This window comes from Schistocerca gregaria, chromosome 6 (assembly GCF_023897955.1).
Source record: "Schistocerca gregaria isolate iqSchGreg1 chromosome 6, iqSchGreg1.2, whole genome shotgun sequence".
In the NCBI taxonomy this organism is placed as follows: domain Eukaryota; kingdom Metazoa; phylum Arthropoda; class Insecta; order Orthoptera; family Acrididae; genus Schistocerca; species Schistocerca gregaria.
In genome coordinates this window covers 126,750,773-126,894,951 of record NC_064925.1, presented here as the reverse complement: position 1 = coordinate 126,894,951, position 144,179 = coordinate 126,750,773, and the positions used below count along the sequence as shown (strand labels likewise).

Here is a 144,179-nt window from a genome sequence, read left to right as displayed (position 1 = left end):
AGCCATAGCGGAGCGGCCGACGCTGCTGCAAGTACACGAACACAGACAGTAAAGGCGGTAGGACTCACTCGGCAGACAGAGCAACACTAACGAGGAAAACTCCACACAAGCGACGCTGCGGAAAGTGAAATAAACAAGAACATTCCCGTTCGGCGCTCGAAGCGGAAATTACTACGCTCTCGGCTACCCTGGCGTGTCGAAGAACAGTGCATCCCTTGACCACGGAATCAGCTACCTAGGGTTATTCGCAACCGGCTGGACCCCCGAGAGCCCTGGAAATAATTGAAGGCAGTTTGTTTATTGCCATACGCGCTTTGCTTCTTTTATTCGTGAAGATGCTTCATAAATAAAAGAAGCGAAGCGCCTATGAGAACAAACTGCCTTCATTTAGTTGCACTGACGGAACACATCTCCACGAACACGAAAAATTGTTTAAAAGAGTGTCAAACACTAAGAACATGTATAGAAAGTGGTTGTAACTCGCTCCTAGAGATGCAAATGATGAAGTAGCCTACTTTCCTACACGATACATCAACGATTTGTTTCATAAAAACAATTTTTTTTTTAAAAAACGGCTTTTCGAGAACGTCTGGCTAGTGCAGTTGTAGAAGTTCGTTGTAATTTATAACACGCATCTGATGAATCAAAATGTTTCATGTATGATGGTGTAGTCTAAGAACATTGTTGGGGGAATCTTTGATCTCTGTCTACTGTCGTTAAGGGTTCGATCGCAAATAAATACTTACTTGTGACAAGCTAGAGTATAACGACGATGGCTGCTGGTTGTGCTCTTAGATTCATGTCTGACCACGCACTCGGAAATCGCTTTGTATTCAGAAAAAAATGGTGAGTTATTTCTGACGAGAAAAAGTATAAATGTGACTGTCAGTTGGTCATCTTTCATTTCTTAAACATGTGGAAGTCACGAAGTCGAAGATGTTCATTACTGAGAAAGCGCGTTCTTACGTGTAAATAAAAACGAATACATCACAAAAATAATTAACTTTGACGATGAACGAAGTATTATAATGTGTTACAAACACGAAGAGAACAAAAAATATTATGGTACGCAGCAGTGTGCCAACCTACGACGTTTTACACAGCAGTTCGATGCCTTACCCACTATTGCTATTGCAACTCGGTTTTCTATTGTGCTTTGTTCTACATAATTCCATTCTAGAGAGAAGCCGAATGATGAGGGCGTAAGCCATAAATGCATGAAATATTGGAAGAATTCCTCTATCAGACTTCAGAAAATTCCTTTGCATTGTTACTTAAAAGTTTTAAACGCGTTTCGATTGTTAATAAGTAAACCATTCATTGAAAAAGTACGCGAAGGCAATAGCAATTTCAGCTAACACTCATGTGATATACGTAAACAGAGTAAATCTTTTGAAATTTAATGCTTTTTAAATTTTTAATTAAGTAAAATACAGATATTTTGTGAGAATATTGACCGAAACTGTTTCTTATGTCATAATCATTCACAGTAACAACAACACAAATCATATTCCTAGCAAAGGAAATAATCTATTATGAACTCACTTTCCACCCGGTCGCGTCCTGGTGATTCTTCAGTATCACAGTCATTGAGTTCGAAGTTGAAACCGCCCAAAATCTAAAAATACCAAATTCTAGATGTAAACAAATCAAAACGAACCGAACGAGACGGCTATACCAATCCAAAACCTTTCAGTACAGTTATCGAAAAATCGGCAGGAGGACCAATCGGTAACAGGTCTCAGAAGCTCACAGAAGAATAACTTCAAATAAGGAACCGAAAATGACGTCACTATCGAGGCTAACCTACTGCGCCGATCTGTATGAAGGGTACAGATTAGGGCCCCAGTGCAATCCCGTGGCCAATCGGAGAACGTGGCGCCAAGTTTCCGTAGATTAAAAATGGTGCGTTGTCGGCCTACACAACATTAGTAATTTTGGTTCCTACTGGGATCAGCTGTCCAGGGTTACAATTTCGTGACACAATTTTTCTCTTGGTTAAAGTAGGAATTTAGTTTCGAATAGTATATCATATCATGTTCTGATCTTAAAACAAGAATAAAGATGTTGTGTATCTATTTGGTTGTCCGCATAGAGGGAACTGATGAGTATCGACAACAAGATTCCTGTTTGTACACCTGATCATGTTCATACCGTATTACACCGTAATGGGCAGGAATTTTAAAAAAAATTGTTCTAATTTTAGCTCTGGATCAGGCAGGCTGTTCTCGTAGGACAATAGCAGCAAAAGTTGGCTTAGCCCGATCAACAGTTGTGTACAAATTGCGGAGGTTAAAGCAAACTGGTGCCATTAAAAGTGTTTCTTGATCTGGAAGACGCCGAGTAACATCATACAGGATAGATTAGTTCATATGTGTACAAGGTAAACGTCAGAGGACCTGTACTGCACCTGAAAATCGCGAGGAAGTAAACAGTATGGGAGCACATCCAATCTACGTCTCAACAGTAAAACGCCGTCTGCGTGAAAATAATTTAAAGGAATGCATAGCGGCCAAAGAGCCTTTAGGGAGCAAACAAAATAAGATATAAGATTGCAAAGGGCTCGGCAATATAAAGACTGGAGCGTACAGAAATGGGCCACGGACGAACCTGAGTTCGGATTATTTGGAAGCCATCGTAGAATGTTTGCTCGTCCGGTTCGTGGAGAACATATGAAGAGTGAATGCGTGACGCCAATGGTGAAGCGTTGTTAAGGCTGGGTTATAGGATGGAGATGTTTTGTGGGTGATAATGTTGGTGATATAGTGAGAATTAATGGAATGCTAAAGAAGGATGCATATCTTAGGATACTGATCAAGAATGCAATTTTATCAGGAAGGAGACTTATTGGTCGCTAGTTTGTTCTGCAGCAGGATAATGATCGAAAAATGTTTCTAAATTGTGCGGAGGGTGTGTCAATACAAAAGAAAAATGTGGAGAATGAAGGATGTAATTTGGCCCCATCAGTCCCCTGACCTCAATCCCAATGATCTCATATGGGATAAACTTAACAGTGAGGTCCGAAAACACAAGTCATCTACTGTTGAAGATCTGCAGAATAATTTACAGACGTGTTGGAATGCAATATCTGCAAAAGCGTTACAAAATATTCTTTCAGAATGACGAAAATTTTTTGCAGGTGTTCTGAGGGCTAAAGGTGGGTACTTTGAAGAGAGTAAAACATGAACTCTGTTGTATTTTACTTAATGATAAAAAATGGAAATATTTATTTTGTTGGTAAATTTAGTTTGTGCGATGTGCTTTCACATTGAAATAAAGTATGTAGTTTTTATTATAAGTGATGGAAAACTTTTTACAGGTAGTATATATATGCTGTACAACTTATATAGAATATGAATAAAATTACATTATTACATTATTGCGTGAACAGTTTTTCAGCTTGTTCGTCCTTCATCTTCCACTGGCGAAGTTCTCTGCATGAAAATGGACGGTCGCAGGTTCGAATCCTGCCTCGGGCATGGATGTGTGTGATGTCCTTAGGTTAGTTAGGTTTAAGTAGTTCTAAGTTCTAGGGGACTAATGATCACAGCAGTTAAGTCCAATAGTGCTCAGAGCCATTTGAAACATGTTTTTGAAAATGGAAACATGCTTTGTATCACAAAGGTCTATCCGAAAGTTTATTTCAAGTTTTTGGCAAATTTAGCTTTACTACACCGTCTTGAGATAAAATACTCTCAGAGAATTTCAGTCTACGTGAATACTTGTATAAAATATTCTTGGATCGTGAATCCAGTTATCCTAATTTAAAATAACGCAATAGGTATCATTACTATAAAATTACATATTATAACCTAGGTGAACATTAAATTACAACGTGATAGTAATATTTTATTATTAATAAGCCAGTTTCAGTAGTATGAGGTTTTCTTTGTGGAAATCGGAAAGCTGAAGACCGATAACAACGTTATTTACAAGGACTATATTTGTATTGAACGATGACAAAGAGCACTGCGGTGTGATAAGCATTCAGTTTGTTCTGTTGCTATTCCCACAATATCAGGAACACGTTCCCTTCTAACAGAACAACAGCCTTTCGCGCACTTCCTCGTAATATTCAACACCCTGTGGAACATGTTTAGCTGCCCCACTGAGCGCTATCGCAAGACCTGCCACCAACTGTTCATCTATGGAACATAGCACAATGGTATCTTGTCTGGTTCGCTCTACCAGCAAAAATATTTACCAAACTGGAAATACTGTGGAACAGTTAAACACCTCACAAGACACCATAAAACACAGCTGTGATTATTCCTATATGCGACTTCAAGTACGAATTGTCAACAGAGGACCTAAAGAAGATAAATAGATACCCGAAACTTGTACAAAGCAGTGTCTCCACATGTGTTTGATTACATACAGCGTGGGTCTTGTATGACATACAATTGGAAGTACATTCTTTTGCGAACATTGCTTCAGACTGTTAATCCAAGTCTGTTAAAAATGGTTCAAATGGCTCTGAGCACTATGGGACTTAACATCTGAAGTCATGAGTGCCATAGACGTTTTAGCTACTTAAACGTAACTAACCTAAGGACATCACATACATCCATGCTCGAGGCAGGATTCGAACCTGCGACTGTAGCAGTCGTGCGGTTCCTGAGTGAAGCGCCTAGAACCGCTCGGCCACAACGCCCGGCAAGTCTGTTATATTGTGAAGACCAATGATTCACCCAAAACGGTAAATTCTTTTTTCATAGCTGCAGGACTCTTGACAGTACTTCAGGATGGTTCATGATATTGATGCGTTTGGGAATCCTGTGGTCTTCCACCGATAAGAGTCTTCGTTTGCTTCTTCTGGATCATAGTATGAATGGAATTCATGACTACGGAACATCATTACCACACGTACATACCTCCTCGCCGTTTTAGAAAACTCTTAAAATACCATATATTTTTCGATATGTTCGTGGTGTCTAACACACGACATCTAAAATCCTTCCTTACACTGTTGCATGGATAGTGTGTGGTGAGGTGGTTCCCGAGATATAAACTGATAAGATGTTTTTTCGTGATTATCACAAAGTCTTAAAGAAAGAGTACTTACTTAAAAGGTGGTAAAATGGGAGAAGGCACAATTATCGTACATGTTGAATATTTCAGTTTTGAATAAAGACAAACTTACTGAATTCACCACCATGAAGAATGGAAATTAAATGCAAGCCCAAATGGCCATTGGCGGTATACGGCACTGTAGGTGGCAAATAGTTGTGAACGCAGTTAGTATTCACACAAAGGAAATTATTTTGTAGTAAGTCAATCGGCCTTTATATAAAGGGGTAGGTTTTTATTATCGAAAGATAAAATAACAAACACTAGAGCGCTTATAGCGGTCAATCATTGCGGCGCCAAGCAAGTCGCTCCCATCTGGAATGAAATGACCAAAAATCACTTGTTCCATATAATTAATAAAGCAGAAACGAAAGATTGTAAGTTTCACAAAATAAAACAAATTTCTGAAAGAAAGTTCTCTAGTTATTACTGGCAAAAAGTCTACATGAATGCCTTTGCATCTGTACCGCGCAGTGCCAAAAAGAAGAAGAAGGAAACAAATAACAGTCGCTTTTTACGTGTAGAGAGAAATTATAACATCGTACACTAAGAATAGTATTCCATAAGAGATTTGTAGAGATTAATTTTTATAAAGTCTTTGTCCTCTTTATTGTGTGTGTGTGTGTGTGTGTGTGTGTGTGTGTGTGTGTGTTTGAGGTTTACGGGCGTTAAAAACAGCGTGGTCATCAGCGCCCAAGCACATAAAAACAAGAACTCAAGAAAGCATAGAAACAGGAACACATGCAGTGGAGGGACTAAGACGAACAGCGAGCAAGGAGAATGGCTAAAAGACGCAGACCTGACGCAGTTCCAAATCCCCACATACAGAGGCAAAACAAGAGGAGAAGGAACACACTAAAAACGGAAAGGAAACACAAGGAAGAGGGAACAGAAACCGAAGGGAAACAAGGAGGTAATCGTGACTGGCGGACCTCTTACCTAAAACCTGGGTGAGCCAGTCACCCAGAAGCACATTAAAAACCTCTCCCTAAAATCCGAGGCAACAAATTGGACAGGACACAAAACCGTAAGACCTTAACCACAGTCATTGCGTTGTCTTGCAAAATAGGGGGCAAATCCGGTGGCAAAGAAACCACCGCCCTCTGGTCAGAGAATAAAAAACAGTGAAGTAAAATGTAGCGGACAGTAATCTGGACGCCACAAGCACTGCAGATTGGGGGGTCCTCCCGCCGGAGAAAAAATCTATGCGTTAAGGGACTGTGCCCGATACGGAGGCGAGTCAGGAGAACCTCATCCTGCCTGCATGACTGGTAGGACGTACGCCATGGTCGCGCGGTGGCCTTGACCAGACGCAGCTTATTTTCACCGACTGCCAGCCACTCCTCTTCCCATTGAAGCATAACACGAAAACGCAGGAGGGAGGTAACAGCATGGAGGGGGACGGCACATTCAACAACGTGAGGGAGGGAACATGCATCTTTGGCAGCCACATCCGCCAGTTCGTTGCCCCTAATACCCACGTGCCCCGGCACCCAGCAGAAAGAAACCTCCTTCCCCTGCCGTTGCAGGTGGAGTAGGGCATCATGGATGTTCTGGACGACCGTATCCGCTGGGTACAAGTGTTGCATGGTCTGAAGGGCACTCAGGGAGTCAGAACAGATGAGAAACTTAAGACTTGGAACACATCTCATCTCCTCCAATGCTCGCAAGATTGCAAAAAATTTGGTATCAAAGATGGTAAACGCCGCAGGAAGCCGTAACTTGACGACTCGATCAGGGAAAACAACAGCACAACCAACAGAGTCCCCCTGTTTAGAGCCATCCGTAAATACAGGCAATTGGTCCGGATGCTGGTTTAAAATATCGTTAAATAAGGAGGTAAAAACAAGCGCTGGAGTGCAGCTCCTCCGGTTCTCCGACAAGTCTAGAAGGATGCTGGGTCTCTGGAGCAACCAGGGAGGCAGGCGAGTAAAACCTTGTCGTTGGGGGGCCACACGCTCCACACCAAGGGACTCAATCAAATGCTTGGCACGAATCCCAAATGGTTTTGTTGCCCTGGGACGACTGGAAAAGGGACGTCGGGCAACGGTAGGGTACGCAGGGGAGGTAGGACAGGCAAGGAAATGACACACCCGTCGCACCATGAGGAGTTTGCGCCGGATAACGAGTGGCGTTTCCCCTGCCCCAGCACACAGGCTGGGGATGGTACTGGTACGGAAGGCATCAGTGGCCAGCCTGATACCCTCATGGTGTACTGCGTCAAGGATCTTCAAATACGAAGGCCTTGCTGACCCATACACGGTGCAAGCATAGTCAAGACGCGTTCGGACGAAAGCCCTATAAAACTGCAGCAGACGCGCCGGATTTGCTCCCCAGGACCGATGGCTCAGACACTTCAAAATATTCAGTGCCTTCAGGGCCTGCACCTTGAGGTCTTTAAGGTGAGGCAACCACGACAACTTGGAATCAAAAGTGAGGCCCGGGAACCTCACAGTGTCTCTAAAAGGAAGAACGGTGTCCCTCAGACGCAATTCAGGGGAGGTAAAAGGACGCCGAGAACGATTAAAATGAACACACACAGATTTGTCTGCAGAATAGGTAAAACCCGTCTTTGCAGTCAATGCCTCTAAGCGCTTTATCGTAAGCTGCAACTGCCGACTAGCAGTGACAAGACTGGAGGAAGGACAGAAAACAGCAAAATCGTCCACAAACAAGGAGCATTGGGCAGGACTCCGGATAGTGAACGTGATACTGTCAATAACGCCGTCAAAGAGGGTGACACTTAAAACGCTGCCTTGAGGAACACCATTATCCTGCACGTACAAATCAGATAGCACATTACCAACCCGATACCGAAAGAGGCGGTGAGAAACATCGTACACTAAGACTAGTATTCCATAAGAGATTTATAGAGATTAATTTTTATAAAGTCTTTGTCCTCTTTAGCTTGATACTGTTTATTTAAAGTAACTGTAATAAGTCTGCAAACACCTTACCTGAAATAATATCAGAAGTTATTATACTGAAGTCCATAAACAGAAGTACTACTTTGCTGTTTCATGAATATGTGCGTTGTAGTTGGCTGACAGAAAAAATATGATAAATATATCTAACGTCAAGTTAGGACGATATTGTGTTGCTATCGTCAGGATTCTATTTTCGGTATGACGATAATGTGTGTTTTAGCTACACACTATACTTTAATAATAATAATATATAATAATACTACAAAAATCATATTTATTTCAGTACATCAAATTATATGTCAACGTAAACAAATAAAATAGGTAATAAAAATTTTTCAGTCACTTTCAGAAAACATACAAAGAAATAAGGAAGACTGGCTACAGATAAAAGAAGAGAAACAGACGGTTTAACTAAGAAGATGTTGTTGTTGTCTATAGTCCTGAGACTGGTTTGAAGCAGCTCTCCATGCTACTCTATCCCGTGCAAGCTTCTTCATCTCCCAGCACTTACTGCAACGTACATTCTTCTGAATCTGCTTAGTGTATTCATCTCTTGGTCTCTCTCTACGATTTTTACCCACCATGCTGCCCTCCAGTGCTAAATTTGTAATCCCTTGATGCCTCAGAACATGTCCTACCAAACGGTCCCTTTTGCTAGTCATGTTGTGCTACAAACTCCTCCCCAATTCTATTCAATACCTCCTCATTAGTTACATGATCTACCCATCTACTCTTCAGCATTCTTCTGTAGCACCATATTTCAAAAAGCTTCTATTCTCTATATTCATTATGAATAGGAAGGTAGGGCAGAGGGTGTGTTACTGGGAACAGTTCAGTGACCGGGTTGTTCTAATCAGAATCGACAGCAGACCAACACCGACAACGATAGTTCAGGTATACATGCCGACGTCGCAAGCTGAAGATGAACAGATAGAGAAAGTGAATGAGGATGTTGAAAGGGTAATGCAGTATGCAAAGGGGGACGAAAATCTAATAGTCATGGGCGACTGGTATGCAGTTGTAGGGGAAGGAGTAGAAGAAAAGGTTACAGGAGAATATGGGCTTGGGACAAGGAATCAAAGAGGAGAAAGACTAATTGAGTTCTGTAACAAGTTGCAACTAGTAATAGCGAATAACCTGTTCAAGAATCACAAGAGGAGGAGGTATACTTGGAAAAGGCCGGGAGATACGCGAAGATTTCAATTAGATTACATCATGGTCAGACAGAGATTCCGAAATCAGATACTGGATTGTAAGGCGTATCCATAAACAGAAAAGGGGGACGAAAATCTAATAGTCATGGGCGACTGGTATGCAGTTGTAGGGGAAGGAGTAGAAGAAAAGGTTACAGGAGAATATGGGCTTGGGACAAGGAATCAAAGAGGAGAAAGACTAATTGAGTTCTGTAACAAGTTGCAACTAGTAATAGCGAATAACCTGTTCAAGAATCACAAGAGGAGGAGGTATACTTGGAAAAGGCCGGGAGATACGCGAAGATTTCAATTAGATTACATCATGGTCAGACAGAGATTCCGAAATCAGATACTGGATTGTAAGGCGTATCCATAAACAGATATAGACTCAGATCACAATATAGTAGTGATGAAGAGTAGGCTGAAGTTCAAGACATTAGTCAGGAAGAATCAATACGCTAAGAAGTGGGGTACGGAAGTTCTAAGGAATGACGAGATACATTTTAAGTTCTCTAACGCTATAGATACAGCAATAAGGAATAGCGTAGTAGGCAACACAGTTGAAGAGGAATGGACGTCTCTAAAAAGGGCCATAACAGAAGCTCGGAAGGAAAACATAGGTACAAAGAAGGCAGCTGCGAAGAAACCATGGGTAACAGAAGAAATACTTCAGTTGATTGATGAAAGGATGAAGTACAAACATGTTCCGGGAAAATCAGGAATACAGAAATACAAGTCGCCGAGGAATGAAATAAATAGGAAGTGCAGGGAAGCTAAGGCGAAATGGCTGCAGGAAAAATGTGAAGACATCGAAAAAGATATGATTGTCGGAAGCACAGACTCAGCATACAGGAAAGTCAAAACAACCTTTGGTGACATTAAAAGCAACGGTGGTAACATTAAGAGTACAACGGGAAGTCCGCTGTTAAATGCAGAGGAGAGAGCAGTTAGGTGGAAAGAACACATTGAAAGCCTCTATGAGGGTGAAGATTTGTCTGATGTGATAGAAGAAGAAACAGGAGTCGATTTAGAAGAGATAGAGGATCCAGTATTAGAATCGGAATTTAAAAGAGCTTTGGAGGACTTACGGTCAAATAAGGCAGAAGGGATAGATAACATTCCATCAGAATTTCTAAAAGCATCAGTGGAAGTGGCAACAAAAGGACTATTCACGTTGGTGTGTAGAATATATGAGTCTGGCGACATACCATCTGTTTTTCGGAAAAGCATCATCCACACAATTCCGAAGACGGCAAGAGCTGACAAGTGCGAGAATTATCGCCCAATCAGCTTAACAGCTCATGCATCGAAGCTGCTTACAAGAATAATATACAGAAGAATGGAAAAGAAAATTGAGAATGCGCTAGGTGACGACCAGTTTGGCTTTAGGAAATGTAAAGGCACGAGAGAGGCAATTCTGACGTTACGGCTAAAATGGAAGCAAGGCTAAAGAAAAACAAGACACGTTCATAGGATTTGTCGACCTGGAAAAAGCGTTCGACAATATAAAATGATGCAAGCTGTTCAAGATTGTGAAAAAAGTAGGGGGTAAGCTATAGGGAGAGACGGGTCATATACAATATGTACAACAACCAAGAGGGAATAATAAGAGTGGACAATCAAGAACGAAGTGCTCTTATTAAGAAGGGAGTAAGACAAGGCTGTAGCCTTTCGCCCCTACTCTTCAATCTGTACATCGAGGAATCAATGATGGAAATAAAAGAAAGGTTCAAGAGTGGAATTAAAATACAAGGCAAAAGGATATCAATGATACGATTCGCTGATGACATTGCTATCCTGAGTGAAAGTGAAGAAGAATTAAATGATCTGCTGAACGGAATGAACAGTCTAATGAGTACACAGTATGGTTTGAGAGTAAATCGGAGAAAGACGAAGGTAATGAGAAGTAGTAGAAATGAGAACAGCGAGAAACTGAACATCTGGATTGATGGTCACGAAGTCAATGAAGTTAAGGAATTCTGCTACCTAGGGAGTAAAATGACGAACGGAGCAAGGAGGACATCAAAAGCACACTCGCTATGGCAAAAAAGGCATTTCTGGCCAATAGAAGTCTACTTATATCAAATATCGGCCTTAATTTGAGGAAGAAATTTCTGAGGATGTACGTCTGGAGTACAGCATTGTATGGTAATGAAACATGGACTGTGGGAAAACCGAAACAGAAGAGAATCGAAGCATTTGAGATGTGGTGCTATAGACGAATGTTGATAATTAGGTGGACTGATAAGGTAAGGGACGAGGAGGTTCTACGCCGAATCGGAGAGGAAAGAAATATGTGGAAAAGACTAATAAGGAGAAGGGACAGGATGATAGGACATCTGCTAAGACATGAGGGAATGACTTCCATGGTACTAGAGGGAGCTGTAGAGGGTAAAAACTGTAGAGGAAGACAGAGATTGGAATACGTCAAGCAAATAATTGAGGACGTAGGATGCAAGTGCTACTCTGAGATGCGGAGGTTAGCACAGGAAAGGAATTCGTGGCGGGCCGCAGCAAACCAGTCAGTAGACTGATGACAAAAAGAAACAAAAAAAACAACCTCTTCTTGTCCAAACTATTTATCGTCCATGTTTCACTTCCATACATGGCTACACTCCATGCAAATACTTTCAGAAACGACGTCCTGACTCTTGAATCTATACTCGATGTTAACACGGTTCTCTTCTTCAGAAACGCTTACCTTGCCATTGCCAGTCTACATTTTATATCCTCTCTACTTCGACCATCATCAGTTATTTTGCTCCCCAAATAGCAGAACTCTTTTACTACTTTTTAAGTGTCTCATTTCCTAATCTAACTCCCTCAGCATCACCCGTCTTAGTTCTACTACATTCCATTATCGTCGTTTTGCTTTTGTTGATGTTCATGTTATACCCTCCTTGCAAGACACTGTCCATTCCGTTCAATTGCTCTTCCAAGTCCTTTGCAGTGATTGTCAGAATTATAATGTCACCGGCGAACCTCGACATTTTTTTCCTTCGCCATGAATTTTAATACCTATTCCGAATTTTTCTTTTGTTTCCTTTACTGCTTGCACAATATACAGATTGAATAACATCAGGGAGAGGCTACAACCCTGTCTCACTCCCTTCCCAACCGCTGCTTCCCTTTCATGTCCCTCGACTCATATAACTGCCATCTTGTTTCTGTACAAATAGTAAATAGCCTTTCGTTCCATGTATTTTACCCCTGCCATCTTTAGAATTTGAAAGAGAGTATTCCAGTCAACCTTGTCAAAAGCTTTCTCTAAGTCTACAAATCCTAGAAACGTAGGTTTGCCTTTCCTTAATCTATTTTCTAAGATAAGTCGTAGGGTCAGTATTGCCTCACGTGTTCCAACATTTGTGTGGAATCCAAACTGATCTTCGCCGAGGTTTTCTTCTACCAGTTTTTCCATTCGTCTGTAAGAAATTCGCGTTAGTATTTTGCAGATGTGACTTATTACACTGATAGTTCGGTAATTTTCACATCTTTCAACACGTGCTTGCTTTGGGATTCGAAATACTATATTTTTCTTGAAGTCTGAGGGTATTTCACCTGTCTCGTACATCTTGCACACCAGATGGTAGAGTTTTGTCAGGAGTGGCTCTCCCAAGGCCGTCAGTAGTTGCAATGGAATGTTGTCTACTCAAGGGGCCTTGTTTCGACTCTGGTCTTTCAGTGCTCTGTCAAACTCTTCACGCAGTATCGTATCTCCCATCTAATCTTCATCTACATCCTCTTCAGTTTCCATAATATGGTCCTCAAGTACATCGCCCTTGTATAGACCCTCTATATACTCCTTCCACCTTTCTGCTTTGCCTTCTTTGCTTAGAACTGGGTTTCCATCTGAGCTCTTGATATTCATGCTCTCCCTGAAACTATGTACAACCTCTGGTTTAGTAGTTTATCCAGGTCCCACCTCCTTAAATTCCCACCTTTTTGCCGTTTCTTCAGTTTTAGTGTTCAGTTCAAAACCAATAGATTGTGGTCAGAGTCCACATCTGACCCTGAAATGTCTTACAATTTAAAACCTGGTTCCAAATCTCTGTCTTACCATTATATAATCTCTCTGATACCTTCTAGTATCTCCAGGATTCTTCCATGTATGCAGTCTCCTTTTATGATTCTTGAACCAAGCGTTGGCTATGATTAAGTTATGCTCTGTGCAAAACTGTATCAGACGGCTTCCTCTTTCATTTCCTAGCCCCAATCCATATTCACCGACTTTGTGTCCTTCTCTTCCTTTTCCTACTCTCGAATTCCAGCCACTCATGACTATCAAATTTTCGTCTCCCTTCACGATTTGAATAATTTCTTTTATCTCATCATAAATTTCATCAATTTCTGCATCATCTGCAGGGCCAGTTGTGATATAAACTTGTACTACTGTAGTAGGCATGGGCTTCATATCTATCTTGGCCACAATGATGCGTTCACTATGCTGTTTGTAGTAGCTTACCCGCACTCCTATTTTTTTACTCATTATTAAACCCACTCCTGCATTACCCCTATTTCATTTTGTATTTATAACCCTGTATTCACCAGACTAAAAGTCTTGTTCCTCCTGCCACCTAACTTCACTAATTCCCACTATATCTAACTTTAACCTATCCATTTGCCTTTTTAAATTTTATGACCTACCTGCCCGATTAAGGGATCTGACATTCCACGCTCCGATCCTTAGAACGCCAGTTTTCTTTCTCCTGATAACGACGTCCTCTTGAGTCGTCCTCGCCCGGAGATGCGAATGGGGTACTATTTTACCTCCTGAATATTTTACCCAAGAGGACGCCATCATCATTTAACCATACAGTAAAGCTTAACTAAGAAGATAGACAACGAGAAATGTATTTGAATAACTATACGAACCAGAAATCGTGTTACGGCAAGAGTGGGATGTTTATAATCATGTTAATGGTTGACAGTGAATTACACTAGTCGTAGGACAGATCAGAAAGAATTTATAGATAAATATCGCATTCAATGGAAGCATGATCTTCATTGATCAATATATAAATGTATGAAAAAATGTGACGTCTGTGCGAATGTATGTTTGTGGCCGATAGTGGTATTCGTGATTTAGAAACTAACGAAGATGTTTCCGACCTGATCGTCTGAGTTCTACAATAAAATAATCATCAGTGGTTTATTATGCTCCCAACATGCAAAACGTGAGGATTATGAGTCTGGTGCATGTTGTTAACAAACGCTGTACGTTGTCATTCTTTTAAACCTTCCAGTCCGAATTCAGAGGTATACTGTACGTCCACCAGTGGAAGTGGATATCTTCGAACTGGGTTCTGGAAGTGAGACAGCTTGAGCTCTCCTGATGACACCATATTTAGACAGTCTTTCTTTTCCTCACAAACAGAAAAAGAAGGAGCGTAACATGTCATTACGCAGCTTAAGAAGATGTAACGAATTCAGCTTTGAAGCAGGCTATTTCAGTCACTGATGACTGGTGATCTAGCAAACATAGGTTGAAGAAAGAGTTGCTTAAGCTAAGGATAACTTGGTTTGTACAGCGCTCCTGCACGTCTTATTCACCTTCACTAGATATCAGAGTGTTTTCCATGATACCAGTACAAAATTTCCTTGCTAGTAAGCTATGCGCAATCTCTGCTGAAAGATGGTGTCACGTCACGAAACGAAATTAGCAGAAGCGAGGGCTAAACAGATGAAGACTGACCCGTTTTCACATTTGGGAGTCACGGACCCTGGTACACAATCTGGCTTGTTTAAGTCGACAAGAATGACATCCTGATTGTGATATAATGATGTGACCGCATTTTGGGTACTTACGTTTTGATGGTAACATGTTGGCACCGATGACTGGACAAAGTTACTCCTCAGATGCAAACCTGGGAACTAAGTCGACGTTTCCATCTCGTTCAAGTGAAGTGATGTGGAACAGGCCAGTCGATGGATGGATACGAGATATTTGCAAGAAGTGGGCTGTGTTTTCAGTGACAATACATGTACGTTTAACATGGAAAAAATTACAATCATAGTAGTAAATAACATTGTTAAGAACTAAAGTAAGGGTTGAGTGTTGTCCCTGTTGATTTTAACTGTGGACTCGTAACGTTTCTCTCTAGGGATCCATGGACATTCATCAGAAAAGTTAACTGAGGATGACAAACGATGTGTACCATCTCATTCGTGATCAGACGTAACAATGTTTCTGAATGCAAGCAGGTAGTGAAGATTCAGAGTCCCTTGCTGTGTAAATGCCAATATGACCGGTGAAACGTCGCTTTGTCCCATATTTGAACAACGTAGACAATCATAGCGATCGTATTTCCGTATCATGGAAGTAATGAATGTTTCATCGGGCAATTCTTCTTCGTGAAAACTAAGATAGGCTCTGAAACGTGAAAAGCAAAAATCAACTCTCATTATTATCGCAAGGTCCTGATTTCAGGCCATGTAAAAACTAAGAGGTTGGTACCTTCTATTTTGAATTAACAGTGACGTCAAACAACGCAGAGATGAATTCCCTCTCACTTCAAGTATTCACGAGTGAGTACAATACAGGAAAAACACCTGATAAAAACAAAGGAAATAAGTTTTGACTCAGTGGGATTTAAATTGTGTAGCACGCAAAGAAATTGCTATAGCAGAAATCGAAGCAAAAAACGATCGCCATAAAGAAAGTAGAACTGGAGAGGAAGACGCTTCTACATTTTACAGTCGGTAACAAAAGTCTGTCGTAGCCTGCTATCATTATGGGTGCAGTCGTACGTTTCGCAAGCATTGTAAAGTCAGCAGAGTATCAGAGAGGCAGGAAACAAGAAAGAATGAATCGGGGGGAAGTGAGTTACGAGCGGACGGAACAAACTCGCCGCTTAAAGAAGCCAGCGGCCCACAAAACCTGAGAACAATATTAATATTAATGGGACACGGAAGCATGGGCGATAATTCGAGGTATAGGCTTTCTCGATGCTTTGGAAAACTGCCTCGTGATGTAAGTTGGAATGAAACTAAAACTTTCACTTGTGAGTAAAACTGAAGATGGTCGAAACGGCTGCAAGTGTGAATACCACACTGTCCAGTTTAGTAGACAAGTAGCAAATGACTGTAAGAAATAAATGCACTTATGTTACCAATAACGTGAAATTTATACATTTGAAGAAATAGTAAATAAAAAAATGCTGAATTTTGCCTAGAAAGTGCCGAGTTTTGACGTTCGGTTCTACATAGAAACTATTCGTTCGAACAACTTACTCCCTGAGGCACAATCACACTGTAACGATTATTTTGTACCTAGAAAACATACTTACAGCAGGTCGAGCTTCAAGGCGCTATAGTCGGACGTTTGCGCTTCTATACATTAGCAAAGCTAACGTGTAATAGATGGATTCACTCACGAAGCTTATGAACACCACTATGAAAAGTTACTGTACAACACAGCTATCAATAATCAACATTAGGCTTAGCCAGATCAGACCAAACCAGCCGTAAGACTGACGGATCATTATTGTGAAACTTGAACTGACACCATAAAGAAATCTCCTGGATGTGTCTGTTAGTGCTCAAAAACTCATGATGATGGTGTTTGGTTTATGGGCCCTCAACTTCGTAGCTATCAGCATCCGTAGAAATTCCCAATCTTTTCGGCCTCTGGTGTAGAAAATCCCTGACTCGGTTGGGAATCGAACCTCGGACCCCGTCATTCAGAGGCAGCAATGCTAACCACTTTTTTTGCGATCTCATTTTGTTCGTTTATGCCCGTGGCATCTGTTCGGAGCGGACGTCCATGACACCCGTTCAAGTTCACCGATAATCCATTAACTCAGGTGCATTTTTTTTTTTTTTTTTTTTTTTTTTTTTTTTTTTTTTTTTTTTTTTTTTTTACAGAGGGCAGCTAACCCTCTGACCGAACACGCTGAGATACCGTGCCGGCGACCACAGACCTTGAGGTGTGGACTCAAAAACTTAGTTTTTCCGTGTGTTGCTGTCTTCACCGATTGTGGGAGAGCTTCCTCATTTCGTTGTCGTACCAATCCAACCAATTTTCAACGTCATTCCATAGCACCACATGTAAATACCTCGATTTTCTAGTTTTCCGGTTTTACCACAGCCGATGATTCACTACGACACAATTCTGTGTTCCAAACGTACTTTCTCAAAAATTTCGTCATGAGATTAAGTCCAACGACTGTACTAGAAGACTCCTCACGGCGGGGAATATGCTCGTGGCATCTGCTAATATGCTAATTTAGAGTGTTGGTAGTTTAATAGTGATAATTATTTATTTCCAGCTTATACAAAAGAGATGTATGTTTCAAAGTAAACTATCATTCAAAGTAGTCACCAGCGTTGTGTATAACTCGTTTCGAGCGACATAGGCCGATCAAGCGCCTTGTAAGCCACTTCTTTCGTGGGTAGGTTACATTTCCTAAAAATTCTTCCTATGGATCTGAGTCTGGCATGTGCTTTTCCCACTATTTGTTTTATGTGGTTATTCCACTTAATGTCGCTGTGGAGAGTTATTCCTTGATATTTTAGGGTAGATACTGTTTCCAGCAGTTTGTCATCAGTAGCGTAACTGTACAATAGTGGATTCCTTTTACTGTGTATACGAAATATGTTATATTTATTTACGTTCAGAATTAACTGCCAAAGCCTGCACCATGCGTTAGTTCTCTGCAAGTCGTCACTGTGTTCTAGCGTTCGTTAAATGCAACCACATCATTTGCGAACAGCCTGAAAGAGTATCCGACACTTTCTACCGGATCATCTATATCTGTATTGCAAATAGTAACGGTCCTATCACACTTCTCTGGGGTACTCCGGAAATTACATTTACATCTGCCGTTTATATTCCGTTAAGAGCGGCGTGTTGAGTTCTACTGTACCTGCAAGCAGTCTAATATCTGCTCCGATCCTCGGTAAGCTCGAATTTTTGTCACTAAACAGCAGTGCGGGACGGTGCCAAATGCCTTCCTGAAGTCAAAGAACACGGCATCAGCCTAAGCGCCATTGTCTACGGCGCTGTGGAGCTCATGGAGGAACATAGTGAGCTCACTTTCATGTTGATCTTTGTAGAAGAGATTTTCATTCTCCTAAAACATCATAATTTTTTAGCATAAAACATGTTCCATAGTTTTACAAGAGATTGACGTCAACATTTCAGGTCGATAATTGTGTGCATCTGTCCTACTGCACTTCTTGAAAACGAGAATGACCTACGTTTTTTTCCAGTTGTTAGGTATCTATCGTTGGTCAACCGATCTACGATAAATAACTGGTTGAAGAGGAGCAAGTTCTTTCACATAATCTTTTTACAATCTTATAGGTATCTCATCTGGTCAGGACTCCTTTCCACTACTAAGCGATTACAGTTGCATTTCTGTGCCGGCCGTGTGGCCGAGCGGTTCTAGGCGCTTCAGTCCGGAACCGCGCTGCTGCTACGGTCGCAGGTTCGAATCCTGCCTCGGGTGTGGATGTGTGTAATGTCCTTACGTTAGTTAGGTTTAAGTAGTTCTAAGTCTAGGGGACTGACGGCCTCAGATGTTAAGTCCGTAGCGATTAGAGTCATTTGAACCATTTTGCGTTTCTGTTCCACGGTCGGTTATTCGACATCTGCCATTTCAGCGTTCGTGCGACAAATGAAAGGAGGGACCGGATTATGATCTGCGGTGAAACAATTTCGGAAGACCGTATTCAGTATTTCGGCCTCCTCTCTGTTTCATTTCGGTGCCAATATAGTCACTGAGTGAATTAATATATGATTTTGATACTGATTTTCCATACGACCACAACCTCTTAAAACACAGCTATTAAAGCATGCTGTGAGATGAAAGCTATAGAGAGGATGGGGAAGAGCAGTTCCATGAAGTTAAGCGAGCCCCTCTTGGGTGCGCAGACTTGCGTGACTCCTTGCATTGTTACGGTGAAGGAGGTGTTCGTTTGCATTTTTGTGGCGACGAACACAATGCACGAGCGACAACTGCTTGTGGCCGGCGGTCAGGGAGGGGATCGACATGTTGGCGTGACCTTTTTGCGATGATGACAGACCGCCTCGCCCAACGACTCAACGTCCTTTACTTGAATGCCAGGTCTCCGCTAGCATTCTGCAAGAGCCTGTGACTATCTGCGATGCTATGGTTTTCCGCCAAAAGAAACTCAATGACAGATCTCTTCTTGGACCGCTCCTACGATACAGACGACATCTTGAAGCCTACGTATGGCGCAGTCACCTATGGGATCTTCATGAAACTATTGGGGCTGAAGTGGGAATATTCCACCATTTCCCACAACAAATTCAAAATTTTTTCAGCAGACACTAGCACAGATAAAAATGTGTTGCATTGCTTACTGAACGACTCTCTCTTTATAAAAGTGTATTTAAGTATGTTCAACATCACCTTCTAAATCACAGGTCGATTTCAACCACACGTGGTACACATGGAGGGGGGGGGGGGGGGCGAAAGAAGAGCAGCCTCGACGAGTGAATACAAAGAATTTATTAATCCAGTATTTGAGAAAAAGAGTTATTCGTGACTTACAACAACCTTTACACACGATTTTTGTTCTTTCTGACAACCTCCACAAAGTGATGAAAGGGAAGGAGTCATCGCTTGCTGCATTTTCGCTGTTCATAAAGTAAAACTGACTCATGAAGCATGATGTTTTAATTATTTACTATTAACTCTATTCGTGTCACTTATTGGAGACAGAATTCAAGCACACCACTTAATGTACCCGCAAAATTATATCATTGTAAGCCTTATAGTTTAGGAGGTATGGCGTTATAAACACTGAGATGCGTGAAAATCATGGTGCGTGACGTTTAGATGTTTTCTGTCTTTACTACTAGTTCTATTCGCAAAACATTTCGCATACATTACCCAAATATGCCAATTATATAATTGTACGACACATAGTTCAGAAGATATGTCTGAATAAACGTTTAGCCGCCTGTCTCTGGTGCCCGGGGGGGGGGGGGGGGGATGGGGGGGTGGAGGGGGAAAATTGTGAAGTATCACTGTTGCTCAAGGTACTTATTTCTTTACATCATTGGATTCCCTGCGGTATGTAGATGTAGAACTGAACGTGTAGTGTGACTTGTAAACTAAACTGCAAGCTGAAATTCGCTACATAGACACTTGAAACATGTGTCAAATATGTGTGAAATAAATTAAATACTTGTGAACAATACGTGACATGTGCATATGCGAGCAAAACTACGGCGTAAGAACCACCAATCTTCCACTGTGCCGCGCGGGGTTAGCCGAGCGGTCTCAGCCGCTGCAGTCATGAGCTGTGCGGCTGATCTCGACGGAGGTGCGAGTCCTCCCTCGGGCATGGCTGTGTGTGTTTGTCCTTAAGATAATTTACGTTAAGTAGTGTGTAAGCTTAGGGACTGATGGCCTTAGCAGTTAAGTCCCATAAGATTTCGCACACATTTTAACATTTGAACTTCTATTGTGGTGGCGGTAATAAAACAGAGAGAAAAAGGGACTGAAAGACACAACACGTAAAACTGAGGCACCCCGACGCCTTACAACACATGGAACAATAGCGGACGATGGCTGCAATTAACAAAACTAATGGGGTTTCACAAACTGTTTAATCATTCATGGGGGTTTTACTCTGTCTGCCGCAGTCACACTACACGTTCAGTTCTACACCTAAATACCGCAGGGAACCTAATGATGTAAATAAATAAGTACCTTGAGCAACAGTGATACTTCACAATTTTCCCCCTCCACCCCCCCCCATCCCCCCCCCCCCCCCCCCCGGGCACCAGAGAGAAACAACGACTGCAGCAAACCCCTATGCAGGCCCCACATCCCCGTGATTATCCCGAAGGGTAGTGATTATCTACCACAGGAATTGACCGAGCAACTCAGTGACGCCTTCGTGCTTACTAAATGAACCTAAAACGAAAGGTATGTTCTTTGCATCTTCTCTACTTCTTGCCACCAAGGCTTGTGGCCAAATTTTGGGTGAATACTAAAGACCAAGTAAAAGATCACTAATATCATTCGATATAATACCTTTTATGATGCATCAGTTGAAAAGTATCGAGTATAAAAATAAATGTGTAGAGATGTAGGCTTCCAATACGAAGATGTAGGGATAGTTTTTCATGTCCTTACGAGTGAGTATCACACACAACAGTGCAGAGACGGATCCATTTATTATGGAGTATGAAAAGTCTAGTTTGCAACACTAAAGGAGGAGGAATGTGCCACAATACGAGACTTCCATTTCCTTTGTAGAATGATACTCATCGTATATTAATGATTCTCATCGTACATTTGTCTGCAGAGTAGTGGTATCAGGTAGTGTCACAGAAATATCGATGACGCAGACCATATGGGGATGGTTGCCTCCTGGTGTGGAGAGTTATATGGAGTTTCACACTTTCGTTGGTGGTCAAAGATATATCTCCAACAGAGTTAGCGAAGTACAGCATGCGCAGCTTTTCAGAAATTAAATTATGCCAGACGTCCTCCGCATGAACGACAATATTAATCCAACGCACGTTGACCTCCACCGTATGAGCAGGAAGTGCGTGATGTAATTCGAAGACGGAAGTCGGCCAGCTTGCTGCCATTGATTGCTACGTCGCTGCTGTGTATGTGCAGTAGGGAAAATCGCCTCCTTTCACAACAACTTTTTTTGTTATGTTGGAGAGTTTCCAGGATTGATGCTTTCCTCTTTAAAAGGATTATTTATGATTTTAGATACATTCTGACTGAATGTTTTGGAACCTGTGTTATAGAATAAATGGCTTTTGATTTGGCTACATCTTGATGTCTATCTCTTCAAAGCCACCTGTTCAAGAAACACGCTTCTATATGTTTAAGTATTGGAACGCAGCTTGACAAATTATGAAGGATATGAAACAGAGAAGCTGTGTGAGCGTTTGAGATCTTAAAAGTAAACTCCACTCGTAGTTCTTCAAAGACTCGAATAGCTTGTATATAACGACATGTCTTGAGAATTATACGTCGTATAAAGTTATAATTGTTAAGGTGCATTTAGTTGTATATGTAGATGCTGACTGATAAATGTGTAGCGAATACAGACAGTAACGAGGAAGTAATATATTAAAACGTCCTGCCTGATGCTCGAGTTTTACTGCACGAACAGCGAAAACAGAGTAAGTGATATTCTTCATTAGTTTGGGTGCAATGTAAGCGAGAAAAATTTTCGAAACATTTAAAATTTCGTGTAAATTTTGTTGGATGACGATAAGTTCTGTAATTCTCAAAAGCTGGACGACTCATGAAAGACTAATTAATGAAGAGTAATGAAATGTTTCTTGAAAGGAGGATATAAGATGAACATCAACAAAAGCAAAACGATGATAATGGAACGTAGTCGAATTAAGTCGGGCGATGCTGAGGGAATTAGATTAGGAAACGAGACACTTAAAGTAGTAAAGGAGTTTTGCTGTTTGGAGTGCAAAATAACTGATGATGGTCGAAGTAGAGAGGATATAAAATGTAGACTGGGAATGGCAAGAAAAGCGTTTGTGAAGAAGAGAAATTTGTTAACATCGAGTATAGATTTAAGTGTCAAGAAGTCTTTTCTGAAGGTATTTGTATGGAGTGTCGAAATGTATGGAAGTGAAACGTGGACGATAAATAGTTTAGACAAATAGAGAATAGAAGCTTTCTAAATGTTGTGCTACAGAAGAATGCTGAAGGTTATATGGGTAGATTACATAACTAATGAGGAGGTATTGAATAGAATTGGAGAGAAGAGAAATTTGTGGCACAACTTGGCTAGAAGAAGGGATCGGTTGGTAGGACATATTCTGAGACACCAAAGGATCACCAGTTTAATACTGGGGGAAATTCTGGGTGGAAAAAATCGTAGAGGGGGAGATGAAGAGATGAATACAGAAAGCAGATTCAGAAGGATGTAGGCAGCAGTAGTTATTCGGAGATGAAGACACTTTCGCAGGATAGAGTAGCATGGAGAGCTAAATAAAACCAGTCTCTGGACTGAATACCATGTCTGTCAAACATATTTAAGTTCTTAAGAATGCAAATTCACAGGTTAATGTAAGCGCTAGATAAGCCATTGAAAATTTGAAATGATGGAGCATTTATAAACGAAGTAACTGCCAGAATGTCGAATGCAAGCATGAAAACGTTCATGTCAGTTTTTCGGATGGTTTTCCATGCCTGTTGTGCTTGGTCGTCCAATACGGGAACGGCTAATGCTGGTTGTGGATGACGCTGGAGGTGGATGCTCGATTGGAGACGGATTTGGTCTTCTAGGAGGCCAAGGCAATATGTCGACACTCTATAGAGCATGCTGGTTATTACAACAGCGGTATGTGAGGGAGCGTTATTCTGATGGGCAATACCTCCTGAAGCACTGTTCGTAATTGGCAGCACAACAGATTGAATCACAAGACTGATGTTCAGTTTTGGAGTCACAGTGTGCCGGATACCAACGAGAGTGCTCTTGCTGTCATACGAAATCGTACCCCAGACCATAACTCCAGACGCAGGTCCAATGTGGCTAGCACACAGACTGCTTCGTTGCAGGTCCCAAACTAGCCTCCTTCTAACCAAGAAACTGCCATCACGGGCATCGAGGTAGTATCAGATTTCATCTAAAAGCACAACAGACCTTCGCCCTGCCCTCCATTGAGCTCACGCCTGACATCAACGAAGTTGCAAAAGGTGTTAGTTTGGGGCCATTGGGATGAACCCTACAGGGTTTCTTGCAAGGTGCTGTCCTTGAAGTAGCCGATGTTTAACAGTTCATCGTGTCATTGTAGGGACAACTGCTGCTCAAATTCCTGTTGCAGACGCAATACGATGCAACAGGACCAGACGCCGACCACGACTGTCTTCCCTCCCGGTAGTGCCGCGTGGCCATCCGGATTCCGGTCTTCTTGCATCAGTACATTTCCGTGATCATCGCTGCCAACCGTCATTTATAGAGGCTGCATTCCCGCCAAGCCTTTCTGCAATATCGTGGAAGGAAAACTCAGCTTCTCGTATTGCTATTACATGACGTCGTTCAAATTCAGTGAGGAGTTGATAACGGCGTCTTTGTCGCCTTAAAGGCGCTCTTAGTAACATCAACTCACTATGTCTAATCTCAAGTATGATGATGATGTTCCGTTTGTGTGGCTCTCAATTGCACAGTCATCAGTGCCCGTACAAAGTCCCAGTTTTTACACAGTCGACTTTTTTACGCAATCCATTCGAGCCACTGTCAAGAATGAAATAATGATGATAATGATGATGATGATGATGATGATGGAACGGTGAGGGCAACACAAATACCCAGCCCCTGGGCAGAGAAAAGCCCCAACCCTTCCGGGAACTGAACCCGGGACCTCGTGATCCAGAGGCAGCAACGCTAGGCACAAGATCAAGAGCTGCAGCCATCTCAAGGATAACTGGTGCTAACGACTGTTACAATGATAAGGCAAACCTGATTTCTATCCTCATAGTTGTGGTAGCGGAGCTACTCTTAAACAACAGGCGAGAAATTGGAACAGACATCACATTTCAGACGTAGAAGCCGGCCGCGGTGGTCGTGCGGTTCTAGCGCTGCAGTCCGGAACCGCGGGACTGCTACGGTCGCAGGTTCGAATCCTGCCTCGGGCATGGATGTGTGTGATGTCCTTAGTGTGGTTAGGTTAAAGTAGTTCTAAGTTCTAGGGGACTGATGACCTAAGATGTTAAGTCCCATAGTGCTCAGAGCCATTTGAACCATTTGCCATCAGACGTTGAAACACCTACCAACTTTCATTTAAGTCGCACGGCTCCTCGGTGTTGCGCTTTTTTCCCATCAGTGTGTATACATATTTAGGCAACCGCCTTGCCGCAGTGGATACATCGGTTGCCGTCAGATCACCGATGTTCTATTGGTCGTGATCGGCACTTGTATGGGTGACCATCCGGGCCGCCATGCGCTGTTGCCATTTTCCAGGGTGCGCTCAGCCTTGTGATACCAGTTGAGGAGCTTTTTTTTTTTTCTTTTGGTCATCAGTCTACTGACTGGTTTGATGCGGCCCGCAACGAATTCCTTTCCTGTGCTAACCTCTTCATCTCAAAGTAGCACTTGCAACCTACGTCCTCAATTATTTGCTTGACGTATTCCAATCTCTGTCTTCCTCTACAGTTTTTGCCTTCTACAGCTCCCTCTAGTACCATGGAAGTCATTCCCCCATGTCTTAGCAGATGTCCTATCATCCTGTCCCTTCTCCTTATCAGTGTTTTCCACATATTCCTTTCCTCTCCGATTCGGCGTAGAACCTCCTCGTTCCTTACCTTATCAGTCCACCTAATTTTCAACATTCGTCTATAGCACCACATCTCAAATGCTTCGATTCTCTTCTGTTCCGGTTTTCCCACAGTCCTTGTTTCACTACCATAGAATGCTGTGTTCCAGACGTACATCCTCAGAAATTTCTTTCTCAAATTAAGGCCGGTGTTTGATATTAGTAGACTTCTCTTGGCCAGAAATGCCTTTTTTGCCATAGCGAGTCTGCTTTTGATGTCCTCCTTGCTCAGTCTGTCATTGGTTATTTTACTGCCTAAGTGACATAATTCCTCAACTTCATTGACTTCGTAACCATCAATCCTGATGTTAACTTTCTCGCTGTTCTCATTTCTACTACTTCTCATTACCTTCGTCTTTCTCCGATTTACTCTCAAACCATACTGTGTACTCATTAGACTGTTCATTCCGTTCAGCAGATCATTTAATTCTTCTTCACTTTCACTCAGGAATCATCAGCGAATCGTATCATTGATATCCTTTCGCCTTGTATTTTAATTCCACTCCTGAACCTTTCTTTTATTTCCATCATTGTTTCCTTGATGTACAGCCTTGTCTTACTCCCTTCTTAATACGAGCACTTCGTACTTCATCGTCCACTCTTATTATTCCCTCTTGGTTGTTGTACATATTGTATATGACCCGTCTCTCCCTATAGCGTACGCCTACTTTTTTCAATCTTGAACAACTTGCACCATTTTATATTGTCAAACGCTTTCTCCACGTCGACATGAAAGTGTCTTGATTTTTCTTTAGCCTTGCTTCCATTATTAGCGGTAACGTCAGAATTGCCTCTCTCGTGCCTTTACTTTTCCTAAAGCCAAACTGGTCGTCACCTAGCGCATTCTCAATTTTCTTTTCCATTCTTCTGTATATTATTCTTGTAAGCAGCTTCGATGCATGAGCTGTTAAGCTGATTGTGCGATAATTCTCGCACTTGTCAGCTCTTGCCGTCTTCGGAATTGTGTGGATGATGCTTTTCCGAAAGTCAGATGGTATGTCGCCAGACTCATATATTCTACACACCAACGTGATCAGTCGTCTTGTTGCCATTTCCCCTAATGATTTTAGAAATTCTGATGGAATGTTATCTATCCCTTCTGCCTTATTTGACCGTAAGTCCTCCAAAGCTCTTTTAAATTCCGATTCTAATACTGGATCCCCAATCTCTTCTAAATCGTCTCCTGTTTCTTCTTCTATCACATCAGACAAATCTTCACCCTTATAGAGGCTTCCAATGTATTCTTTCCACCTATCTGCTCTCTCCTCTGCATTTAACAGTGGACTTCCCGTTGTACTCTTAATGTTACCACCGTTGCTTTTAATGTCACCAAAGGTTGTTTTGACTTTCCTGTATGCTGAGTCTGTCCTTCCGACAATCATATCTTTTTCGATGTCTTCACATTTTTCCTGCAGCCATTTCGCCTTAGCTTCCCTGCACTTCCTATTTATTTCATTCCTCAGCGACTTGTATTTCTGTATTCCTGATTTTCCCGGAACATGTTCGTACTTCCTCCTTTCATCAATCAACTGAAGTATTTCTTCTGTTACCCATGGTTTCTTCGCAGCTACCTTCTTTGTACCTATGTTTTCCTTCCCAACTTCTGTGATGGCCCTTTTTAGAGACGTCCATTCCTCTTCAACTGTGTTGCCTACTGCGCTATTCCTTATTGCTGTATCTATAGCGTTAGAGAACTTCACACGTATCTCGTCATTCCTTAGAACTTCCTTATCCCACTTCTTAGCGTATTAATACTTCCTGACTAATGTCTTGAACTTCAGCCTACTCTTCATCACTACTATATTGTGATCTGAGTCTATATCTGCACCTAGGTACGCCTTACAATCCAGTATCTGATTTCGGAATCTCTGTCTGACCATGATGTAATCTAATTGAAATCTTCCCGTATCTCCCGGCCTTTTCCAAGTATACCTCCTCCTCTTGTGATTCTTGAACAGGGTATTCGCTGTTACTAGCTGAAACTTGTTACAGAACTCAATTAGACTTTCTCCTCTTTCATTCCTTGTCCCAAGCCCATAATCACCTGTAACCTTTTCTTTTACTCCTTCCCCTACAACTGCATTCAAGTCGCCCATGACTATTTGATTTTCGTCCCCCTTTACATACTGCATTACCCTTTCAATATCCTCAATACACTTTCTCTATCTGTTCATCTTCAGCTTTCGACGTCGGCATGTATACCTGAACTATCGTTGTCGGTGATGGTCTGCTGTCGATTCTGATTAGAACAACCCGGTCACTGAACTGTTCACATTAACAGACCCCCTGCCCTACCTTCCTATTCATAACGAATCCTACACCTGTTATACCATTTTCTGCTGCTGTTGATATTACCCGATACTCATCTGACCAGAAATCCTTGTCTTCCTTCCACTTCACTTCACTGACCTCTACTATATCTAGATTGAGCCTTTGCATTTCTCTTTCCAGATTTTCTAGTTTCCTTACCGCGTTCAAGCTTCTGACATTCCACTCCCCGACTCGTAGAACATTATCCTTTCGTTTATTATTCAATCTTTTTCTCATGGTAACCTCCCCCTTGGCAGTCCCCTACCGGAGATCCGAATGGGGGACTATTCCGGAAAATTTTTGCCAATGGAGAGATCATCATGACACTTCTTCAACTAAAGGCCACATGTCCTGTGGATACACCTTACATGTCTTTAATGCAGTGGTTTCCATTGCCTTCTGCATCCTCATGTCGTTGATCGTTGCTGATTCTTCCGCCTTTAGGTGTAGTTTCCCACCCCTAGGAAAAAAAGAGTGCCCTGAACCTCTATCCGCTCCTCCGCCCTCTTTGACAAGGCCGCTGGCAAAATGAGGCTGACTTCTTATGCCGGAAGTCTTCGGCTGCCAATGCTGATTATTTATCAAAATTTAGGCAGTGGCGAGAATCGAACCCGGGAGCGAAGACGTTTTGATTATGAATCAAAGACGCTATCCCTAGACCACGGGTACTCGACCCAGTAGTAGCGGTTCCGGTCAAAGAAAACCTTCATAACTACTGTGAGAGCGGTGTGCTGACCACACGCCCCTCCTATCCGCATCCTTAGCTGAGGATGACACGGGGAACGGATGGTCCCGATGGGCCACTTGTGGCCTGGAGACGGAGTGCTATACACATATTTAGTAAATATAATACTTGTGTCCCTATGCTGAACTTTACGTAAGATTATACCTCTGTATGAATACACCATGACAGCATTTTAAACTTTTATATTCAGTCAATAACTATACGAACCTTTGAACATTAAATTTTTGCTTATCTGGTATCCGCTAGATATGCATCCTGCAACCGGCACTGTGTTCCGAGTTAACCATTTGGTCAAAAAACCCTAATTCAGAATGACCCACACCATCAGAGTCAAAACTGTATAGACGGTACATGTGGGATAACTCTAAACAAAGTAGGAGTGCTCGGCAATGAGCGTTTCGGGCTGGCCGGGGTCTTTAATGAGTAATGCGTGCGTGCGTGAAACTGTAGCTGCAGAAAGAGAGGAAGAGAGATTCTTTAGACACAAAAGAGGTGAGAAACAGGGAAATGTAAACGCGAAAAAACCAGTAGCTCCTCACAGTTGTGAATATTAATAGCACCAGTTACGGGAGATCATAATGAAGACTGCTTGTTACAAAACGGAACCCACAATAAACGTAATTGCTGTCTAAACTTTAACGTGGAACTACTTAGTAAGTATAGCCGAAACTCCACTGCTTACTCCGTAAATTAATGCTGTCCGTCACTGGAAACAGAAACGAGCAGACTAGTGGCTCAGAAATGCTCAATAATAAGAGTCATTCGATATTTGAATGACGTTTCCCTGAACTCTCCGCTAGTCAGCCATCAGTACAGCACAGTACTTTGCAAGTTCTTAGCTGGGACGTGTTCATTTGTCATAAATCTGTGGAATGACAACACGGAATTATTTAGACCAGCACTTAATGGGAGAAGGCACACCAACGCAGACATTTGTAGGTGTGTTACCCCTCGCCACAGATATCTCACTCGGTCGTACGTCGACTGACATCAGCGAGTAGCAGCGCCCTTCCATCGTACGTTGACATCTTCGAGCTGCTGCACTTGAAAGGTACGACGATTTTTTTGCGATACCTATTGCTAGTGTTTTCTGACATACGTCTAATTCTATATTAAAATATGAAATTCACTAATATCAATTTTGAATTGAAATTACAAATTATTAGAATCATTTGTAACATAGTGACATTCTTCTTCACTTTCGCAGAATTTAAACTTCCGCCAGTACACTGATTTATCTAGCTTATTGAGGCATGTATACGTTGAATGTACGACTTTTCAATAATCTGTGGCAATGTCTGGTAGCAGGAAACAAAAAGCAAAGCACTATTTTAGTAGAAGGTTTAACGTAAAGATGCTGATTTCATATACAAAAAGTTATCGTTTTCTTCTCTTATGCTAGTAACAGTGCCACAGAGTTCCGTATGTCGTACAAGCAGTATTTGCATGCCTCGTTGATTCACACAGATCCATTTGGTGGTGGACGTTGAGCACTCCAAAATGATTAGAAAATATATTGTGACTGGTTACAGTAATTTGTAGTTTCCATTACTGCCCATAAAAGACACAGTAATGCTTAACCTAAGATGTTGTTATTCAAAATAACCATTTCCTCTTGCTACCTGATAATATTTCTTTCCGCTTCGATATTTATTGTAGACAAAAATTAGAGAACGCGTTTTTAAGCTCGAAAGGTTGCAGCATTACAACGTTCGCACGTTAGTCTAAATATTAGGTTACTGATGCTACCACCATATAACAATCCAAATAATTTTACTAATTTCGACTTATTATAATGGTATTATTATTATTATTATTTAAAACTACAAATATTAAATTTATGATTTTCAGATAATTTTATCCGTACATTTAGTCCATGAGCATAACTGAGCGTAGACAGCATCAGAAATCCACTGATTTTTATTTTTGTTATCTTAGGTGCTTGACAAATTTTGCTCATGATTTCATTTTAAAATTAATAATCCTACAAATGTTTGCACTTGACAGGGCATTTATTACTTCTATTTCCATTCAATTATAACAACACCGTTTGAAATAATATTTTTATATATTCACTAATCAAAACTGAATGTTGCATGCTGAAGAACATTATCTAGAGCTTTCAGAAAGTAATAAATTATGTTGCCGTCTAACTTAAATTACTAAGTGGCTCAACTGCTGCAGATTACCGCCGACGTGAACTTTAGTTGGCAGGAGTAACCACAGTGTTATATATAAGGAAATGCTATTACAGTATTATACAGTATCATCAAAATGTTAATAAAATGAAAGTTATAATTCAATTTCATGATTCTACAAAAGTCCAGGTACAGAGTGAAGCTTTACAAAAAACAGAGATATGTTTTAAATAGGAATTAGGCTAAATGTGTCTTTTACATAAAGTTTTGGAAAATAAAATGATCAACAATTAATTCCAAAAGACATTTATGTTTCACTATTTGCAACACTAATGTAGATGATAACATAGTGATGCCTAACTCAGATAAATTGCTGGTGAAAAAAGAATGAAAACTCGTCTCTACATACTACTGTCGGCTCTGTAGCAATCTGATTACATCCCATTCCATCCGTAAAGGAAAGTTCTCTGGATCAATGTTCAAAACAAGAAAACCCAGCAGTCACAAGCAATGAAACAGATCAGTTCTAGTGGAAACAATACAGTTCATTTTCTTTCTAAGCGATCTAAAACCCTTAGTCCCTTATGTGATAAAGCTGCCTTCTGTTAAAAGCACCTGCTTTTTATGTATTGCGCACTCTACTTCTGCACTAAATAACTACACAGGCCTTCAAAAGTCGGAAACTGTTGCTGAAGGACCACGCACATGCACAGGAACTTAATTTAGAGTTCATTATATTATTATTGTAACCAAAACATCACTTCTTCATTCTCCATGGACGACAAAAGTGTACTGAAACCGAGATTTTGCAGAAATTAACCACTACGCTGTGCGTCTTTCTGAACGTTAAGACCTCTCTTATAGCCTCTATTCGCGAGTGTGTCTATGCGTGTGTGTGTGTGTGTGTGTGTGTGTGTGTGTGTGTGTGTGTGTGCGTGTGAGGGAGATGGTGAGAATAAGGGAGAAAGAGGGGGTGGGGGTGGCAGGGACAGGGAGAGAGAGAGAGAGAGAGAGAGAGAGAGAGAGAGAGAGAGAGAGAGAGAGAGAGGGAAAAGGGAGATGGCAAGGAAGAAGTGAGGGAGATGACAAAGAATACGAAGAAGGCTGTAACCACAAAACACAATAATGAAAAAACATTACCACAAGGAAGAAGTACTGCGACGTAACACGCTCTTTCGCAAATCGACGGCGGTTCTGCAACATGTGTTGTCCACTTACTGCTGCAGATCTGCACACGTAGCTCCTGACTGCATTTACTTAAGAGATCTCAGAAAAGCAGTGTTGAAGAAACTGAGATTTCATAACTACACTTCGGAGGCCGCTATAAGTACAAAAAACTGAAAATAGTCTTGTGAACTCTAAAGAATAAATCGGAAATAGGTTGCTGTTCAAATTTTTAAGTTCAACGGTCCTTTTAAACTTGGATTAGGATTTTTTTTATTGTTGTGAAGCAAGATCATCAGGCAACAGGTGTTTAAATCAATAAAGTTCCTGTTCACAAACCTCGTCACACTCAAACAGCCAGAAGTTTTCCTATTCAATTCCGAAATCATTTACCTGAGTCACATAGTCAATAAACTGCTATTTACTTTGTCACTCGGTATTCAGTGGTTGTCTTTAAATAAAGTTTTAGCTCGCCATAAATACTCAGTAAACAAAAATTTACTTAGTACCGCCACGCTTTTAGTTCGAAGCATACTCACGCGATTTTCTCCAGAGCAAAATATCTCTCTTAAAATTTCACAAATAGTTAATGGTAAACACCAGCTACCTTTACCACTGTACCGAAACGCGGAAGACACAATGTCACTTCATTTTACACATAATGAGTTCGGACACTTTCAGCAGGACCGGCTCCTTCGAAAGCTAGTCTTCCACCTCCTCCTCCTTCTCTGTGCCTCAATAAGCCCCTCTATCTCATGCGATAGGTGGCAAACCGTCTCACTTCTTATTGGTTGTACAGAATTACGGGCAATCAGAACTGACTTTCAGGGCACGGCTCGCGCCAAAATCTAGCAAGAACCAACCACTGTTCTCAGCTCATTCATGCCATTAAAATAAGCAACTCAAAACTCTCTTGTTACACAAATAAAATGAAATAAACCTTAAGCTGTACTTTACGTCTGGAATTTAACTATATATTCGCGAACGTTCTGGTTGTCTCTTACATATTCAAACATACTTGGACATCCGTCATCCACTAGTAGGAGAACCACTGGTGGATTCGTTCCCACGAGCCGGCCGTGGCGGTCTAGCGGTTCTAAGCGCTCAGTCCTTAACCGCGCGACTGCTACGGTCGCAGGTTCGAATCCTGCCTCGGGCATGAATGTGTGTGATGTCCTTAGGTTAGTTAGGTTTAAATAGTTCTAAGTTCTAGGGCACTGATGACCTCAGCAGTGAAGTCCCATAGTGCTCTGAGCCATTTGAACCATTTTTTTCGTTCCCACGATACAAAGCTGGAACACTTGCAAGTTCCTATAGAGAATTACAAACTGAAAATCTCTGATATTGGCGAATATCCCACATACACTCACACAAGTACTCCCTTTCACACTCACTCTAACACCCAATTACTAAAGGTTTTCTAAAATTAGAACTTTCGAAATTTGAATCTAAACACTGAAGGTGTTAACATACCTTTTCAAATAGTCACAGTTGGTGAACTATATATATATATATATATATATATATATATATATATATATATATATATATATATATATGTCGCGGATAGTCACGTTTTTACTGACTTTTCCTTTTTTATGTAACTTCGAAATTTTGACAGTTATTGTCTTCAGATTTTGACAGATTGTTCCTTTACACAACAGAAGGTTATGTACCTAATATGAAGTTCCTCAGGCTATTTCTAGATCAGTTATTAATTTTTATAGTTCCAGAAAATGTAACTCTGCAGCCGCTTCTCCGCTACATTCACACGCTGCAGTCACGCCATATGGTCATGACGCATGTCTGCAGGACACAGCTCGCCCGTTGCAGATCGAATAAGATTCCGACTGCTTACACTGGAGCTCACATACATTCATTCAAGAAAGCTTTAATTGACAAATTCGCAATCGCGCCCTAGCTGCAACGCCTCAGTATGTCATAGCTCCATTTATGATTGGGAGAAAAGGATAAAAGGCGTGAAAGTTTTGAGAACGAAGAGTGAGTTATTGAAACAGACCATTTAAAATTGGACTATTTCGTAGATTTCGGGATTAATGACAGAGAACGAAAGTAAAGGAGTGGAAAGAGAGGGAGATTGCAAATTAAGAGGACAAGGGTAATCTAAGCGAAATCCACTTGATATTTTTATTAGTTTTGGGAGGGCAGAGTTAAAGGGAGAAACAGAGAGAGAGAGAGAAAGTGGAGTGGTAAAGGAGGGGGGGGGGGGGGGAGGAGGGTAAAGAGGAGGAACTAAAGTTCGGTTCCTTCTTTTGAGAATCACTATCCCAACATTTATTTTCTTGGTAATTTGAGAATCATTCCACGATAGATTTATTTTAGCGGTTCTAAATTTCTCCTGACATAAGACACTGTATCTTTCGCTATTTTTTGAAATACAGAACTATTCGAATAACAGGGTAGGCTACATGCAGTAAGGCCAGCTATTTCGTTACTCTCAAGCATGTGTGGGTAAACATTCTTCTAAATACCGTGGTCGTTTTCTTCCTGGTGAATTGGTTCGTTGGTAAGATAAAAAAGGTTGCTTATTCGGATCACCACACCACACAAATAACTAATAGACGTCGAGAAAATTGACGAGAGAGTGCTTCCGATGATGGTATGAATCCATATACCTGCGGCTGGCAAGTTTCTAACATTAATCTGCATTAAAAAACTTGTAAACCTATGATTTCATTTTGCATAAGACGAACATTTTAACAAAAAACTTCTACATATAATATGACTTTCATTTGCAGCTATTTTGTATTAAACAGTTAAACACAAGCTGTTTTACTGCCTTCGTGCCTCATATACAGACTGTAATGGGTATATGTGCAGAAGTTTCTATTGGTGACTCACGACGGAGTACTGAACAGCAGAACCTCAGAATAATAATTTTGGCTATTATAAGTCTTTGTTTTTTAGATTGGGTAGTACCCCCCCCAGCACATGTGGCAAGAGCACGCCATTGATAGTTATTTTCCCCTGGGCGGCAAGTTAGGTGTTGAAGTGTGGACGCGTGGAAGAAAAACGGTTAGTCTATACTGACAATGGTAGTTAATTTATTGATTCCGTTATGACCGTGCAGAAAACATCACGTAGTAAATTATGTGGCTTGTTCCCGGAAAGACGGTTCGACGCAGAGGAAAAATAACCAACACACGTATTAGGGTACCATATAAAAAATATCTGCGCGTTACCAGTTACAAAAAAGTAGTTCCAATGGCTCTGAGCACTATGGGACTTAATTTCTGAGGTCATCAGTCCCATAGAACTTAGATCTACCTAAACCTAACTAACCTAAGGACATCGCACACATCCATGCCCGAGGCAGGAATCGAACCTGCGACCGTAGTGGTCGCGCAGTTCCAGACTGAAGCGCCTATAACCGCTCGGCCACTCTGGCCGGCATACCAGTTACAGCCTGTGTCTTGATATCCAGCTGCTGTCGCCGCTTTTTAAACCATCAGTCTGATGCACGATCTGTCTCATAGGCAGCAGGCGTACTAGGGCGTACTTTCCCAGAAACTAAACAATCCTGAGACCTGGGGCATAGGAAGTTTCAGAGTGAACGTCAGCTATGTCACATTTCCTAATTATATGCCTCGCTTCCTCTGTCAATCCCAGCATCAGATTTTCTGCTGCCGTTGCCAAATGGTCTGAATTTTCTGCCGTTTCGTCTCCAGTGACCCTATCCCTTTGCTGTCGAGTGTAAAGTGCAACTTGTTGTTTCACTAAAAGGTTTTTAGAATATGAGTGTATTTCATAACTTGCGGGACGTTATTGGAAGCCCCCTTGCTACCTACACATTTACCATTTTAAGGTGCTTTCCCTAACTCGCTCTAGGCAAATGCAAGGATGGTTTCTCTGAAACAGTACAGTCGATTTCCTTCCCCATCCTTCCATCCTTGACACAATCCGAGCTTGTATTCCGTCTCGTACGACGTCCATAGCCAAAGGGCCTTCCTTCCTTCCCTCGTCACCACTTTAAAGTGTGACCTATTCCAGCGTTGACAGTTAGTGATAGCAGTTCAAAGGTTTTCAAAGACATTAGCTACAGTGGGCATTGAAATGAGTCAATGGCAACAGGTAAAAATACATGCCAGACCAGGACTCAAACCCGGATCTCCCACACACTACGAGGGGTCACCGCGTCGGTCATCCGAGCATGCTTCCCATCCGTCCGAAATATACACTGGATATACACGTCATATAGTCTATGTAGCACTGTTAGGTGGACTCTCATAAACTATGCGTTGCTCCTGTTAGTCATCAGCGAACATACGGGGCATGAGGTGCATTAGCTTCGTAATGCGCCATATACGCTTATAGACAACACAACAAAAGGCGCTTAGTGTTTGTATAGAGTGTTACCTTATATGAAAATTAAAGAAATAGAGTAAAGACAAGAAAAGAATAGATGCTTATGAAACGCAGTGCCACAGAAGAATGCTGCACATTGAACTGGTAGATGCAATGAAGATGCACCGACTCGAACTGAGGAGAAAAGTTGTTATAGTCTCTCTATAATAGGCAACATGCTAACAGGACGCATCCTGAAGCAATAAGAAACACTTCGCTAACGGTTCAAAGAGTGGAATGTGAAAACTGTAAAGGGAGACCTAGACTTTATCATAGCAAGGCGGTCCGAGGAAGTAACGGAACCCAGCATGTTGTCCTCGATGCCGAGTATTCATCAGAGACAAGATTATCGTTAGGCGCTCCTCAGGAAAAAGCTATAGGATAGTTATTATTTTCGATGTGAACAAATGATGTGGTGGACAGGGTGGGCAGTAATGTGCAGTTGTTTGCTGATGATGTCATGATGTATGGGAAGGGGTCAAAGTTGAGTGACTGTATGAGGATGCAAGATCATTCAGACAAAACCTCTAGTCATTGTGCTCAACGGTAGCTAGCTCTAAATGTAGAAAGATGTAAGTTAATGCGAATGAGAAGAAAAAAACAAACCTCTAATGTTCGGATACAGCATTAGAAGTGTGCTTCTTGATACAGTCACTTCGTTTAGATATCTGGGTGTAACGTTGCAAAACGATTCGAAATGGAACGAGCATGTAAGGATTGTGATAGGGAATGCAAATAGTCGACTTCGAGTTACTGAGAAAACTCAGGAAAGCGTGGTTCATCTGTAAAAAAGGCCGCGTATACTGCGATCTATCCTTGACCGCTGCGCGAGTGTTTGAGATCCGCACGAGGTCGGACTAAACAAAGACGTAGAAGCAATTCAGAGGTGGGATACTAGATGTGTTAGTTGAAGTTTCACACAACACCCAGGTATTACGTAGATCCATTGGCAACTTAAATGGGAATGGCTGGAGGGAAGGCAACAGATTGGAAAATTGCGCAGGTTGCACCAGTGTTTAAGAAGGGTATTAGGAGTAATCCATCGAGCTACAGACCTATATCACTGACGTCGGTTTGCAGTAGGGTTTTGGAGCATATACTGTATTCAAAAATTATGAATCACCTCGAAGGGAACGATCTATTGATACGTAATCAGCATGGTTTCAGAAAGCATCGTTCTTGTGCAACGCTAGCACAACGCACTTTATTCGCACGAAGTAATGGCCGCTATCGACAGGGGATCTCAAGTTGATTCCGTATTTCTAGATTTCCGGAAAGCTTTTGACACTGTTCCTCACAAGCGACTTCTAATCAAGCTGCGGGCCTATGGGGTATCGACTCAGTTGTGCGACTGGATTCGTGATTTCCTGTCAGGAAGGTCGCAGTTCGTAGTAATAGACGGCAAATCATCGAGTAAAACTGAAGTGATATCAGGTGTTCCCCAGGGAAGAGTCCTGGGACCTCTGCTGTTCCTGGTCTATATAAATGACCTGGGTGACAATCTGAGCAGTTCTCTTAGGTTGTTCGCAGATGATGCTGTAATTTACCGTTTAGTAAGGTCATCCGAAGACGAGTATCAGTTGCAAAGCGATTTAGAAAAGATTTCTGTATGGTGTGGCAGGTGGTAGTTCTCGCTAAATAACGAAAAGTGTGAGGTGATCCACATGAATTCCTAAAGAATTCCGTTGGAATTCTATTACTCGATAAACAGTACAATTCTCAATGCTGTCAATTCAACTAAGTACCTGGGTGTTAAAATTACGAACAACTTCAGTTGGAAAGACCACATAGATAATATTGTGGGGAAGGCGAGCCAAAGGTTGCGTTTCATTGGCTGGACACTTAGAAGATGCAACAAGTCAACTAAAGAGACAGCTTACACTACACTCATTCGTCCTCTGTTAGAATATTGCTGAGCGGTGTGGGATCCTTACCAGGTGGGGCTGATGGAGGACATTGAAAGGGTGCAAAACAGGGCAGCCCGTTTTTTTATTATCACATAATAGGGGAGAGAGTGTGTTAGATATGATACGCGAGTTGGGATGGAAGTTGTAACACCATAGCTCTAATACTCCAATGATTTATTTTGGCTTTTGTTTAATTTAATATTACATCATTGAGCTTCTGTAACTGTGTTTGATAGAATAGATAACACAAAATTGTATACTCCTTTCTTTGTAAAAACTTTGATGTCTTGATTTGAGTCTATGCAATGTAGTATATCTGTCATTTAAATTCTTTTTCCCATTTGGAGGGAACAAAACTTACTATATATAATTGTAATTTCTGAATGAATAATTTTTTGTAGAAATGTCAATATGTGCAAATGTTCTGTTTTATGTAATGTATTTGGTTACTGTTATGTGAACTGCTGATCCTCACTTAGGGTTCTTAGTTATTCTGTATGTAAAAGTTGTTGTGGTTCCCCTCAAGAATGAAACTGTGTAGCGCGCGCAAATTGTGGTTGGCCTAGGTAGGAAAGGCGGAACAAGAGTCAGTCGGGGACGAGGTACAAGTCGGGGACGAGCTACCAAACTGTGCACTAGCATGTAATAGTTGCACATTGTCCTGGTTCCGAGAGAGGCTTTTTCTGCTACTTTCCAATGCCTCGGATGGATGGATAAATAGCTGGAACGACTCTGGAATTGGTATTCGTCATCGCCACCAAGAAAGGTGAGTCCAGCAATTCTACCTGCAATTCCACCTACCGACATGCAATCGCCACCACATTGCGCAGTCACTGTAATGGAGCACTATAGAAATGCACAGTGAAGGATCAGCTTAATGGATGTGTTAGCGTGCTCAAATATAAGGTAATTTATAACTGAATTTATGTACCTACCTCGATTTTTCTCCTTATCATAACACCTCTCAGGTTCCTCTCCGTTTGAACTAAAGTGATTTCCGAGTGTCCTTACTGAAAGAACATTAAAGCCCAGTGTTTTGCTAATTGATGCTTCTTGAACATAGTAGAAAGAAAGTTAATGATGCTTGCTGAAAGTAATTTTCCTAATAAAACTGATTATTAATGTACTGTTGCCAACTTCAAATTAAGAGTTCGTAGGACTGAGGCTTATAAAGTTTTGCTTAGTAAATGATCACATTACTGCCTGTTTTAAATATCAGAAGGTGAGTCAGTGTCTTACATATATGTTAATTGTGTCTCTCAATGTAGTAGAAGTGGAAAACTGCAGTGTTAAACGTAATATACTCAAGTTTACTAAGTGTTTGTCTCTCCTGCGTATTAGAAGTGCTTATTAATAATATAACAGGATCCACAGTTTGTCTATTGGGTTAATTCTCGGTAACAAGTAACGGAAAGACCACTAATTAGGAAAGCCTTAATTTCTTTATTCAAATGATAGTGAGAAGCAACCTGTTGGTGGATTCAAATTAACTTTCATTTTAAATAGTAAAATATTTAACTGAGAGAGACTTAACCTATATCCAATTAATGATTCTGCAGTGAATAGTAATAATAACGTTATAAAGACCATTCAGTTTGTGTAAGCCCTGAAAGTAATAGTATGTTTCGGTATCTGTTATAATTTTGCTAATAGTTTGTGCTGCTTTAGCTGCTAGCTTCAATCTTAACGTAAACACATGTATGTGTTAGAATTCACTGCACTCCCGTGTGACAAAGGAAAGGTTGTGGTTATCCATTAAAGTTATTAATAACTATATTCTGGAACGAGAATGTTAATCATTCTCTTGCCTAGTTAGGCTGGCGACCGTTTTCTTTATTCGTTGAACAGTGCAGATATGCAAAATTTTGTTTGTTACTGTTCAAATATTTACGTAATTCTGACTATTATTTCCGATAAGCCACCTCCGTTAGGAACAACATGGTCAACATAACAAAATTCCTCTCAGAGGGTAACACTGCTCTGTTGCTTTATACCGTAATTGCTGTAACAAGGTAGTTTTATTTCACAACCTGCTTCCAACTTTAAGGTAATGGTATAGCAGTAGCAGACGGAAGGTAGTGTTATAAAGTCATTAAAGCAAAGACGTTTTTCGTCGCGGCGAGATCTATTTACGAAATTTCAGTTACCAACTTTCTCTTCCGAATGCGAAAATATTTTGTTGAGCCCAACCTACATAGGCAGGAATGATCATCAAAAGAAAATAAGAGAAATCAGAGCTCGAACAGAAAGGTTTAGGTGTTCGTTTTTCCCGCGCTGTTCGGGAGTGGAATGGTAGAGAGATAGTATGATGGTGGTTCGATGAACCCTCCGCCAAGCACTTAAATGTGAATTGCAGAGTAGTCATGTAGATGTAGATGTAGACATTCTTTTCGAGGAACACTGTTAAGAAATTTTAGAGAACCTCCATTAGAAGCCGATGCGGAAGTTTTCTACTGCTACCATCATACATTTCACGTAAGGATCGTGTGGATTAGATACGAGAAATTGATCTTGTACGGTGACAAATAGGCAGCCGTTTTTCCCTCGTTCTATTTGCAACTGGAACAGGAAAGGAAATGACTAGTACCGTTGGGCGTTATCCTCCGTCACGCACCGCACGGTAGCGTGCGGATTATGTTTTTAAATACCTATGCAGTGTGGAGCAAATATGAAGATTGGGAAGTCAGACCCAGGAAAGAGTGTAGAGCTGCATCATACACTGCAACTGGTATAGACATGCATATTCAAATACAGAGATGGGCAAACAGTCAACGTCTACATAAGACAACAAGTGTCTGGCGCAGTTGTTAGATGGTTACTGTTGCTACAATGGGAGGTTATCAAGATTTAAATGAGTTTTAACGTGGTATTATAGTAGGCTCACAAGCGAAGGGCACCGCATCTCCGAGGTAGCGATGAAGAGGGAATTTTCCCGTACGACCATTTCACGAATGCTCCGTGAATATCAGGAATCTGGTAAAATATCAAACCTCCGACATCACTACGTCCAGGAAAAAATCATGCAAAAACGGGACCAATGAAGCCTGAATGGACTCGTTCAACGTGGCAGGAGCGCAACCCTTCCGCTGCAGATTTCAATGTTGGACCATTAACAAGTGTCGGCGTGCGAGCCATTCAACGAAACATAATCAATACGGGGTTTCGGGCCAAAGGCCAATTCGTGTATACTTTATGACTACACGACACAAAGCTTTACGCCTTGCCTGGCCCCTTCAACACCGACATTGGACTGTTGATGACTGGAAACATGTTGCCTGCTCGGAGGAGTCTCGTTTCAAAGTTTATCGAGCGGATGGACGTGTACGGGTATGATAACAACCTCATGAATCCATGGAGCCTGCATGTCAGCAGAGCGCTCTTCAAGCTGATGGATGCTCTGTAATGGCGTTGGGCGTGTGCAGCTGGAGTGATATGGGACCCTTGATACGTCTAGATACACGGCACTGGCAAGTGACGCATCCTGTCTGATCAACTGTATCCATTAATATCCATCGTGCATTCCAACAGAGTTGGGCAATTACAGCAAGACAATACGACACCCCATACGTCCAGAATTGCTCCAGAGTCGCTCCAAGAACACTCTTTCCATTTAACGTGCTGTTCAGTAGAGACCTCCACCCTCTTGTACTCTTACAGATTTATGGACAGCACTGCAGGATTCATGGTGTCAGTGTCCTTCAGCACTACTTCATACATTAGCCGAGTCCATTGCAAGTCGTGTTGCGACATTTCTGCATGCTCGCGGAGCCCTACTCGATATTATGCAGGAGTACAACTTTCTTTGGGTCTTCACTGTGTAAGTTAGTGTATAAACTACAACAGTGATTACGGCGTTTCGTCTGTTACATTACAGCACCCCTGTTCCATTGTAGATCCGTTGGCGGCCCTACTGGTGCTTGGGATGGCGGACACGGCTCGCCAGAGCCAAGAGCTGCTCGGTCCCAGCTCGGTGGCGCTGTCGTGGATTGGGGTCTGGAGGCCCCCTGGCGGACGCATGCCGGGTTTCCGGCTGCTGGGCGCCATCTTCATCGCCATCACCGAAATCCTCATCACCTCTCTCACTGCCGTCCAGATGCTCATCGACACGCCGACCGACCCCGAAATCTTCCGTGAGGTTTTCTTCATCTGCACCTGTGGCTTCTCGTGGTTTGTGAAGGTGAGCCAACCTACGGGTATCCGCGTGCCAAGTAATTTCGAACCTGCTGATCGCAGTGTGCTGTGTATTGTTGCACATTTGGAGTCCCTAGCTGAACGCGCATGCAGCCAAGTGAGACGTGAGCAGGAGGTAGTGCGAAACTTCGCGAGCACCTCCCTCGTCGACGACAGGTGGCAAGATGCAGAGAGAACACAGTTAGTTTACGTTGGCAAAACGAGACTGCCGAGAAGGTGATGGAACAATGGAGCAGTGGGAGTGCAACGATCAGCATTGGGTGTGGACGGGTGCCACACAGATATCGTTTTGCTGGGGCATCCAAAATAGATGGCTCCTGGCATCCAGGCAGGAATAGTGCTAGGGGGTTTCGATTATGACGATTCTAAAGAAGGGCATAAGAGTGATTTGTGCCACTCAAGTGTCCCCAGAAATGCATTTGTGCTGGCATTTATTACATCTGCCACAGATGGCCCCTGCCCAGCAGACTACACTCAAGACCGCTATGTACCATAAAACATACACAAGCACTGACAGGCGCAACCAAGAGGACAACAATTCTTCAAAAGAAACATAACTTGCTAGATACTAATGCCAACCTTTTTCTACAGAGGTCGCCTCACAGTTACTAGGGAAAGTTGGAGTACTCAGCCGACCTCCACCGGCTTTATAAGGCCAGTGCAGCAGCAGTACAGCCAGTTCCTCGCCGAGCTAGGACCAGCTCTGACAGACCTCACTGACACTCTTGATGAATGGTCGTCTACAAGTTATTTTGTTTTTCTGTGTATGTAGTGATTTTCCGAGAAGTGTAGTACAGTTTCAATAAACGACATTATCCTGAATGTTCTACAATACTGAGTATTCTACAGCATTAGTGTGTGAGAAGGATTTGAACTGTCAAAACACTGTGACGCCATGTTGCACATGTATTGGTACAGGAGTACTCAAATAGCAGTACTTGATTTGAATAGGCTTGATGACACCTTGGTGTGCTCTGATTATGTTACAGCTCCAACTGAATCACAAAGAAACAGTGATGGGACATAGAGATAAGTTTTGTAATAGTATGTCCTTGACTGTATGCTACCTTGTTGTGTCAGTGTAGAACGTTTTATTTACATGTGTTGACTGCCTGGTGTGTGCTTAAGGCTTCGGTTGTAGTTGGTTGTGATTGTATTTCCTGACAAGCTAGCACTGTGGTCCAGCATTATTTTCTCTCAGGGATAAATGCCTGGTTATTGTCAATAATACATATAAGTTACTTGAATAGTAAGGCAAAGAGAGCATGGCCCCACATTGCAGGTTGCCTACATCAGGCCCAAATATACATTCAGGGGCAAACCTGTTATTCTTTTTTGACTGACAGGACCTTAACCTATTGTTCTGCTAAGTGGATTATGACCACCTGGGGATAATACGTCTTTTTGATTGACAGGTCCTTAGCCTATTGTTGGATTAACTGGTTTTCCATGTCACACCCCTCTCCTCTCACCCCTGCCCATCCTCCTCAGAATACTGCTTCCCCACCCCTCTGGGAACTCCCTCGTCGATACTAGCACATTATACATTTCTATTTGATTGTCTAATTAATTAAATCGATCAGTTAATTAACTCCTGCCACTTTGGGGAACCTCCCAGACCTCCCCCTCCTCCTCCCTCACCTTGAAATATGAGGGACGAAGACTCATATGGCTGGTAATTTTGTGGTAGACCGACTGTAGTGTATAGCATATTGTTTATAAACAGTTTATAGAATACAAGGCGGTGTCTGGAATGTAGTTTATTTAGAGAACTTGTCTGGAAATAGATCGCTGTGTGTTGAGTATTTAAACAATTGCGGCGCTTTTTCCATTCCGATCGGGTAAGGAGCACGTAAATACACTGTCACAGACAGCCTAAGCATATCTGCACCAGTGTTGTTCACGCTGTGAGAGGCCATTTGCAAGGCTCGTAGCGCATGTGATCCCAAATTCGTCTCACTGTACCTGAAAGCAGTTAAACCTTGTTGATTCACCTGTAAAATTTCATAAATGGGTGTTAGAGTGGTCAACAGAATCCCTGCCCACAATATTAGAGATCCTCCTCGATATCGGTCTCTTTCCACAATATTTGGGTCCTGAAATCGTGTTCCCCGTGCCCTCCAGCAAGAATCGCTCTCCAGACCAAGTAGGGACTCATCTGTGAAAAGAACATTGATGCACTGTTCAGTCGTCCACGAGGAAAGTGACGTCTCCCCTCTAGACGTTCTCTTCTGTGAAGGCGTGTCAGAGGCACACATACAGCAGATCGCCGATAATAAAGACCAGTCTGTCGAAGCCTTCTCTACACCATTTGCTAGATACAACATGTCCAGAGGGTGCAGCGAGGTCAGATGCCAGTTACACTACAGTACTAAGGCTGTACCGTCGTGCCCTTACAGCCAAATAGCGGTCCACTCTTTCTGATGTCACATGAAGTCGGTCCTGTACTGTTCTCCAGGATACAGTTTCGGTCTCTATAAACTGTAGCCTCATTCAAGAAACAACAGAACGATTCACATTAAGCCATCCGGCCACATCAGTTTGCGACTCTCCTGTTTTTATTTTTCTTACGTCCCTTCACAGCAGACAGCCTGTAGGCGTCTTCTCTCTGTCATACTGCATTGTCTGTGACTGTACGCAGCTATTGTGGGTTTGGGACTAACGTGCAAACATTACCCACTTGATATGTGCCCTGACGTAACTGTTGGCGTGGTTGTCCGTTGATCGGAATGCCACCTTCAGTGCAGAACACGATTGTAACGACATTTGTTGACAGTTTGAGTGGTTATATCATGAATTGGACACAGGACAGGGAAATAGCAGCTTGTTGCTTTGGTTTTGGACCCCTGTGTGAATATACACTACTGGCCATTAAAATTTCCACCCCACGAAGATCATGTGCTACAGACGCGAAATTTAGCCGACAGGAAGAACATGCTGTGATATGCAGATAAGTAGCTCTTCAGAACATTCATACAAGGCTGACGCCGGTGGCGACACCTACAACGTGCGGACATGAGGAAACTTTCCAACCGATTTCTGATACACAAAGAGCAGCTGACCGGCGTTGCCTGGTGAAACGTTGTTGTGATGCCTCATGTAAGGAGGAGAAATGCGTACCATCACGTTTCCGACTTTGATAAAGGTAGGATTGTAGCCTATCGCGCTTGCTGTTACCGTATCTCGTTGGTCCAATGACTGTTAGCAGAATATGGAATCGTTGGGTTCAAAAGGGTAACACGGAACGCTGTGCTGGATCCCAGCGTCCTCTCATCACTAACAGTCGAGATGACAGGCATCTTATCCACATGGCTGTAACGGATCGTGCAGCCACGTCCTGATCTCTGAGGCAACAGATGGGGACGTTTTCCAGACAACAACCATCTGCACGAACAGTTTGACGACGTTTGCAGCAGCATGGACAATCAGTTCGGAGACCATGGCCGCGGTTACCTTTGACGCTGCATTACAGACAGGAGTTCCTGCGATGGTGTACTCAACGACGAACCTGGGTGCACGAATGGCAAAACGTCATTGTTTCGGATGAATCCAGGTTCTGTTTACAGCATCATGATGGTCGCATCCGTATTTGGCGACATCGCGGTGAACGCACATTGGAAGCGTGTATTCGTCATCGCCATACTGGCGCATCACTCGGCGTGATGGTATGTCATTGGTTACACGTCTCGGTCACCTCTTTTTTCTCAGTGACGGCACTTTGAACATTGGACGGTACATTTCAGATGTGTTATGACCCGTGGCCCTACCCTACATTCGATCCCTGCCAAACCCTACATTTCAGCGGAGTAATGCACGACCGCATGTTGCAGGTCCTGTAAGCGCTTTTCTGGATACAGGAAATGTTCGTCTGCTGCCCTGGCCAGCACATTCTCCAGATTTCTCACCAATTGAAAACGTCTGGTTGATGGTGGCCGAGCAACTGGCTTGCCACAATACGCCAGTCACTACTCTTGATGAACTGTGGTATCGTGTTGAAGCTGCATGGGCAGCTGTACCTGTACACGCCATCCAAGCTCTCTTTGACTCAAAGCACAGGCGTATCAAGACCGTTATTACGGCCAGAGGTGGTTGTTCTGGGTACTGATTTCTAAGGATATATGCACACGAATTGCGTGAAAATGTAATCACATGTCGGTTCTAGTATAATATATTTGTCCAGTGAATATCCGCTTATCATCTGCATTTCTTCTTGGTGTAGCAATTTTAATGGCCAGTAGTGTATAATGTGTGGATCCTGTCGTTCTATGGAACCAGCCCGGTTCGAAGCTGGGACATCTGTTAGTGTTCGAAGCTGGGACATCTGTTAGTGTTTTTACTTTGGGTTAAGAACTTATCTTGGAAACGACGTCGTTATCCAGTCCGTGTGGTTGTCCTCCTCCTCTGGGACTGATCCATTGCGAACCTTGGACCGCAATATTGTGTTTTTAATTTATATAACGAAACTGCCTTTGTTCTCCACACTTTTATCGTTGCTCTATTGTGAAAATTGCTCTGACGTTATCTTGGTACTGTTGTAGCTACTGATGGTTGTCTATGGTTGTCTGGTGTTTATCTTTTAGTTTTTTATATTTTATAACATATTTCAGTATACACGCTCGTGGTAGCGTTTAAGATGTTGTTTTTTATTTTTAGGTGGCCGCTTTGGATCTTATAAGAAATCATCTTCAGATCTCACATCCTGTAGAGTAGAATATAACTTAATGGCTTAGTTACAATCGGAACGGGCACTAAAATAGAATAACGTAGTCACAAAGTGCATCTGGTACACCCTAGATGAGTTCAGGGACCGTTGACGTGGAGCAGGTCCATCTGTGCAGGCGTCGAGAATATTGCTAAATACGGCTCGCTTGCCGCAGGTTAAAATAGCCCCACCCATTGTCTCTTGGATAACGTTACTGGTTGGCAGTGGCCGTGAGAACTGGTTATATAGTACGAAGAACATGTAGTAAGAGTCTAGTCCTTGAGAAAACACCGAAGAAGTTTTGATGTTAAAAGACGACGAAATAAACAGTCACCACCCAATGACAGTGCTCATTTAAAGGTGAGCTGCCTTCTAGTAAACGTAAATGTGCCAAAGACAGTCGGTTGGTCATCTGCCTGATAACTAAGGAGACGATATACGTTACACTATTACTCAAAGATATTATGAATTTCCATGGCAAGAGGGATACCAGCTACTAACTAAGGCAATGATGTGGAATCCGTAAGTACCGTCAGCTGTCAACACGGGTGGGTGTGTACTGAAATAAACTGTAATATGTTCCTAAAGTTCGCTGTCAAAAAATGGCAACTGCATTCGTATTAACACAAAATATTTATAATAAGAAATCACGTTCTAATTTCAGTAAACTAGGGCATTACAGAACTGTAATGATACCTGATTGTGTTTACGGAGCAGAAACTTTAATTTGAAACAGAAAGGGGGATACTGAAGAAATTCAAAAGAAAGAAAGATTATTAGAAAAATATTAGACCCAAAAATCACCGATGAAGAAACTTATAGGCCGAGAAGCAATAAGGAAATAGAAGGATGCATTGTCATACATGGTGACATGAGAAAATGAAGACTTGAATTTTATGGGAACATTAAAAGAATGGCACCCACCAGGATGACAAAACAAACAGCAGAATTATACAAAGACAGTCATAGCTAATTAAATGGATCGCTGAAATTAACGATGATCTTAAAATAGCCGGTATAACTCAGGCATTCTTTATACGAGGGCTATCCACAAAGTACATTACGTTTTGGAATTAAAAATAAATAAAGTATTGGAATTTTTAAAAATTATATACAGATGAAAGCCACACTTAAATATTACTTTTCTACATAGTTGCCATTTAAATTAAGGCACTTATCGTAGCGATGGACGAGCTTGGAAATTCCTTCGTCGTAAAATTCCGCCGCCCGTGCCTTCAACCACGTGGTTAATCAGTAACCCGGTAAAAATACGATTTTTGTGGATTTCCTGGAAAGAGGCACTACAAAAACTCTCAACGGTATTGCCGAACTCTCAACAACCTCACTAGAGCAATACAAAACAAGCGCAGGGGAAAATTGGGCCCAAAGATCTTGCTGATTCACGACAACGCCCGGGCCCAAACGGCAAATGCCACTCGTGAATTTCTCGAATCTTTTAAGTGTGAGTTGTTTTCTCATCCGCCGTACGGTCCCCACCTGGCACCAAGCGACTTCCACGTATTGGCAGCAATGTAGAAGTGGTTGGCTACGCAACGTTTTGATGACGACGCACAGCTTCAAGAAGAGGTAACCACGTGGTTGAAGGCGCAGGCGGCCGAATTTTACGACGAAGGAATTTCCAATCTCGTCCATCGCTACGATAAGTGCCTTAATTCAAATGGCAACTATGTAGAAAAGCAGTATTGAAGTGTGGCTTTCATCTGTATATAATAAAAAAATTCCAATACTTTATTTATTTTTAATTCCAAAACGTAATGTACTTTGTGGATAGCCCTCGTAGATTCAGACAAAAGATAAGTGTCTGGATAATCGGTCAGAGGGGAATTAGGAAACGGATTAGAACACCGTGGCCTGATGAGAGAAAGAGACTTCATTCTGAAAGGATGAAACAAATTTGGACACTAAGAAAGGCAATCCATCAAACACGACATCCATTGATTGTACCACGCGTGGTCCTGCTGGGCTCATACGTCAATAGTATTGATAATATTCCTGGAACAACACCCCGAAAAAAGTTTCTATTTTACATTAAGAACTTACATTTGTACATCGAACCACTTTTGTTATTCTACTGTGGAAATTGTAATCATATTAATATGGCACTATTCGTTACCCAAAGCCACAAGGAAAAAAACTTAAATTTTTAAAAATAATAAAAAAATATACAGGGTGATTCAAAAATGCATGTAAATATTTTAAGGGTGTATTTGTGAGGTAAATATAAGACAAAAATGTTCTATACAATTTTTGCTAAACTTGGCTTAATACAGAGTTATGAACGAAACATGATAATACATTCAATACAACGTAAAGTATTTACTTCCCTGAGTTCACAGTTTAATTACAGTGCATTTGGACTAAAAACGCAAACTGGTAAATAAACATGTCGTAACAAACTGAAACAATTCCTCGCGAATACTGTATTACTTTAGTTCCTGTTGATTGAACTAAATCAATGCAAAATAACTAAGGAAAATACGTGAAGAATTTACAGACTGTACTGTACTGTATTTGCACAAATCTTAATGCAATGCATGTTCAAAATGCTGTCCCTGAACTTGCAGACAGACCCGTGCTCGTCGCCGCAATGATCTCTGCACATTACACAGTCCGTTCAACTCTCCACGAATAATTTCACAACTACCTTCAATTCTTTGTTGTAGCACTTCTCTGTTCGGTACTGCAGAAGAATACACCAATGTCTTTAGTCGGCCCCACAAATAAAAGTCTAAAGGGTTCAGGTCAGGTGACCTGGCTGGCCAAGCAATTGGTCCTCCGCGACCTATCCATCGATGTGGATACGCATCATTGAGGTACGCCCTTACATTGCGGCTGTAATGGGCAGGAGCACCATCGTGCATAAACCACAAGGTGGCTCGTGTTGCAAGAGGGACATCCTGTAACAATCCAGGCAATTCCCCCTCCAAAAATTCGCGGTAAGCGTGCCCAGTCAGCCTTGGAGGTAGAACATGAGGTCCGAGTAAGTCATTCCCCACAATACCACACCAAATGTTTATGGAGAATTGATGTTGATATCCACGCACAATTCTCGCGCCAGGATTCTCGACAGCCCACTGGTGCATATTATGCGAATTGATTACACCCGCACGAGTATACATGGCCTCATCTGTGAATAATATCCGCCGAATGAACATTGGATCATTCAAATGACGCTCTTGTAACCACTGGCAAAATTGCTGACGGCGAGGATAGTCTGCAGGTGTCAATTCGTGCACTTTGTGCAGGTGAAATGGATGAAACTGTTGTCTCCGAAGCAGCCGCCATACAGTAGATTGTGGAAGTCGTACAGCTGCACTAATTTGTCTCGTACTGATGGCTGGATCTTGGTCTACCAGGTCCAAAACATGTTCCTCGACGTTCACTGCATGCTCAAGTGGTCGACCTGAATGTGGCCCAGGACGAATGCCATACTCCCGCATACGTCTGTCCACAGATACAAACGTCTGATGACTTGGTAACCGTCGTCTTGGAAACAGCTCACTGTACCTTCGTCTAGCTGCAAGTGCGTTTCCATCTGCTGCACCATACACAAGGTGCATATCAGCATACTCACTGTTTGAGTACATCATGTGCACGAAACCTGTAGCCTTCCGACGATGAATGAACGACAGGAAGTACGTTTCCGTTACCAACAACATCAGCACCATCTTCTGTACAGTAGGAGTAAACAGCAATTGCAAACACAAACAAACACTATTCATGCAGTTTCGAATCAACTGTTGGGAGATACGTATGTGCATTACGTACCAGAATACGGCATCCTGCTGCTTGCACTGACGTCGTTTTGATATGGACATGACTTTCGTATTTTAACGATAACTCTGGAATTAAACGTTTATGGAAAAACATTTATAGAACATTTTTGTCTTATATTTACCTCACAAATACACCCTTAAAATATTTACATGCATTTCTGAATCACCCTGTATATATAAATCACAACGGCGTCTAGACAAACGGCCGTGTGCTCAAATAAAACCCAGTCCCGGGCCACCTCGTAGTTCTTTTCAGTCTGTCGTGTCACACACTGGCCACACTTACGAGGGAACCTCCCCATCGCACCCTCCTCAGATTTCATTATAAGTTGGCACAGTGGATAGGCCTTGAAAAACTGAACACAGCTCAATCGAGAAAACAGGAAGAAGTTGTGTGGAACTATGAAAAAATAAGCAAAATATCCAAATTGAGTAGTCCATGTGTAACATAGGCAACATGAAGGATCGTGCAGGGTCAGCAGCGCCGTGGTCCCGTGGTTAGCGTGAGCAGCTGCCGAACGAGAGGTTCTTGGTGCAAGTCTTCCCTCGAGTTAAAATTTTAATTTTTTTTTTATTTTCAGACCATTATCGAAGTTCAGGCACTCACACAAAATCAACTTCGCTCTGCAAAATTCCAGTACATGTTGAGATTTGCTTGGACATATGCAGGATTTGACGGCCTACACACGGGAAAATTTGAAAACGTTAAAAAAATGTGTTTGGACAGAGCACAGGGAAAAGAGCGACTGTGAAACTGTTGCATTCATTTGTTGCAGTTTATGTGACAATCTATTATGTTTTCATCACTTTTTGGGAGTGATTATCACATCCACAAGAAAACCCAAATCGGGCAAGGTGAAGAATCTTTTTACTCATTCGCCAGGTGTACAAGTTAGGTGGGTCAACAACATATTCCTGTCATGTGACGCACATGACGTCACCAGTGTCGTATAGAATACATCAGACGTGTTTTCCTGTGAAGGAATCGGTTGACCGATGACCTTGCGATCAAATGTATTCGGTTCCCGTTGGAGTGGCACGTCCTTACGTCTACTAATTGCACGGTACTGCGGTGCGGTCGCAAAACACAGGTACTAAACTTATTACAGTGAACAGAGACGTCAATGAACGAACGGACAGATCATAACTTTCCGAAAATAAAGAAAGTAAACTTGTCACTCGAGGGAAGACTTGAACCAAGCACCTCCTGTTTCGCAGCTGCTCACGCTAACCACGGGACCACGGCGCTCCTAATCTCACATTCTCCTTGATATTGCCTATGTTGGACATGGACTACTCAGTTTGTGTATTTTGTTTATTTTTTTCATAGTTCCACACAACTTCTTCCTGTTTTATCTATTGATCTGTGTTCAGTTTTTCAAGGCCTATACAATGAGCTTACTTATAATGAAATCTGAGGAGAGTGCGATGGGGAAGTTCTCCTGTTAGACCCTATTGCTTGTAGCAAATGCATCATATTTGAAGACTGCTTTTATTCTTCCATCTATTTATTGCAGACTGGTTATAACTGCTAGTGTTTAGATATTATCTAATACGCCGTATTATGTTGGTAGTTGGTGTCGTTTTTGGTGCAATGGAGGCGACTGCAGCGAATGGTGTTGAGTCTGCTGGATGCGAAGATACGGTTTCCCGAAAATGGAACAGGCGTCCGGGAGAGATACACCAGGACCGCCTACAGCGTGTGGAGGTGGTGGCAGGTCAGTGCTCTCAAACATTAGTAGTCAGTATCCGTCCACAGGCGCGGCAGCACTATCAGATGATAGCGGCGTGCCCATACACAGATGGTAGTTGCATCGCAGACACAAGGTATAAAAGGGAAACACATCGGCGGAGCTATAATTTGTACTCATGTGATTAATGCAAAAATGTCTCCTACATGATTATGGGAGCAAGACCGGAATTACCAGGCTTAACGTAGAATGCTAGTTGGAGCTAAACGCAGGGGATATTCCATTTCGGAAATCGTTAGGTAATTCAATATTCCGAGATCCACAGTGTCAAGAGTATAGTGTCTCGAGAATACTAAATTTCAGGCTTTACCTCCCACAAGTAGATTAAAACTGAAGAAACTGAAAAAAGTGGGAACTTAAGGAGATGGGACCTAGATAAACTGACTAAAACAGAGGATGTACAGAGTTTCACGGAGAGCATAAGGAAACAATTGACAGGAATGGGGGAAAGAAATACAGTAGAAGAAGAATGGGTAGCTTTGAGGGATGAAATAGTGAAGGCAGCAGGTAAAATGACGAGGGCTAGTAGAAATCCTTGGGTGACAGAAGAAATACTGAATTTAATTGATGAAAGAAGAAAATATAAAAATGCAGTAAATGAAGCAGGCAAAAAGGAATACAAAAGTCTCAAAAATGAGATCGACAGGAAGTGCAAAATGGCTAAGCAGGCATGGCTAGAGGACAAATGTAAGGGTGTAGAAGCTTATCTCACTAGGGGTAAGACAGATACTGCGTACAGGAAAATTAAAGAGACCTTTGGAGAAAAGAGAGCCACTTGAATGAACATCAAGAGCTCAGATGGATACCCAATTCTAAGCAAAGAAGGGAAAGCAAAAAGGTGGAAGGAGGGTATAGAGGGTCTATACAAGGGCTATGTACTTGAGGACAATATTAGGGAAATGGAAGAGGATGTAGATGAAGATGATATGCGAGCACTGAAAGACCTAAGTCGAAATAAGGCCTCGGGAGTAGGCCACATTCCATTAGATCTGCTGACAACCTTGGGAGAGCCAGTCCTGACAAAACTCTACCATCTGGTGAGCAAAATGTATGAGACAGGCGAAATACCCTCAGACTTCAACTATAATATAATAATTCCAATCCCAAAGAAAGCAGGTGTTGACGGATGTGAAAATTACCGAACTATCAGTTTAATAAGTCACAGCTCCATAAAACTAACGCGATTTCTTTACAGACGAATGGAAAAACTAGTAGAAGCCGACCTCGGGGAAGATCAGTTTGGATTCCGTAGAAATATTGGAACACGTGTGGCAATACTAACCTTACGCCTTATCTTAGAAGAAAGATTAAGGAATGGCAAACCTACGTTTCTAGCATTTGTAGACTTAGAGAAAAGTTTTGACAATGTTGATTGGAATACTCACTTTCAATTTCTAAAGGTGTCAGGGATAAAATACAGGGAGCGAAAGGCTATGTACAGAAACCAGAAGGCAGTTATAAGAGTCGAGAGACATCAAAGGGAAGCAGTGGTTGGAAAGGGAGTGAGACAGGTTTGTAGCCTCTCCCCCACGTTATTCAATCTGTATATTGAGCAAGCAGTGAAGGAAACAAAAGAAAAATTCGGAGTGGGTATTAAAATCCATGGAGAAGAAATAAAAACTTTGAGGTTCGCCGATGACATTGTAATTCTGTCAGAGACAGCAAAGGACTTGGAAGAGCAGTTGAACGGAATGGCCAGTGTCTTGAAAGGAGGGTATAAGATGAACATCAACAAAAGCAAAGCGAGGATAATGGAATGGAGACGAATTAAATCGGGCGACGCTGAGGGAATTAGATTAGGAAATGGCACACTTAAATTAGTAAATGAGTTCTGATATTTGGAGAGCAAAATAACTGAGATGGTCGAAGTAAAGAGGATAAAAAATGTAGACTAGCAATGGCAAGGAAAACTTTTCTGAAGAAGAGAAATGTGTGAACATCGACTATAGATTCAAGTGTCAGGACGTCGTTTCTGAAAGTATTTGTATGGAGTGTAGCCATGTATGGAAGTGAAACATGGACGATAAATAGTTTAGACAAGAAGAGAATAGAATCTTTCGAAATGTCGTGCTACAGAAGAATGCTGAAGATTAGATAGGTAGCTCATATAAATAATGACGAGGTGCTGAATAGAATTGGAGAGAAGAGGAGTTTGTGGCACAAGTTGACTAGAAGAAGGGATCGGTTGGTAGGACATGTTCTGAGGCACCAAGGTATCACCAATTTAGTACTGGAGGACAGCGTGGAGGATAAAAATCGTAGAGGGAGACGTAGAGATTTATACACTAAGCAGATTCAGAGGGATGTAGGCTGCAGTACGTACTGGGACATGAAGCAGCTTGCACGGAACAGAGTAGCATGGAGAGCTGCATCAAACCAGTCTCAGGACTGAAGACCACAACAACAACAACAACAACAACAACTACAACCTCTCACAACGGACAACGCATTTGGCTTCACTTAACGACGGAGTGCAGAAATTTTTTAGTAGTTGTTGGTGCTAACAGACAAACAGCTCTCAGTGGCAAAACCACAGAAATCAATGTGGGACGTAGTATGAACGTATCCCTTAGGACAGTGCATCGGAATTTGGCGTTAATGGGCTATGGTAGCGTACGACCGGCTCGAGTGCATTCGCTAGCAGCACATCGCCTACACTGTGTCACTGTAGGATCGCGGATCTATGAGGTGCGACAATTGAGTAATGAGACTTATTTTCTTTGCAAGATGTGGCAACCCTGCAGGCTTGCGTAGGCACAATATCTTTGACCTTGGTCTATAAGCTGCTTCCAGTCCAAGCGGCACACCGATGCAACTATCAGTCATGCTGTAATAAGTTAACACTAGTTTGTGTCTCTAGTCACGGAAATGGTACCGTATAATATTGCGCAACGGTATGCCTTTTGTGTTAAACTGGGTAAAAACGTAACGACAACTTAAGGTAAGCTTCAGAAGGATTTCGGAGAGGAGGTTACGTCAAGAGCTCAAGTTTTTCGTTGTCATAAAATGTTTAGTGAAGGCAGAACGACTTTTGAAGATGAAGACTGCAGTGGACGACCATCAACCTCTCGGACGGGTGTCAACTTGGCCAGAGTGAGTGAACTCGTACAATCTGATCAAAGATTATCCGTGAAAATGACTGCAGAAGAACTGAACATCAGTCAAGAAAATGGTTCGTCTAATAATAACTGGAGATCTTGGTATGAGAATGTGCCATCCCATACTGCTCTGTCAGTATAGTAATTTTTCACATCAAAACAAATTTCAGTACTACCAGAGCCACCTTATTCACCAGATATCGCCCAGTGCGACTTTTCTCTATTTCAAAGAGTCAAAACGGCGGACAAGGGACACTATTTTCAAGATGTCCAAAAAGGTGTAACGAGGATCTTGGAGGATATTACAGAAGATGACTTCCAGAAATGTTACCATCAATCGCAGAAGCGCTGGAAAAAGTGTGTGCAATCAGAAGGGAATGACATTGAAGGAGATAACACTAAACTTAACTAAAACTGGAAGCAACATTTTTTTCACATCAGTCTCATTCCTTCACTGTCGCACCTCGTATACCTATAAAGCTGACGGCGAGGAATTCGCTGTCAGCGAATTAACTTCGAAGTGTTTCTTATAGCAGTGAATCGTCAACAGTATTACCTCTTTGACACATGCATATCAGTCTCGCAGACAAAGGCAGGCTCATGACGATAACAGACACGTACATTCTTAGGTATCTCGTTATCCCTAATGTGGGAATCCAATATACCGAGCATTGGGTGCATTTTAAAGATGTAAACAGTGTGACATATGGAAGTTTGGGTTGGTCCTCGGAACATGTACGGGTAACTGTAGTGGTTAAGGCAACCGCTCGCGGTAAGTGGGACATCCGGGTTTGAGTTTCGGTGCGTCGCAACTTTTCCAATTGCACTACTGGGTAATAGATCTATACGTAATACAGTTGATGTCAAGGAATCACAGACAGTGTCTTAATTTAAAAAAAAACTTTTTCACGTAGCAGGGCAGCTGCTTCTCACGGCATTCCGAGGTGTTCATCTTTAACTGACTGCCTTTCGCAAAGAATTTCCAGAAGGCGAGTTTTCGGCGAAAAAGAAAGTTCCCTTGAAGTTTGTTTGGATCGGGGCCCATACTCGTTACATTTGCAGCCTCCTGCCGAGAAAACATTTTCGTCACGCCACGTTAACTATTTCTGGGAATCCTGTCCTGGGTGTGCTTATCTCAGAGCGCGTAACATTGTGCGAAACTGGCAGAAAGGCACCTGGCCATTGCCGGCCAGGTGAAGGCGCCAACCACCTGCTTTTAGCATCGCTCCAGCTTGCGGTGTTTCCTATAAAAGTCGTCCTAGAGCCCCCAAGGCGGTCTTCTAAACATTGGGTAACTGATTTTGCTCATGTGGCTTGGCTTTTCGTACACTCTTGTAAGCAAAAGAGAAAATTACACAACTGGCCATTAAAATTCCTACACCAAGAAGAAATGCAGATGATAAACGGATATTCATTGGACAAATATATTATACTAGAACTGACATGTGATTACATTTTCACGCAATTTGGGTGCATAGATACTGAGAAATCAGTACCCTCTGGCCGTTATAACGGCCTTGATACGACGGGGCATTGAGTGAAACAGAGCTTGGATGGTGTGTACATGTACAGCTGCCCATACAGCTTCAGCACGATACGATAAAAAGTAGTGACTGGCATATTGTGATGAGCCAATTGCTCGGCCACCATTGACCAGACGTTTTCAGTTGGTGAGAGACCTGGAGAAAGTGCTGGCCAGGGCAGCAGTCGAACATTTTTTGTATGCAGAAAGACCCGTACAGGTCCTGCAACATGCGGTGGTGAATTATCCTGTTGAAATGTAGGGTTTGGCAGGGATCGAATGAAGGGTACAGCCAAGGGTCGTAACACATCTGAAATGCAAAGTCCACTGTTCAAAGTGCCGTGAATGCGAACAAGAGGTGGCCGAGACGTGTAACTAATGGTAGCCCATACCATCACGCCGGGAGATACTACAGTATGGCGATCACGAATACACGTTTCCAATGTGCTCTCACTGCGATGTAGCCAAACACGGATGCGAACATCATGATGCTGTAAAGATAACCTGGATTCATCCGAAAAAATGACGTTTTGCCATTCGTGCACCCAGGTTCCTCGTTGAGTAAACCATCGCAGGAGCTCTTGTCTGTGATGCAGCGTCAAGGGTAACCGCAGCCATGGTTTCCGAGCTGATAGTCCAAGCTGCTGTAAAGGTCGTCGGACTGTTCGTGCAGATGGTTGTTGTCTTGCAATCGTCCCCAGTTGATGACTCAGGGATCGAGACGTAGCTGCACGATCCGTTACAGCCATGCGGATAAGATGTTTGTCATCTCGACTGCTAGTGACGCGAGGCCGTTGGGACCCAACACGGCGTTCCATATTACCCTCCTGACCTATCGATTCCAAATTCTGCTAACAGTCATTGGATCTCGACGAACGCGAGCAGTAATGTCGCGATACGATAAACCGCAATCGCGATAGGCTAGAATCCGACCTTTATAAAGCGGAAACGGGATGGTACGCATTTCTCCTCCTTACACGAGGCATCACAACAACGTTTCACCAGGCAACGCCGCTAAACTGCTGTTTGTGTGTGAGAAATCAGTTGGAAACTTTCCTCATGTCAGCACGTTGTAGGTGTCGCCACCGACGCCAATCTTGTGTGAATGCTCTGAAGAACTAATCATTTGCATATCACAGCATCTTCTTCCTGTCGGTTAAATTTCGCGTCTGTAGCACGTCATCTTCGTGGTGTAGCAATTTTAATGGCCAGTAGTGTACAAGCAAAACCTTCACCAGTAAAGAGAAGTAATTAATATAGAGGTAGATTTATTTCTGACAATCGCCGGTGTTATGCACTGCAGTCATTAGTTATTTATTAAATGACGGGAATTAAGTTCAGACAGTAATGAATGCAAATCAAATTATGATTAGCACATGAGCCTGCACGGCAACAGACTGAAGTTTATTATTATGTTCATTCTTTCGCGTGGTAAGAATGATATTTCGGAAACTTCCCGTTGCGCTCGTTTTTGCTAGATAATAAACATGTTGCCTGACACGTAATGTCAACTGTAAACCTCTGAAACAAACAACGCCTCTCACAGCACCTGCTACAAAAAATGGCTCTGAGCACTATGGAACTTAACTGCTGAAGTCATCAGTCCCCTAGAACTGAGAACTACTTAAACCTAACTAACCTAAGGACATCACACACATCCACGCCCGAGGCAGGATTCGAATCTGTGTCCGTAGCGGTCGCGCCGTTCCAGACTGTAGCGCCTAGAACCGTTCGACTACTCCGGCCGGCGCACCTGCTACAGGAGAAGCTCTGAGTAACCGATTATGTGCATATCACTAGCATTGAATCTTCTATTAACGTAGACTTGTTACGCGCGCACGCTGCAGAGCAATACTCGCAAAGAAGTCGATCGAACAAGTGCTTCCTTCGTGGATGGAATGTATTTTCTTAAGATTCATCCAAACGAATACGGACCCTCGGCATATCAATTTCGTCGCTCCTGAGGATACTGTTACTGTTTCCACTAGTAGCTTTAATCGTACAGTACAAGATTTATTCTCCTTTGTATATGCAGTATGCTATATTTGTTTACACTAAGTCTCTGTAACAATCGCGTATGCTCTGGAATTGGCTACGATCTTCTGGTGTTACTATCACCTTGGGGATAACGGCATCGACCACGAACAGCGTGCATCTGCATCTTAACAGACACTCCCCAAGCCACTGAACAGAGTATGGCGAAGGGTACATCGGCACAGTATCAATGAATTGTTTTCTTATTCCATTCGCATGTACTAATAGAGTGAAAAGTGACTGTCTATATGCCTCTGCAAGTGCCATAACCTCTCTTATCTCATTCTTCGAAACGGTACGTCAGGTATACGATGATGGATACATAATGTTATCACAGCATTCGTTTAAAGTTGTTGATGTTGTGGTCTTCAGTCCTGAGACTGGTTTGATGCAGCTCTCCGTGCTACTCTATCCTGTGCAAGCTTCTTCATCTCCCAGTACTTACTGCAACCTACATCCTTCTGAATCTGCTTAATGTATTCATCTCTTGGTCTCCATCGACGGTTTTTACCCTCCACGCTGCACTCCAATGTTAAATTTGTGATCTCTTGATGCCTCAGAACATGTCCTACCAACCGGTCCCTTCTTTTTGTCAAGATGTGCCACAAACTCCTCTTCTTCCATATTCTACTCAATACCCCCTCATTAGTTACGTGATCTACCCACCTAATCTTCAGCATTCTTCTGTAGCACCACATTACGAAAGCTTCTATTCTCCTCTTGTCCAAACTATTTATCGTCCATGTTTCACTTCCATACATGGCTACACTCCATACAAAGACTTTCAGAAACGTCTTCCTGACACTTAAATCAATACGCGATGTCAACAAATTCCTCTTCTTCAGAAACTCTTTCTTTCCCGTTACCAGTCTACATTTCATATCCTCTCTATTTCGACCATCATCAGTTAATTTGCTCTCCAAATAGCAAAACTCCTTTACTACTTTAAGTGTTTCACTTCCTAATCTAATTCCCTCAGCATCACCCGACTTAATTCGACTACATTCCATTATCCTCGTTTTGCTTTTGTTGATGTTCATCTTTCATCCTTTCAAGACACTGTCCATTTTGTTCCACTGGTCTTCCAAGTCCTTTTCTGTCTCTAAAAGAATTACAATGTTATCGGTGAACCTCAATGTTTTTATTTCTTCTCCATGGATTTTAATACCTACTCCGAATTTTTCGTTTGTTTCCTTCACTGCTTTCTCAATATTCAGATTGAATAACATCGGGGAGAGGCTACAATCCTGTCTCACTCCCCTCCCAACCACTGCTTCCCTTTCGTGCCCTTCGACTCTTGTAACTGCCATCTGGTTTCTGTACAAATTGTAAATAGCCTTTCGCTCCCTGTATTTTATCCCACCCTCCTTTAGAAAGTGAGTATTCCAGTCAACATTGTCAAAACTTTTCTCTAAGTCTACAAATGCTAGAAACGTAGATTTCCCTTTCCTTAATCTTTCTTCTAAGATAAGGCGTAAGGTCAGTATTGCCACACGTGTTCCAATATTTCTACGGAATCCAAACTGATCTTCCCCGAGGTCGGCTTCGACCAGTTTTTCCATTCGTCTGTTAAGAAACCGCGTTAGTTTTTTGGAGCTGTGACTTATTAAACTGATAGTTCGATAATTTTCACATCCTTCAACACCTGCTTTCTTTGGGATTGGAATTATTATATTCTTCTTGAAGTCTGAGGGTATTTCGCCTGTCTCATACTTCTTGCTCACCAGATGGTAGAGTTTTGTCATGACTGGCTATCCCAAGGCCGTCAGTAGTTCTAATGGAATGTTGTCTACTCCTGGGGCCTTGTTTCGACTCAGTGCTCTGTCAAACTCTTCACGCAGTATTGTATCTCGCATATCATCTTCATCTACATCCTCTTCCATTTCCCTAATATTGTCCTCAAGTACATAGCCCTTGTATAGACCCTCTATACCCTCCTTCCACCTTTTTGCTTTCCCTTCTTTGCTTAGAATTGGGTATCCATCTGAGCTCTTGATGTTCATTCAAGTGGCTCTCTTTTCTCCAAAGGTCTCTTTAATTCTCCTGTAGGCAGTATCTATCTTACCCCTAGTGAGATAAGCCTCTACATCCTTACATTTTTCCTCTAGCCAGCCTGCTTAGCCATTTTGCACTTCCCGTCGATCTCGTTTTTGAGACGTTTGTATTCCTTTTTGCCTGCTTCATTTACTGCATTTTTATATTTTCTCCTTTCATCAATTAAATTCAATATTTCGTATGTTACCCAAGGATTTCTACTAGCCCTCGTCTCTTTACCTACTTGATCGTCTGCTGCCTTCACTACTTCATCCCTCAGAGCTACCCATTCTTGTTCTACTGTATTTCTCTCCCCCATTCCTGTCAATTGCTCGCTTATGCTCTATTAAAGTACTTTCTTTAAATTTCCTCTCTAGTGTTTCGAGAGTATTACGTCGGATTTTTTACAGGGATTCTCCAAGCTTCTCTGTTAAATTTTTCGAGTGGGGTGTACCAACTTTATATGAGCCTTTCTGTATTACGGCGCTTCCAGCACTATCCAGTGGATCACTTACATCGATGCAGCTACTTCGCAGGCCAAACAAAACCAACCACAGCAAAGCGATTTCATCAGTAGCAGTGTTCTGTAAACTACATCTTTTGCTTAGCAGTTACAATTCCTAAGGTGTCCCGACTACGAGTAAAAGTGCGGAATCTGCTTTTCTTACATTCTGTTATGTAGGCATTCATTAGGCAGTTACTGTTTCCAGTGATTTCTCTGCAACAATGTAACAGAAGAGCACTGGATTTATTCTTAAATGTATGCACTATGTTACATTTATTTACATCCAGTATCAACTTCCAGTCTCTCTGCCAATCTTCGATCCTCTGCAATTCGCTACAGTCAGCCGATACTCTATTTCGCTTATCTGTGACCAGCCATAGCATACTACAATAAGCAACCTGCATGTGTCTTGTAGATACCATTACTTTCATATAGATAGAAATTGGTTACAAAACATTACTAAAGGTATAAATGTCGTGTGACTAGGTCCTCCCGTTGGGTAGACCATTCGCCGGGAACAATTCTTTCGATTTGACGCCACTTCGGCGACTTGGGCGTCGATGGGGATGAAATGATGATGAGGACAACACAATACCAAATCCCTGAGCGAAGAAACTCTCCAACCCAGCCGGGAATCGAACCCGGGCCCTTAGGATTGACATTCTGTCGCGCTGACCACTCAGCTAGGGAGGAGGGGGGGGGGGGGGGCGTACATTACTAAAGGTAAAACCGCTTTACGTGACTGGTTGTGGCTGCCATGCAAGCAGCTGCATTCACGTAAATGATCCACTGGATAGTCTTTATAGCTCCACGATTCTGTGGGGCTCATATCAGATTGTTAGATTCCTTTCTTAAAAGTGACAGAAAAGCTCGTGTAATTGCTTAAAAAAATGATTTCCGCAAATACCTATTCGGTGGATTTAAATAAACTGTTTTAAAGGAAGACTGTGATACCATTGTGCCACCACCGTCATATGTCTGACGTACCATTCTTGAGAATGAGATAAGAGAGGTTAAAGAGGTTAAAGCATGTACCGTGACATACAGACAACTATTTTCATCCTGTACCAGTACATGAGAGTGGAATATCAGAAAAAAACCATAACACTTTTATTACGTTCCCTCTGCCATGCACCGTACACCGTGGAGTGTGTGATTAGTTTTGTAGTTGTAGGCTGTTCGTGGACTGTGTTGTTTCCTATAAGGGGATAACAGCATCAGAAAACTGTAGTGAGGTGCAGAGGATCAACGGCCGGCACAGAGACTGAATGTAAACAAATGTGACGGACTGCACATAGGGAGAAGAAGAAATCCTGCACTGTACGACTCACAATATGGTTGAAACAATGACTGCCACATTATACGTAAGAGTAATCGTCAGGAGCGATCTAAAGTGGACTGACTTTATAAGCGAAAAGCCTGTGCCATGGGCTCAGATTCGTTTGGTTGAATCATAATGAAATATATTCCGTCCACGAGTGAACAGAGTTACAGAACATTTGTTCAACCGACATCTTTGCGAAAATTGCTTGTCTGCTTGGAACCATTACCAGGTCACGTTAATAGATCCAAAGTTAACGACATACACACAATTATTTATTCAGGGGTTCCCCTGTAGTAGATTCTGCGATTGAAGCGTTCTGCATCATGGAGACGACTTACTTTTGAAAATCCGATAGAGTATGTTCCAAGCAACACAGTACTTCCTCCCACATACATCCCACACCAGGAAATAAGAGCTAATACGGAGGTTTAACGGATATCATTCCTTCCACGCAAAGAGAGTGTGGGCACGTGGCTGTGTGGCTGTGTGATGCAGGTACCCTCAAACACATATTGTAAGGAGGTATGCGGGTGTTACACATCTGATTTTCGGTACAACCTTTGTATAGACACTATAATCGACAAGAGAAAGCTTTATGGAGCTTCCAGTGCTACAATATGAACATTTGTTTAGTTCCTAACTACTGCAAAATTAAAGAATCATTTTGTGACTGCGTGTTATCTTTTACACATAAGTTGTAAATGTAATCCTTTCTTCCATGTTTCTTGAGGAATAACGTATAGATAATATGACTTGTAATGAAATCTCCTATTGTGTGCACGTGCACTGTCATGTACGCTACTGTATCTGAAATCCGATATCAAAGGTAATCATATAGACCATTCCGCTACAAAAATGGCTCAAATGGCTCTGAGCACTATGGGACTTAACTTCTGAGGTCATCATTCACCTAGAACTAAGAACTACTTAAACCTAAATAACCTAAAGACATCACACACATCCATGCCCGAGGAAGGATTCGAACTTGCGACAGTAGCGGTCGCAGAATCCAGACTGTAGCGCCTAGAACCGCTCGGCCACCATTCCGCTACCAAACATCACATGAACAGAATGTATATATTAAAACCGTAAATCTTTACATACTGTTAAAGCATCTTTGCACTGTGTGTGAAGAACCTCGTAAGAAGATACTTTAAGGTTAAGCAATGCTCATCTCAGATGTTATACTAACCAATGTCTATTTATTAGTAACCTAAATTCCAGTACACTCCCCGATTAACTACAGGATATGCTCTAAATAGAATTGTGTAATTTCTGTTATAGATCTCATTCAGTTTTGTACCTCGTTACCCTGTGTCGGTCAGTGAATGCAATAACAATTATTATTACAGTGTAAAAATGTCTGTATGCGTCTGTGCAGAAGAAACTTGGTGGATTTGCTGCCTTGCAACTGCTAGTTGTAATATGTAAGCCTGTGAGGAAAACGCTACATATTTATTGTGATTAAATAATGTGTAAACATAACACTACATGACGTAAGAAATTTTTTCAAAGAGGATTATGTTCCGTTGTAAGTGGGAGATGACACCATTTATTTGTACTTTGACAGAGGCACTCTACGAGCATTGTGATTTATACACTCAGATACATCGCAGAAGTCGACCATACACAAGGAGGCAGAGGTTTACTGTGCAAGTATTTCATCCTCTTAACGTTTGTTACAGAAATGTGTGGTAATTCTTTGTACACGGATATGGAGCTAGAAGTAGTACATACCTGAGGGTGCTGGGATGTTAATAACATCTTATTCCTGAGAAGCACTGAGACGGATAAGAGACCAGTGAAAAAACTACAGCGCATTTAAGACTGGCGACCGCTATCTATATGTTCTGTCTCTAATGGCCATCATGAAGAGAAACGTATCTTTTCCTGCTGGCGCTAGGGGGGACGGAACTTAACGCCTGTTTATCAAGATGAGTGGCAAAAGCCCTCTGCACGGACTCACTCGCACTGACAGTTGCGTACCTGTTCAAATGGCTCTGAGCACTATGGGACTTAAAATCTTTGGTCATCAGTCCCCTAGAACTTAGAACTACTTTAACCTAACTAACCTAAGGACATCACACAACACCCAGCCATCACGAGGCAGAGAAAATCCCTGACCCCTCCGGGAATCGAACCCGGGAACCCGGGCGCGGGAAGCGAGAACGCTACCGCACGACCACGAGATGCGGGCAGTTGCGTCGCTGTGTATGTAGCAGGAGGACAATAGTTGCAGTGGTAGCGCACCATGGCGTGATGTGTTGCCTATATGGCCAGCATCAGCACAGCATGGGTGCCACAGGAAGTCTTTCGGGCATTTTGTTTGTTTATAATACAGATGTCGTCACTGTTCCTGTTCTAACCCAGTGGTGGTGGTAACATCACAAATGCGCTGCCAGCAGTGCGGGCCAAATTATTGAAATTTGGAAGCAAGGGAGACCAGTGTGATTCTGTGATGTTCTGTAGTGTGTCTTCTAATATCTACATTTCTGGACAAACGTCCCTGCACATGTAGACGTTTTCAGTTTCCTGCTTTCTTAGACATCCCCAGTAACGTCATGGTGTCAAACTCCTCTTAAGTAGCCATGTTTCATTGAGATGTCATAGTGTGTGATAAATTTTATTAATTAATATAAGGATATCTTGGGAAAGCATCCAACGAGTTTATTGAATCTTGAACTGTAGCCATTAAGGTATGGGTGTTGGAAGATATAAAAGCTAGCATGTTACGATTTCAGCAGACAGAGTACGTTCTAAGTGATAATGATGAAGATAAGATTGACATCTAGCAGCTATACTGAGTCACAAATTTGATATGAATGACATAAATATAGAGACACTCATGTTTTGATTGCAGCTTACATCCTGTTTTAATAAACTGTCGCCATTATGATAAGACAGCCATAGTGGGACATAGATTTCTAGCCATTAAGATTGAAAATCTGGCAGCTATGCTGGCTGGGTCACTACCTGCAGTAAGTAGTGTAATGCTTCATCCCCACCTTTTTAATCTCCCATCATTCATACGTCACCCCAGTGCTGTAGAAGATAGGGGCACGTTGGATCCGGAAGGTCACCATGATCCTGTCTATTTGGGATTTCTGGCAGCCATGCAGTCTGTGCCAGCTTGCACTGCGTCCCCATACGACAGATTAGGTACATGTAGAGAGCTGGCACTAGACGTTAGGTTTACAAAATAGTGGAGAATTCGACAGAACCGTGTCAGACTTCTTGTACTGGATCTGAATTGAAAAGTGAACCTCTGTGTTTCAGGCAATGCCAGCGGTGACGGTGATGCTGTGGATGGGAGACCCACTCATGCAGACCCTCATGTCGCCACCAGCCGAGAACGGCACCAGGCCACTCATCTTCTGGATTCCCGTAGAAGTGAAAAATTCACCTGCCTACGAAATAACCTACGCCATCGAGGCGTTTTTCATAGGATCTGCTACGGAGACGAGCATCCTGATAGACATAATTCTGATAATTCTCTTAGTCTATGCAGCAGGTGAAATAGCTGTCCTGAATGAGAATATCGCTGGAATGAGGCTTTCGAATACTCGTCAGCGAGAAAAAGTAGAGCCAAACAAGGGGCTAAAAGCTCTAGAACGGAGTATTGATGAAGTGAGCATATCACAAACAGCCTACGTGTTCAGCGAGGACAGTTCAGACAGTAAGCGCAATCTTTTCGTTCTGGATAGAAATGACACGTACTGGAAGCTACACAGCAGTTTAGTGAGGAACATACGACATCACGAAGTTATTCTAACGTAAGTATCTGTTTCATTTAAGGTCTAAAATATATTCTAACATTTGTGACAACTCACTCATATAAAGCCTATAAAATGTCTGAAAAACAGTTTGTCATATGCATAATTGTAAACATATCTGGTTGGTGTGGGGAGAAGGAGGGGGACAAGCAGTGCTGAAAATATAAGCCTTCTTAAAATCACGAGTATTTAATGCTTAGATGCTGTCTAACAGGTATTCGAGATGTTGCTTCCCAACCCTGTTCAGATGTTCGAGGTGGCTCTCCTAAGGTCATCAAGTGTGCGATGATGCTTTCTGCAAGCAAGTGTTAACCGGTCACAAGCTGGATCAATCTGGCTGTTATGTGCAGAGGTCACAGAAGACTCCATTTAGAGGGTTACTTCCTTTTTGTGGAAACCATTCGCTTGGTGAGCATGGTCTGCTTTATCGTGTTTTATCGCCTAAATATGGTCTGCAGGACTGGACAAATGCATACAGAATCATGTTGTGATACTGTACTGCATTTTAAAATACCCTCAACATCGTACAAGGTTGGCTCCGTATTCTACGACTACGATCCGGCGACATGCAAACCTTGCATTCTCCAGTGGTGAGAAGCCAACGCCGTCAATCCAGCTTATATTTCCGGGGATTTCTTGTCCACGTTTTGTGGGAACGATGGTTCTGTGAATTCGCAAAGACACCTAGGAACCCAATTGACAGTGGAGCCAGCTGGGTACTGGCTGGCGAGTTACAGCTCAAGAAAACCAACGAGTAATTCTGTCACATTCTGTTAGGGTTACCTGCGAATATTAGTCGGCGGGTACCAAACAACTACTAACAAACACTACTAGACAGGTACGTAGCGTTGTTGCAGCGTGTTCAAATTTTATAGTTGTGCCCTCTTCTCGTTCCAAATGATTTGTTAACACTCCAAAAGCGAGCCATTCGGTCAGTATATGGAGGACAGGAATTTCAGCCATATGGCGGCTTTCCCACATTGGTAGCCATAGGCTACGCGAACTAGAACCGGAATAAAGATGGTACAGAAAATTGAGACGTGTATCACTGTCAGTTGCTGGTCGTACCTACTGAGATACTACTGTATTTATTGAAATATTTTGCCCTGCAATTGTGCGCTGCTGTAAACTGGTCTAGAGAACTGAAGGGGTAAGAGATTCAAGGTGTTGTGCAGGAACTTCAAGCTCTGAGCAGGTAGAAAGTGCTAAATAAACAGGTGTAGGCATGCATATTTAAGTTCAGAAATATGTAAACAGGCGGAAAATGCTGCTCCGGTCGGCACCGTCTATATAAGACGACAAATCTCTGGGGATTTTCCCGTACGACCACTTCAAGAGTGTACCGTAAACATGAGGAATTCGGTAAAATATGAAATCTCCAACGTCGCTGCGGCAGGAAAAGGGTCCTGGAAGAGCAGGACCAACGACAGCTGAAGATAATCGTTCAACGTAACAGAAGTGCAACCCTTCCGCAAATTGCTACATATTTAAATGCTGGACCACCAACAGAAGTCAGCGTGCGATCCATTCTGCGGAACATCATCGATATGGGCCTTCTGAGCCGAAGACCTACTGGTGTACCGAGGATGACTACACGACACAAAGCTTTAGGCCTAGCCTGGATCCGTGAACATCGACATTGGCCTGTTCATGACTGTAAACGTATTGCCTGACCGGACGAGTATCATTTCAAACTGTATCGAGCGGAAGGACGTGTACGGGTACGGACACAACCTCATCTATCCATGGACCCTACATGTCCGCAGGGGACTGTTAAGGCTGGTGGAGGCTCTGTAATGGTGCGGGGTGAGTCCAGTTGGAGTGGTACGGGACCCCTGAGACGTCTAGATACGATTCTGACAGATGACACGTACGTAAGCATCCTGTCTGATCACCTGCATCCATTCATCTCAACTGTGCATTCCAAGGGACGTGGGCAATTCCAGCAGGACAACACGACACTCCACACGTCCAGAATTGCTACAAAGTGGCTCCAGAAACACTCTTCTGCGTTTAAACACTTCCGATGGCCACCAAACTCCACAGGCATGAACATTATTGAGCATAGCTAGGATGCCTTACAACGTGTTCTTCAGAAGAGACCTACGCCCCCTCGTACTCTTACGGATTTACGGACAACCCTGCAGAATTTGTGGCGTCAGTTCCCTCCATCACTACTTCAGACATTTGTCAAGTCCATGTCACGTCGTGTTGCGGCACTTCTCCGTGCTCGCGAGGGGCCCTACACGATATTAGGTGGATGTACGAGTTTCTTTGGCTCTTGAGTGTACTTACAAAGCTTCGTTGGGAAGGTACAGCAGTGAATGTATCGGGTTCAGTACTGCTGTTATAGATGCTTGAAGCCGTAAACATGGCCCCAAAATGTTACCAGTTGTCAGTATTCCCCTACCTTGCAGCTCCAAAAGTTCTGCAACCTTAGATCGCCTTTGCCCTTAGAATTCATGATGACTGCCACCTAATCGTATACTGAGTACAACCAGTGTGGATCTGCCTTTTAGACATATGGTATAGTGCGAGGATGTCCTGCTGACATCCCTCCGCTGTGGCCCCTCGTAAGAACAACTGCATTTGACACAGCGCTGTGGAACTCTCGATCGTCCTAGTTAGCGTTACACACTATTCAACGTACCATTGTTCTTGCCAGATATGGTTACGATATTCCCTTCCTAAATCATTATACCCTTAATTGCAAGATACATTTCATCACTTTTGTTGTGATTAGCATTTCTAACAGTGGTTTAATCAAGCTTTCCTTACTGCTTTAACCTGTAACAGCCTCTTCATCTCCAAATAACTACTGCAACCGGCTGCGGTGGTCTAGTGGTTCTAGGCGCTCAGTCCGGAACCGCGCGACTGCTACGCTCGCAGGTTCGAATCCTGCCTCGGGCATGGATGTGTGTGATGTCCTTAGGTTAGTTAGGTTTAAGTAGTTCTAAGTTCTAGGGGACTGATGATCTGAGACGTTAAGTCCCATAGTGCTCAGAGCCATTTGTGTCCTGTCAACCGATACCTTCTTGTAGTCAGGTTGCACCACAAATTTCTTTGCTCTCCAATTCTATTCAGAATTACCATATCAGTCGTGTGACCTATCCATGTAATCATCACCATTTTTCTGTAGCAGCACATTTCGGAAGCTTCTATTCTCTTTTTGTCTAAACTGTTTCACTTTTATGCATGGCTACACTCCATTCAAATAGGTTCCGTAAGGAATTCCTGACACTTAATTCTATATTCCATCTCAATAAAAATTTTTTCTTCTGAAACGCTTTTCTTACCATTTTCAGTCTGCATTTTATATACTCTCTACTTAAGCCATAATCGGTTAATTTCGGTGTCCAAGTAACAAAACTCATCTACTACTTTAACTGTCTCGCTTCCTAATGTAATTCCTTCAGCGTCACCTGATTTAATTCTGCTGTACTTGATTATTCCTGTTTTGCTTTTATTGATGTTCATATTACATGCTCCTTTCAAGACATTGTCCTTTCCTTTCAACTGCTTTTCATAGTCCTTTGCTGTTTCTTTCAGGATTACAATGCCAGCAGCAAAGCTCATAATTTTCATTTCTTCTTCCTGATCTTTAATTCTTACTGTAGGTTTTTCTTTTTCTGTATACTTTTATTTTCATTTCTCCAAATTATAAACACCTTCTTTCCTCTTTATTTGCTGCTTTCGCAAAATAAAGATGTTGTTTCCACAGCTGTGACCACAGTCATACCACCAGAAAACACTCGACGCCTTACTACACCACATTCATACGATAAGGTAAACAAAAACACATAATCTTCAACACACTGCGAATCTAAACAAAACAAATCCATACCTTACTACAGTACCAAGACAAATTTGTGAAGTATTGTTGTTCATCATCTCCTCAGAAACGACTTTATGGATTTCAGCCAAACTTGGTATACACATCATTTGCTATCTGGAAAGAAGTGTGAGAGTAATAACCATCTATCTCACAAAGGGGCGGGTGAAAGGATGATAAAACTGTGTAACGCAATGCGCGCAAATAAGCAGCATATATTCATCCCGTCTTTGAGAATGTGAGCACTTAGCGACTTTGCACATCATTTGAAAGCTTAATGGACCTTCTCCTCGCTGACACATATCAGAAAATGAAGAAACAAAGGAAGTTTGTCGCTTACCACGTTATCGCTGTTCGTATAGTGAAACTGCCCATCGCGCACGACGTTTTAATTTTTACTCAATTTACTGATAAGTCTATTGGCAACACACTTTGCAGAAACTATACAGTATACCACAGAATGTACCTGCAAAATTATATCACTGTCCGTCACATAGTTCAGCAGATACGACATCGTAAACACTGAGATGCGTGAGAAACAGCCGCATTATACATGACGGTTTGTTTGTTAATTACAACTAACTCTGTTCGCAACATATTTTGAAGACAGTATCCACACACACACCGGAATTTTTAATTATTTATTCGCTGACTGGTAACCACTTGATGTCGGCTGTTTTCGATATACATCCACTAGCCAGTAGTGAAAGCTGAAAATTTGTACCAGATCGCGACTCTAGTCCGGATTTCCCGCTTATGACCATCGGTCGCCTTAACCACTTTGGCCACCCTTTCACGCTTCCCAGTCCGCACCAGAGTTCCATGTGTCAAATATTCTATGTAGTCCTTTGCATCGACTGCCTCCAACCAGCGCAGCGCCGCAAAACAGTATCAAGAAGGCACTGACCGCGCGCTAATGGGAAGAGAGACCAGCGCCACGCCAGTCCACTCTGGTGTTTGTGAAAAAGGCCCTAAAATATCCACTAACATCATATGAAAAGGGTTACTGGCATTCGGTAGCGTTTGCAATGGAATATGCTGATCGGTTTTGACATTCCATCAGTGGGTACATTCCTCAATAACACTGTCCCAATTGCTATCAGTGTGCTGTTCCATCAGTAGTTGTAGTTGATGGGGCACCTGATGTAGCTTGTGGCATAATGGTGATTCATTCATTCCCAGTTGTGACTCTGTGTTGCATCACCAGGGTAGCTGGTAAATACCCATGATGACTAAATAACCCCTTAAACTCTATTAATGATTAGTCCATCACTGCTTCCTCTATTCATTATAAGTGCTCCACTTTCTTATGTAATGAAGTTATACTGGTGGCTTGCTTATAGTTAGGGTCCAAATTGATCCTACCTAGATCATCTTTATCTAGAACATTAACATTAGCGACCGACAATATTTACAGAAATCCATGCCCCTGGTCCCAAAACTATCAACACCGACTGGTACTAACCAGTCACTGGCTACCATCCATAGAAGTAAAATTCTCTGGTGGAAAAAATTAAATCCTGCTTTATGTAATTCGTGTTTTTCTCCCAGTGGCACAACCACACACACTCCCTTATAGGGTACTTTGTTACTACGCTAATCCTTGCAGTTTCCTTGTATCCTACAGTACTGTATTTATTACCTCTCTGTCTCTTTCCCACTGCCATTATCTCCTTCTCCCTCAGTAAAAAAAAGTGCAACTATGTTCACACGTCAAATTTATTGGGAACATTCTTAAAGGTGGTGAGGAACCTCGAATCAAGCAGCTGCAACCGCAATTTTCAGTCAGGGCATATTAAAAAGTAGCATATTCGCCTTTTTGTGCTCTAAGGGGAGCATTTCTAAGATTGTTCAGTTTTTTCCTTGAAACACCAGGATATGTCGTTCACATTAAAAGAACTTTATGGGTCAGTAAAATTTTGATAGTTTACTAACGTGGAATAGAAATAATCAAATTTAATTTCAAACCTAACAGTGTATTTCACATGCACAAAAATTTTGCCTTTGGCTGTATTACAACATGAGATTCAAGAGCTTTATAACGATAACGGAGACATATTAAAGCAAGTTTCTTCCCCTTAAGTGTCTTTATAAACTAATTTTTCGTCTCACATCTGATTTTAGGTGGGTATTTTATGTGTACAAATAGAAAACTTTGAATCTCTGTGTCCCAGAAACGGATAAAAATATCAAGACAATTCTCAAGGGTGTTTGAGATACGGATCATAGGGAATATTTTTAGATAAATGCATAGACAGAACATGCCGTTAAAATTTGAACGTTTGTTATTTAGATATCCACTGATAACACCGAAAAAATGATGAAAAACACTTGTTTCGGGTTTTCCTAGAAAGCGGCAATGAACTAAATGGTGCCACCGTAAGCCCTTTAAGGCGAACTGTAGGGCACATCTATTGCAGAAAGAACCAACTGATTCGCTTAATTTCCCTAAGGTGTAGTATTCATAGACTTTAACCTCGTTCTGCAGGATAGTTACCATAATACGATCCTTCTGTTGGATGTACAAATGGTCTGTAGCACAAGGTCTATTGAAAACAATTGACCTTATCAATTGACCTTATCTTTTTCTCACCAACAGAGTCCGCCTTATGAACGACACGAAAGTTCGATTTGTTAGTGTGACATTTTGGAACATGACGGCAACATATGCTGTAGCATGCGTACCATTGGGTACCATTTGTGATAACAGCCATGCCCGCACAGACTCTGCAGGTCGTTATTCTGAACAAACGTAATTGTAGCAACATGTGAAACTTGTGCGGGTAAGTAAAATTCATTATTACTCAGAATTTTTGGTCTCGCTGATATCGAGTTAGTGCGCCGTTACTGGTCCCTCAACAGTCTTTATCACCTGAGGGTATTGCTGAGTATTCAAAGGGAACTCTGTACCTCATGATCATGTTTCGGAAGTTGGGATCCTTAGTCTGGGTTCTTCACTAGGCTAAGGTGGAACATGAGTAAATTTTCGCTCATACTTTTCGACTTGGTCCTTTCCAGACTGTGGTCACTCATCTTAGATTGCTACATTTTTACCGAATCGCCCTATATATTGACTCTGAACATCCTCACATTATCGTCTGCACTCGAAAACCAAACCTTCCAGGTCAGTAGGAGGTGCTAAAAATCATCCTAGCTTGGGACGCCACAATGAAAGTTAACCCTTGGGGTGACTATATAAATTGATTCAGAGGGTATGCAAAATTTACTAACAACATTTGTTTTTCAAAAGAAAAAACAGATATAAATTATAGTTATTGATTGAATGCTGTAAACAACTAAGATTTGGGTTAAGAGAAAAATGGACACGCATCCTGGGTGGCAGAAATGAGTCAGGTACTCTGGCCCTAAAATGTGGATTACGCAATCTGAATTGATCTGACACTGAGCAGACTTTGATTGATAATCTACAGACGTTTCTCAATATACGAGGTGCGACAGTAAAGTAATGAGACTGGTTTTCTTTGCAAGATGTGGCAACCCTGCGGCCTTCCATAAGAACAATATCTTTGACCTAGTCTATAAGCTGCTTCTAGTCCAAGAAGCACACTTTTGCAACTGCTCAGTTGTGAGTTGTGCTGTAATAAGTTAAAACGTGTTTGTGTGTATCGTCACGGAAATGGAATGGCATAATATTGCGCAAAGGTATTCCATTTCGTTTAGCGTTAAATTGGGTGAAACCGCGACGACAACTTACTGTAAGCTTCAGAAGGCTTTTGGAGAGGTGGTTATGTCAAGATCTCACGTTTTTCGTTGTCATAAAATGTTTAGTGGAGGCAAAGTGAATGTTGAAGATGAAGACCGCAGTGGACAACCATCAACGTCAAGGACGGATGTCAGCTTGGCCAGGGTGCGTGATTTCGTACAATCTGATCGAAGATTATCCTTGAAAATGATTGCAAAAGAACTGAACATCAATCGAGAAACGGTTCGTCTAATAAAAACTGGAGATCTTGGTATGAGAAAGTTTTGTGCAAATATGGTTCCCAAAAATCTCACACCACAACAGCGAGAAACACGGAAAAATATGGCAGCCGATCTGTTAGAGATCGGAAATCAAACCGGAATTGTTGAGCCGTGTTATCACTGGCGATCAAAGTTGTTTTTTTTTTTCAGTACGATCCAGAGACAAAACGCCAAAGTTCTCAATGATGCTCAAATGGATCACCCACACCATTAAAGGCTCGCATGTCAAAGTCAAAAGTGAAATGCATGCCTGTGTGCTTCTTTGATTCCAAAGGAATTGTTCATAAAGAGTGGGTGCCTCCTGGACAAACAGTTAACCAATATTACTACAAAGAAATTTTAGAAAGACTTCGTAAAAGAGTTCTTCGTGTCCGTGCCTACATTGCTGATAATTGGATTCTCCATCACGATAATACACTGCTCTGTCAGCAGAGCAATTTTTAACCTCAAAACAAATTTCAGTACTGCTACTGCTACCTTATTCATCAAATATCGCTCCGTGCGACATTTTTCTATTTGCAAAAGTCAAAACGGCGGTCAAGGGACACCATTTTCAAACGACCCAAGATGTCCAAAAAGCTGTGACGAAGGTCTTGGAGGATATTACAGAAGATTAGTTCGAGAAATGTTACCATCAATTGCAAAAGCGCTGGAAAAAGTGTGTGCAATCAGAAGGGAACTAATTTGAAGGAGACAACACTAAACGTGACTAAAACGGTAATCAACATATTTTTTTAACATCATTCTCATTACTGCCGCACCTCGTAGGTGTAGCTGAGAGCAAGTGGTGTTTGAGATCTGTACTCCCTGATAAGGCCAGTGCAGCAGTATGTTACCATGTTTACTTTGTGCGGTGATGTAAATTACAGCTGTCAAGAAATGCACTGCGGTGACGAGACGTTGAGGCAGCATCTGTGAATCGAACGCGGCCACGGAAGAAATGAAGAAATCTCACAGTCCAGCGATCAGGCAGACGTATCGCAATTCACTCTCTACCAGAGCCCTGAAATCACGGTAGATTTCAGTGTGTGACACACCCGTTCGTTGGTCGTACCAAGAACCAATCTGGCTCACTTATACGACAGAGGGCACAAGGATACCAAACGTCGAGACTGGTATACCAAAAAAAAAAGTGTGCCCTCAGCAAACGAATAGTCCGAGAAGTCTGAAGCCACACTGTTGGTACAGTGAGAAATTCACCACAGGCTCTCCATAACTACTTGCAAGTGAAGTCAGTCTCAGCACAGGTCCCAAGCACCAACCACACATTCCAGAGCTGCGACCAGAAGATGCTTCCAGACCGTTATGCAGTACAGACCTGTTATGCACTACATTTTATACATTGAAGGATTACTTAGACAAAACAGAGCAGGGGTTTGATAAAAAATGTTATACATGAAATGAAATGAAATGATGGTATGGTATTATTGGCTGGGAGACCCCATTCGGGGAGTTAGGCCGCCATATTGCAAGTCCTGTTTAGTTGTCGCCACTTCGGCGACTTGGGAGTCAATGATGATGAAGAAAACACAACACCCCGTCCCCTGCAGGGATTCGAACCCGGGCCCCCTGCGTAGTAGGCGGTAACACTACCTCGACGATCCGGAGATGGACAATGTTACACAAATAAATAATAGTAAAATAATAATAATGATTATAAAGCGTCCAACATTCCACATAACACCTTTACTTTATGTTTTTTTCCCTTCTTCTTTCCTTTCTAGAAATACTTGCCCCCAAGCTATGCACAGCACAATACTAACGCCTCTTCTTCTTTCTGAGCTCAATATCTCACTCATTATGGAGGGATACTGACAAAATTTTTCAGGATAGCAAATGGGAAGTTGCGGTACAGAAAATGGCCCAGAGATCACCAGTGTGTGTGTGTGTGTGTGTGTGTGTGTGTGTGTGTGTGTGTAGTGAGTGAAGTGTTATGAAACAATGTGAGTATAGTGTGTGCAGTCACTGATAGTGAGATATGAGTGAATAGTGTGACATTACATTATTTAATGAGTCATTTGTAAGAAAGGTATTGCATACCAGGAGTTAAATCTAATGATTGTCTTCGCACCTCTCTAGATAAAAAATTTCCATTTTCCCGCAAAGTGCACAAACGACACTGCCTTCACCACGTCTTGCTCCAGTCACAAGGCTTTAGAGGCGCTAAATCTTCCCTTCCAGACGAGAGCACAAATCCTGTCGAACCAGGGCAAGAGTTAAGAAACCTTCATATCTGTAAAAGAAAGAGACCGCCAATTTCTGGCTTTTTTTTAAGTTTTCGCTGAGGTGAAAGATGTTTTTCCCCGAAGTTGTGTCGCTTCCCATGGCAGCAAGCGAACAGATACAATCTTAAAGATCTTTATTTAAATCGGCTGTGCCTTGGAGCATGTTAGTCCTAGCTATGGGGTGTGATAAAGATTCTCTCAACGTTTCTCAGACGCTGGAGTTTCTTATACAACCGAGGCGGCTAATGGAAGTGGGTCACAGGCCTATTTCCAATACTGGCGAACATGAAATCTTGTGAATGTGGCTCTACACACAATTCCTGGTTCAAAACTCCACTATGTAGACCCATCTCTGCAACGCATTGCCCCAGCCCAGCCTTCCACTGGCGCCATGGCAGGAAGCTCGGCATTGTTCTCCTGGAGACCTTTCACGACTAGGGGCTGCTCTGTCTGGGTCTGGACCTGTCCGGCAAGATTTACTGAGGTATGGGCTTGCCGTCAATTGCATTCAACTTTCAATATGCTGTTTCTGAGAGCTAAGAACCATAAAAATACCTCATGCTTTTATCGCCCTACCAGGTTCCATCAACATCTGCTCAGTCGTTAACTTTTTAGAGTGTCACTCAAGGTGTGCAAGGTTGTAACAAAATCTTTAATAGTTTTCCATATACAAAAGAGAAGTGAGAGAGTAAGTTGTCCCCTCCCAGCCCCAGCAGATGGCACCAGTTCAGATCCCGGCACCACCATATTCTACGCATGACCCTAGGCCAGCGGATCGAGGAAGCTGTGAACATTTACATTATTAGTATCGGTTATTATACAAAGTATGATGATGAGCGATGATGGAACTAGTTGTGATACATACCAATATACATCAGGTGTCATTGGTTCAAATGGCTCTGAGCACTATGGGACTTAACATCTATGGTCATCGGTCCCCTAGAACTTAGAACTACTTAAACCTAATTAACCTAAGGACATCACACAACATCCAGTCATCACGAGGCAGAGATCAGGTATCATTGCATAATGTGTACCTTATTGATAAATGAAGCACAGCAGTAAAATACGTTATTATTTTCAGGTACATCAATGATCTGGAAATCGTGCTGAGCACATCTATCTATGTCCTGTTGCTTGCGAATGCACTAAATATTTGTTTGCATTCTTTTGGAATTGTAGCGGTAAGTGTGTATGTCTTGCTATATCGATCTGGGTGGCTCGTAATATGGTTTTTGTGTATGTATGCGTTGAAGTGAATAGGTTGGTGAGGAAGTTAAACTTCAATACCGTTAATATGTCTATATGCTGAATATATGTTCCGATTGACAAACACGTTCTTAGAACTCATATCAGGTGCAAAAATATAGTTAGAACACGTGTATGGGTCTACTTTTCAGGATTCACAACTAAATGAAATGGCTGAAAACCGAAATCTGGAGTTAATACGCATGTGCTATGGGGAATTTAGAACTCTGTGGCCGTTAAATAACAAGATTTAGCTGGTTTTATTTTAGTAAAGTGTTGTGTGTTGAACAGTGTCATTACTTGCCCTCTACGAACGCTGTCAGTAAAATATCTATGAAGAGAACATCATTGTATACGGAATTTCTACCACTCTGCCAGTTGTACACATTGGTACAGTCTTTGAAGAATAGTGACGTGATGCTGTCCACTGAAACTGGCATCATATAGTACCTGTTTATGGAGAGCCCATTGCTCGGGGTGGCAGACCCCTATATCACGGCATACAGTAGTTAAGAACCCTAAACATGACTACTCTTAGGAATGACACAACTGGTAGCTGGCGTTACAAAGGCAACTCTTCGTATGAACGTCGACCAAGGCAGTGCCAGAGTAGTAATCTGATGGAAACAGTGTGAATAAGGAGTACACTTAGGAGACGCAATCACTACTCTTGTCCACTCTGTTATGGGGTATTACTGCGTATGGGGTACTTTCTAGACGGGATTAAATGTGTACGTTGAAATAATTCAAAGACCGGCAGCTCGTTTTGGTCTTGTCGTGAAACAAGGCATACAGTTTCACATACATTATACAGCCGAGGTGACAATAACTACAGATCCCTTCTAGAAACCTTTCAGCTACTGATGACAACATCTAGATGCATTATTGAGCAATCTCAAACAGTTAGTAGTTTGTGGAGATTTCAGTGTAGACAGTAGTTTGTGGAGATTTCAATGTAGATTTCTCAAAAGATACGGACAGAAAAAGTGAACTAGAATTATTATTTGAGTACCTCAAACTAATTTCAATAGTCATTTTTCCAACTCATGTGCAGCAAGATAGTAGGACACTGATTGATAACATTTTTATAGACAGTGCTCAGACTAAGAAAATTAATGTGTACTCTATTGTTAATCGACTATTGCTCATACTGCACAGTTAATGGAAGTAAACAACATGGCACCGTGCAGGCCTAAGGAAGGTTCATAAAGAAGCGGAGAGACTTATTAATGAGAACAGGATAAAATGTTTTAAGAGCATGTTAAGACAGGTGGTATGTGATGAGATGTACATAGAAATAGATGCTAACGTCAGATTCAATTTTCTCCCAATTTATGTCAACATTTGGAAGCTGCTTTCTTAGAAAGTTAGGCGGAATATCAATTAACAACAAGTAAGTCACCGAAACTAAAGGAATCAGAATCTGGCGTAAGAAGGAGAGGGAAACTTACATAAATGGCAAGATCAGAAATTGCTTGTATACTACAAAAATTAGCATAGTGCTTTAAAGAAAGTAAAAAAAAAACCAACTGAAATATGAACGTCTCAACAGAAATAAATAATGCAGATAACAACATAAAAATTATACAGGATATTGTAAAAAGGAACAATCAGTCAATGTAGAATATTCCATAACAAACTAAATGACAATGTTGTGACTGATAATTCACAAGTTGCGAGCAATTTTTACAATCTCTTTCTAAATGTAGCAGCAAAAATAGAATTCAATGGCTCAGCTGAAGAACCAAGACAATATATTAAAAATGTAATTTCACAACTAACTAAAAGTAGCACCAACATCCTTCACTGAAGATAATACGATTACAAAAATTCTAAAAAGGAAAAGCAAACTTGGTTTTGATGAAATTTCAGACAGAATTCTCGGAAGTTGTTTAACTTAAAATGTAAAATCTAACAATTACTATAGAATTTCTTATCTTTTCCCAATATATGCGAAAAGCAATGTGGTCAAGAGTAGTAGCAGGCTTACGTAGGAACAGTTTGCTTATCACTGGATTTCAGGAGGGTTGCTCAAATAAGAATCTTAGTTATAAATTCACTCATAATGTAGTGCAGACTTTACGTAATGAAATCTCGCCAGCTGGTACTTTTATTATCTTTTAAAGAGGGTTTGATGACATCTCACGTTACTCGCTTACAAATGCTTAAGTTTTGTTAAATTAATGGCTTTACACACAGCTGGTTTGAATCATACTTAACCCGACAGGGCAACACCTGGGATCTCAACGTCAGTACTTGCAGCTAGTTTCACAAACCCTTACAGTTTCCATCGCTTTTCATTTGCATTTTAATATATATTATTGAAGGAAGTGTTACTAAATAAGTAGTATCATTACCAATCACTCTATTGCACTTTTTTAAAAGAAAAATTCTACATTTTGAACAAAAACATTGAAACGCCCGCAAAACCCGCTGGGAAGAACAGGTGATTAGGATTTTGGAAAGGGCCAAATAAGGTGCCGGTCAGTTTCACATCAAAACTGTAATTTATTGTAAGTTAATAACACATTTGCAACCAAAGCTGCACATAGCCAAACTTTTACAACTACGAGTTTCAAACTCCAATTCCTTCACGGCTGAAGGCCTCCAATCAAGAAAACTTAAAAATCAAGAATGTTAATTTCAAGTGGCTGAAGACTTACAGTTCAAATTACAAATTTTAGGCGCTATGGTTGTCCCGCTAGATGGCTCTGCTATAGGTCAAACGGATATCAACTGCGTTTTTTAAAATAGGTACCCCCATTTTATTATATATTCGTGTAATACGTAAAGAAATATGAATGTTTTAGTTCGACCACTTATTTCGCTTTGTGATGGATGGCGCTGAAATAGTCACAAACGTGTAAGTACGTGGTATCACGTAACATTCCGCCAATGAGGACGGTATTTGTTTCGTGATACATTACCCGTGTTAAAATGGATCGTTTGCCAATTGCGGAAAAGATCGATATCGGGTTGATGTATGGCTATTCTGATCAAAATGCCCAACGGGCGTGTGCTATGTATGCTGCTCGGTATCCTGGACGACATCATCCAAGTGTCCGGACCGTTCGCCGGATATTTACGATATGTAAGGAAACAGGAAGTGTTCAGCCACATATGAAACGTCAACCACGACCTGCAACAAATGATGATGCCCAAATAGGTGTTTTAGCTGCTGTCGCGGCTAATCCGCACATCAGTAGCAGACAAATTGTTTGAGAATCGGTAATCTCAAAAACGTCGGTGTTGAGAATGCTACATCAACATCGATTGCACCCGTACCATATTTCTATGCACCAGGAATTGCATGGCGACGACTTTGAACGTCGTGTACAGTTCTGCCACTGGGCACAAGAGAAATTACTTGACAATGACAGATTTTTTGCACGCGTTCTATTTAGCGACGAGGCACGTAAAGTTATTTTGAATAGCAAGCTCGGAGCGGTTGTGCTAACCGTATATTTACCGACGTCTCCTGTGGCTGCGATCAGTAAAGCTAACGTCGATTGTTAGAGTGTTTGTGTAGTCAGGCTCCGTCATATTAAGTACACGTATGTTCTGACGGTCGAATGAGAGCCTGCACAGCTTGTACCGACAGCTGTTATCAAAATAATACGCGTATTCAGTGGAATACTTGGTGGATACAGTCTTGGCATACAGGAACAAAATTTTCAAGGAAAATTTACTTCTTTCAATTTTTTTAAAAAATGTCTAGTTTTCTTGTTTTTGCTTTTTCAGTCCACACACCTTCCTTGCGAGGTCACAATTAACTCCACTTCAGAGATTTTAACACAACAGATTTCTCCAATTCGTTCATTTACCTTGTTGGCGAAGTTTTTGACATTATTTTTTTGCTGAAAATGGTCTGGCAGAAGAGCAGAAGAAAGATGCCTAAAAATTCTCTTCTTCTCAGTTTTTATTTCGTATTCCTGTTGAAAAATAATAGACACTGAAAACTTAGCTTCTTGGAAGCAATTGTCAAACGTTGTATCAATATGAAAATATTCTCTGGCTTACAGACCACCTGCATCCAATGATGGCTTAACAAACAGAATGAAAAAGAGGGTTCTGAATAATTACAATAATGTTGGAAGGGCACACCCCAAGTGTGAGTCATACCCTCCTCGGAATCTTATTTTATAATAACACATTTTTCTTTCTAGAATTATTTTGTTTGATATTTTCTCCTTCCTGCCCCCTATGTAATACATACATTTGTGCTTCAAGCAAGTAAACATTGCACAGAAATAAGAGATCTTATTTGGCATTCCGTTGGTGGGTTTAATATACATCACCTCTGGATCTGGGCCACCAAACCATACACTGACGTGAGGAGGTATCTTTCACAGAGATGTTAGTTACCTGTTGTGCTGGACGTCTCTGTCTCTCTCTCTCTCTGTCTCTCTCTCTCTCGCTCTCTCTCTCTCTCGGTCATCCAGCTAGAGGCTGCACTGATATCCATAATATGTCTCTCTAATGTTTGTGTGTGTGTGTGTTTGTGAGTGCATGTGTGTAACGAAGAAAAGCAAACAAAACTTTTGTGAAATGATTGAATTTTCATAAAAACAGAAATTAAATTTTGGGATTACATAGCAAGACAAAGATGTAAGGTGTAAGGAGACGGTACTTGACGTGAACATTTTTATAAATGAGCACGAAACACAGAGGTGCGTGCGTGCGTGTGTGTATGTGGGGGAGGGGAGGGGGTGGCGGAGGCGCTCGCCCACATGTGTGCTAAATGACACTAGTGTTCCAAATTCAGGCGAAGATGCTGAAGTAATTATCTTTATAATTCAAGTTAAAATTACATGTTGTTTGGCATGGAAATAGTATAATATTGCCAATACTTCTCTGGAACATGATGCCATTTTACACAATCAGGTAATACTTGAGCGATTTTTGGAAACAGTATAGTTTTCTCAAATATGTTCAAATATGGCACCATTTTTGCAATTCAGTTGAAGTTTTTCGTAATTTTTCTACATGGATATAGTACAGTAGTGCCAACATTTTCTGAACAGGGTACTGATTTATGCAATTCAGGACAAGTTTATGTATGTTTTTTAAGCTGTGTGTGCACATGTGAGATGACAGGTACAGCATTTTACATGCATATTTGATAATTTATACAGGTCGCTCGGATAATTTTGAACATCACACTTCTTGGACTGTAATATCAATCGGTCTGTTAAGCATAACTTGGCTACCTGCACCGTCTTCGATTATTTTTAAAATCTCCCACAAGCGCCATCTTTTCTAATTACCCATCACCACCATGCCCCATATCTAAATTTCCCACCAGTGTAATTCGCATTTCCTAATTTCCCTCCAGCGCCATCTTGTATTTTCAGATTTCTCATTTGGGCCGTCCTGGATTTTTCGGCATCTAAACCGCTATCGGCAAAAGCTCGAACTTTTTGCCAGGTAATACTTTGCTATACCACTTCCAGATCAAAGTAAATTCATCTCTAAAGAATACTAAACGAGACAATTGAAACGAACAAAGTTGTAAACAGCTCCCGGAAACACATCTAAGAAGCTAATGCAGCCTAAAACAGAAAATAAACCAAATACGAAACTGTTTATTTCTGATCATCACATCAGAATGAAACCGAAGCATAATATACACTTCGAAATATATTTCCACGTATTTCTATTTGATTCGTAAGAGATGAAGTGACGCACCAACAGAATCCTTCATGTAGAGTGTTAGGTGTAACTGCCTGAATCATGTTTACGTTACGAATCTCCTTGAACTTTCTGTAGTGATTGAAATTAACTACCATTTCCGTTGAATGAAATATTCTCACTGTATCACATATGTTACACAAAGGCATTCAAATAAAATTTTGTGTTATTGGTGGCTATGTTCATTAATTTTGCATACTGTTCTTATTTTAAAATTCCGCCCTTATAGCTGTTCCAGGAGGGAGCAACAAGCTCGACCGTATTTAAGGAAGTGATCTCGTTTGCATCTTTCCTGGCTCAGACAGGCTTATTCTGCTTCATCGGACAGCTAATAATTGATCAGGTATTTAACGTTTGCTATTATAACTTTCCACTATTTAATGTTTTTCAGTGTCGTTTTATTTCTGTGAGAGACATCAAAGTAATTGGAAGAGAAATTGAATGGAAAGAATAGTGTATTGAAAAAGAGGTAATTAGATTAACATCAAGGAAAAAGTGTGAGGTAACGGAATTTAGTCGAAATAAATGATGTCCTAGTGAGTGAATTAGATCAGGAAATGAGGCACTAGACATAGTAGTTGTGTTTTGGCAGTGGCATAGCAAAATATCTGATGAGGCCCGAAACTGAGATGATATTTAAATGCTGATAGGCTTAAAAGCATTTCTGAAAAATAGGATTTTTTCCAGAAGAGTACTCTTCTTTGATATCACAGTCACAATTCGTAATTTAAAACCAGCAATCGAAGAACAGGCTAATACTAAGACGTACCGAGCTCCAACACGTAACCATCACCGTCATCATTACCATCTTCATCGCCAGCATTGTTACTATCATCGACATCGTCAGCATAATCAAAAGGATTAGGCACGTTAAGACTGTTCCATCTCCATGATTTCAAAATTGGTCTGCGCAAATTTTCGGTGCTCTCTCGGACTCAGATTCCGTCTAGCTGATTGAAGTCATAACCGAGACAATATGAAGTACGGTAAATAACCACGTCGACCTCACGTAGCTATTGCGCGTCGGCCAAAGAAGAAAAGATGTTTGGTTTGGTTTGCGGGGCGCTCAACTGCGGGGTCATCAGCGTCCGCACAAAGTCCCAATTTTTACACAGTAAAGTTTTTACACAGTCCATTCTAGCCACTGTCACGAATGATGATGATGATGTTATGATGAGGACAACACAAACACCCAGTCTCCGGGCGGAGAAAATCCCCAACCCGACCGGAATCGAACCCGGGATCCTGTGATCCACAGACAGGAAAACAAGAATGCATTTATCTTAGATTTATATACATACACTCCTGGAAATTGAAATAAGAACACCGTGAATTCATTGTCCCAGGAAGGGGAAACTTTATTGACACATTCCTGGGGTCAGATACATCACATGATCACACTGACAGAACCACAGGCACATATACACAGGCAACAGAGCATGCACACTGTCGGCACTAGTACAGTGTATATCCACCTTTCGCAGGAATGCAGGCTGCTATTCTCCCATGGAGACGATCGTAGAGATGCTGGATGTAGTCCTGTGGAACGGCTTGCCATGCCATTTCCACCTGGCGCCTCAGTTGGATCAGCGTTCGTGCTGGACATGCAGACCGCGTGAGGCGACGCTTCATCCAGTCCCAAACATGCTCAATGGGGGACAGATCCGGAGATCTTGCTGGCCAGGTAGTTGACTTACACCTTCTAGAGCACGTTGGGTGGCACGCGATACATGCGGACGTGCATTGTCCTGTTGGAACAGCAAGTTTCTTTGCCGGTCTAGGAATGGTAGAACGATGGGTTCGATGACGGTTTGGATGTACCGTGCACTATTCAGTGTCCCCTCGACGATCACCAGAGGTGTACGGCCAGTGTAGGAGATCGCTCCCCACACCATGATGCCGGGTGTTGGCCCTGTGTGCCTCGGTCGTATGCAGTCCTGATTGTGGCGCTCACCTACACGGCGCCAAACACGCATACGACCATCATTGGCACCAAGGCAGAAGCGACTCTCATCGCTGAAGACGACACGTCTCCATTCGTCCCTCCATTCACGCCTGTCGCGACACCACTGGAGGCGGGCTGCACGATGTTGGGGCGTGAGCGGAAGACGGCCTAACGGTGTGCGGGACCGTAGCCCAGCTTCATGGAGACGGTTGCGAATGGTCCTCGCCGATACCCCAAGAGCAACAGTGTCCCTAATTTGCTGGGAAGTGGCGGTGCGGTCCCCTACGGCACTGCGTAGGATCCTACGGTCTTGGCGTGCATCCGTGCGTCGCTGCGGCCCGGTCCCAGGTCGACGGGCACGTGCACCTTCCGCCGACCACTGTCGACAACATCGATGTACTGTGGAGACCTCACTCCCCACGTGTTGAGCAATTCGGCGGTACGTCCAGCCGGCCTCCCACATGCCCACTATACGCCCTCGCTCAAGGTCCGTCAATTGCACATACGGTTCACGTCCACGCTGTCGCGGCATGCTACCAGGGTTAAAGACTGCGATGGAGCTCCGTATGCCACGGCAAACTGGCTGACACTGACGGCGGCGGTGCACAAATGCTGCGCAGCTAGCGCCATTCGACGGCCAACACCGCGGTTCCTGGTATGTCCGCTGTGCTGTGCGTGTGATCATTGCTTGTACAGCCCTCTCGCAGTGTCCGGAGCAAGTATGGTGGGTCTGACACACCGGTGTCAATGTGTTCTTTTTTCAATTTCCAGGAGTGTATATTTGAAAAGTATGTGCTTCATAATAACTGCAGATTTAAGCAATATCAATGTAAATAATCATATTTGAATTTTGTTCGTTTTCTGCAGAGAATAAGTTCATTTTTCGTAGCTCAGTAGATCTGTGTTCTCTCAGGACGACTGGCATATAACTTGTAGATAATGGTAGTGAGGGCCAAAACCGGTCGTGGTGGGGACCGCATCACCATGCCTCACAAGCTGGACAAGGAGTTAATTAATTTTGCTGCCATCAGTTACGCACAGACAAGGAGGTAGTTCCATCTAGCTTTCAATACAGCAGCCAGTCAGAAGGGAAGTAGTTACTGCTGTCGCAGTTTTCCACAACGGCTGCATCAAGGTATCAGAACATGCCGTGGATGTCTCATTCCACCGAGTGACGCCTGCTATTGTACCCTCCTTAGACCAAGGATTTAGCACTCCGAGTTCAGGCCATCCGACCGCCGTATGATCCTCAGCAGAGGAAGCGGATAGGAGGGGCTTGTGATCCGCACGCTTCTCTCCCGGTCATTATGATGGTTGTCTGTGAACGGATCCGCTACTATTGGGTCAAGTATCTCCTCAATTTTCATCACGGGGCTGAGTGCACCCCGAAAAATTGCAACTGCGCATAGCAGCCCAGACGGTCACCCATCCCAGTGCCGGCCACGCCCAAAAGTGCTTAACTTCGGTGATCTGACTGGAGCCATTGTATCCACCGCGGCAAGGCCGTTGTCCCTCAGTGATATAAGGACGAACAAAATGTGCTCAAACCTCAAAGACAAGATCATTTTATTGATAAGAAACCTGATTGACAGGTAGTTCATCCTTGTAGGAGTGTATGAAAAAAATTTCAGACCAAATGAGACACATTTGTCGCAGTAAAGGACACCGAAATAATCGCATCGCATTGAAATAATCGCCCCCTCTGGTGGCAATGTAGGCGTGTATTGTCGCGTATACAAGATCATAGGGGTGCCGAGCAGCATCCTGCGACAGATTGTCCCAAATATATTGCACCTCGCTGGAACTCAGCAATGATTTTTGCAGACCCTGAGTACCAGTAAGTTTCAACCATGTCTCATACGCCTTCCATAGGCGAGAGATTTGGTGATCTTGCTCCCCGTGGCAGTTGTACACCCAAAAGAGAACGTTGTAACACAGCGGCCGCATATGAACGTGCGCTGTGTTAATGAAAACGTGCATCACCTTCCTGTCAAATAAATGGCAGTACCACAGTGATAAAAACCTATCCAAGGTAAGGGCCAGTGGTTACTTTATGCTACGGATACGCCAGATGTGACTGTGACTTGTAATTGATACCCGCGCCTCCCCCCCCCTCCCCCTCCACCAATAAAGCCTGCGGTGGTTAGACTTAACGTGTCGTGGGGGAGTACTCAGTAACAGGCCGCTCACCAGGTTTACACAGTACGACTGTACATTGCATCACTCGCATACAGTGAAAGCCTACTCTCACCTCTGAAGAAAAGATGGTGTTATTCCACTGTTCATTTGTCTCTTTCACTTCGCCAGATAACCATACTTGACGGTATCGTGGTAATCGGTGGTATCCTGGCCGAAGAAATTGGTCTGTGAGTATGGAAATGTTACACAGGCTGAAATCAGCGACAAAGCACTGGTGCATTGTGGGCAATATGTGCCAGCAACCCGTAATGCATCTATCCGGCTTCTCAAAGACCCATTGGGATCCCCTTCAAATGGTCCACGCTGTTCTACAGTGGCACGTACAAGGGATAGGCAAAATAATGTGAACAGTGGTAGTAATGGGGTAGTTGTGTTTGACGGCCAACAACGCAGTTGGGGCGCGTGTCCCGCTGTACTGGGCATCTCCAGTACGGACTACGCCTCAGTGCAAGTTGTTTACGAGTACTGCGCACTCCCTATTTGCATTCAGAGGACGAGATCGACGTGAAATGAAAGACCTATCAGAGTTCCAAAGAGGGCAGTTTTTTGGGGCCTGGTTAGCTGGAAGCGAGGTGTAGCAAAGCTAATGCAGTGAGCGCTCAGCAACGATATACTCTCTTCTGCAAGAAGGGTCAATACCAAGACTAAGTTATCTGTGCACCGTTCAATCTTTTGACCAACTTTGTTGTATGGGAGCGAAAGCTGGGTGGATTTAGGTTACCTTATCAACAAGGTTGTGGTTACGGATATGAAAGTAGCTAGGATGGGAACAATGGCAGGAGGGCGTCCACAATGAGGAAATCAAAGAAACACTGGGAATTAACTCTATAGATGTAGCAGTCAGGGCGAACAGGCTTAGATGGTGGGGTCATTTTACACGCATGGGAGAAGCAAGGTTATCCAAGAGACTCATGGGTTCAGCAGTAGAGGGTAGGAGGAGTCGGGATAGACCAAGGAGAAGGTACCTGGATTCGGTTAAGAATGATTTTGAAGTAATAGGTTTAACATCAGAAGAGGCACCAATGTTAGCACTGAATAGGGGATCATGGAGGAATTTTATAAGGGGGCTATGCTGCAGACTGCACGCTGAAAAGCATAATCAGTCTTAAATGATGATGATGATAATGATGATGATGATGGTTAGCTGGAGCATCATTAACCCAGCCAGCCAACTTATTGAATGTTTCAAGAGCAACAATGGTCACTACAGCCTACATGAAATGTGGAAAGACATTATCGTGTAAACGTAATAGCGGGCGCAAACCTAAACTAAATGACAGAGATCGTCGTACGCTAACACTAATTTTGTCAAAGCAACACAAAACTACGGTATCTGAAGTGACTACAGAGTTCAAAAGCCATCTTAGAGATCCCTCATCTGTCGACATTGTTCGCCGAGAAATCCATAAAGCGAAGATTAATGAGCTACTACACAAAAACCATTAGTGAGGACAACCTACGCAAAGAGCCTTAAAAAATGGTATCAGGAGCATAAATCCTGGTCGGCTGATCAGTGAAAACACGTCATATGGTCCGACGAGTCTACATGCGTGACACATGCCGCATATTGACTCATGCTTCATCTAAAAAGTCCAACTTTAACATCACCTCAGCTGAAAGATATGCTCTATAAGAACTGATAGGAGACCAAGACATCATCATCTTACCTGCTGACAAAGGAAATGCTACTGTGCTTCTCTCACGCACACAGTATAACATAAGGTATACAGACTGCTCTACGATCCTGCATATAGTAAATTAAAAAGTGATCCGACGGGTAGGATCCAGAGGAAAACTGTGAACTCATCAGGAAGAGCTCGATTCCAGCGAAAGTCGCTAAGGGTTTGCGTGAACAGGCTGCAGTTCCTCCTAGACTCTACGACCTACCCAAGATTCATAAGAATGGGGTGCCTCTCCGCCCCATTATAAGTAACATAGGAGCACCTACTTAGTTTTTTGCCAAATACCTGACATCACTATTGGGACCTCTCGTAGGCAAGTGCGACCATCACATTCGAAACTCTGAAGATTTCATAGGTCGCCTGAAAACTCTTAGATTGCAATCATCGGATCTGCTAGTAAGTTTGGATGTTGTGTGTTTGCAGGACTCTTAGCAGCTCATTAGCAACAAGTTTGAGGAGGACATAGTAGCATTATTCAAACACGTACTTACTTCAACATACTTCTTATTTGAAGACAAATATCTTGAACAAGTGGACGGTGTCGCCATGGGAAGCCCTCTGTCTCGTGTGGTGGCCAATTATTTTATGGAGGACTTTGAAGAAAAAGCACTACAGTCAGCCACTCTCAAACCCTTTTGTTTTTTGCGGTATGGGAATGATACATTAGTGTTGTGGTGACATGGTCTTGATACTCTACTTACGTTTCTTCAGCATCTGAATTTCCTCCATCCGAATATAAACTTCACAATGTAAGTGGAAAAATATTCTACTTTACCTTTTCCTGGTCTTGGTATGAAGGAAAGCAGATGGAACCTTGGGACAAAGCGTCTACCGCAAGCCAACGCATACAGATCTATATCTGCAGGCCACAAGCTGCCATCATCCTCCACAATGGGGTAGTGCATTACGTAGGTTAGTTCATAGAGCACATGTGGTATCTGATCCTGAGAGCCTGTTGAGTGAAATACAACATTTGAAGCGGTTATTCTGAGAGACAGATACGTAATGCATTCATGCCCAGAATGAATATACGAAGACACCCACCACTTTCGCCTTTATGCGGTATTTTGGTGTCATGTCGTCAAGAATCGGAAGATACGGAATTATTTGTGCTTTTCAACCATCTGCATAACTGAGAAACCTGTTGGGTTCGGTTAAGAATGGCCTTGGACTGAGGAAATGTGGTGTGTACAAGATTCCTTGTCAGTGTGGGGCAGCGTATATAGGCCAGACATGTCGCACAGTACAGGAACGCCGCGATGAACATCAGCGTCATACACGCCTTCGTCAACTGGAAAAGTCGGCAATTGCGAAACACTGCCTGAATAAAGGACATCATATGATTTATGAATAGACGGAAGTCTTATCCCCGGCATCATCCTTCAGGGACCGTGTCATTAAGAAGGCAATACATATCATTACAGCCTATAATCTCATCAACAGGGATACGGGATTTCAACCGAGCACAGCCTGGAACCCTGCATTGGCTGCTGTTAAATCACGACGCGAAAATCAAGATTCTTCGACAACAGGCCTGCCATGATACCGTCAGTCGTACCTAGCCACGAGCAAGGTTGAACCACCTAAAGATGTCGGACAGTTGCTCCGAAGAAATATTGTGGAATTTGCACAACGTGATCCGGCGGCAAACCCGTGAAGACTATTTACTACACATTCGCCGGGAAAGTCACAACATTTTTCTAATTCCCAACATCGAGCCGGGTTTAAGTCTAGAGAACGCCAAAAGAAGTCTAGAATCCTGATCGCTTGATCAAGACAAGGAGGTGAAAGTATGATGGTGTGTGCCGCCATATAATGGTATTCCTCGGTTCCCACCATTACACCCATGGCCGTGTTACAGCCAACGATTATGTGAACATTTCCTGAAAACGATGCCATATTTCAGGACGATAATGCACCAACTCACACAGCCAGGACAGTACAATCGTGGCATGAGGAGCATGCAACTGAACTGCAGTCTTCCCTAGCCAGCACATTCCCTGGACTTGAACATTGTCGAACCGTTGTGGGCAGTAGTGGAGCGAAGTCTCCAGAGAGATTTCCGCCTCCCTCGTCACTACAGGAGTTAGAAGAGGTTCTGACCGAAGAGTGGCATTACATTTGATTGCGAACGATGCAATCACTATATGCCAGTATTCCAAGATGAATCGCAGCTGTATTGCGGGCAAATGGTGGTCCAACTCCTTATTAATAAACCATTCCCAAGTAAGTACAGGCGTTCACATTATATTGCCTATTCCCTGTAACTGTTGGTGGGGCATGTCTCTACCCTAGAAATATTGTTGCAAACACCGTTGATCTTTAAACTCATCACAGTTACTGCCTTCAGAGTAAAAGCAGAGGGCGCACAGACCGGCGTCCTGGTCGCCATCTGACCACCGACTGTGTAAAGTGAATCACTATCACTACAACCCCTCAGTATCCACATATTATACTCTGGTACAACTGAACGCAGACCTTGAGGGTGTTCCATTTTCTTTCTGGCAGTTCACTTATAGAGATTCATCTGGTCCTACTGCTGGGTTTTATGCAACCTGCAACACCTTCATATACCAAGTCCAAGATTCTATTAGTCCTACAGAAAAATCAACATGATCTTTTTGTCGGAAATTTAATGTAGTTAAATTTGATTGGTAGGACATGTTTTGAGGCATCAAGGGATCACAAATTTAGCATTGGAGGGCAGTGTGGAGGGTAAAAATCGTAGAGGGAGACCGAGAGAGGAGTACACTAAGCAGATTCAGAAGGATGTAGGTTGCAGTAGGTACTGGGAGATGAAGAAGCTTGCACAGGATAGAGTAGCATGGAGAGCTGCATCAAACCAGTCTCAGGACTGAAGACCACAACAACAACAACAAATTTTTTACTGGGAGACGTTTTCGCTGGATACCACGGTTTTCGAGTTATTCAAGAAAAACGTGTATGAAGGCTACTTTTGAACGTTTTTCTTGAATAATTCGGAACCTGTGACCTCTAGCGAACTAGCGAAACGTATACCAGTACAAAATGCAGCTACATTAAATTTCCTGAAAAAAAACCCAATTTTTAGACTTATAGTTTGCACATAGCGAGTGAAAGAATATGGAAGTGTTGCATGTGTTATTTGAAGGCGTTGTGGGTATCATAAAACCGACAGATAGTCAGCTCAGTCGAGCTGCAGACCGCGCATACCCCTATCTCTGCCGTGCTTAAGGCAGAAACAAACACCTAAATACCAGTGTGTGATGGAGGGCAGAAACCAGAGTTTCTCTCATTACGTACTGCGTGAAGTGGAGCCGAGAGTTACATTCTTTCTGTTTTATAATGAAAATCAAGCACTGAATTTGACAGTTGGACCGCCTGTTTCTTTACTACTACGCATGTAGTAGCACATGTAACCTAATTTCTACGAAATTCCCAATACTAATGCATTGGTTACGGCGTTTAACATTTGGTCATGTGAAATGACTACAGTTTGAAACATTGCATTGACAGTTATTTCTTTTTACAAGCGACAGAATTACAGTTCTTCAGTAAACTCCTGTTTTTGACCCATTATGAGTCATTTAGCAAACCGCATTCATAGGGGTAGAAGACAAAATATCAGTGTGGTATGGAGCATTTCGATTTCTGCCTTCCTCTTTTTTTCTTTCGGTTCTTAGCACGCTGGAGATTAAAAAATTGATGGCACAGGATAAGCCTTCAGTATATTTCTGATACTAATGACCCGAGGGTGAATCAGATTTGGAAGAAAATTGGGTATAGCGTAGGCTTAGAATTTTCATTTTTCAATGCAAAATTTCAAACTAGTCTTCCTACTTCATTACTAGGAAAACTATAATTAGTTCAGAGACTATGTAAAAGGAATTATAAATTTTATATTATAGTACAGTATTGGAACTGAATAAACCTCTTCAAAAACGTAATTCAGCCAGAGAAAATAATTACTTTATTACTTAGATTCCTCACTTGACGCGTTTCAGATTTATTTCCATCATCATTTATCTGTTACTTCATCAAATACTTTGCACTTAATACCTCAAAAAAACTCACAACATTTTTTAAGAAAATGGTATTAATTACCCTTATCATTCAGTTCAAATATTTATACACAAATAAAAACTCTGAAGCACGTGGTAACGGCTTGGCAACGAAAACATTCCATAGTTTCAGGCAATGAATTCACTGACTTATTCTCAGTAACTGTGTTCCCAAATTTTGTTGTATTTGTATAAAAATATTGCCTGTGTGAACGAAATGACGCTCCCTTTCAAGCAACTTTAGGTGAAACCAAACACTACACAAGGTTTCGCCATTGTAATAGAGAACCATTTACTAGAAGTACGACGATCAGGCCTCATCCCACATTGTGACGTCGTAGTCTATTTGTGTAGCCTTACTCTATTCAGGTACAATCTATAGCAATAATGCAATTGGTAAGAGAGGCAGAAATGTTACAAAACGCTCTAAATAAATAAATAAACAAATAAAAAGGACGCCTCACGAAAGATTTAGCCTAGTGAGACGGAAATCGGTAGATGTGATGAACATGTACAGACATATAAATGAATACGATTCCAGAATAATTGGTTGATTTATGCAAGAGAAACAGTTTCACAATCTGAGAAACAGCTTCACAAGTAGAGAACGTTGAACAACTCTGGCCCTTGGCAATGATTTGTACAGTTGTTGGACGTTCTCCTGAGAGATATCGTGCCAAATTCTGGGCAATTGGCACGTTATTTCGTCAAAATCCTGAGCTGGTTGGAGGGCTCTGCCCGTAATGTTTCAAACGTTCTCAATAAGGGATAGATCCAGTGATCTTTCTGGTCATGGTAGGGTATGATAACCACAGAGACAAGCAGCAGAAATTCGTAGCGTGTGCAGGCGGGCATTACGTTGCGGAAATGTAAGCCTAGGATGGATTTCCATGAAGGGCATCAAAATGGAGCGTAGAATATCCTCGACATACTGCTGTGCTGCAAGGTTAACGAGGATAACAACCAAAAGGGTCATACTATGAAGAGAAGTGGCATCCGAGGCCACCAGGGTTGGGGGATAGTCAGCTTGGTATCTCACCACTGTCAGGGGCCTGCTCCGGCAAGTCTTCGCTAACCGTCTGGTCTACGTTCGAAGAGGGACTCATTTAGGAGCGGGACTCGTCACTGAAGGCAATTCAACCACAGTCAAAGCAGTTGCAGGCTGAGGAATGGTCTGGAGACACCCTGGACAGCAGTGGGATACCTGGTTGACAGTCGCCCACTATACGTACCGACAAACAGGGCTGTTTGTCTGGTATGCCATTTCTTTTCATAGTTGGAACCCTTCGGCTGTCATCCATGGCATCCTTACAGCACAGCAGGACTTCGACTACATTCTATGCTCCGTTTCGTTGCCCTACATGGCAAGCCATGTCGGGCTTACATTTCAGCAAGATAGTGCACATGTAAACACTGCGAGAGTTTCTACTGTTTGTCTTCGTGTTTGGCAAGTTTTACCTTGAGCAGCAAGGTCGCCAGATTTCTCCCCATTTGAGAACGGTTGGGGCATTATGGACAGGGCCCTCTAATTGTATTGGGATTATGGCGACCAAACGCGCCAATTGGACAGAATTTGACACTTTGCCCCTGAGGAGGACAGGCAACAACTGTTATCAGTCAATACCAACACGAACAAATGCTTGCACGATGGCAAAGGTGGAACCGACACTTGACTGACTTGCTCAATTTGTGAAGCTCTCCCTCTTGAATATCTCAACCAGTTTTCCTGAAATTGTAATCATTTGTTTGTCTCTACATGGACGTAACATCTACTAATTTCTGTCCTGTTTCGATAAATCCGTGATCGTACATCCGGTTTTGTTATTTTTGTCTTAGCATTATTACGAACATTCAGATGCCATAAAGTGAAGGGTAAGCCTTCTGCTTGCACGTATCACGCATGCTGTTGCAGGCGGACCGGCTGCAGTTCTCTGCGTTCAGCTGTGACTGGCCACAGGCCGACGAGACGTTTTGCAGATCGCTACGCATCTTCATGGTGCAGGCGGCGCGCCCGCTCAGCGTGAGGGTCGGAAAGCTCGTCGAGCTGTCCAGGAACTCATTCCTGCAGGTACCTGCTTCCAACACATGTAATCTTAAGCGCTCATTTCTACATTCTTTTCAGCCCATGGCAAGAGTCGGAGGAGGTCCGAGGCGTTCCGCGGGAGTGCCTAAACAACCCCCCCCCCCCCCCCCCCTCCCGAGATTGCAGCTGCATGTTGCTTGGACCCGAAGGAAGGTATACAGGGTATAACGGGTGTAATTGTAGATATTTTTATTCGTGGTTGAGAATGGTGTACTGAACAATATTACATCAGTATTTATGTCATTTTCATACTAACCATTGTGGCCATTTCAACTGCCATGTTTTTGGGCTGGTGAGTACCTCCAGAAAGAGCAGGCCATTGATGTTTATTTTCCTCTGGAGAGCAGGGTAAATGTTTAAGTGTGTAGGTGTTGACGCGTACCTGTTAGTCTACACTGACAGACAATATGACCACGCAGAAAACATCAGATCTTAAAGTTTGTGACATGTCTGTGGGAAGACTGCTCGATGCAGAGGTAAAATGGCCAACAAACTGACGTGTGTACATTACAAGGTATCATATACAAAAATATCTGAAGGTATACCTATTACACACTGTATATTCCTGCACGAATGCGCACACAATAATACACTAATCCTGCGACAGAAGATGAACAGTTCACTAAGACATGGGACTTCTAGAGGTGACGAAATTTGCAACTCTGCGCTTCATACCTTATAACACTACCGCCTGCCATTTTTGAACGAAAATTACGTCACCTCAAGTGGGTAAAACTCGGCCACTCGCTATAGTGCCGATCTCCCCCCAAGTGATTATCACGCCTTTGTTCTCCTAGAAAACGCCTTGCAGAGTCTACGACTCCTATAGGACGAGGATGTGCAGCACGCAGTTACGGACTTCTTCAAGCAGCAGGGCACGTTACCTTACCAAACCGGTATCTGCAACGTGGTGCGTCGGTGGGAAAAATGCCACAGTGTTCCTGACAATTTCTCCCGAGTGGCATACCGAATCTCGGCTTTAGGGCCTTCGATCTTTTTGATCACCCCTTATATTACACCCATCTGTCATTAGTTATAAGACACGATCACAATAAACTAAATTAGTACATGGTCTTAAGATTCTGGAGCGTATCTAAATAATGGGAGATGTTTCAGTCTATTGCTCTGTTTTCTGAGTAAATGTGCCGATAATTAAGGTCCGGAAGCCAAAATAGACAGCGACGTCTCTATAGTCTGAACTGTTCCACAACAACTTTTGCATTTAAAAAAATAAAGTGAGATTTCCTTGAAAGTAACAACGTAAACGTGTTATATTGTCCTCCCTCACCCCCTCCCCCTTTTCCATCACAGCTGAGGCAAATATATCTTCAGAATCCTCTCCAATTTTAAGTGGCTAAGGCTCTTGTAGATTACAAACATATGTCATCTGAATTAGTTCTATTATCTGTACCGTGTATAGAAAGTGACCACGATAAACATTAGAGTGCTCCGTGTGTCACTTCCATCTTAACTCGTGAGTTAATGCCGAAGCTTTAAACAAAATAACAGTTAAATATAAATACGTACTTTGATAACTCCAGTCGAAGTTGAAAAGTGCATCAACTGCCTTTTTCTGTGCGGCATGCTCTAAACGGTAGATGCAACGTACCTGCAAGCAAAACAACATTTATAAGTAAGATATTGAAAGGCTACGAGAAAGCTGCAGAGTGTTTACCCAAATGAACCCATAGTCAGGCTCGATTCTTGTGGAGCTCCTCCGTCTCATGATTTCAACTGTTTAGTGTGGCTTTAGGAAAGGTTTATATACTACTCGTGAAATAACTCTCAGCTGTGAATTATAGATTTTTAAGGAGGTCAGTATATGTTCAAAACCACGATTAAAAATTATTTCTGTGAATGAATATAGCCGATCATATTGTGTACTAGCTGAGAAACAAGGCATTGCTCCAGTATAGCTGTGCCTGAGGCTTCATACATGTGGCATTTACTTTTGGCTTATAAAGTTTCTTTGAATACAACTTTTGAATGAGTATGATTGGGGACATGTTCGAAGAGCGTGTTTGCTTCACTAACATGGATAAGAGTGACGTAAAGCTGACTCTGTGAAAACCAACTGACACTAAGATCCATGGCCGTAACACACAGTATTTGGCTTTTTGCTTTGTTTATGATCATAACATAAGTTCACCGGGAATTGTATACGTTCAAAATGAAATGATATATTATCATGAATTCACGGCATTTGGCATACTTAAGCTCACTTGCCTTTACCACTTTCTATCAAAACTACCGCTTCTGTGGTGTTACGTTTGAGAGGAGTAACTTAACGCCTTTGTGAGTGAAGGGTTCTGAAGAGCGAGATAATGCACGAAGCTCTCTTTCGGAGTTACGTCACAACACAAAGAGTTTCCAGAGAGCGCGTTGAAGTCTGACGTTCTAGAGCTGCAGTTGGTCTCGCTTCGTGATCTTCATTGGACTCTTCAGACCACATAGTCCCCATCCGGCTTTTAGCCATTCTGGTGTATTCAAAAAAGCTCGACCCTTCTCTGGGCATTTTTATTCATGACCAAAACGAAATCAGAATGAAATGAGTAGGCACGCAAATCACAATGCAAATTTATTAAATTCGGCTTTCTTAACAGAAAATATAAATAAAACCTGTCGAAAGGAGCAATGCAATGTCATTAAGTTTCCAGTAAACAAAAATAATCATTAAAACCTTACATCCTACCCAAGTAAGTTCAATGTTAGTTTGTATTGGTAAAGATAAGATTACCATGTTTCATCTGTCACCGACGTAAGCTTCCGAAAATACATATGTCACTGAGTTAATTTATTGTTTGGCATACTGAAAATGTAACAGTTCTTTGGTGTACTATGCTGTGATAATTAACTACTCAGGCGATATTAGACAAAATTTTAAATTGCAATATCTACATTTCCATGTTTCAATTTTGATAAAAATAAAGGCTGTATGTTCCCCCGAGCTACGCTCAGTTTATCTATGAAAACGTCATGAAAATTCATCTAGTATTTTTGGAGATTTGCGTGTTCAAACAGACAGACAGAGTTGTATTATTCCTATAAGGTAACGACCTTACAAACAATATTAATAGTAAACTCAAACTTTTTGATGTCACCGCAGTTACTTATAATGATGTTCTAACTGGAGGAAGTTCTTCGAATATAGAGTCAGATCTTGATCAGATTTAAAAGTGGTGCAAAAACCTATACCTAACAAAACAAGTGGATATCAAGGGGAATGGTCATGAGAGTTCAGTTGTAGATAAAGCATCAGACTTTAATTCTTTGGAGGAATACTGGGAAAATTCATTCACTTTGCAAAGGAGATGCTTTCAAACCTCTCCTGCGGCCTAGAGAATATTTCTGAAATGTCTGGGACTCGAACGAAGTGTGACTAACAGAGAATATTTAGCTTATACACAAAAGAGCAGCACGAATCTCTTAGGGTTGTCTGACAAGTGATAGGGCGTCGTGAATATGCTCAATATTAATACGATAGAAGGTAGACTATCATCTCTCGAAAGCCTGCATATAAAGTTCCAAACATCGGAATCGAATGAAGAACCTAGCAATATGCTACAGCCTCCTACTGTTTCACTGCATTATGGACAGCGGAAACAGGGTTTGATTTATCATCGACGGCACAAAAGCACTTACGAAATCATTATTCCTGCGCTCCAGAGGTGAATGGAAACTGAAGAAACCCATATATGTTGTACTTTGGGAAGCACCCTTTGCCATGTATTTCAAAGTGTTCAGCAGACGTTGTAGGTGTAACGAAGTATTTGCGTAAAATCATCATGGCACTGGGAACTAAGTTTCATAGAATGAAGTGTAATATTTAAAAATGTCAAAATTATATTATGTAACAGATACAGTGAAATGAGTAAGACTTTGATTTTAAATCTGTAAAATTCCCAGTAGGTAATTTCGATTAGGTTCGTTCCGATAAATGGAGCTAATTTCACTGGATAAAGACTCTGTCTATGTACGACCATCCAATGCTCTTTCGATAGTAAGTAAACCATGTGTTCAGATGGAAGCATATCGAGACTGGATATGGAAACCACTCCATTCCGCTGTACAAATTAGCCATGCTGCGAGGCCGTCTTCAGAAAAGATATTCCAGCTGCGTGCAAAATAAATGATGTTGAAAGTCGTGACCTAGTAATTTTCCCTTGTGACAGTAACCTATTGAAATTTTCGTTTTTACTGTTGTTGATGTGCTCCCAAGCTTACAATCTGAAGTATAACTTTCATGTTTCAGTATTGACTAATGCACTTTCTGTTTTTGCAGGCGATGAATGCTTCATACACAATATTCAACATGCTGTTTAATCTGCAGACGGCAGATTAACGCTAGAAAATTTCACGCGACTGCTGCATCTGAACCTTTGGCTGATCACAGACACTGCTAGAACGGAAAGATTTCATCCGCCACAAAATAAACTTTCATATTAGGAAAAACTATTTGTTTGCATTAATACTCAAGATTAGTACCCTCTTGATTTTGTTGAAAAAGTATAGTATTCACAACATATTATCACAGGAAAATAATCAGTCACACACCAGTTCACGGGCCTTATTCCTTCGTGTTCCTTCGTGTTCCTTCGTGTTGCAAGCTGTAACGGTTACTCTTATCGGTCCAATGTTGGCCACTAAATTATGATGTGACACTTCTGTCCCAACAGCTGTTTTAATGACTGCTGACAGCTAAAAATAAACGAACAAAAATCTAATTTGTAGAGTCAGAAACAGACTGTAATGGTAATTTTTAAAGCGCAATTATTGAAACGAAATAACGGAGTATTAATTTATATTTACGAGCAAACATTTTATCGCAGGAGAATAAACAGTCACCCATCATTTGATAGGGCAATTGTTCGGTGTTATAAGACTCATAGGTGTTCCAAGCTGTAATAGTTACTCTTATCGGTCCCATGTTGGGCAATAAATTATGTTGTGACGCTCTTGTCCTATCAGCTGTTTTAATGGCTGCTGCCTGCTAAAAGTAAACCAACAAAATTGTAATTTGTAGACTTGGAAACAGATGGCAATCGTAATATGAAAGCACAATTATTAAAATGAAACAATGGATTATTAATTTATATTTATGAACAAAGATATTAAGCAGTGGCTCACAATATCACATAGCCGATAGAAACTAAAACGTTATGATCACTAAGAACTGCGAGACGAGTGCTGTCTGGTAACGTTATGACGGTAAGTAAAGAATACAAGCAGAGCAGGATCCAACAGACAGTAAATCTGAAGGTGATACCGGCAGCAAATGGGGAAATCCACTGAGATAATTAACTTTGAACACAGAAGACTATAGGATAGAGGCTATCACGCTCGATGTTACTTTAGTTAAAACTGGCTCTAATGACCTCTTCTTTCCTTCATTCCCGCCCTCCATCTCTCCTTCCTTCTTTTCTTCCTTCAGTTGAAACTTCTGGGCTCTGCGACCATGGGAGACAGCTGCTGTCTTATATCCCAAGATGTCTCCCGCAGTTAGAGACGAAATGTCAGCGAATAGTGTTGTGCTGCCTGGAACATTTTTCGGTGCGCATGTACGTACCGTATACACACATATACCATATCTATGTCACAAGAAACGACTCTTCCTCTCACCTATGCCATGTCTCTTTCCTAGAAAATAGACCAATCAGAGAACTTTTAGGGATATTAAGGCACGCTCCTTGGCCAGTCAGAGAGCTTTTACGAATGGCCCAGTGTTATAGTTTCTGCTTCTTCTTAAGTCACGGCCCTTAGGTAATCATTCTAAGACAAAAAACATATTTAGTTCTTCCAATCAATACCCAGTACTTTACCACTTTTCTACTCCATACTAAGCCATGCTAGGTAGCCAGTAAGAAAGCATCTTTTCCTCTTCTCCAGGCACAGCCATTACTGCCAGCTAAATAAAAGAGTTTAACTACTGAGGTCACAAACTGCTAATAGGCATAGTTAGCAAATGAAAGATTTCGATAGAGAACAAAGAATGTATTTACGTGGACAATATAGCAAGTCCATAAACCACTTGTGCACTCACAAACTTTTTGGAATTGTCCTTAGAACCAGCAGTGCTGTTAACCAGTCCCTTGCTCAATTATTAAGATATATGCAAACACTAACACTCCCAACTTCTCACATATTGTGAATATACTATGACCAACAGAAACGTGTGCAGTGAAATGAAACTTAATTTGAAGAACTGGTGTCTATACAATTATAAATTTACAACATAAGAATACAATTACAAAGCTACAAAATACAGCATTAAAGAACATATTAGTACAATAACACTTGTAGTAATAGAGGCTTTACAAAAGAATAGAAATAAACATATACATAAGTGTTACAGGTGTTATGACATAAGTAAATAAATAAAATTATGAGAATAGTTTTCGAAACATTAATTTCACACATGATCATTAAAACAGAACAGAATAAATAATGTCTCAACATCTTTACCAAGTAAATGACATAGTATCAATACAAATTATATTTGTGAATAACAGTATTCCTCATCATCATCAATGTAGCTTAGTATTAGAGGAGAAAAAAATTCTATGAAACAGTACACAGAGACAGGAAGAACACAAATACACAAGGGTACACAAACACATAGCGGGATAACACAAAAGGAAAGGACAGGGTTTGTTTTACTGCGGTACTTGTAATATTTGATTCGCAAACAACACTTTCTTCCATATGAAACATCCACTCAGAAAAATTAGTAAACTACTGTGCTGGCAAACCCCTTACGTTATTTGATTTTCAAACAGCTGAGCAAAACTGAACATACTCAGACAGTTCACACTTTACATATTCTGATCACCACTAAACTGACACACAATATTTTTAGCGCAACGCAATCTGACTTTCAGTAATCCCTACAAAAGAATGGCCCTGACTAACAATAACCTATACCTTTCATGAAACACTTACTTCACAAAAATCTTCGTTACTCGAAGTACTACAATACAGCGAGCGCCACTATTGCCAGCTAAATAAAAGAATCTAACTACTGAAGGCACTAACTACTGATAGGCATAGTTAGCAAATGAAAGACTTTGATAGAAAACAAGCAATGTATTTACCTATATATATCAGTTCATGATATCCAGTATTTTAAATTTACTCTTTCTGTCGGACACACATCCAGATCGTTCACTCTCAAAATTCTGCCATCTGTCCCCGCACATCCACCACTGCTGGCGGCTCACCTCCAACTGTGCAACGCTACGCGCTCTTCACATCCAACTGCCCAACACTACAATAGTGAATGTTACAACAATGCCAACCAGCCACAGACTGCACACAGAACAGCCTGTGATTTTCATACAGAGCGTTGCGTGGTGTTACCAACATAAAAACCTAAACAGCCTACTTACAAGCAAAACTGGTAATCCCCATCCTGTCCTCTGTACTTCCCACTTCTCAATGGGCAAAGTACGATCACTATACTACGTTTCCTTCAACGTACATTTAACTATTTGCGTATTTAAATTGCCTGTATTATTTATAAAAATACGCACAGAATTACTTCTATGACACTAAAAAGCACACACATGCCCAGAGTGGTATAACTTAAGGGTTAAACTACACTGGTCTGTGAGTGAAGTTAGATAATCGTATGGCACTTGGTTCAGTCCACAATGGACTTCCAAATTAAGTATAAAAATTTTATTTTTACGTCTTTATTGTTCTATAATAGTACACAGGCACATGGCTTTCTTATTGGCACTACTGATGCACACTTGCTTTCACAGTCTTATTTTTACATCTAGAAGGTTCATCAAAAATGCGTTAAAGGAGTTACTTAGAGTATTTCCATACCTATTTTATTTACGAAAAATGCATTGACAATACTGATCTAATGTACAGTAATTCCACATATGTATTATTTACAAAAATATGTAACCACACACACACACAACGTTTACTTAAATGTTATTTCTACGTCTATAATTTCCGCGAAATACATACAGATATTTTCAATATTTTTGTGACTTACAGCATTTCCACTTATAAAATGTCTTTATTATGTATCAAAAATAAGTCAGCAACACACACAACGGTTATGTTAAATGTCACTATGTTATTTCGGTGTCTAAAATTCATTTAAAAATATGTAAATATATCGATAATAATGGTGTTCAAAATGGCTCTGAGTACTACTGGACTTAACATCTATGGTCATGAGTCCCCTAGAATTTAGAACTACTTAAACCTAACTAACATAAGGACAGCACACAACACCCTGCCGGGAATCACAATAATGGTGTAACTTACAGTATTTCAACACATGGCTATGTTCCACTGCCGTGAAAAAAAGATTTACAGACTTTTTCTCCATAAGCAGCTACTAAAAATAGCATTTTATCGACCAACGTCACTTTTTCTAATAATAATAATGAGCGTATGGCACTGGTGGCCGGGAGACCCGCCGCCGCTCCACAAGTTCTTTAACGCCACTACGGCGACTTGCGAGTGAATGAGGATGAAATAATGATGAAAGACACAAAACACCCAGTCGAGGCAGATAACATCCCAGATCCCGCCGAGAATCGAAGCGGGGGCACCGTGCGAAGAAAGCGAGAACGCTGCCGCAAGACCACGAGCCGCGGACACTTTTTCTAATATTTTAGCGCAATAGACTGAAGTAGATGTGGTGCGATTTGACAAGATCATCTTATGTGCCGAAGCACTTAAACTGCACATTTTTGTAAAATACAAGTACAACTTCGAACTTCGCCAAAGATGATATATGAACACTACAACACTACAGATTACGTTGGACAAGGTTCCACACAGAAAAGAAAATTCGATATCTCGAATATTCGATCTTTGTATCAAAACGTTATTTTCTGTATGGTTTATTAAAATAAGTAAAGATTTCTTCTTTTGTAACACTACAAAACAGGAGTAAACATCCTGGCAGGGAGTGTTAAACAACAGTAATACTATGATGGGGGGTGGGGGGGGGGGAGGGAATCAAATGAAAATGTTTGCAGTTGATTCTACTACTGCTAACGATTTTGACAGAAAGGTCGCCGGATATCACATCATCAATGATTAACACAAAAATAAAGAATTGTATCATATGGCCTGTGGGCTGATATGAAGCTATCTGTTCAGAAGAAAACTTACATCAGTTAAGTGTCATGAGAAACAGTGCCCATGATACTGAAGTAGGGCTGATGGCGTTTGTTAATGGATATTCAAGTGATGTGAGGCTACCTAATTACCGAAATAACCTCGAGATGAATGCTATTACTGCATATGTTTTAACCGAGAACTATAAACACTAAGAAAGAATTTAACATTGCGAACGTCTTAGTTAAAAAATAACAAGAAATACATGAAGTATCATACTCAGATGCAGATAATGGACCAGCAGGGCACAGGGAAAGATCATGTAGAAGCGGCGTCACTCCAAAGACCGCAACTGACTCAACATTGAATGATGTGACACAAATAATTGCATAGCATCAAGGAAACGTTAGACATGCAACAGAATCAGTACATCCAACTGTAAGGTGTCAGGCAAAACCAGAACCATCCATGAACATCCTGACATGATAAGCAAATCCAGTAGTATGTCACAAAGCTCCGAATAAATAGTGTCATTAAATTAACCAAAGTAATACGAGTAACGAGTGAGCAAATGGAATACCACAGACTAACACAAGAATGCCTAAATGCATGTCTTACCTTCCCACCGTGAGACAGACGCAGTTCTGAGGGGAGAAACGAGAACAGAAGCCGAGAGCAGAACCGTGTTAAGCTGAAGACCCTACGATAAGGGACGGACACCCACGTCGCCAGCTAACCGCTAGGACCACACCCCAGCTGCAAGTTTAAGTGTGAGCCTTTTTCACGTCTCTGTTACGCCAGGACCACCACCCCCCCCCCCCCCCCCCCCAGCCCATGTTAAAAGCTAGAGCCCTCCAGAAGAACAATATAGATCTCACGATAACACAAAACGGGCCACACCACCCGCAAGTTTTAGGGTGAGACTTTTTTGTGTCTCCGTTACGCCAGGACCACCCGCCAGCCCATGTTAAAAGATAGAGTCCTGCAGAAGAACAGTATAGATCTTACGATACCGCCAAAAGGACCACACCAGCTGCATGTTTTAGCGTGAGACTTTATCGCGTCTCTATTACGTTGCAAACTTTAAAAACATTGCCCCACCACGAAAAATATAACGTTTCTCATTGGATAGACAGAATTTTTGTAGGCGGAGCTTAAGGTTCACATTGAGACCCTGATTGGTCAGATAAAAACACAGCCAGATAGATTTCTTAAACCAACTTCGGTAAATTGTAATAAGGAGAAGTTAGGCGAGAGTTGCTTCCGAGACGGCTAGGTGAGCGGAGCTGTGCTGCCCGTCGCCCGCTGACGAACACCGACAAGGTAATGAATGCACGCAATGCCGCATAACACCGCATAAAGCTTCACTCAGAGCTGCAGAAGCCTCATCTGTTACACCCCCTTTTTGTGTAATACTAGTGTCGATCGTCAATTAAAGGTCATGGTGTTCACATTTGCCACTTGAAGTAAAAATGTGAAACGCGATAATTTTTCTGTTATATAGTTATTGAGAAGCCACATCAGCCACTCTAATTTACGACAAGTTAGATAAGTAATTAAAGATAATTGAGTGTCACAGTAGACCATTTTGATAGTTTTCTCTTTTGTGAAACTCACTGAACTCTATATGTCATGTGTGGTCTGGCGTCTCCTTACCAGCAAAAGGTCCCAGGTTCAAACTAGTCAATTCCCTATAAAACACGCTCAGAGCGTCGTTGCGCGAAAGTGGTAGGGAGACACGATATAGAACAAACAGACACCATGCAGAATGTTAGACAATAGACAAGTTAACGATCAAGTCAGTGGTAGCTCAAGATTCACTGTAACAAACGTGAGTACCGAATCGCGAAAGAATGGCTGTGAAACGTCTCAAATTGTCCGAAAGGTGTTTACACTTCACAGGAAACCGACCTCAATTAAATACTAACAGTGCATCGTGAATAATCACCACACTGGCTGCTGTCTCGTATTTGGAACGAAGTTCAAGAGTCAACCATCCATCTTAGAACCAGGAGCCGCTATCTTCAGCCACTCTTGAATTCAGAATCTTTTCTCTACCGCGTCAAGAATGAATGTTCCACGCGCCACTGTCCTAAACCGAATGACTTCTGTAGGCTTCCCGAAATCGAATGTCTTGTGTTCGCCCTCCAGAACTGAATAACATCTGTACTCGTTCGTTTCACTAATTCTGGCGTCGTAGGAAATATTATTTCTCCAAAAACTCACGTCAGCCAACCATGGCTAGTGCTTATTTGTGTCACCTATCGGAAAGGAGGACATTTTCCAAGCAACTTTCCTTCTCTCAGTACACGAGTCCCAGAAAGCGTCGTAACTGTTCCCACAATTTTGGTAAACATTCTTGGCGTCAGGATGTTTGTCGAGCTTCCTACTGAATCTGCGAGGTTTCAACCTTCGACTGACGCCATTATGTCCCCTGGGGATGTAAAATGATAATCTCTGAGCTGTCTTTTGGGGTTAGTCAGCGAGTCCGTAAGGGCCGTGTCTCAAGAGTTCATCAGCAACGTATCGTCCATGGAGCATACACGTGGGAAAAAGCGTTGATGAACCAGTGCTGTCTTGAAAAGCGACCATGCCAGTCAATGGTTCTGTTGAGTACCTTACTTGACTCTCCATTGTCCACTAGGAACAACAGGGACATCTTACTGGAAGGAGCGCATGATTCACCTGTGAAATTTGGCAATCCAAACACATTTCATACAAATGAGAAACTGTTATTTAATAAGATTTTACTTTCTTGTTCCTTGACATGTTAAGAGGAGTATTCTGCTGTCTATCTAAATTGTATTAAAAGGAGGTAAGTACAAGGATGGATGCAGATGTTTCTGCTCTATTCACACTGTGATACTGGTGGAAACCAATGATAACGTACGCTGAAGCACGGCAGGTGAGTCTCGTTCAAAGTAAAACCAGTGAGACGCACGTCAGAATCTTTTATTAATCTATTTATTTCTAATTTGTTGCACATTCGGTTTTTACATTAGTAGTATTAAAAGGGAACTGAGGATTCGGTCGTAGATTTTCGTTTAACAAACATGTAAGCCTAAAGACAACAATGGCACACTTATATTGAAGAGGTTGATTATATTCACAAGCGTTTAGTAAGTGGCCAAATGAAAGTTTAGAAAAGTAAAAAAAAGTTAAAGGGATCCGGCGTATCTCTCTCACTGCAAGCTAAACGTCGAACTTTAACACGACAATAAGTAAATACAATCAAAACACAAATGTACATATTATTTATCCAAAACCGTAAAGATTTCTTCTGTGAGAGTACAAAATACACGCGGAAATACTGTCTCAATTAAACTGTCCTATTACATTTTAAAAAATACACTTGTCTTGCATATTGGCACTACTGGTTCAACTTACAGGTTAAGATGGAGCAGACAATAAAAAATTTTGCGTATTCTGCTACACTTCAGTGAAATCGTAACTGTCTGCAGTACTTATCAAAGTATGTAAAGATTTGTTCTAAGTTATTACAAAATACACATGGGACCGCAGCTAAGATACCTTTCAGCATAACGTTCCCTTGTCATGTTGATTAATCGGGCTACTGCCGGTTATTGGCGTCTTTCCTGCACGATATTTCAACTGCCTGACTCGCAGTCTTCTCCAGGTGCTGTTTGATACTTATTCCGGGATGGAACGAGTCCCGTATGTATGGCTACGTTGTGCTAGGAGTTCCCTGAGCGGTCCGGGCCACGTCTGGCGCTCTGTCCGTGGTGTGCGCCGACCAAAGACACAGCACGATACCTGGCCGTCACTTTCGACCGCCGTCTTACGTGGTGCCACCATATCGCGGATATCAGACGGAAGGCTTCAGGAAGACTGTCTTCTGTATCCCCTCCTCAACTCGATCTCATCGCTGCCTCCTCACCTCGGGGTGACTCTCTTCAAGCCGCTGCTCTGCCCTGTCGTTGAGTATGCCGCGGTGGTGTGGGGGAATGCTACTGACGATCACGTCCAGAAGCTGCAGACCCTGCAAAATCGAGCCCTCCGGCTTGCACTCCACGTGGATCGCAACTTCCTTTCGGCGATTGCACACCAGATGGCCGAACGACAGCGCGAACGTTTCCGCGAGACAGCGCAACTCTTCTATCAGTATCGCACAATCCGAAAATTCACTTTCGAGCATCCACCCGATGGCCAGACCTGCTAGTCGACCGGATCGCCTAGCCAATGACGACCTCCACTGAGGGATCGCCCAGAAGACAAACATACCACGACGTCCCCATCTCTCACCAACTCACACTCGGGAGGAGAAGCCGCAAAGCTGGACACTCCATACGCACACGGGTTGAAGTCCACCCGCACTAAAGATCCGTGGCGCGCCAACCAATACCAACGGCTGTAGCGTAAGCATAAATACCTGACTCGTTCCACACTGGAATCGTGCTGCTGACTCGCTGCGGGTCACATCGCTGCTGCTAGCTGCTGCTCTCGCTCGCTGCGCCAACATTTCTGGACGCCGGAAGAGACGACGGAGAGAACAAGTTGCCGCGATAGTCAGCCTTCTTGGCCAAGTGCTCGGGCTGGATGGCAAGCACAGGAGGAAAAAACCTGTACAGTACTTCCGCTGTCAGAAGCTGAGGTACTGCACCGGCGTACTAGCGTGTTTGAAGTTTGCAAAGCCGCACCTCTCACGCGGGTGCACGAAACCTATGGACGCCGCCGTTGCGTATTCCGACAGTGGCGGCGCATACGGCGCCAACTTTTGTTGGTTGCTCGGGGAAGGAGACCAGACAGCGTGGTCATCGGTCTCATCGGATTAGGGAAGGATGGGGAAGGAAGTCGGCCGCGCCCTTTCAGAGGAACCATCAGGGCATTTGCCTATTTGCCTGGAGTGATTTAGGGAAATCACGGAAAACCTAAATCAGGATGGGCGGGATTGAACCGTCGTCCTCCCGAATGCAAGTCCAGTGGCTAACCACTGCGCCACCTCGCTCGGTTGCCGCCAACTACCGTGGCTGCAGTTATCACAAGAGCTGTGGCCGCGGGAAGGGGTGCCCACACGCCGACAGCGAATCACCGCGCAAGTCGAGGTGGCAATGGACCAAGTTGCGGCAAACGCCCCGCCTGCACGTCGGGTCATCGGCACTTCTGCCGGTGTTGGCCTGAGTGGAGGGCCTTGCTGCTACAGTCCCGACACCATTCGCAAGATGGATGATGCTGTCGCCAACGCAGTTGACGTTCTGAAGCCTACCGTGGCACAGGAGAGGGCTGCACTTCGGGCTGAGGTGGACGAGATGTGCCTTCAGCTCGCCCAACTTCGGGAGTCGCTGGCCTGAAAGTCTCGCTAGGGGCGAGACATTGCGACCGGCACCATCGCCACCCACACAGACGCTCTGCCGCCCACTGCGGTAACGACGGGAACTGTGGGGGTGGGGGGGGGAGGGGGCACATGGAGGTGGCGACATATGTCTGCCCCCCTCCCCCCCCCCCCCTTCGAAAGGGGCGGGCCTGCAGGAACAAGATTCCGACCCATCTCCGCCAACAGCGTGGGGAGAGGTGGCCAAAGACAACTAACTGCCCGCCCGGCCTCCCGAGGACAAGGCGGAAAAGCCGCTGCTGGGAGATGAAGTCATAACTGCTGCGCCCGGCCAAGAACAGGATGCAGAAGTGGTAGTCAATTCGCAGCTAGTAGAGACAGAGATGACCGAGCCAGGACTACTAAAGATGGTCGCGAAATCATTGCTTGACCAGACGTACGCACACCACATTACCCCCTATCATTTCACCGATTCCATTGTTCCTAAACCTCCTCTGCCCCACGAACCTTATGACTTCGGTTGGACCATTGCAAATCTGACCACCGTCGTTCCCAAGGGGAACTTGTATCTCATAAGACGCTTCCCGGTCTTTACCGAATATGACTGCCAGAGCATTAACGGTGCTATACCAAGAGTCGAGCATAAGAAGGAGAACAAACATTATTCTTCCTCGCACATCTAGTTCCCTAGCACCCACAGTATTTTATCCTGTCAAGCTCAAACAAGTCTTAGTCAATCCTTTTAATCCCAGACAAATAATTTTTATCTTATCCTTGTGGAGTAAATGTCAACTGACAAACACTCCGATATTGTAGACCACCTCAGGGAGTTTGTCAGTACCAGAGAGCAGAGAGAGAGGGAGTGAGAGAGAGACACTGGAATCAGTATCGGACAGCACCCGAAGAATATAGCGAGATAGCGAGTCACGCAGTTGAAATATCGTGTAGAAACCCTATTATTCAACATGAGAACGCCTTGCCGGGAAAGGCTGAAGAATTACAATAAAGTTCACTTGTTGACGACAGTACTTCAACATTCGTATCACACATTAATTAACAGATAGCCCACTCAAAACGAAATTGTAACATATTACTCCATACATCGCCATTTTATAGGCAAGTCTTTTTTTCTCTGCATAGTGAATGGAAATTGCTCTTAACTTGGTTGCCATATTACCATACAATATCATTAATAACAAAACAATTTGTACTACTTGGAGCTAAATCAGGGTCAGAGACACCATGATGGTAGGTGGTTAGAGAGCGCACAGGATAAGCTTAAGATTGTGGATGAGGCCGTAACCAGTCACTGTGAGTTGCAGAAAAAAAGTTTATTTTTCTAGGAACCACTTATTTACACATTGTCTTAAAGGGTGACAATTAAACAGTGCGGATAAAGGCCTAGTTAAAGAAAACTAGAGATGCGTTCTGGGCTGAAGGCCCAAAGACACATAGCAAACACAAGAACGGCTGAAGGCCTGTCTTAGAAATCAAAAGTATTTAAAATTGAAGGTAAACAATATAAAAAATATGAAATGAAAACAATTAATGGCTGAAGGCCTACACTACACGTCTGAAGGACAGTTATAATTAAGGCACATTAATATCAATGTTTCCTAAGCAAGGAAATTTCCTTTTAAACGTACAAAGAACGGCCGAGGCCTGATTAACTGATTGCACGTTGAAGGCCACAAACAAATTTCAAACAACGGCTGAATGCCTGAATAAAAATTCAGATAAATATTTTAGAATAAACTCCTTGTTTCTTAAAAAAAAATTATTTAGAGAATACACTCGACTGAAGGCCTTATTAAGGGGTTCTGCTTGAAGCCTCGGCTGAAGGCCACACGTAACACATGTAACAACTACCGGCTTAGGGTCTGGACTACAAACAATTTCAGATAGAACAATTTCTAAGAATAAAAAAAAATTTCTTAAACAACCAATGCTCAAAATTTTAATTTAACACGGCTGAAGGCCTTGTTAAAAAAAACTGAATTAATACAGGGCTAAAGGCCGCGCACAGTACTGTAACTAAAAAGAATACCACAATTTAAAACAAACAGAACAAGTCGTTCTCGGAAGTGTTCCACGGGTCGGCCTGGAAAAGTAGATCAAACGTAAGGTGAGGTGACACAGGCAGCCAAGAGTTGAAGTTAGGTAATCAGATGGCAACCCAAACTAGGGACAGCCCGAGGACCAACCAATTTAACCAATTCCCTTCCATCCGATCAACGGCAAAACGATGGAGAATATCAGCCTAGGACGAGAATACGAACAACACTAAGCATCCAGAAATTGGCGTCTAAAGATAGCCAGGGAAACAATAACCACTCTAACCAAATATGTACTAAATGACGTGCTTGACAGCAACAACACGACGAGGAAAACGAACACTGCCTACAAACTATGCTAACGACCAGGGCAGTAACTAGAGCATTAACGGCCACAGGGCAGAAAATACCGCTGGTACACTTCACTGGTAAGTAACAATCAATTTAATAATTAATCACAACATAGGAAGATGGCTGCAAGATTTCGCTGACTCCAGTACATCATACGATGCTGCTAGCCCGAACAGCCAAGGGGGCAACAACCCGCAAATGAACTAAGAGACGTCACAGTAGTTGAGGTTTCATAAAAGATTAACTGATCACTCAACTTCAGCGTCCAGTTCAGTGGGCAATGAACTTTTCGCTCTTGCAGCTAGCGCCTCACGATCCGGCCTGCCCTCGCGCTGCGGAGACTTGCTTGTTGTTGGCTCTCAACCGACTTACTGCCACACACACAGAGAGCATCAATTATAACTGTTCTGTGCAACTACACAAGCTGCACACGGTACTGCGATAACACTTCCATAAAGAACTCGAACGATACTAAAGCCAGTGACTCTGGAATAACAGCCGCCCGGCGTGGCCGAGCGGCACTTAGTCTGGAACCGCGCGACCGCTACAGTCGCAGGTTCCAATCCTGCCTCGGGCATGGATATGTGTGACGTCCATAGGTTAGTTAGGTTTAAGTAGTTCTAAGTTCTAGGGGACTGATGACCTCAGATGTTAAGTTCCATAGTGCTCAGAGCCATTTGAACTTTTTGGTATAACAAGGACGAATCACAAATCGACACGCACAGAGAACCCAGGAACGGTCGGCGACCAAATACACGTCGTCCGATAAAGACGACAGACCGAACGACCAACCAAGTGATGTGTGTCGGCAACGGTTGGGCGAGTCATAACTGTCTGAACCTCTCTGCTGCTGCGTCCAGACTCCCTTCGGACGCACGCCGACCCAGAGACGCTGGCTCGGACCCAACCATGCAGAGGGAACACTTGGCCATTGGCCACCCGACATATCTGCACAAGCGTCCCGCAAGATGACCAACTGAAGACGCCCGGAAATGGTCGGACGAGTACTCGCTGTTTAGACGTCACTGGTGCTCAATCCCGACTGAAACCCCGACACACGACGACCAGGAAATACTAGCGGTCACTTCAAAGATAGTAAGACAGTGCTCTTATCGATAAGCACTGCTGCTGCCACTCACTGGCAGGCAAGCCAGCAACTCAGTGCCGCCAGTAAATCGATTAACAAACGAGACGGCAATACAGCAAAGACAAGATGTCAAGCAATAAGCGGCACGAACACGAGCAGCTTACGGCTCAGTCAGTTGACATTCTGTGTTGAATTACCAGTCGTGGTTAGTATCTGTTAACGTGTGTCTGCTGACTTACTGACTGCCATTACCCTCCATTGATGGTGACCACCTTTATCCCAAATGCATCATTTGGTTACCGATAAATATGAAACAAAACTATAGCAAATTAATCACATTTTATATTCTGTTACAGAAAAACATCCAACAAAAATTCAAAAAATTACCTGTTTCTATATTCGACTACAGATAATCACAGTGCATGCTACATAATAGTGAACTTCACTGATGAAAGCAGAAATTACAGAAATTCAGAAATGAAACATGAAAAAAGGAATACAGACGTCTTAGAATTAGACTGTCAGAAAATGCAAGATGGGAAAGCGGGGATAGCTAGAGGAGAAATGAAAGACTAGAGAAGCATGAATGACTAGGACATACCCATTACCTATGAGAAAATTAAGAGGACTCTGGAGGAAATATAAGAATCTCTATAAATATTAGGAACTCAGATGGGGAGCCAGTACAGAGAAAAGAAGGGAAAGCTCAAACATGGAGGATATACACTCCTGGAAATTGAAATAAGAACACCGTGAATTCATTGTCTCGGGAAGGGGAAACTTTATTGACACATTCCTGGGGTCAGATACATCACATGATCACACTGACAGAACCACAGGCACATAGACACAGGCAACAGAGCATGCACAATGTCGGCACTAGTACAGTGTATATCCACCTTTCGCAGCAATGCAGGCTGCTATTCTCCCATGGAGACGATCGTAGAGATGCTGGATGTAGTCCTGTGGAACGGCTTGCCATGCCATTTCCACCTGGCACCTCAGTTGGACCAGCGTTCGTGCTGGACGTGCAGACCGCGTGAGACGACGCTTCATCCAGTCCCAAACATACTCAATGGGGGACAGATCCGGAGATCTTGCTGGCCAGGGTAGTTGACTTACCCCTTCTAGAGCACGTTGGGTGGCACGGGATACATGCGGACGTGCATTGTCCTGTTGGAACAGCAAGTTCCCTTGCCGGTCTAGGAATGGTAGAACGATGGGTTCGATGACGGTTTGGATGTACCGTGCACTATTCAGTGTCCCCTCGACGATCACCAGAGGTGTACGGCCAGTGTAGGAGATCGCTCCCCACACCATGATGCCGGGTGTTGGCGCTGTGTGCCTCGGTCGTATGCAGTCCTGATTGTGGCGCTCACCTGCACGGCGCCAAACACGCATACGACCACGATTCTCACCAAGGCAGAAGCGACTCTCATCGCTGAAGACTACACGTCTCCATTCGTCCCTCCATTCACGCCTGTCGCGACACCACTGGAGGCGGGCTGCACGATGTTGGGGCGTGAGCGGAAGACGGCCTAACGGTGTGCGGGACCGTAGCCCAGCTTCATGGAGACGGTTGCGAATGGTCCTCGCCGATACCCCAGGAGCAACAGTGTCTCTAATTTGCTTGGAAGTGGCGGTGCGGTCCCCTACGGCACTGCGTAGGATCCTACGGTCTTGGCGTGCATCCATGCGTCGCTGCGGTCCGGTCCCAGGTCGACGGGCACGTGCACCTTCCGCCGACCACTGGCGACAACATCGATGTACTGTGGAGACCTCACGCCCCACGTGTTGAGCAATTCGGCGGTACATCCAGCCGGCCTCCCGCATGCCCACTATACGCCCTCGCTCAAAGTCCGTCAACTGCACATACGGTTCACGTCCACGCTATCGCGGCATGCTACCAGTGTTAAAGACTGCAATGGAGCTCCGTATGCCACGGCAAACTGGCTGACACTGACGGCGGCGGTGCACAAATGCTGCGCAGCTAGCGCTGTGCCGTGCGTGTGATCATTGCTTGTACAGCCGTCTCGCAGTGTCCGGAGCAAGTATGGTGGGTCTGACACACCGGTGTCCATGTGTTCTTTTTTCCATTTCCAGGAGTGTATAAACAAGAGTTGTGGAATGGATGTCATCTGATACACAATATTACAAAGGGGAACACAAAGTGGACGTAAATGAGATATAATGGGAGATTTGATGTTGGTACAGGAATTTGTTGGAACACTGAAAGACCGAATTTGTAACATGGCTTGTGGAGTAAAGTATATTTCGTCAAAGCTATCGAAATCCTTGAGCACGCAAATAGTAACAAAGACATTTCATCTGGTATGCAAATGGAATGAAAATGGCTCAGATTTCAAGAAGGGTTTAATAATTCTAATGTCAAAGAAGGTATGTTTCGACAGGTGCGAATGGGAGTATCGAAGTGCAGAAGAAGTTCTTCAGTCCAGCACCGAACATAAAAAACCGGTGAGTAGGCATATGTTCTAGATCGGTGGCTCACTCTGTTTGATATACCATCACCCCTTAACAAGCTCGCACACTGGCCGACACTCTCGACAAAGTTCAGCACCTAACTTTACTTTTCCCGGAATTACATTAATAATATTTTACACCTCCCAGTGGAGACCAAGGCTCTCTAGGGGCGTTCCTTGGTTGTAATGTCAATGCTGGAACTGGAAAACACGGATGAGAGTCACAGCGACTCTGTGTTGAATTGTTCCCGCAGTGACGGCTGTCATATCACAATACTTGTGCATCTGTACATAGGCATCTCCAAGAAACTAAATTCTTTCATATCAGAATACCTACACGTTAGTGACATTTTCCCAGAAAGGAAGGCAATTAGTGTAGCGAACCGAATAAACCATAATTACATTGTTATCCATTAACGAGTCACAAGAGTTTTTTAAGCTCCGAAAATGCCCCTGAACAACCTACGATTATTTTTATTTTGTTTACCTGAAGAACGATTAATTACAGGCGTATGTGTAAGTGCTACCATGAGATCAAGGAATCAGCTCACGTTAGTAAATCGTGACGGGCTGCAAAGAACTAGTCAAGAGAATAAAGTCGATCCCTATACCTCCCAATAAAAAGCTTCTTATATCATAGCCAGTGTTGCTCGCCGATGAACGATACTGGAATCTAATTACCGAGCACGCACATTTCTTTATTTTCGTATGGAACACCATAGTTAACCGTTACCTTCAAAATAATATTGGGTTGCAGCAGTTTGAGAATCACTTCATTGACATGAGGTTGTGCTGGTGTGACAGTCAGGCAATCTGAGATAGTTTAAGGTACCATATTGTGAAATTTTTTTTAACTGGACTGATCAGCGACCGGGGCACCGAGGACGTTCATTGTCTCGCAGAGTCCACCACATGACGCGTTGCTGTGACGGGGGCAAAAGTTGGTTCAGCACATAATTCGATAGCTCCTGAGTCCAAGTAAATAATATAAATAAAGATAACTGTCCCGTATTCACGTTCGTCATTGTTTCTTCCAATGAAGTCTGTACAATAGTTAACAGCAAATTGGGTCACGGAGTAGATCCTCATTCACACACAGCCATAAGCGACGGGTTGAAACTTCAATATTATCAGCTATTACAATGTAAGACTTGTAACACTGCTTGACAGATCGGAAAACTTACCGAATCCGATTCGGAGACAATTTACATTGAACCTTTTCGCAAACAAAGACAAAATAAGAAATATATTACTATGTTTTGATAAACGCCCACAAATATATTAATAATATAGATCACATGACTGAACAGAGTGAAATGGCACTGAAATAGTTGGCAAACTTCGACACAAAATAGTTATTACTGGAGCGGGAGACAATGATGGATAAATTAATTAAAATACACATAGTAATCAAGGACAGATTCAAAGTGAAAAAAGTGAAAAACTAGAACACGTAATTAGGACTGTGAGAGAAAAACATTGTCTAATGATGGCATACAGCACTACAATGTGACGGATTACCTTAGCGGCCGAATGGAGAAGTAGAAGGTCCACATGCGATCTTAATTAGAAGTGGCCTTCATAATTGCGAGTTATGTGGTGGTCAAAAACAAGCGAGCAACAACATCATTAATTCTACCTGCGAGCAACTGGCAAACTTTTATCGATCTCATAGTGCGCGCAATACTCAGTTACACAATTTCAACGCGGCACCTAATCGAGAAGAGAACTCGGTCCAGAGACTTGCTACGCCAGTCACAAACACGTCTTTTGATAGTAGAGGAATTCGGTTCCCAGTAACCCAGAACTCTTGCTATGGATGTTATTGAAAACCTCAGGCTTTGAAGAAAACAACTGAATGTAGAGAGATGTCTAGATTTTGTAGTCAACCTAATTGTCCTCATTAGCACAATTTAGGTCCTGCTGTTTAGTTGCGTGAAGTTGCTAGTCACCGGCTACTTCTAGCGGCCAGAAACGCATTTCTGATGCTAACAGAGACAGTCTTGTGTTCCATAGCTAACGCCGGGAAAGAATTCAGTAAATATTTAAAAACCCACTGCATTTAGAACATGTGTGCCAAGGCCGAAATACGTAAAAAAATTAATTTAAATAATTTTCAAAGTTATAAATGTTATTAATCAGTTAGTTTGAATTTATCAGCATGAGAAAGTTGCTAAAGTTCACGTAATTTTAAATGTGCTTAATTCTTTCTAAATGAATTTTTATTACCACACGTAAAAAGGTTCATTAAAGTAGGCAACAGGTGTGACCTTTCTGTGTAGTGGCTACACAATCCACGCATTAGCAGCCACGTGTCTTAATGTTTTTGGATAAGCCCCTCTCACACTAAGCCTAAGATGTTGCCGCTATCTCTGCTGCCTACGGACTAATTTCACTCTTGTTTGTTCTAAACAGCTGCAGCGTGCCAAATCATTCCACCTACTCGCTTTCTCGCTTTTCCATCCCATTTGACATGTGAATTACTGCCTCTTTTACATTTCACCTATACAACTGTAATACCCTTAACGTCTACCAATTTTCAATGTTGAGAATATTTAACGCATTTATCTTACTCAGAAATAAATTCTTTTCAAAAAACATTTAGACATAAATTCGCTTTATAGCAGTTTTGTTCAAGGTTATTTATTTTAACAGATAAGCGAGAAAACTTCATACCGATTTTTGTAAGACTGATAGAAAAGCAATTTTTTTAGAACGTACATATGCATGGAGGACAATTGTGTTACACTATCATCCTATCTCTTCTTCTTTGTAGTGTGTCACAAATGTTCCTTTCCTCGCCGATTCGGCAGAGAATTTCCACATTCTTATCGTGTCAGTCCAGCTAATTTTCGACATTCTTCTGTAAAACCAGATGTCAAATGCTTCGATTCTCCTCTGTTTTGTATAAGGAGATAAACGAAAGAAACATACCAAAAATAAAGACACTAGACCAGCTTAAAGACATAAATTGCTTTCAAAGAGATGGGAAGGAAAATTGTGAAATATCAGGAAAAATACTAAAATATCACATTCTCTAAAAAAACAGTTGCAGGTTCTTAAATTAGTCGCAACAAAAAAGATCGTATACCGATTCAATCATAAGACTAAACTGACAGAAACAGAATACATCATGTATTATGTACTAAAACTCTCACTTCTTTGTTGGTATGGTCTCTGAAGATCATTTTATAATGTTCCGTTTATATATCAATGAAAGATGTTTGCCTAAAGTACATTATCTAGACAAATTGTTTCATTTAATAATTTGATTTTTTGTTTAATCAAACATTACTATGACAGCAGTACTTTTTCTTTCAGAGTAAGTCAGATCAACAAAATCGAACAAATAGGGTTTCTATAATGGATGAAAATTCGTCCTATATTTTCTTGCTTCAGTGAGTAGACTGTAGAATAGTTCAGAGAGCCTTAAACTGCGTACATATATGGACCTCTGAAGTCTTACACTAACAATCAGAGATAAAGATATTGCGATCGAAACACGATACATCACCATACCATGCACACTAACAAGTTACATAAGCTTACACATCCTCGTTATGAACTGTAACTCTTCAATAACAGGAATGTAAAATACAAAAATTTTCAAAAGTGGTCAGGCTTATTCGTCACCGTTTGAGGTCATAGCACTAACCGCTGTGTATGCCTGTCACTGCCAATCAAAGCTTTCCTGACGACTCGACAGGTGGTACAGTTTCAATTCAAATACCGCTATAAATTGTTATAAATATGGTGAATTCGAATTATGAAATAAGTAAGAAAACGGCAATGGAAAATGCAACTCACAATACAAAGATGAGTTTCGTAGTGTCTTAATCCAGAATGCATAACAGCGTATAGTAGTTATCAGGATGCAACTAATTAACAAAGGCATAATTAAGACAAGTAATATCCATTTTTATAACAAACGTGTACAGAATAAAAATATTGTAATATACGAGTTAAAACAAAAAATAGAAGCACGTGGTCTGACATTGTGACTGAGGCACCATCAGCTCCTACCATTTGTATACAGAAGCGTCGATGCTGCCATGTTAGTGCGCATATAGCAATGGGGAAAACAGCAGTGCAGGTCGTAGTTCGCAGTTTTCCATACGGAACTAATTAAAACGGAACCATCGCAACAAAGCTTTCAAAATCCAAACATGCAACAATTTTGTTACAGACGATCTTTAAAAATATTGACAAAAGAGTTACGATTAAATTCACGTTGCCAGAATGAGATTTTCACTCTGCAGCGGAGTGTGCGCTGATATGAAAGTTCCTGGCAGATTGAAACTGTGTGCCGGACCGAGACTCGAACTCGGGACCTTCGCCTTTCGCGGGTAAGTGCTCTGCCACCTTTTCGTTATTTTTTTTTTAATTGCATTTTGTTCGCCTTCGTTCCTTCCATCTGCTCGGGGTGGATGTCGTAAGACATCCGTTTAAGTTCGTTGTTGATCGCGTAACTCTGTTTTTTTTTTTTTATTATTACAGAGGGAAACTAACCCTCTGACCGAAGACGCTGAGCTGCCGTGCCGTCACCACCTGAGCTATCCAAGCACGACTCACGCGAGGAAGTTTCATATCAGCGCACACTCCGCTGCAGAGTGGAAGTCTCATTCTGGAAACATCCCCCAAGCTGTGACTAAACCAAGTCTCCGCAATATCCTTTCCTTCAGGAGTCCTAATTCTGCAAGGTTCGCAGGACAGCTTATGTAAAGTTTGGAAGGTAGGAGACGAGGTACTGCCGGAAGTAAAGCTGTGAGGACAGTGCGTGAGTCGTGCTTGGGTAGCTCAGTTGGTAGAGCACTTGCCCGCGAAAGGCAAAGAACCCGAGTTCGAGTCTCGGTCGGGAACACAGTTTTAATCTGCCAGGAAGTTACAAATTCATGTTGGTCATTTTGCATTAGTTAAGGAGACGTTTTTCTTATTACTGTTAATTTTTATTTCCTCCAACAAATCAAGCATCCTCGCTCTTAGTGACTTTTGGCTAACGGTTAAGGACAATATTCGCGGTCGCGTGTTCACTGTTGCATCAGAGATTTTCAAATGGTCAAACCAGAATTCTAAAGAGTCCTTCGCAGCGCCCATGGAATCATAGCGTCGTCTTTGTGATAAATGTATACGGTAGTAGGGTGTATACAGTAGTAGGGACATTACATGGAACAGTGACACAAGTTTCGCAGCTTTGTGTTGGTAGTTTCTGAGAAAAAAAAGTCGGAGGTGTTACAACTGGAATACATTTCGTAGGCCAGTTTTTCAGGCTACCGATGATATTAAGGTGGCACGTGAACTAATTTTCATTATAATTTGATTCATCATTTTATTTGTGTTATGGGGCCAGACGAGAGATGTCTAATAGTCATTTACGAAACCTCAGTATAGAGATACTGTCAATAATTTCAGTTTGTCGTAATTGCATTTATTTCAGAAGTTAGTATTTTTTGCCAAGATGGCGATTTCCTTTTTACGAGAGGCCTTTGAACGGCAATTCGCGCATGAGTGCAAAAGTGAGATGTCTGAGAAACGATTCTGGTCACTAGAAGAATTACGTGCCTGGCTGCTTAACGTAACGAAGCAGTTGCTGAAAACAATGCAAATCAGCTCAATCAGGTTAGGTGTGAGAAGCAGACCACGTTCGCCGATGACACTGTAATGCTGTCAGAGACAGCAAAGGACTTGGAAGAGCAGTTGAACGGAATGGACAGTGTCTTGAAAGAAGGATATGAGATGAAGATCAACAAAAGCAAAACGAGGATAATGGAATGTAGTCGAATTAAGTCGGGTGGTGCTGAGAGAATTAGATTAGGAAATCAGACAGTTAAAGAAGTGAAGGAGTTTTGCTGTAGGGGGAGCAAAATAACTGATGATGGTCGAAGTAGAGAGGATATAAAATGTAGACTGGCAATGGCAAGGAAAGCGTTTCTGAAGAAGAGAAATTTGTTAACATCGAGTATAGATTTAAGTGTCAGGAAGTCGTTTCTGAAAGTGTTTGTATGGAGTGTAGCTATGTATTGAAGTGAAACATGGACGATGAATAGTTTGGACAAGGAAAGAATAGAAGCTTTCGAAATGTGGTGCTACAGAACAATGCTGAAGATTAGATGGGTAGATCACGTAACTAATGAGGAGGCATTGAATGGAATTGGGGAGTAAAGGAGTTTGTGGCACAACTTGATTAGACGAAGGGATCGGTTGGATATGTTCTGAGGCATCAAGGAATCACCAATTTAGTTTTGGGGGGAAAAAATCGTAGAGGGAGACCAAGAGATGAATACACTAAGCAGATTCAGAAGGATGTAAGTTGCAGTAGGTACTGGGAGATGAAGAAGCCTGCACTGGATAGAGTTGCATGGAGAGATGCATCAAACCAATCTCAGGGTTGATGACCACCATATACACACACACACACACACACACACAAACACACACACACACACACACACACACACCACACACACACACACACACACACACACACACACACACACACATGCACATGCACAGCAGTTGTTCTCTTCGAAATTCGAAATGTTAAACAGCCCCTACAGTAAGATCCGTGCCTCTTGGTATCCGAGTTATTCTGATGTCGTAAATTCAGTCTCCAGACCACATGATCTTACCGTTTAGGTGTCATATTGAGGTTGTTTAATTGAGAGCTATAGGTACCGAAGGTTGATAAAAGATTGCCTGTTTGTTGGATAAACAGTTATTGATCTTGTTGCTCACTATTTATGAGAGTTAGATCAAGCAAAATTATTAGGCCACTTGTAATTAAGATCGCATCTGAACCACTGACGACTCATCCTGACGCTGAGGCAATGGCCTTTATCGATACTTGCCCCTCTGTCGTAACGTCTTTGGCACGTTGTCTGGTAACAGCGGCTCCGGTATGTTTCATAAGGATAAAGGCTCGCATGTGAGCTACAGCAGTGAGGTTGGTTGAGCGCCTACTGCATTACTGAAACTTGTGGACGTCGTTTTGCTGATGGCTGTATGTAACGGCCGAGGGACTAGCTTAGACAGTTAGTTCCGCTGGGAGTTCCGAGGCAGACGTGTTGACTGCAAACGGGGCAGCCGTGCTGTTGGAAGAGGCTGCTTGCCTCCTGCCTCGGCAGTTGGAAGTCGCTGGTTAGATTCCGAGTCCCTGAATTCGCTGCCTTGCTTGGGTGGCAGATGGCTTGTGGCGATTCCAGTTTCATCCAGGAACATCGTAGCGTGTGGGGAAGTGAAATTTTGGAAATTGCCAGTGTTTTGCCGTAATGTCTCGCCATCGTAGTTCTAGGGACACACTGTGCTGTAATACTGTATGGTCCTGATCTGTGTGGTCGGATTGATTATGGTCTGTTCGTTTGATAGTGTTGTTTCTTGCCCAATTTATGCTAATTTCTGCCTCAAATTTGGGTGAGGGTTGCCTGATCAGTACACATGCAGTAGGCTGGCAAGCGGATACAGTCAGCTTGTAATCGATTTTATTTGCTTTTTCATTGAATATGAAACTGTCTGTGGCCAGTGCCACTGACAGAAATACTTGTCACATGTATCATTACTTGCATTTCGACTTCTTCTGAGCCACTTCAGCGTTAAATGGTATTTATATTTTGATTCCTGTGGCCTCTCTCGTTGGTGGTCGTTTGTGACTATTCTTTGTGTACCCTTTACTTTTTTTTCAGTCTCTGAATACTAAATACTGCAGGCAACCTATTATTTTTTATGGGCGTTGGCACTGTAAGGAATTTATCTTAGAAGACAGCAATTGGATGGCCTTGTTTCCTAAAAGTTTCCGTGCAAGAGGTGTTATCTATGTTTTGTAACTAATATGAAATGTATTTGGCTACCTGAGGTGAATGTTTGAATTCTGATGACTTTTATTTTGGTAATTTAATATTACTGGTGTTACATCTACAGGGTGTTTCAAAAATGACCGGTATATTTGAAACGGCAATAAAAACTAAACGAGCAGTGATAGAAATACACCGTTTGTTGCAATATGCTTGGGACAACAGTACATTTTCAGGCGGACATACTTTCAAAATTGCAGTAGTTACAATTTTCAACAACAGATGGCTCTCCAAGTGATGTGAAAGATATGGAAGAGAACACAGTCTGTGGGTGCGCCATTCTGTACGTCGTCTTCCTGCTATAAGCGTGTGCTGTTCACAACGTGCAAGTGTGCTGTGGACAACATGGTTTATTCCTTAGAACAGAGGATTTTTCTGGTGTTGGAATTCCACCGCCTAGAACACAGTGTTGTTGCAACAAGACGGAGTTTTCAACGGAGGTTTAATGTAACCAAAGGACCTAAAAGCGATACAATAATGGATCTGTTTGAAAAATTTCAACGGACTGGAAACGTGACGGATGAACGTGCAGGAAAGGTAGGGCCAGCACGTACGGCAACCACAGAGGGCAACGCGCAGCTAGTGCAGCAGGTGATCCAACAGCGGCCTTGTGTTGCAGCTGCGGTCCAAATGACACCAACGTCCACATTTCATCTCATGCGCCAGAGTTTACACCTCTATCCATACAAAATTCAAACGCGGCAACCCCTCAGTGCGGCTATCATTGCTGCACGAGAAACATTCGCTAACGATATAGTGCACAGGATTGATGACGGCGATATGCATGTTGGCAGTATTTGGTTTACTGACGAAGCTTATTTTTACCTGGACGGCTTCGTCAATAAACAGAACTGGCGCATTTGGGGAACCGAAAAGCCCCATGTTGCAGTCCCATCGTCCCGGCATCCTCAAAAAGTACTGGTCTGGGCCGCCATTTCTTCCAAAGGAATCATTGACCCATTTTTCAGATCCGAAACGATTACTGCATCACGCTATCTGGACATTCTTCGTGAATTTGTGGCGGTACAAACTGCCTTAGACGACACTGCGAACACCTCGTGGTTCATGCAAGATGGTGCCCGGCCACATCGCAAGGCCAACGTCTTTAATTTCCTGAATGAATATTTCGATGATCGTGTGATTGCTTTGGGCTATCCGAAACATACAGGAGGCGGCGTGGTTTGGCCTCCCTATTCGCCAGACATGAACCCCTGTGACTTCTTTCTGTGGGGACACTTGAAAGACCAGGTGTACCGCCAGAATCCAGAAACAATTGAACAGCTGAAGCAGTACATCTCATCTGCATGTGAAGCCATTCCGCCAGACACGTTGTCAAAGGTTTCGGGTAATTTAATTCAGAGACTACGCCATATTATTGCTACACATGGTGGATATGTGGAAAATATCGTACTATAGAGTTTCCCAGACCGCAGCGCCATCTGTTGTTGACAATTGTAACTACTGTAATTTCGAAAGTTTGTCTGCCTGAAAATGTACTGTTGTCCCAAGCATATTGCAACAAACGGTGTATTTCTATCGCTGCTCGTTTAGTTTGTATTGCCGTTTCAAATATACCGGTCATTTTTGAAACACCCTGTAGTTGTCAAATGCTATTTTTCCAATTTTACGTTGCTTGCCGTCTTGCGAGCCACAAAGAGTAACTGTTTCCGAAATGTTTTGGAGCACATTGGATTGGACGCGGTGAAGGTGCTTACTTAATTCACTGTGTTTCTTTTTCCTCTTGCCTTTTAGCCGGATAACATTTGCAATGGTTCTTGGTATTTTACAGTCCTGCTTTATTTGATGTTTCATCTTATTGTTAAATAAACTCCTTACCGTTTCAGTAATCTACCATGTTCTACTGCCATGTGCTATCATAGGTCACTCTTTGTCGCTCGTCCTGAGTTACGCATTTTAGTTCTTAATTTTGATCGTTTCTTTTGAGTATTTATGTATGTTTCTCTTGATTGATCTAGCATTGACGCTCGGTCCAGTAATAATTGCTTTGTATTATGATATTTTCGCCCCCTATTTTAGTATCTTTTTAGTTGTACTATCGTGTGAACTTTAGTATTAACATGTCTGAGTGTGCATTGGAGGGCAGCATGGAGGGTAAAAATCGTAGAGGGGACCAAGAGATGAATACACTAAGCAGATTCAGAAGGATGTAGGTTGCAGTAAGTACTGGGAGATGAAGAAGCTTGCACAGGATAGAGTAGCATGGAGAGCTGCATCAAACCAGTCTCGGGACTGAAGACAACAACAGCAACAACAGTGTGGTTATCAAAATATACAATATTTGAATCTGTATTTCACTCTTATTTAAGTATAATTATGATACCCCTTCTTTGCTTTATCATCCCGCATGCCCTACACACTGTTCTGGAAACAATCAGGCTCATAGTTACACGTGAATTCGATGCTTTAGACTAGCTTTTCGCTTGCAAGTCACACATACGGGAACATGATCTAAGCTTTTCGCAAGCTCACCTATATGATTCAGCTGTTACAAAGCTATTCAATTACGCAATATTTTCTATATGAACTGTCTCAAAGAGAGGTTCATCATGCTGTCTGATTTAGACGTGTATTCCGACGTTTGCACACAGTACCTAGATGTCGGCAGAAATCAATAGGTGACATAGATCATATGTAATAAATTAAGAAAATCTGGTGTAAGGATTAACTTTCCTCTTCAGTCAGTGCCATGATAGTAGAAAAAAGGTCTCCTCCGAAAGTGGGTAAAATAACTTTTATCTCTGATTTACGGTAACAGAAAGGCTGTGATAGATTTACAAGTGTAAAAAATTATAAACTTAGAAATACTCCTCGTGTTTGCATTACGTGCAACCATGTGCGAGCGCGGCCAAGCGTGTTTCTAGAATAAATATAAAAAATGATAGGGCCGTTAGAGTGGGTCATAATGAGCAATTTTCACCTTGCAATCCTTGTCAGCACCCCTTAACGTTCGGCGCTAGACATTACTGAACAATGTTGTGCACCGTCAGGAAGGTAGGCGTACAACACGCCATCTGTGTCAACAAGGTAGGAGGTATGCAGGGCATGGTTTTCAATTATTATCTTGTGAGATCTAGGTAAAAGACGAGTGCCAATGACGCCTAGTGTCAAATTGGTTTGCTATCTGAATATTGCTTGTTATGATCCATTGTACCAAACTTCTCATTTCTTACATACATTTTAATACACCCAATACATATGGACGGAAGGTTATTGAGAAGCCACAAGGAAAACATTTACGCAAAACGTTATGTTTCAAGTTCTTCGTCATTAAGGGCATTTTCTGTTCTAGAACTTTCGAAAAATTGGCTTTTATTTCGTATTTCGATACCTTGAGTTATGGAGAACACTTGGGCGAAACCGTTTCGCCCGTAAACCATTGGACACAGTCGAAATACACCATCATCGGACCGGCAGTCCCTAATCGTCGACTGCTTACCGATGGGCCTCGGAGGCTATCAGCCCTATATACTAAGGCCTGTAGAATAATTTACTGGAAAGATGTGTTGGCGACAACACTCAAAACTCTAACGAGTCGATAAATTTGCTGATATGGATGCTTTCCCCAAACACACACAAATTCCGGTAAAAAAGTAGTCAAAATTACAAACAATTTGGCTAAAGTTATCTTCAACAACGGCTTCGTGGGACTCGCAAAGACAATTTATGTCATGGGCATTCAATTTGGCAACACGGCGTTCGAATTTTGCAGAAGGCACAACGCGGACCGCCTTGTACGAGCTCAGAGCACCGCGCGACTGCGGCCAGTAAAGAAGTCAGATCTGCGGCCCGGGAGGAAGCGGTGCACTCGAACGAGATTTACGAGATCGATGAAGGCGAACTATTAGCCCCAGGCATTGCAAGCTGATAGCAAGTCAAAAAAACAAAAAAAAACCAACGAAGACTCTTTCCAAAACTTTAAACTCGCTGTCCTAAAAAACACATGTCATTTGCTGGATGTTTGGATTGCCGAAAATCTACTCTGCCATTTGTTGCCACTTCGCTATTTTTGAAGAGAACTGAACTGGCTATGGTCGGAATTTTTAAAAGTTAAACAATTTTCAAAATATAGATTTTCTTATGTACTTTTGCATATCCAAACAAAGCCGATTTATCTTACGGTTTTTGAAATGGCCGTCATATTTTGTAAAAGTTCATTTTTTTACCTTAGCTACACTCATATTTTAATAATTTTTTGGTGTGGTCTGTTTCAGACCACCCAGTTACCTGAACCAGGTCCACCCGCCTACCGGTGCCACGGCGTGCACTACGATCTTCGGAGTCATTTTGTTTGATAACCCATAAATATTTTAGGAAAAAAATTGACGCATGTCAAAGATGGGTGAATGATATGTTATCAGCATTGTTTGATTTATCTTTTGATTTCACCTAAAAACTGTTAAAATGAGGTAAAAATCGAACCTCTAGACCAGAAAACCACCTTAAATACGTTATCAGGAGTGGAAATGGTCCTCAGAGATTAAATTTTTAGTATACTGTTACTTCATACTCCATTCAGCTATTTTAATGATGATATTAAATCACATAATCGATTCTAAATTGTACAGTGTGAGGCCAACTATTAGAAGGCAAAGCTTCCCAGTCACTGAATCATTCCAAACACACGGTTTTGTTATTCCAAGCATGGGACAGTAATTACCGCTTGTAGCCCCCTATCATGGTGGCAGATGATACAGTATGTTGCAAGGGGTGCGTTACTTGTTCTTTGATGGCAGACGCCGATGTGAAGGGGTTATGATGTGCATGGTGCATGATACGGAGATATTCCTTTGTAGAGGTTAGACGAGGTAAACGGGTACCTTGAAGACGAGTATATCTGGCTTCACGTCCTCAGGCAGTCCAACATTGTGCCGCTGTCACACCCGAAATGTCCCACAAATCATACACCTGTACGACCGCCTACCCCCCTTTTTTTTACTTAACCTCCACTTTACTTGGTGAGTCCGTAGAGGATGACGTAAGAGGCGTACAGTTGTAAAATGAGTGATTGTGCTCTTCCATTCGGGATTTACACAAATAAAGACAACCTGACCTGGGATTATTTTAGCGAATCGTCGCTTTGGATTTCCTCTTACCTGTTTTGCCGCAAAGCTCTCCTACTTGATACTCCTCGCAGAAGCAGTACGCGCCATGTGATTCTCTAGGTAGTGCAATTTTATATCCTGTCATTTCTAAGTAAGTAAACGCGAAGCTATATTTGTTGAAATGATGTTCTTAGATGCCCTTATGATGAGTTCCTCTACCCGAAAACGCCGTTGTCTGACAATAATGTAATAATTCATCACTTTTATCTCGAAACTAGCTATTTCCTCAGAGCATGGTCTTTCGGCAGAACTGGATCGAAAGGCATCCTACTGTTGACTGGCGACTATGATGTACAGTATATATCCCGAACTTACAATCGTGGAAAATTATAACTGTTCGTACATTTTCGTTATCTTAAACATTGTCCATTTGTTTATTGAAATGACTACTTTCTTTCGTCGTAATATGGTTATAAGAAAGTTTTTATGATAAATAGGCTTCTCCTAGTATCTGGATAGGACAAAAGTGGCTTTTATCAGTAAATACATATCGTGCACTGGCGTAAATTTTTCCCACAGCTACTTTCGGCACCCCATCCCACCATCTGCTAACAACACCAGATAGTCCAGCAGCTATTTCATCCAGCCTGGGAATGGTAATCTCAGTCCCTGTTATGGGTTCTGCAGTGCTGCCTGAGATTAAATAATGATGTCGATATCTACGGAAACGATACAAAATGTAAATACGGAAAATAGGAAAATGAACTGTGATTTGAAGAAATATAATTTCGTTTGAAAACAAGGATCACCTTGTGCACTGTATGATTCGACAAGCTGGCTAACTCTAGACCCACAATGAGGTTCATTTCAAATCTACGTCAGGTACTCATAACGCTATCTCAAACGAGTACGCGGCATCTCTGAGTCCTTCACAGACATCACTCAACATCTGATGCTGTTCGCACCTCTTACAAGCCCATCCACCTCTGTTAGAGTTAGCTAGTGAGTTGTTGGTTGGTTGATTCAGGGGAGGGCACCAAACAGCGAGGTCATCGGCCCATTCGGATTAAGAAAGGATATGGAAGGAAGCCGGCCGTGCCCTTTCAATGGAACCATCCAGGTATTTGCCTGAAGCGATTTAGGGACATCACGGAAAACCTGAGTCAGGATGGCTGAAGCGGGTCTGAACCGTCGTCCTCCCGAATGCGAGTCCAGTGTGCTAACCACCGCCACCTCGCTCGGTCGTGAGTTGTAAAACATTAAACCTCAACTGAGAAAGTTGCTTCTGTGCTTCCGAGTAAATTACACTTTTAATTATTGCCGAATGTGCCCATAATTAAGCACTCATCAGTAAGAGGTCACGACTTCTTTCTGTTTTGAATCGAAGATCAATTCACTAATATATCGCGGAAAGTCATTTCAGAAACGAGCCTGCATTTCTATAATTTTCAGTTACAGTTCAGATACCTGCAAACAAGCAATTTCAGAAACATATTTCGGTGATACATGGTCGCCCTTTGACAGTCAACGAGCCGCATTTAAAGTTAATTACCTTTCATTATTCTACCGACCTCTTCACAGGTTTGCAGATAGGCAGTTATATTACAAGGTGTAGCATTTAACACCATGGGTCAGCACGCCCTACTCGGGGGCAACTCAGCTCTGCATGAGCCCTTGCTCTTGAAACGTTCAGTGACGATACTCCTTAGCCTGTGCTAAACTCTGTTTCTTGTCACACGTGGACATCAGAGGCACACCTATGAGATGGTGGCCATATACATCAGATTTAATGAGTCCTCTCAAGATGCACATTTAAGTAATTTCTTGCATTGGTGTAAGGCAGAAGTAAATAAGCTAAGGAAAACAATGAGTTATGGATTCAGGTAGTTTTCATCTAACACTAAACTTGAAATACATTTTGTACATTCAATATACTGGGTGCTTCCAGAAGTGCACCAAATGTTTTCCGTTGTTCTTACTAGAACCATCCGAAGGAAAAGTTTAAAACAATACACTATGATTTTCAATTATTCCGCAGTTAAAGTTACAGATTAATCATGTTGTGGCACTGTATCACGATCGTTTCTGAAACAAATGTATGCCTAACCAATCCCAGACATCAGCGCCATTGTTTGATGAGTCAAGATTTGTTAACTATATGAACATGTCAGCACTCTTCAGTTTTATTACTTGGTTGTGTGGTGATGTAATGTTCACTCAGTACAACATCAACGTCATACACAACACACGTCGACTCCACGATGAACTCCCACTACTTGCTTTAGAGTATACGTGTGGCATTTCTTCAAAAAAGTAAATGTATACTCTACATAGGGATTACTGGAAATACCGTTTCTGGTAGCGGAGATTGTAGCCAGGAATCAGAAGTAACGTTATCGATGGACTAACCTGAACAGTCAGTTCCCTGATCCCGTTGAGTAATTCAAGAGTCCTATGTGTATCGATACTGTACAATAAATAGCAAAACGAGCCTAAATTGTCGCTGATTTGTGCTTTTCTTTATCACGGAGCCTCATCACACACACACACTTGACATGAAGCGTCAACGTAACAAAACCTCCCAAGAGAGGTGCGAAATATTGACTCATATTTATTTGTCTAGAATATTTCCTTATTTAATTCCTTAGCGTTTTTGTTTGGCTGTGGAGTGGATAGAGAAAACCAAAATCTATGAAAGTGACAACAGAAAATTCGAACTGTTTGCTATTCTTACTATCACACGGACATACACACGCGCCCCCCTACGAATATATTTTTTTCGAACGATAAAGTAAGTGTGTTGTTGGTCATTATTTTTTCAGTAAGGGAAACATTGATAACTAAATGGTACAACACAGTGAGAAGGCAAAGCTCCGAAAAGGGAGAAAGCAACAGGCAGAAAAGGGATACAGAACAAGCAAGAGAACTGTTTGTTTTCTGCCTTAGACTAAGAACGTTACCGATCACATTGGGAAGATCGTCAGACGTCGAGGTTTAAAACAAAATTTTCCAGCAACCAGAAAATGAAAAATAAGAAAATTAAGACTGACGAAAACCAGAACAAAGGAATACAGAAAATGAGGTAGAAGGAAACTTTAAATAGGAAAGCCATCTCTTGCACTTAAATAACGTCTATTGGAACGGAATTGATATTTACCCCTCAAGAAGTCCAACAAGTCTGCCGTCGCTGCACATAGTGAAAAAGATGGACAAGGTGTAAGTCTAACTAAATTTCGTGTTTTATCAAAAGCAATCTGTGAAAATGTAGAGTTTTGGATAAAGTCGAGGTTCACTAAACGCGTAAACAGCTTAAATTTTGACGAAGAGTTCTGGCTGCTACGATGACGACACCGGATTATGCTAACATGAAACTACAGCTACAGACAAATAATGTGCACTCAACGTCTCGCCCATCGCCACTTCTAAAAGAACGAAAGTTTTCATTGATTACTGCACTGCCATTCAACAGCCACTCATCAAAGTTCATGGGAATGAACATGGTACATACTGCCCTTAAATTAGCAAAATGTGCCTGTATTCCACAAGGTGCAGCCAGCTTCCAGTAGAATGCATAATCAAGAAGACCGAAACGTCGTTTCAAAGATTGTAAAAATGACGCTGTACCCAAGAACTTTTAATATCATCGACAACATCCGCATAAGAATATGCTCTCACTATACCACACTTTCTCTTATACATAGCGTTCAAACACATACTGTGGCGGCCCTTTACCTAAAAGTTTGTTGAATAAAGTTTATAAACAAAGTTACAATTTGAAGATTTAAGTTTGGTTTGATTCGGATGAGCCGCCGCAATTGGGAGCTTAAAATAAAAACGTCCTGGAAAAATGAACCTACCAGCATACAGATATGACTGGAATCATAGAATACTCACCAGAATCACCATGCTTCGCCGATACAGGAGTGGCTCAACTCCTAAGAACACTAATTAATAAAATTAAGAATACGCAATGGTCCGAGTTTCGTGCCACAATTAGCGATCAATAAACTGCACACACTATAGCTAGCCGAAAGCAAAATAATCTCTTTTTAACTTCATTTAGCTTGTAAATGAAAATGACGAGTTACTGAGAACTCACTCAGCAAAACTATCGATTAATAATTATCCTCAATTAGGTTTCAAATTAATAGTTTACCGGGGAATAAAAATAACCATGTGTAACTGAACATTACAACACGTAAACTGTTTGATCGAAAGTCTCCACAGCTCCTACAGTTGTTATTAGCATCGCTGCATCGCTCAAAAAAAGGCAACTAAAACGTTTTCGTCACTTCCCTCCTCTCCCTTCACCGGATTGGACTAGAAAAATCGAACAAAATCTCAGCCTTCGTAACGGTTCTGTAACAAGAAACACACAGGAGAAACACTTTATTTGCATACGAACAACGAACGCCATATAGGGCGTCTCCGTGAAACTGGGGCCAGAGCCGGCAAAGCAGGCGTGTAGAATGAGGTGCGAGATAGGTGGGGGCACCAGTGAGATCCGCGTTTAGAATTCGCGCTGTGCTTCGCCACGCTGCTCCTTTGTCAGGCCTCGTCGGGACGTGCGCCGGAATGCTCATTTGCGCTGGGTCCCAGGTGTGACGTTGTTCGCGCGGAAACGTACGGGGAGAAACCCTGGGGCAAAGGCAGTAGTTGCTGACGATTTCGTGGATGGAGCGAAACGTTCCTGACACCTCGTAAATGTGGTTGTCGCTTCCTGGTGGTATTTACAGCAGAAATAGCGCCGCCTCTCGTGTCGTATACGGATTTTATTTGAAATGACGCAACAGCCTCACGAGTTTGTAGCGGTAAATTTTCAACATCATAAACAAGACGATGCTGGCTTCCAATATACCTATGTTCTTCGCGATTTACTATGGCATGAAAGAAGATACTACTCGAGATTCCACAGATGAAATCTTTTTGCTTAACCGTGTGCAGAAGGGGCTTTGTAACAATTATAGGTTTTATTTATATGTCCGCCTCCGTAATCAACATGTCTGGCTGCCATACAGAGGACCCGGATTCGATTCCTGGTACTGCCATGTATTTTTTATTGATGGGAGGACTGGCACGGTGCTTATTTAGCATGACAATTGAGGAGCTACGTGGTCGAATAGTAGCGGCTCCATGGTCTAGAAAGTCTACAAAACGGCCGCAGAGGCTGACACGAGGGCCAGTAGATATCCATTGGGCTTTCACGACTTTCACGACTAGGGCGAGTAGCTGGTTATATTTCTCTGTATTTGTTGATAGTAAGCTAGTTATGACTCGGCGATAGCAGTAAGAATGCGTCTGGGTATAAAGAATATTTCAGCCTCTGCTACCTGAGAAGGTATCGTATCGGTTTCGACCTCTTACCAAGTCGTCAGCAGCTGATTGTAGTAATACAGGGCGTAAGCGATGACGGTTCTCAACATATCACAATGATGTAGCGTAATTCAAGACAAAAACATCTGATACATGACTTTCTTGATCTAGGATAATCGGTAAATCATCACATGGTTTTCAGAAAACAGATTAACGGTTAACACGAATAAAACGCGATTCATATAGTTTCTGACAAGGATTTAGTTGAAAGGTTTTACTCTGGCTTTTATTCCAAGGTTTCCGGAAAATATGTGGCCGTGCGGTTCTACGCGCTACAGTCTGGAGCCGAGCGACCGCTACGTCGCAGGTTCGAATCCTGCCTCGGGCATGGATGTGTGTGATGTCCTTAGGTTAGTTAGGTTTAGTTAGTTCTAAGTTCTATGTGACTGATGACCTCAGAAGTTAAGTCGCATGGTGCTCAGAGCCATTTGAACCATTTTTGAACCGGAAAGTATTTGAAACGGAACCCACCTGAAGATTGTAGACCACAGTCCGAGAATAGGTTTAGATTCCAGTTAGTGAGTGGCTCGAAGACTTTTGAAGTAACAGAACACAGTACGTGGTCTAGACGGCGAATGTTCATCAGTGCCAAGGATATCGTCAGGAGTGCCCAAGGGAAGTGTGAGAGGAGCGCTTTTATACTCTATATACATGAATAACTTCATGGACAGGGTGAGCAGCAATCTGCAGCTGTTTGTTGATGTCGCTATGGTGTACAGGAAGATGTGCTCGTTCATTGACTGTAGGAATACACAAGACGACTTAAACTTAATTTATAGTTAGTGTGATGAATGACAGGTTGGTTTAAATGTAGAAAATATAAGTTAATGAAGATGAGTAGGAAAAACAGATCCGTAACGCTCGATTACAGCATCAGTAGAATGCAGGTTGACACAGTCACTCCGATTAAACATCTAGCCTAACGTTGCAAAGCGATATTAAATGGAATGAGTATTAGTTTGAAAACAGTCTTGGTTGCAATTTTAGTTTTTTGTTCATCAACTACGCGTTTCACCTTATTTAGGGTTATGCTAACTACTAAAGCCCCATCTTATTCTATAATTTGCTGCTGTCAACGTGTACGCGTTATGCAGGTGTTGGGGTCACTCACGTCCATCCTGAAAGTATTTACTGAGGTTAACGAAGGCGATGTTGTCCTGATGTACTCGACGATCCCCTTTAGCTGCACTGTCTAAAGGATCATACTAAGGAATACCAAACCAAGATCAGCCTTGCAATATCTCTTTACATTCTACTGATTATCCCTGCACAATTCTATGAGTGAATTACGTTTCCCACTTACCCACCAATATAATCCCAGAATAGATTCGCAAAGTAGTACAGTACTATTACTATTCTATGAGCGCATAATTACTCTTTGTAATATTCTCTCTGGTGTGTGTGTAGAGGACTTCTAGGATTTTCTCCGTGCCGAATAGCCGCATTGAATAATTGTAATTTTGCTATCGACCTGACTGGAAGAAAGAGATGTGAAATATATTGTATGCTAATCAAGAGAATATATACTGAGCATTTACATAAAAAAGAATTTAATTATATATAAAGAATTTAATTATATGTTTATTCACTAATTGGAAATTTATACGATGTGTCGTTTTGTTGGTAATCAGAAGGGAACTTCCGATGAATTGGAAACGAACCTGCAATTATTACATCCAATAGCTCCATTTTTTCATCGGATAGTTAAACTCTATCAAAGAAAACTTTCCGCTTGATCTGAGGTTTCCCGACTGACTACGCAACGCAAGAAACCAAGATATTTTATTTACACAGGATTGCAGATCGCTTCGAATCATGGAGACTGCGGACAAGGAAAGTCATCGTCCGATTCTGATTAAACAAGTAAAGCTTAATTATAACTTTCTTGAGCGACTGTGATGACTGTGATATGGCTGCATATAAATGAGATCATTAATAAAATGCTAATGACTAAATTTCCTCCTCACAAACAACCAATATAAACACAAATATTAAGTAAAATTATAGCCTGAAGGTGCCTAAATAAGGTGAAACGCATAGTTGATAAACAAAAAAACTAAAATAGCAACCAAGACTGTTTTCAGCTAACAATACTAAACACTAGATTTGCTGATTCATGCCGCAGATGTATTGGAAGACTTTCCATAAATGGAATGAGCACGTCAGGTTTATGAAAGGGAAGGCAAATGCTCGACTTCGTTTTATTGCGAGAAATTCGGCAAAGTGGATCCTATCGGTAAATGGGTGTAGAACGCTAGTGCGACCCATTCTTGAGTATTGTTCGAGTGTTTGAGATCACCACCGGGTCGTATTACAGGAAGACACCGAAGCAAATCACAGGCGGGTTTCTAAATTTTTTACTGGTTGGTTTGATCAGCACGCAAGTTCTACGTAAATGTTTCGTGAACTCAAATGGGAATCCTTCGAGGGGAAACGGTGCTCTTCCCGCAAGGCGCTAACCCGCTAATTTAGAGAATCGGCATATGAGGCCGACTGCAGAACGATTCTACGTGCTTGCAACGTATATTTCGCGTAAAGACCACTAAGGTAAAATACGTGAAATATGGGCTCGTATGGAGGTTTTTCCCTTTCTCTATTTCGAGTGAAACAGGTGGGAAAATGACCAGTAGTGGTACAATGTACCCTCCGCCATGAATCGTACGGTGGTTTGAGAAGTATGTACGTACATGTACACACCGTCCTTGAACCCTATAAAGGACGCATTGCGGTAGGTGCAAAATTTTGTCTATTGCATGCTAAGCCCGCCGACTGGCCTTTCGCTTTAGAGTGTCTGCTTCCGAGAGGGGGAGGAGTGCCGACGGTTAGGTTAAGTTAGGTTCCCCGGTTAGCATCCGCCAGGCGCTCTAGGGACCAGGGTCTTCGTGCCGCCCATCCTGGATGTGGTAATTAGGCGGTTTCCCACATCTCACTAGCTGAATAGCGGGCTGCTACCCATGTCCAGCGTCACTTACATGCTATGCAAACAACTAGCACCCTTCTCACACTTGCACATAGAATAGACACGCAGGTACATGGGTACAATGACTTTGTCCTGGGGGTGAACAGGAGAGCAATCACCACAGTGACCAGCAGAGTAATCACCAGAGATGTTTGGTGTCCTTAAACCAACAATCAGCAGCATCAGCTATGATGTGTTACATTGTATATTCACATACATACTTAAAAACGTTTTGGCAACCGCGGTGGAAGAGCGTTTCTAGGCGCTACAGTCTGGAACCGCGCGACCGCTACGGTCGCAGGTTCGAATCCTGCCTGGGGCATGGATGTGTGTGATGTCCTTAGGTTAGTTAGGTTTAAGTAGTTCTAAGTTCTAGGGGACTGATGACCACAGATGTTAAGTCCCATAGTGTTCAGAGCCAAATACCAGTTAGCTGACCAGGAAAAATGGTGTGTAGCATCCCGTTCCTTGATGAGTTTACAGGCTTTGCTACATCCGGGCAGGTAATTCATATGTAGAGAGTAATTAGGTCTTTAAAATATGGGGCAAGTACGTCGCGTTCAACTACATTTGAACAGCGTAGGCAACCTCTGTAGACGTACTTCGACCTATTGAAAAGTATGCAATTTTTTCATTATAAGTGAGAGAGCCGCTGAAATGTAAAAAGCGTTAGTTCTCCTATTATTATCACTAACAACATGAGACCATGACATCAGGACATTGGCATTATTACAGGCTTTCTTTCTATTTACAATTAATAGTGGCAAAGAACAGTGACTTCCAAAAAACGGAGACATATGAATTCCATGCTATTTCAAATATTAAAGCACGTGCACGATACAAGAGAAAAACGTATCTAAAGCAAAGGGAATAAAGAGCTGAACTGAGCGGAAGTTAAACTGTGTATCCAGCAGAGAAATTACTAAAGCCGAAATCCAAGTAAAAAACGGTCGCGAGCGGTATTAAAGAGCAAAAGTGGAGAGGAAGAGTGTGCAATATTTTACAGTCGGTAAAAAAAGTCGATCGAAGTCTCCTTTCATTTAGATAACAGTCCTACCTCTATCCAACAATGGATAGTGGGCAGAGTATCGGAAAGAGTGGAACCAGCTCAGAATGAATCTGGGGCAACTGACCCAGGACTGCATGGAACACCCCGCCCTTTACATAAGCCAGTGGCGCACAAAACCTACGAATAATATCAACTGGACGAAAAAGAACAGACTTGGTATTCTGAGGTAGAGACTTCCACACAAAGTCGGAAAATTTACTTGTGATACGAATCAGATGGCAACACAGCGTCCATCTGCGCTTGAAAATGGATGTGTTGGAAGCATCTGTAAGTAACATACAAGAGAGTAACCATCACACTATTAGCATACTGTCCAATTTAGTCGACAGGTAACAAGTAAGTCCGGCAGTGGAGGGCTACACTTGTCTTTATGTGTGACTTGCAAGGCCACAAGGATTATCAATTTATGCCCTGACAGCAGTCATTTTAACTCATAAGCCTCCCACTTGTCTACTTGGCCCATTCATCTGCTAAATTGATTTTCCCTTTTGGTAGTCGTTGTTGTTGGCGTTGTTGTAGTCAACCTGCATTAGTGGTCATCTTTTTTACGGGAATGTATATAAACTTGAGTGCTGATATAATTTAATGGAATGGTGGCCCTTTCCTTATTGTAGTCAGTCACTGATGGAAGATTAATACATCAACACAGGATTGATATTTTATTTAAATAATTATGGAGTAAGTTTATTGATCATAAAATAGCACAGACAATACAAGTTAAGCGAGACGATAAATAATTGATGAACTGTTGGTAACACAAACAAAGCACACTGTCTTCAGGCCATAAGTGGCCCATCGGGACCATCCGACCGCCGTGTCATCCTCAGCTGAGTAGGCGGATAGGAGGGGCGTGTGGTCAGCACACCGATCTCCCGGTCGTTATGGTGGTTTTCTTTGACCGGAGCCGCTACTAGTCGGTCAAGTGACTCCTCAGTTGGCATCACGAGGCTGAGTGCACCCCGAAAAATGGCAACAGCTTATGGCGACCCGGATGGTCATCCATCCAAGTGCCGGCCACGCCCGACAGCACTTAACGTCGGTGATCTGAAGGGGACCGGTGTATCCACTGCGGCAAGGCCGTTGCCGGTAACACAAACAGACGCACCAAATAATTGACGATCCACTGGGTGGGGACTGATTGCCAAAGACTAGACTTTGTCTGTTTAATCTATTTATTGTGGCTCACCCGGCCGAGGTGGCCGAGCGGTTCTATGCGCTTCAGTCTGGAATCGCGTGACCGCTACTGCCTCAGGTTCGAATCCAGCCTCGGGCATGGATGTGTGTGACGTCCTTAGGTTAGTTAGGTTTAAGTAGTTCTAGGGGACAGATGACCTCAGATGTTAAGTCCCATATTGCTCAGAGACATTTGAACTATTTTTTATTATGGCTCTAAACGTGGATAACGCAATCTGAAATTATCTAACGCTGAATAGGCGTTGATGGGTTCATTCTACACAAAAATTATACTACGTTGCCTGCAATTTCGGCAAATTACAGCGTGTGACACACTCATTCGCTGGTCATACCATACACCAGTTTGATTCACTTATACTGTACTGCACACAAGGAGATCAAACGTTAAGGTGGGAGGCCTGACATGAGTAAGATTGCCTTAAGCACAGGGAGTTGTCCAAGATGAGAGAGATCTAATGTATCGGTACAGCTCAGCCCTCACCACAGGTCCCCAATCAAGACCAATGCCAGTGCAAAGTTACAGTCACGACGAGTGGCCCAATTACAACCCTCTCATAACAATAGACGAAACCAGAATCCTCTCCAGACCAGAGTCTGAATCACAAGACCCAGTTTCTTCATTCCTCCCTTTCCATCACCCAGTAAACTCTCCAACAGCACTTTCACAACTGCCCCCACAAGGGGTTTATACCAATCACGAGACTCCATAAGTTCCATGTCTCCTCTCTAATTCATCTGTTCTAGCTACTGGCCAATTCTAATAAAAGTTAATAACATTCTTATCTTTTGTGGAGAAGCAGTCAAGCCCAGACTCGTACATTCTCTCGCAGAGAGAAGACGTAGTGCTCCCGACTTCTTTTTCCCCACAGCCTCTTTAGGTAGTGTGTTTTCAGTTTCTGTTTAGGCCTTACGTGAACAACACATTTATCACAGAGATCATTATCTGAATGGGCCGCATGTCACAGTGTCTCCGCCGGCCGGAGTGGCCGAGCGGTTCTAGGCGCTACAGTCTGGAACCGCGCGACCGCTACGGTCGCAGGTTCGAATCCTGCTTCGGGCACAGATGTGTGTGATCTCCTTAGGTTAGTTAGGTTCAAGCAGTTCTAAGTTCTAGGGGACTGATGACCTCCGAAGTTAAGTCCCATAGTGCTCAGAGCCATTTTTGAACAGTGTGTCAAACCAGGAGCCACAGCTAAGCTAAGAGAAGTGCTTTTGTGTCCCAACATAGACCTTCCGAGTCATCAAAAATGTGTTCCATTCTAAAATTCTTTGGAAGTCCTGAGGCAGGCAGGCAGGCAGGCAGGAGAAGGGCACAACCTGACGGCTCCCTCGGTAGCATGGTGACATAAATTTCTCTTTCATCCCTGCCTCTGCCATGGCTAGAGGCGCCTAACAGATAGATCGAAGTAGGCAGTGTTTTCGTCTCTTCGGATGAAAACCTTGTCTGCACGGCGCTGCGAGAAATTCTTGGGACAAGCTTTCTGTCCCCAGTGAATGCTTTGAGATTTTCCTTTCCCTAATAGCTACACGTGGGTTCCAAGAGGCAAATGTCCACTGCAAGAGTCGCTGTTAAATAACCAAACTGTCCGCTTGTTCTCAACTGCAGAAAACGCGAACTGATTTGACCTCTCTTAGCAGAGATAGATTTTCTGAAGACTTTAAGAAATGGACGCAATGAGCAGTATCGACATTACGAAATTTATACATTTGCGAAAGAGGAAATAAAATGATGGTAAAGATGGTTAGAGATTGCTGAGTTTTCCTTTCTGTACAATATTTTTCTTGAAGAAAGTGTTCCTTGGAAAATCTTTCTCTATGCACATTCACACCGTAACGATAGTTAAATATCCAGAAAAAAATGTTTTCCCGCCTTTATTCAGTGTCGGATTATGGCGTAATATTGTCAATCACGAGTTAAGCGCTGTTGTCGACGTGATGCTGTATGCAGAACCTGAACTAATCTGAAAAGAAGATGTGGTACAGCACGTGTATCCGGTGTAGTTACTGGCCCACAATTGTCAACATCCGTCAAGAGCCATATTGTCTAGTGTGACGGCTTCTCGCCGGCAAGTATTGGAACTCTGACAACATTACAGCAGCAAGCCTTGCAAACCCATTAGTTAACCAGAAACAGTGTCATGCCATTTTAATGAGCATCATTAGTTATTGCAATATTGCCTAAGAAGTTGTTCTTCTGCTAAGAAAGTAAATACAGATCACCCCTTCATACTCAGCATGAGTAAACTCAAGTGAGCATTGTGTTACTGCTGAATAAATTCTTCCACTACACGCCTTACACTCCCCCGACCACCAGCCCTCAGATTTACGCTTTTCTTGAGCCGATGGCCAGATAGCGTTATCAATAGGCCAGTCTTACTTTCTGGAGCTAATTTCACGACATAAGATGTGTTCAGCTATTTGCATGAGCAATTGCGACTTTAAAAGTTAGGTGTGGGCCTTAAGAACTTAAGAATTCCAACTGTATACAGCGATTACAAACAGCTCTACCTATTTAATGCAAAGCGATAAGAATTATAGAGAATGTTAACGAATGTTCCATTGTTTTACACATTTGTACTGCATGGTTCTGCCTGGTCGCACGGACAAAATCCACGCGAAAAACTCGAAATGAAATTTTGCTAAAGAGAGCTAGAGATATTCTGGGTTTTATCGTGAGATGTCGTATAATAGAGAAGCTGATTCTGGAAATCGTACTCCTTCTAAGCACTCCTGTGAGTTGCCTTCTTTTGATTTATAGTGATGCAAAAGTGTCCACAATGTTTTTCACAACTCTAGACAGTCTAATTTGTATACTCTGATGGCCTTTTTACGGACACTTTTCAATATACTGAATCTAGTTGTATGTATGTCTCATATAGGATAGCACATGATGGTTTCAACTCCAGAATTTCTGTTGCTGACTGATCGACAATAGAACTTCATTTCTGAACACTACGAGCATACCTTTATACTGTAACCGTTCTTAATTCGCCATATAGATTAACAAAAGGGCAAAATGAGCATGGGAATCATGGCCTTTGTCAGGCGATAACAGATTTCCATCAAGATGCTGTCGTGGTAGTACAGTCTAGATACGAGCTGTGACTAAAGGCGTGCTCGCTAAATAAAACACTGTTTCTCGTCACGTGCTTCTTTCAGAAAGATCTCTGTATTTCGCATGGGTCCCCAGACAGGAATGGCAGAGAAACATTGATATATCGCAAATATCAATAGTTTTGACAAATAATATTATACCGTCGCAATATATATTACGAGTACGCATCTGCCTTTAATTAGGCTGTCGTAATAACACTTTCTATTCAAGTTTATTCATCTTAGTTGTAGGTAATCACCCTTTTTTTAAAGCCCTGTCAAATGAAAATAGTAGAACGAAGATTCATTATCTACTTATTTATCATATTAAACTGTTATGTAGCATTTAGTGAAGAGTATTAGAGACGTTGTTAATTTGGTGAAGAGTTCAGTGAATGTTAGTGTTCCTTTCAGATAAAAATACATAAAGAAGAGAAGTTTTCGAAGGAGGAACCTTGAAAATGTCACAGAATGTGAGGGCGGGTTGCAACATTTTATTCTACATGCTGGTACGATGTTTTAGCAAACATAGTCAGCAGCATTCTTATTTCTAGGCTTCATTACTGGAAAGTGTTGAGGCATTGAAGGGCCAGGAAAACTATTAAACGGTTATCCTCTACCAATAAATGCATGCTCTCCAGTGCTAAGCTTGACTACCTAACGTAGATTTATTTTTCACTATGTATTTTTTTATGATCGTCATTTGTAATGATAATTGTATATAACTTGTTGATCATTAACACCCTTTATTTGCTTAGGTCTAAAGTAATTCGATGTATTGTGCTTATATTCGATGTAACTTTGATTGCATATAATTTATATGCAAGAGAATACATTTTGGTCCAGTAGTAAAACTTTAATCTGTGCAAAATTTTGTGAAGGAGGAAGCGAGAAATGAAAGCGAGTTATTTGTCGTCGAATTTTGATATGTAAAGATAGATGAGAGGACCGTGTCATTTAATCAGCGGAAAAGACTCATAGTTTCGCAGCAAATAGGCAGTTTCCTTCTGGTAAGAGTCGAAGGTGCTACGTGGAAAAAGAGAATTATAGCACTGAGGCTAGGCAAGCAATATGAATATGTAGAAACGAATGGAATACATATGTTTGCAGAAATTGTTGCAATAATATACTAAATTTGAAGAAGAATCTCCGATTTTGAGATTATCAACAAAGAAGAGGCGAAGGAGGGAACATTTCAAAAAGAAAGACGCAGGAGACAAGATTTCAAGATCTTAAAATCAACAGAAGACCAACGCTGAAGCTTAGAATAATCAAGACATCAAAATCGAGAAACGACTACTCGCCATCAAAGAATGCGAGTATATGCAGGACTACAAGAAGAGGTGTACAGAATAGATATCGGCATTCTTTCGATTGAGAAGAGATTGTGAGTGTCAGCAGCAGGTCGGTCTCCGCTACGAAAAGGGAGTTATCGATCTTTTGTGGTTAAGAAGACAAAAAGCGAATCAATCTA

General features: G+C 42.2%; 1 protein-coding gene across 1 annotated transcript; it reads left to right on the top strand.

The window, feature by feature from the left end:
- Window positions 1–42,020: 42,020 nt before the first annotated feature.
- Window positions 42,021–100,100, top strand: LOC126278765 (uncharacterized). Its single transcript, XM_049979042.1, has 6 exons — window positions 42,021–42,275; window positions 66,333–66,829; window positions 77,955–78,054; window positions 84,039–84,152; window positions 95,588–95,743; window positions 100,041–100,100. Exons 1-6 carry the CDS (start codon window positions 42,021–42,023, stop codon window positions 100,098–100,100), a joined length of 1,182 nt encoding a protein of 393 aa, XP_049834999.1.
- Window positions 100,101–144,179: the final 44,079 nt, after the last annotated feature.

Bases quoted from the DNA above. Each gene is read 5' to 3' on its own strand.
- LOC126278765 (XM_049979042.1), top strand. From the start codon at position 42,021: ATGGCGGACACGGCTCGCCAGAGCCAAGAGCTGCTCGGTCCCAGCTCG. The intron at 78,055-84,038 runs GTAAGTGTGTAT...CCGCCCTTATAG, and splicing joins ATTCTTTTGGAATTGTAGCG to CTGTTCCAGGAGGGAGCAAC. The intron at 84,153-95,587 runs GTATTTAACGTT...ATGCTGTTGCAG, and splicing joins GACAGCTAATAATTGATCAG to GCGGACCGGCTGCAGTTCTC.